The sequence below is a fragment of the Lepisma saccharinum genome, chromosome 2 (assembly GCF_977018435.1).
Source record: "Lepisma saccharinum chromosome 2, izLepSacc3.1, whole genome shotgun sequence".
Lineage (NCBI taxonomy): Eukaryota > Metazoa > Arthropoda > Insecta > Zygentoma > Lepismatidae > Lepisma > Lepisma saccharinum.
Window position 1 is genome coordinate 199982986 of NC_139230.1, and position 123217 is coordinate 200106202.

The 123217-nt window shown below is 37.7% G+C and overlaps 2 protein-coding genes across 3 annotated transcripts; one reads left to right on the forward strand and one right to left on the reverse strand.

The window, feature by feature from the left end:
- Positions 1–45622: 45622 nt before the first annotated feature.
- On the forward strand, positions 45623–92176 carry LOC145984257 (protein AATF-like). Its single transcript, XM_083117862.1, has 8 exons — positions 45623–45812; positions 59125–59359; positions 65824–66068; positions 71292–71476; positions 76366–76421; positions 78079–78457; positions 86000–86139; positions 91426–92176. The coding sequence occupies exons 1-8, from the start codon at positions 45719–45721 to the stop codon at positions 91637–91639; spliced, it is 1548 nt and encodes a 515-aa protein (XP_082973988.1). The 5' UTR covers positions 45623–45718; the 3' UTR covers positions 91640–92176.
- Positions 92177–95747: 3571 nt separating this feature from the next.
- Positions 95748–115562, reverse strand: LOC145984258 (protein Asterix). Of its 2 annotated transcripts, none has more exons than XM_083117866.1 (4): positions 115331–115562; positions 104740–104864; positions 101652–101749; positions 95748–97947 (listed from the first exon to the last, which is right to left on the reverse strand). In XM_083117866.1, the coding sequence occupies exons 1-4, from the start codon at positions 115395–115397 to the stop codon at positions 97866–97868; spliced, it is 372 nt and encodes a 123-aa protein (XP_082973992.1). In that variant the 5' UTR covers positions 115398–115562; the 3' UTR covers positions 95748–97865. The 2 variants fall into 2 exon arrangements, with proteins under 2 accessions (XP_082973992.1, XP_082973989.1); XM_083117863.1 differs by having other exon boundaries at positions 104740–104848; positions 115331–115559.
- Positions 115563–123217: the final 7655 nt, after the last annotated feature.

Here is a 123217-nt window from a genome sequence, read left to right on the forward strand (position 1 = left end):
CTAGAGCGCAATAATTTGAGCGCGCGGGAATTTTGTTGTTTCTATTGCCATCATACAGTTTTGCACGCGCAAAGAAGATTACTTTTAAGAAATTAGATGTGTGCATAAAATTTCATATATATAGTCATCATTCTCCAATGTGTACAGTACGACGCCACAAAAGACTCGTGCATGTCCCATAGAATAGTGGTTAAGGGTGTCGCCTTGCACTGAAGGCTGCCGAATTCGATTCTGGTATAAACAATATACATGGGATGCCTCTCTTGAAATCATTACACAAATATTTCATTTTCACACCGTTGTCATACTTGTGCACCTGATTCCAGCACCTTTTTATATCTAAACTGACGGATGAGAGTTTTCTCTACTTCTCAATTTTCTTCGAGCAAATTTACAAATCTAAGGAGTAAGGACTAATGACATTGTTCTTAGTGTCTCAAAAATCTGACATAAGAGAAAATACATGGATTTTTAAAGACTGTCTAGATGCCATTAAATTAATAAGTTCATTCTGCATTTAGATTCCCGAATAATGGCCGTGGATTTCGCGAGTCTATATCCGTAAATTTTTGGGGGGCTACAGGAGAAAATAATGTTCTCTTCCAATAAGATTTATATATATATATATATACATACATACATATATATACTGTACATAAACTTATGTAGGTCTATATGGTATATTAATAGTTTGTTAGTTTTTAATGGTTTTTTAGAAAAAAAATGCTCATTTATATTTTTAGCTAAATTTTCTGCATCTTCTAATTTATTTTCCTTAAAGTTTTGGGCCCCCCCGGACTGATCAACCTAGCTACGTCCCTGGTCTCCAATGCGAAATGATAAAAACTTCTGGTGAGTTGATTTAAAAAAAAAAAAATGTGTCCGAGATAAGGAGAGGTGCGCCCAGGATTTTCTGAAGTATTGCCATCTTTTCCTGTCTTTGGCGTTCTTTTTTAAGGAATACTGGGTCAAATGGGGTTATGACCCAAACAAACCTTCTTGGGCACATAACTGGATATAAATGAGTAAGCATGTGATCATATCTGGAGACAAAACATTCAATGTGTTGGGACTGTGTTTCGTGCCGATATATAAGACTGCGGAATCTATGACAGACAATTTTGAACACTTGCGAGTACTTAGGCCTGAATATGAACAATTTGGTGGGTTTCGGCTTTTATAAGAGCTGCAGACATGGGAGGACAAGACACATTAATGGTATTCAGGCTCGAATCAGAGAGAAATATTCGAGAACTGTCTGCGTCCAGTTCGCAGCCGACAGTTTGAATCTCGCGTTGTGGATTGGATTCTCCGTCCCGTGCATATGTAACAGCTTCATAAAAACACTTCTAGTATATAGATGTTTTGATGCCTGATGAGAAGAAATGGACATACACACATACTGAGATGGTTTCGACACACAATGTTAGTGCATGGAAACAGACTGGTTAGTTGGTAAAATAATGTTTCGATTTCACCTTCCGATTAAAATGGCAGCCTTAAACAGTGGCGACGATTTAGGGGATACTTTCTCCCCATATATTTGACTCCACACTATCACTATGGCCTCTTTATGCTAAGCCTTGTCTACCGAGATAAAGTAAACTTTCCTTGCACCCCTTTTTTAACCCAATTGACACCACTGCCTTAAACATACAATTGTGAGGTTCTATCTATACCCCATTAAAAAATTGTGTTCACCCCCCCCCCCCACCGAAAGGAATCCCTGGATACGTGCCTGGGCGACACGATAAACAGATCTAGATAAACACAACAACAGATCTAGGCGACATGATAAGCCACACGTGTCGCTTTGTCGCTTGCGTGTCGCTCAAACTGGGCCATTTCCTTAATAGCTTGTAACGTGTTGCCGTGGTTTGTTGTTCGCGCGTGCGCTTGCTTTAGAGAGATTGCGCACCAAAGCGACAAGCGGCACGCGACACTTATCGTTTGAGGATTTCACCAACCGAACGCTGGCCTGTACTGCCCGCCATGCCGCTAAGGTTTATGATTGATTTAGTGTTTTAAGTCCACTTTATGCACAGTAAGGCTAATCGGGACTGGACCTACAGTTTAAAGTGGGATCCGAACCACTTGTGCCTCCACCGGGTATCGAACCCGGGACCCCTTGATTACAAGGCGACAACGCTACCACTGCGACATCGGGGAGGCCCTGCCGCTAAAGTTTAGTCTGTGGTATGAAACATTGCTCTTCATTGGCTCGTTTCCAAGCGACATGTGTCGCGTGTCGTTTCGGTATGAAAGTTGCCTTGGACAGAAGGACCCGTGTCATTTTGGTGTGAAATCCCCGTATCGTTTGTTGCTTGTCCTTTTGGTCTAAAATCTCCTTTAGGAAACTGTGCAGTCAGAGCTTATGTCCCTATGGTTAGAAAGGCTGAATTGATTACCGACTCTTCGCTTCCAAGCGACACTTGTGCTTTGTCGCCTCGGTATGAAATGTCTCTGAGGATACTGTTTATATTCTAATAACATAGAAAAATAAACTCTAGTACACAATGCAGCACCTGACGTCCGGAATCACATTGCGATGTTTCTTCTTGTGTCACTCATGCTATTCATTTATTTTACTTTCCTTTCCAAATTAATGTAATTTCGTGACAACTAATCACTCCACAAATATAACTGTTTCCATGAATTCACATACCGCCTTTCAAAAGAAACAAATTTACACAATATATTCCAAAAACTAACTATGCCACATTACTTTCATAAGAAAATTAGCAGCGATACTAATCACTAGAGCCCGGATTTATAAGCACAATCAAAGAGTAAAATAAGCAAGTTAATAAGAACAAAAAATGAAAAAAAATAAACATAAACAAATACAGGAAAATCTGAAAAGAATATTTGTTTATTAGATCTGTTACCTTATTCAAAGCAGTTACAGTATGTAAGGAAGGTCATCCTGAGATTTTATTGTGTGAAGCTCCTGAGTCTGTCAATGAAGAATGATTTGTACAGTGAAAGTGTTCTTTCCATATCGCATGACATCACAGGCGCGTGTGAAAAACACCACAGTTCTTCTTAGGTGAATTCCTCTTCAATGTTTCTCCAGAAATATTTTTATAAATTTGACACAGTGTTGTGTAACCGGGATTTTTCAGTAATACCTGACTGATCTGGTCTGACACAATTTTTGCAACACTGAGTTTCTGAAGACAACGTTACTGAAATTTCATCAATCAGAGAAAGTGAAATTTTCAATGCATTATTTCGAGCTTTCAACTGTGTTATAATATCAGGTAATTTGGAAAAATGATTATGGATGTACTGTATCTTTTCTTGGATGCAGTTTCTCCCGTGCGGCTGTTTAGAAGCATTGATCTCATCATCCCAATGCCATCGTGTGATTGAAATAGGATTGAAATATGGCAGATTTGGGTAAAATATGCTGTTTTAAACCAAAATCATAAAATAAGCCAGCACAACCGTTTCCTGCAGAAATAAGCATTTATAAGCACTTTCAACCTTAGTTAAATAGCTCATCAAGGTATGTAATACGAAGTATAACCTTTCTCCTTACCATTAGAAGTCTGGAAAAGAATATGCATTTCGCTTACAAATCCGGTCTCTTCTGATCACACTGGCATCTATGCTGTCATCCGTCTCGGGAACCAGTATCTTGGGTCGTTTTCCACACTACGTGTTCAAGGTGCTGTACTGGTAGCTTTTTGGAGTAGTAAATACATCATTAGGTTGGGAACAAGGGCATTGGACTCGATGCAATGACCACGTCTTCAAATGTTAAGCCGCTTGGCGGGCCTTGGCCCTCAAATGCTGTTGCACCACGCAGTAAAGTTGTTGTATTTGTTCCACTTGTGCATTATTGCTTTCTAAAATTAAATATGGTGTGTGTGAAATTATGTAAATTATGTTTACGTATCCCACACTTTAATTTAAATGTTATTTCGGAATTGTATATGGTCTCTCCCCTCTCTCTCTCTCTCTTCTCTCTCTCTCTCTCTCTCTCTCACACACACACACATACACACACACACTCACGCACACACTATCGCTCTGTGGGCTTCTAATCGGGACATAACTTACACTTCTTAGCATGGTCCTATCAAATAACAGTACATACATTTTTCAACATTTACCTTATTCTTCAATTATATTACAAATACATTATTTTATGTACTTGATCAGCTATTTAAAGGGCTTTCAAATTACACCCTGTGAAGTAGAAGGGGACTTGCATCTAATTACAAAAGTTCAAGTTGCTGATCTACGTTACACCAGGGAGTCAAAGATTAACTAATTCGAAAATTTAGGATAAGATTACAATATATTGGAAATTTTTTCATTACTTAAACCTATACTTACTTGTAGTATAAAAACTTTAGTTACAATACGTGACAAGATACTGAAAGACCTACAAAGAAGCCATCATACCCCTGATCCATAACCTTTGAACGTTGAAGCTGAATGATGAATAGATTCAATTGATGGTGAATAATACATTAGGCAAATTCGTACATCAATCACTCAATTCCATCAGCCTGAGGCACCGTCACTGAAAGCCACCAGGGCAATTGAGTGAGATAACCAAGTAGGAAGGAGCTTATTGAATAACAGTCTTGGTTCTCATTTTGCGATATTTTTTTATGTCTAGTCATACTATTGAGCAACACTGTTCCTGTGTAGCAATTAAAAGCATGACGGAGGCTGGGAGTAGATTGTGGATGCCAGCCACGCTTCCGGGCGAGTTATTTGGGGGCCCGGAAGATATGACAATTACCTACTTTTGATCTTTTCCTATTGTCAGATGGGATGTAAAGGGTGGTCCTTTCTACGGACGCTCAATATATACTGACTTTGTATTGCAAATACAGTACATTATGTGGACATTTCATTCATCATGATTTATTCAAGATCTACAATTATTATTTTAGATATACCCCTATTAGAAATTTGAAATGCTTGTGTTTTTATTACATTCTTTTCAGTTTCTTTAAATTAAAGTATAACTACTTTGTTAGTTTAAGATTTCTTTGAAAATTAAACAGTATCCTTTATTGTTTTAATTATATTATAATTTAAACTTACTTTTTGCTGAAAGTATATTGTATGTTAATTTCATTCAGTATGCTTTGAGAGAGATGCAAATGTGGATGTACATGAATATAATAAACGTAAAGCCTTAAGGCTGAATCAAGAATCCCATTCTTAATTCCAGAAAGAAGAATAGCGGAGGAAACATATAGGGATTTCGTTTGGGGAGAGGAAGCTCAGAAGCATGTATTTCTGAAATTGTTCCTGTGCTTCTTCTCTCAGCGAGGAGATATCTAAAATTCTGCAACTAATTAATTACTTCGTTTTTTAAAAAGTTTTCTTTGTAAGTTAAACAGTATCCTTTACTATTTTCATTATATTCTAAATGAAAACAAACTTTTTACTTCAAAATACATGCTATGGTCATTTCATTCTGTATGCTTTGAGGGAGGTCCTGATGTAGATGTAAGTACATGAATATTATGAACATCAATCCTTGACAGATTAGACAAGCTTCCCATACCTCATTCCTGAAGGAAGAATTTCGGAGGCAACATAAAAAGAGATTTCGTTTGGAAAAAAGAACCGGATGAGCACGCATTTCTGAAAGTGTTCCTTCGACTCCTTCCTCAAGCAGATCTGTTCATTCTACAATTAATCCGGGAAATGAATGTTCTCTTGAAGATCAACAATTATTATGTTACATAACACAATAGAATTAACTTCAATGAACATTCGAAATGCTTGTGCCTGTATTATAGTCTATCACCTTTCACCTTGTTAAATTAAAGGGTAAGTACTTCATTTGTTTAATTTTTTGACAGTTAAACAGTATCCTTTATTATTTTAATTGTATTCTAATTGAACACTAACCTTTTACTGCAAAGCACATTCTATGGTCATTTCATTCTGTATGCCATGAGGGAGATTCTGCTGTAGATGTACATGAATATTATGAACGTAAAGTCTCAACACATGAATCAAGCTTCCCACACTTCATTCCCGAAAGAAGAATTGCGGAGACAACATATATAGGAATTTAGTTTGAAGAAATGTAGTCCAGAAGCATGTATTTCTGAGTGTTTCTGTGATTGTTTTCTCTGCAAGAAGATCTCTACATTCTACAACTAATTCAGGGAATGAAGATTCTCTTCAACATCACCAATTATTATGTCACATAACTTAATATTATTACCGTGAAAGGAAATTTGAAATGCTTGTGTTTGTATTATACTTTTTCACTTTTTTTTATTAATGGATAAGTGCTTCGTTTGTCTTTTTCTGAAAGTTAAGCAATGCCTTTCATTATGTTAAATATATTCTAAGACAATACTGACTTTGTTATGCAAATACATTATGTGGTCATTTCGTTCACCATGAATTAAATTATGACATGATGCAAATACACATTTCTCCAAAATTTATCAGAACCCCTGAAATATTTCTAAGTCCAGATATCCGAAGGTACTCCAGCGAAGCTCTTGAGTATCTACCAGTAGGAAGTAACCAACTATACCAAAGATCCCTTTAATAGACAGGAATCACAGTGGTGTAAGATTTACATTGTTGTTTATTTCAACAATCACAAAAATTAATTTTGACCAACATATTAATAGGGAACAAAATGTAAATATTGAATGTAGGGGAATAGTGTTAGAGAATATTTGCGATTCTTCATGTTGTAAATGGAAACAGAAGCTTTGATGAAGTTGGAAATACATCCAACCTTAAAATGTGAGTCAAACTTAACATACCTAATTCAGAAAGATTTGTTTTGGAGGAGGAAGCCAAAAAGCATGTATTTTTGCAAGCGTTCTCGTGTTTCTTTATCTACAACAAGTTCTCTTTAAAATGCTACTAAAATACAAAGTGGGCCTCCCGGTGGCGTAGTAGTAACGTCGTCGCCTTGAAATCAAGGAGTCCCTTGGTCGATACCCTGTGGAGGCACAAGTGGTTCGGATTCCACTGTAGGTCTAGTGCAGATTAGCCTCCCCGTGCATAAAGTGGAATTAAAACCAAAATTGAGTCAAATACAAAGCAACAGGTTGTAAGTATTTTCAATAACATTTCTCTCTTAACCAAGAGGTAGAGTAATTTCTTATTCAATGATGGTCTTGGCTCTCGTTTATTTTATGTCTAGTCATACTATTGAGCAACACTGCCTATGTAGCAATTAAAAGCATGACGGAGGCTGGGAGTGGATTGAGGGTGCCAGCCACGCTTCCGGGCGAGTTATTTGCGGGGCCCGGAAGATCTGACAGTTATCTTCACTTTTATATATCCCTCACGACCGGATCAAGAAAGTGTGGGGCGTTACCCCCACACACCCTATACGCCTTCATGGCGTGGTGCTATGCACAGGGGAACACTTTACCTTTTTTTTTATATATCCCTATTCTCACTTCTTAAAATATACTTCAGCTACACATATCATTTCAATGTGAAGTTTCTTTATTGCCATAATAGACCACAGACTCGGTGCCAAGCGCATATCGACCTGTTACGGAACGGTCAACTCAGTGGATGTGATGCGAGAGATCCCAGGTTTGAATTCAAGGTAAAACATGCTTATTTCAGCGTTCCGAAAATTGAAAAGTTACTGGACAGAGACACGTTAAGTGGTCAAATTTCGATCTCGCCACTGACATCTGGGGGCTCGAGTCTTAGCCAGGGATCGGATTTTTTTCTTGAACTTCTTATGAACATCTTCATTGTCGCAAAATGGCCAAAATCGTCAGAAAAGCAATGTAAAATAACAAAAATCCAAATAGTAGTTTACCCAAATTCGCTGGTCATATGTTCCACAGGAGATACTTAAAACGCATCGAAATTTTATACAAGTCGTTTATGTAACTTTGCATTTTTCGATTCGCGTTCATTTGTTTAATTTGGTTATGTTAAATTAATCTTGACGCTCGTGGTCAACGATAAAATTTCCAGTTGGTCAAACATTCCTGTGTTGGGAATGGAATGGACACAAGCCACGCAAGCCACAGGAATGGACACAAGCCACGCAAGGAAGGAGACTTCACAGCTTCCTTCCAAACATAAAAGAACGACTTTCGATGGACCATTTCCATCCCACGAGAGGTCTCATACATTTCCTAACGGGACACGGTCCCTACGGTCAACACCTAAATAAGCACAACCTCAGACAGACTGATAAATGCCTGAAATGTAAAACCGAGACGGACACACCGGAACATAAAGCCTTCTTTTGCCAGACATCAAACAAACAAATCGAAGATTTAAGACAAAAGCTACCAAACTTCAACACGTACCAGTTAATAAGAAATCCCGAGCACTTTACGTCACTAAACAACTTAACAAACCTGGTGTCGAAAGAGGAACATTCCCTCTTCAAATCCGGCATCACTCACCTCCCCATTCAACCCCTACCTCCGGAATGTAATATACCCCCCAGAAGATCACAAAGAATCCACCTTCGACAAACTCAACAACAGGACATCCCTCCTTAGGACTAAGATCACCAAGAGGATAATGAAGCAGAACCTCCCACAGGAACATCAAGAAGGAGACACTAATACAGAAGACAGTGATACGCCAAAACGAAAAAAGGTTACGTCTCCCCGGAGAAAGGCAAAGGATAACACTGCAAGGACTCGACCTAGGAACCAACCGAATTTAACCAAGATTCTTCTTTTTCGATTCTTTCTTAAATTGTAATCTTACACCCCCTTCTTTATTCTCGTTACTAAACACACTGCAAACTTCTCTCACTGATTCTTGACAATTCTCTATATTTCCACTACCGAACGTACTAATGTACCCGATACTTCCCAGGAAATCCCTCCCTACTTCTTCCCTTCCTGATGATGTCCCGGGTACCAACCGTCGTACCGATGTTCATCCCAGTCCGACCAACTCTTGCTGGTCTCCCGCAAGTCTCCTTGCATCAGGTACCACTCGTTTTTCATATCTCTTCCTACTATTAATACGTACATCTCAAAGCCAATAATACTCTCACTATCTCAAACATAACATACTAGAACATAGACCCTGCTTAACATTCATAGAATCGTGTTAATGTCCATTCCTCATCTCATCCATCAACACTAATGCACACGACACACAATAAAACTTATCCTAAGAAAACATTACCCACCCAATTACACACTTACGTAATTTCGTATATGTGATCATAAATAATATTAATGTTAAACACTAACACGTATTTACTTCCTACTATTTCTAACCTTTATCTTAATCTTCTTACCTTGTAGAATGATGTGAAACCAACTTTGTTCAGGAAAACCGAACAAATTTGGTTCTTCACACTGGGACGTTCTTGCCAATGTCACAGTGAATTATTGTAATTAAAAAATAATGGAAATCAAGGATGAATCAAAGAAAAGCGGGGGAATCCGTAAAAAATTCACGGAACTGACGCCCTGGGTTAATTTTCAGGTACCAGGGCATAAGCACATACCTCCGAAAGTAGCTTGACTACTTTTATCCGTATACATAAAAAAAAAAAAAATAATCGTTCTATGTAACCATATATTGTATACTGTTTAGGAAATAAAAATTCTTTGTATACTTAAAACGCATCGAAATTTTATACAAGTCGTTTATGTAACTTTGCATTTTTCGATTCGCGTTCATTTGTTTAATTTGGTTATGTTAAATTAATCTTGACGCTCGTGGTCAACGATAAAATTTCCAGTTGGTCAAACATTCCTGTGTTGGGACTCGAAATCGAAATCGTCTCTGGATTAAATAAATTGACACAAATACCTTCAAGGTAAGAATTAAAATTAATGTGTTTCTATTATAATTTTTCTCCCCTCTAATTAATAGAGAACTGTGTTATTTTACTTTCTTCAACTTTACAAATGTTCACTAATACTAACTTCATATTGCAAAATATATTCTATAGTAATAGTGTGGGCGTTACCCCCACACCCCCTATACGCCTTCATGGCGTGGTGATTTTCACAGGGGAGCACTTTACCTTTTTTTTATTCTATAGTAATTCAATTCTGTATGATTTAAGGGAGATACTGATATAAATGTACATGAATATTATAACATCAAAACATGTCTCGTTCCTGAAAGAAGAATTGCGGAGACAACATAAAGAGAGATTTCGTTTGGAAGGAGGAAGCGGATAAGCACGTATTTCTGAAAGTGCTTCTTCCCTTCTTCCTTCCTCAACGAGATATCTTCATTCTACAATTATTTTAGGAAATGGAGGTTCTCTTCAAAATCACCAATTATTATGTTACATAACTTAATATCATTACATAGAGAGGAAATTTAAATACAATTGTATGTATTTTACTTTTTCACTTTTTTTAAATTAATGGCTAAGTACTTAGTTTCTTTAAGTTTTCTTTCAAATTTGAATAGTATCCTTTATTATTTCATTATACTCTAATTGAATGTTAACTTTTTATTTTAAAATACATTCTATGGTCATTTCATTGTGTGTGCTTTAAGGGAGATACCATTATTAATGTACACGAATATTACGAACATCAAGCATCACCAAATTTTACAAGTTTCCCATGTCTCATTCGTTAATCGGCCAGCCTTTGAGAAGGCGATAAAATGTAATTGGTAACTTACACAAAATATCTTCACTAATGTGGATCTTCTTTGAACAAATGAAGGGGTATTTTCACAATGACACCAGCGTCTAACTGAAGAAAATTAGAAATCATAATAGAGGTTACGGGAACTGAACGTGAATGTCAAATTATCCAGAGTTCGAAACTCGATGGAGGTAAATGGATACAGAACCTTGTGGTTATGGGAGTTTTGGTTAAGGTATATGACTCAAACTGTCTTATTTTATTGGTGTTCTCTTTCACACCAGGATTAAGAATATAATTAGAATTTCACTAGGAGCTTTTAACTTAGTGTACATGTGTGCTAGTAATACTTATAAGTACATTTTGGTCCGCCTGTACTTTTATATTTTGTTTTATATTGTAAGGTGTATGTGTACGTGTGTTGTGATTATTATATTATATTTGCCATATTTCTGTGCGTCACTTATTAATCATGACCAGACATACGGAATTTTGGAATGGTCAAACTGTCAATTCTTTCAGTGTGGATGATTTCTGTAGTTGGAAATGCTACAGTTCTAGGAGGTTACTTTTTCAAAGTATACATGTATCTTGCAATTTATAATGAATGTTTCTTTATGTAAATTGCCTTAAAATTAAATTTAAATACTATTGTAAATATAGTTAACAGTGAAACTTGTAAGATTGAAAAAAGATTTGTTTAAGGTTTTTTTGTTTTAATGAACTCTTTACTTTGTTTTAATTAGTTCCGAGATTAGGATCTAATTTAACCATGCTGATACTGAAAACACATTTTACTGAGCAAGATAGCTCTTGGATACCAATCCTCGAATTGACGTTGATATTAAGTCTTGCCCTTTACAATACAACTCACATTTACCAATCAACTATTGCAAATATTGAAAAAGACATTGGTGTCATAACAATCAGGTAGAATCTCTATGCATGACAGAATTCTGTTCTTCAGTCGTGCAATTGAGCAACATTCTAGTAGTAATTAAAAGCATGACGGAGGCTGGAGGTAGATAGTGGATGCCAGCCACCCTTCCGGGCAAGTTATTTGCGGGGCCCGGAAGATCTGACAATTATTTTCACTTTTATATTTCCCTATTCTCACTTCTTAGGATAGATAGTACTTCAACTACACATTTCATTTTCATGTGAAACTTATTAAAATATCCATAGTAGACTAGAGACTCAGTGGCCAGGCGCATGTCGACCTTAGTTACGTAGCGGTCAACTCAGCGTGATGTGATGCAAGAGATCCCAGGTTTGAATCCTGGGTGAAATATGCTTATTTGAGTGTTCTAAAAATTTAAAAGTTGCTGGACAGAAGCACGTTAGGCGGTCAAATTTCGATATCGCCACTGAGTTATTTTAATTTCGTCAATGTTATATATGTTCACTAAATATTATAATGATATTCTAGTGAAATACTAATTTTATATTGAAAAATACAGTCTATGGTCCTTTTAATCTGTATGCCTTAAGCGAGACACTGATACAAATTGAGGAGACAACATAAAAGGAGATTTTGTTTGGAGAAAGAAACCGGATGAACACTTATTTCTGATAGTGCTCTTCCGACTCCTTCTTCCGAAAGGAGATCTGTTCATTCTACATTTAATCCAGGAAATGAATGTTCTCTTCAAGATCAAAAATTATTGTGTTAGAATTACCTTCGTGAGAAATTTGAAATGTTCGTGTTTTTAATATACTATTTCAGTTTACTAAATTAATGGACAATGTACTTCGTTTGCTTCAAGTTTTCTTTGACAGTGAAACATTATCTATTATTACTTCAATAGTATTCTCATTGAATACTAATTTTTACAATGGTCATTTCATTAAGTATGCTTCGAAGGAGATGCTAAGGTGGATATACAAGAATATTATGAATGTAAAGCTTTAAGACATGAATCAAGCTTCTCATATTTAATTCCTGAAAGAAGAATACATAGGGATTTCGTTTGGAGAATGGAAGCTCAGAAACATGTATTTCTGAAAGTCCTTCTGTGCTTCTTTTCTCCCCAAGGAGATCTGTAGATTATACAAATAATTGAGTAAATTAAGGCCTCCCTTGACATCTTCACATATTATGTTATTTAAGACAATAGAATTACCTTCAAATGACATTTGAAATGCTTGTGTTTGTACAATACTCTTTCATTTTTTTATTAAGGGAAAAGTACTTCGTTTGTTTAAGTTTTCTTTGATAGTTAAACAGTATCCCTTATAATTTTAATTATAATATTATTGAATACTAAATTCTTACTGCATAATACTTTACATGATGATTTCATTGCGCATTCTTTGAGGGAGATGCTGATATAAATCTACGTAAATATTATGAACTTCAAGCCTTAACAGACTAGACAAGCTTCCCGTGGTTCATTTGTGAAAGAAAATTGCGTAGACAACACGAATAGAGATTTCGTTTGGGAAAATGAAGTGCATGAGCAGGTATTTCTGAAAGTTCTCCTCCTGTTCCTCCTTCCGCAAGGGGATCTCTTCATTCTACAATTAATTCAGAAAATGAAGGTTCTCTTCAAGATCACCAATTATGTTAGAATTGGTTTCATGAGATATTTTGAAATGCTTGTGTTTTTATTATATTTTCTCAGTTTTTCTTTTAATTAATGGATAAGTACTTCAATAGTTTGATTTTACTTTGACAGTTAAACAGTATTCTTTGTTATTTTAATAATTATTCAAATTGAATAGTATTATTTTGCTGCAAAATACATTCAAGGGTCATTTCATTATGTGTCCTTTGAGGAAGATGCTGATGTAGATCTACATGATTATAATGAACGTAAAGCATTAACACATGAATCAAGCTTCCCATACTCCATTTCTGAAAGAAGAATTACGGAGACAACATCTACAGAGATTTCGTATGAAGAATAGGAGCCCAGACGCAACTATATCAGAAAGTGCTTCTGTGCTCCTCTTCTCCAAAGGCGATCTCTACATTCTACAACTAATTAAGAAATGAAGGTTTTTCTCAACATCACCAATTATTATTTTATATAAAATAATAGGATTAGCTGCAATGGACATACCAAATGCTTGCGTCTGTGTTATATTTTTCACTTTTTTAAAAATTAAAAGGTTATGTACGTCTTTTGTTTAAGTTTTCTTTTACAGTTAGACGGTACCCTTTATTATTTTAATTATATTCTAATTGAATACTAACTTTTTACTGCAAAACGCATTCTGTGGTCATTTCTTTCTGTATGCTTTGAGGGAGATGCAAATGTAGATGTACATGAATATTATGAACTTAAAAGCCTTAACATATGAATCAAGCTTCCCATACTTCATTCCATTCCTGAAAGAAGAATTACGAAAACAACATCTACAGAGGTTTCGTTTGGAGAAAAGGAGATCTCTACATACTGTAACTAATAAAGAAAACGAAGGTTTTCCTGAAGATAACCAATTATTATGTTACATAACGTAATAGAATTAGCTTCAAAGGACGTTCGAAGTGCTTGTGTCTGTATTACCTTTATCACGTTCTTAAATAAAATAGTATGTACTTCCTTTGTTTAAGTCTTACATTTACAGTTAGTCAGTATCCTTTCTTATATTAATTATATTCTAATTGAATACTAACTCTTTTACTGCAAAAAACATTATCTGGTCATTTAATTCAGTATTCCTTGAGGGGGATGCTGATGTAGATGTACATGATTATTATGAACGAAAAGCCTTAACACATGCATCAATCCTTTATTCCTGAAAATGAATTACGGAGACAACATCTACAGAGATTTCGTTTGGAGAATACCTCCCCGATGGCGCTAGTGGTAGCGTCGTCGCCTTCTAATCAAGGGGTCCCGGGTTCGATACCCGGTGGAGGCACAAGTGGTTCGTATCCCACTTTGAACTGTAGGTCCAGTCCCGATTAGCCTTACTGTGCATAAAGTGGACTTAAAACAACATATCAATCAATTCGTTTGGCGAATAGGAGCCCAGACGCACGTATTTCTGAAAGTTCTTCTGTACTCCTCCTCTCCCAAGGCGATCTCTACATTTTACAACTAATTAAAAAATCAAGGTTTTTCCTCACGATCATCAATCATTATGTTACATAACAAAATAGAATTAGCTTCAAGGGACATTCGAAATGCTTTTCTGTATTATCTTTTTCACATTCTTTAAATTAAAAGGTGCACTTCATTTGTTTAAGATTTCTTTTTCAGTTTGACAGTATCCTTTAATATTTCAATTATGTTCGAATTGAATACTAACTTTGTACTGCAAAACACATTCAATGGTAATTTCATTTTGTATGCTTTGAGGGAGATGCTGATGTAGATGTACATGAATATTATGAACGTAAAGCCTTAACACATGATTCAAGCTTCCCGTACTTAATTCCTGAAAGAAGAATTGCGATGACAACATATTGGAGCAGGGGACTTTGTAATCCCGTGGGCCTGAGTCTGAGTTCCTGTTTTAAGTCCACTTTATGCACAGTAAGGCTAATCGGGACTGGACCTACAGTTTAAAGTGGGATCCGAACCACTTGTGCCTCCACCGGGTATCGAACCCGGGAACCCTTGATTACAAGGCAAAGACGCTACCACTGCGCCATGGGGGAGGCCGTAATCCCGTGGGTTTTTGAACGAAGGGAATATATGACTACCGCTAATATGTTGCTAGTGTGGTACACAATAACGTACTACCAGGTGTCTTGCCCGCAATGGACATTTCCACTCAATTTTTTTTACAACAATTTTAAAAACTACACCCTGGAAAAATGACCCCTGCAAGTTCTCGCGTTTCTCTGCGTCCAGTTTAAGGCAGAAACGAGACTTCCAAAGTTGCGAGGCTAGCGTTGCGCTGAAAACACGCCGCCGCCATGTCACTACGTCACTCCTTAGGGAGAGCTCGTTTGTCGTCTGCTTGGAGCGTCCAGTTCCGGATGGGTAGCCCACGGTGAGCGAACACGTGCAGCAGTTTTACAAATCTGTACCGATTTAAATAATGGAAGAAGGAGCGATAGGAGAAAGGAAAGCTATGCTTTGTAATGATCATTCTTCTATGAAATATCCGTGCTGCTCACGTGCAAGATATACGAAAGGGTTCAGCTGCGTGTGTGTTCTCAGGCCATGCGAGAAATATTGCTTATAAAATTGGTTGCTGACCAGACACACAAAAATATTTTTTAAACTTATATTTATCGATATTTACGGTAACCTATGTAGTGCAAAATAGGAATTTTCACATTCTTCACTTTATTTATAAAGCCTATTTAACTTTCTTTTCCATAAACTAATTTCAGTTTGTGTTCCATTTCTGTTGCGCAAATTATGATCAAATATTTTTGTGCAGATAAGAGAAAATACACTGAGAAGAATACATTAGTTGCACAGTACATATCTATACTTAGTTTATGTATAATTATTACAAGAAAATAATGTGTATAACCATGGGTGTATTTAAAGGGGATTCAACGGGTCCAACCCCCCTCTTTTTTTTGGTTCACTAAAATTACCAGTTTCCTTGTTCTATCCGCTTGTTCATAAAAAATTCCATCGGAATTATTTCATTCTCTTAAATTAGAGACGTATAAAACGGGATACGGATGGGAAGGAAATTTCGTAATTCCACACACCAGATGGGACTGCAGACCAATATCTGTAATTTCCTGATTTTCGGAATTTCTGCGATAAGAAACTGCATTGAGACTGTCAAATCAGTTATTCCCCCCCCCCTCGAATCATATTAAAGAAATTTGGTTCTTAAAAACGTAGTGACACAAGATGGACAGAAAAGTATCAATACTTCGTGACTACAAACACACAACTTTGTCGGGTCCAACATCCCCTCCCCCATGCTCCCCAACAAGCTTCCGGCCAGCAGTGTCCTGGATTTTCACTTACGAAATAAAGCAACCCTAATCATACCAAAAGTTGATCCATCCCTCCTCCCCCCCCCCCCCGTGAACTATATTTACGCCCATGTGTATAACATTATCCCATACTGAAATGGTACGATATAATTATTTTGAATTTTGTACTGCGAAAAAAGCCGCCTCATCTCGTTACCCCGAACGCATTAATTGGTTGGTTCACAACTTCACCACTAAGGATCCTATCGAGACGAGACATGGCAGCCTTGGTCTCGTTCTCGTTGAGAGTTGTAAATGTCTGTCTCGTGTTTATTTGTAAATGTCTCATTGACAGTCTCGTCTCAATTTATAAACATCCGTCTCGGTTTGGGAGGGCAATTCTCGTTCTCGTCTCAAGTCTAGAAAAATGTAGAATTAACAACGTATGCAAAGGCTTATCATTATAAATACAAAAAACCCTTTCTTAATTTATTTTTTTTTTACTCCTCGTTACGACGGTACAGCCCTCGAAAACTAAATATTATCCTGCTTATATATGCAAACCAAACTGCAGATTCAGAATTACCAGGAATGAACTGGCGTTGTAATTATTATACACAAAATTCATGATTTATCTGAGGAAGTCGCATGTTCCAGGTTTGACTCTCGACCTGGGCATGACTGTTTCCTTGTGAGTGAAATTTCATTGAACTGGAAATTGTTACATGGGAGGATGTTTGCTCGAGACTTTGGGGACAGCTAGGGAGATGCTTCTATTGTTAATGTTAGTGTTGCTGACGAGACGAAGCATGTTCCGTCTCGTCTCATAAAAGGAGATGGGACAAGTGAATGATATCGAAATGAGATGGGACAGAAGAAAAAGTTCGTCTCTTATCATGGCAGGTTGGGTGATACTTAGATTGTGCAGTTGGTGGTAGTGTGTGTGTGTGGGGGGGGGTGTACTCCTGCACCCCGACTTCGAATACTGCTTGTAGTTATTCATCTTCATTGTAGCGATTAGCCAAAAGTGGGAAGAAATGTGATGTTAGAGATGATACATAATAAATTAACCATGCGTTCTCATCGTTGCGGTTAAACAAAGTGAACGGAAAAGCGACGTAAAAGTAGGCTAAATACAAAAATTTGCAATATATATATATTAACTGAAGAAAATTGTCATTTACTGCAGGAAATTTAAAAAAGCAGAAATTGGCGTGTAAACCAGTGTGTTCTAAAAGTATTATCTTAAAATTTGTGAAGAAAATATTATGACGAAAATAATTGTAATTCCAGAAAAGGCATTCCTATAACATTAAGTTCTTTCCAGTCAGAACTAACCTATGCATTCGCAATGAACAAGGCTGTTCACGTGTTCAGCCATTGACTGATACAAGGTTTGCTTTGTCACCGTAATGGGAAAACCCTCTACCGAGTGGCTGAATTATAGTAAATACTACTATACTGCTAGGGCATAATTCATCTCCAAGAAATGGAGCACAGATTTTTGCACTGGAAGTTGTAAGATACTTGTTTTACACAGTAACAAGTGAATATGCTGTCGCTTCCGCGGCTCATGCGAAGTTGACGGGACGAGCAGAAGCCCCGCCTGCTTGCATTTCTAAGTGATGACATCAAAGGACCTCCTGTCTGTGGAGAGGACGTTTTCAAATGCGTGACGTAGTAGGTGAATTTCAGCGGTGTTTGAAGGCGTGTTTCTCGAGAACCGAAACAAATATCGCCGAGATATTTTGCACATCTCATGTTTGTGTCATTATCTGTAAAATGAATGGATTTAAAACGTTTTTCATGTCAAAATGGAAATGTCCATTGTGGCAGAAGGCCTGTGTGACGTCATAAATCCAAGATGGCTACCGCTTCATGCACTAACTACGAAAATCCATCATAACTCCTTTAACAATGGTTTTGAAAAAATACATTATACATTCATATTTTGTTCTGAATTGAAAAAGGAACAAAATTGATTCTTACAATTTTTTTCTAATCTCGCACTGTTATGGAGATATATCTAGTAAAACTATTTCGTACCCTTTTCTGCAAGGATTCTATGCATATTTTACACTTTACTTGACATTCTGGCATATAAAGGGGGAAATTACTGCCTGTGATATTTCGTTGATGCCTACTAATGTGGCGTATTGCCTGTGTAACATCATACATCCAAGATGGCTGCCTCTGCAAACATTTACAAACAAAAACGATCCCATCTCCTTAACTCCTGTGGGAGTCATTTTGACCATTTGTAAGTTTGTTTGGTTTTTACACGAAGGGAAGACATGTGTATGGAGGATACTTTCATTTGGAGGTATGCAATCATGTATTACAATGTGTCAGAAACCATACATGACGTACGAAATCCAAGATGGCCACCTTGGAGGTTCTGCACATGATATACTGTCCATAAGCTGATTTAGAGTTCGTTTATCAGATTTTTCCAGATGCATTTTCATTAATAAATAACAAGTGAAAAATATTAATTACTATTATTATCATTATCATTACTATTATTATAAATATTACAGTAAAGGAGTAATAACATCGCCTGTGAAATCCGCATTGTCTTTTGAATTGTAAGCAGCTTACCTGATATCAAGATTGAGAGTGGTTGTAGTCATTTGAGAATATTATGTCATCCATACAGTCACTTTATTCAATTTCCTCGTCACTCTTATCTGAATCTGTCTTGTAAGTCATTGTTTTCACACATTTCTTCATCTGCACTACATAGACACAGTTCAGTACATCGCAGGGACTGATCCCGACATATGCATGAACATTTGCTCTTTCCGCAACAACATGTCAACTGTAATCTTCTCTGTAGTTCTAGGTAGTGTGAACATGACAAAAATGATCTCTTTGTCATCCTCATTTTCTTTCTCCATTCAACAGCCTATTGGGCTGGGTAGATTTAGATGTTTCTAATCTGCTTTTATTTCACTCCAATACTTGGAAGTAACTCCTCCTGGTGAAAGGTACGAGGGTCACTTTGTTGGGTTGAGTTGGTGTTTTAAGTCCACTTTATGCACAGTAAGGCTAATCGTGACTGGACCTACAGTTTAAAGTGGGATCCGAACCACTTGTGCCTCCACAGGGTATCGAACCCGGGACCCCTTGATTACAAGGCGGCGACGCTACCACTGCGCCATCGTGGAAGCCCTGAAGGTCACTTTGGTGGCACCGTTCACACTATCTATTAATGGTATCCCAGTTTGTGTTTGTACGTACTTGCAAGAAAGGCAAGAAAGTGGTTGTTGAACGCATTTGATGGCGCAGAAGATGATGTGCTTGAATCTCTTGCAAATCTTGGTTCTCCTGGATTCGATGTACAAGATGACAGAATGAAAGAATGAATTGATTTATTTTACTTCTCGTCTCTGCTACTTTTGGCTAATTTCAAAGATGAAAATGAATTATAAGATGAAATAGATGAATGGACCATCACAAACACATATGGGCAGCACACAACTCAAGTCCCATGGGTCCAGACGCTAGAGCAGTGATTGATTGATTGAGTTGGTGTTTTGTTTAAGTCCACTTTATGCACAGTAAGGCTAATTGGGACTGGACCTACAATTTAAAGTTGGATCTGAACCGCTATATGTGCCTCCACCGGGTAACGAACTCTGGACCCCTTGATCACAAGGTGATGACGATACCACTGTGCCATCGGGGAGGCCCTAGACATCAGAGCAATGTTAGTCTGATATGAGGTTGATATTTTGCTGTCAGGATTTTTAAGATGACAGTATTTTGCATGACATCAAAATCAAATATTTCGGCAAATTACGATGGTATCTGTTCGCGAAAAGGGATGTTCAAGGCTTACATCTTGGTCCAACCAAAGTTCCCCCTCAAACTTTTTATCAGAAAGAGTTATTTCCAAGTATTGGAGTCAAATAAAAGCAGAAAAGGGTCATCCAAATCTGCCAATCTCAATAGGCTATTGATGGGAAAAGAGAAAATGAGGATGACAAGAAGATCATTCCTGCCTAGAACTCCAGAGAATGTTGAATGAGAAAGTCACAGTCGACGTCATTACTCCTTTACCATAATAAGGTAGTGTCCAAAAAGTAGAAAAATTGAAAGGGGAAACAATAAATAATCATCAAGGAGTGTAACTCACCTTACGCGCATAGGCAACAGTGCTGCAAGTGTCAAATAGGCCCATGATTGAAAGGTAAACAAAACACAATATATCAAAACAAGAATGCCTCATTCTGCATCGAACGCTCGTTGTGATCGGATAACAATATCTTGGTAAAGCGTTCACAGTAAGAACATGGCACAAAGACGTCAGCGAAGAATCATCGGACGCCTGGAAGCAGGTCTAACACAGACTGAAGTCACGGCAGCGTTGACTCTGGCACAGTCATTTCCAGGCTTTGGAGACGGTACCAAGACACAGCATATGTTCATGGTAGGCCAAAACAAGGTTGTCAACGAGTAGCAACGCCAAGACAGGGCCGATATTTGGCTTTAACTGCACGACGAAACCGGACGATGCCTGCAAGACAACTGTCCTCAATGCTTGCAGCCACCTCAGGGGTTAGAGTTTCTCTCGCCAAACTGCGTACCGGAGACTCAGGACAGCTGGTATCTATGTGTGTTCAGCTTGATTCAGTGCACAGAAGGGCCCGCTTGCAGTGGAGTCAGCATCATCGAAACTGAACCCTGAACGAACGGAGGAACGTGCTCTTTCACAGATCTCTTCAGATTCAGTTTGCAAAATGATTCCCGTCGCACATTCATCTGGAGAGAACCTCGATCACGATTTAATCCAAGGAATATCATGGAAAGGGATCAGTTTGGTCGAGATGGAATACAGGTATGGGAAGACATCATACTCAAGGGACGTACAGAGCTGCATGTCTCTGCTGGAGGTACTCTTACTGCCCAGAGGCACAGAAACGAGGTACTCCAACAACATGTGCGACTTTTCAGAGGTGGTCGGCTCGGACTTCAACTTCAACAATAAAAAGCTGATAATACATGTGCGCATAGAACCAAATTGATGGATGACTTTCTTGAAGGTGAATAAATCCACTGCATGGACTGGCCACCAAGGTCCCCAGACATAAATCCTGTAGTGTGTTAAGCAGACAAGTTAGCTCGCGATCCTCCACCAAAGACATTTCCAGAGCTCCACACTCCTCTTCATGGGAAATGGAACCCCTTGTAAATAGCAGTGGCGTAGAATGGACATTTCGAGTGGGAACGCCAAGTCCGAAGGAAGGGTCGGCCCTTTATTGCTTAATAATTTACTTATGGTATTAGTCGCCACAGGTATTGTTTATTTGCCTGAAGTCAGCTGGGTTTTCAATAAAACATCATCCATGCATGTTTTAGCTTGAAAATTAGATGCCTCACTATGCCACAAATGTTTTGAACTCTGGTGTTTTATACCTTTTTTTATATCTTTCTGCATGACGCAAGTCATTAAAAACCTACCTGAATCATAAGCGCCTCTGCACAACAGTAGACTTCATTGTTGTGGATGATCCAACTACTGATTTATTTTATTTATTTTATTTCGCTTTTCTACCACTTTTGGTTAATTGCGAATATGAATATGAGTGATGCTACTGATGAAGGGACACTGACACTGACAAAGAACATCCGTGCTCACGCCGGGATTCGAACCAGGGACCTCTGTCGTCTTGGCGCACTGTGCAAAGCAGAGTGGATGATCCAAATATCGTACACTCTACTGAAAGTGCCGATTAGTAATTCAGACCACTGTTTATTACATCTTGAGAATGCTGATAAACATTTCAAAATAATTTTGTCCAGAGACCATTCGATGTTAAGAGTTTTCAAATGAAACTTGGTCAGTAACCAATTTTACAAGCAATAGTTTTCTCGTCACTTGATGAAAACACGCACGCAGCAGAACTCTTTCATTTATTTTTCACGTGAGCAGCAGGGATATTTAATAGAAGAATGACCATTATAATGCATAGATTTCCCTACCATTACCGTAACTTCTTCCATTATTTAACTCTACACACATTTGCAAAACTGCTGTACACGTTTGCTCTCCGTGGGCTACCGCCAGTAAACTGGACGCTCGAAGCAGACAACAAACGAGCTCTCTCTGAGTAGTGACGTATTAACATGGCGGGGCGTGTTTTTCAGAGCAACGCTAGCCTCGCAACTTTGGAAGTCTGGTTTTCCCCTTAAACTGAACGCAGAGAAACGCGAAAAATTGCAGGGGTCATTTTCTCAGGGTGTAGTTTTTAAAATTGCTTTAAAAAAAATTGAGTGGAAATATCCATTACCACTCTTATTAATTGGATGTTTGACAGTGGGTGTTTTCCTACATGTCTCAAAGTCTCAGTTGTTGTTCCAATACATAAAAAGGGAGATAAGTCCAATCCAAGTAATTACCGTCCAGTATCACTTGTGCCTATTCTATCAAAAATTATAGAACACTGCATGGGAATTCAGCTAGATAAGTATTTTTCAAATAATAATTTACTCACAAATGCTCAGTATGGTTTTAGAGCTCATTCATCTACCACTAAAGCAAATGAAAGCATTGTCGCAACAGTACTGGATGCTTTTGAATCTAAACTTTCCGTGAGCGCAACGCTTATTGACTTAAGTAAGGCCTTTGATTCAGTTTCACACCAAATGCTGATAAAAAAGGTACGCTCTTATGGTATCCTAGAAGCTGAACTCTTTCTCATAAAATCGTATCTATCAAATAGAGAGCAGAGGGTCAGTATAAACAGTAAACAATCAGATCTCCTAAATATTGAAAGCGGAGTTCCCCAAGATTCCGTTCTTGGTCCTTTCCTTTTTAACATTTATGTAAATGATCTACCCAGCTTCATACCCCATGAAACAGTTTTGTATGCAGACGATACTACTTTCCTCACAATTGGTAATAATAAATGCATACTTGAAGAACTGGACAAAGAAGTAGAAGAGAAGTCCACTTTCTGGTTTGAAACTAATCAATTGAGTATTAATCAAAACAAAACAGACAAAATAATATTCACCCTAAATAACGACATTGAATGTACCTCAGTAACGCTTCTTGGTCTATATCTAGATTCAAAATTATCGTGGGATGTGCAAACAAACAAATTATGCTGCAAACTGGCCAGAGTCATCTTCTTATTAAATAAACTTAGATCCTGCGTAAGTGAAAATTTATTGGTACAGTGTCTCTCAAAAGTTTTAGGACAACGACATTTTAAACTAGGCAACCCAATTTACACAAGCCGTTGGTGGGTTGCGTGCAGAGTTAGGCTCAATTTCAGGGTTGCCACATGCACAATAGATATTTATAAAATACGCGAAAGAAATATAAACAATTATTATTGTATAAAATTATTAAAAATATCACTATTATATAACAAATGACAAAATTCTTTCTGAAAGAAAAAAATAGGTTTTCTAGTATTTCATCGCTGATGAGTCTACAGTAAGGAAAAGAGGTGAGAGGAAACGAAGGAGAGGAGAAAGAGAAAGCGAAAGGAGAAGAGGTAAAGTAGAGAAGAGAAGAAAGAGAGGATAGACGAGGAGAGGAGATGTAGTGAGGAGAATGGAAAAAGATTCGAGGAGAGATGAGGAAAAAAGAACAAAGAAGAGAAAAGAGGAGGAAAACGAGAGGAGAGGAGAGGTGGAGACGAGAAGAGGGAAGTGGAGAGTAGAGTAAAGGAGAGAAAAAGAGAAGAACGAAAAAAGAGAGTGCAGTGGAGTCGGAAATCTAAGACAGGAAAGGAGATAAGAGGAGTGGAGAAGAGTGGGATGGAGATAAGATGCGAGAAAAGTAGGGAAGGCGATGTGAGATAAAAACAGAACAGAAAGAGGGGAGAGGAGAAGGAGAAGGAACTGGAGAGAAGAGGTAGTTGCAGAAAATATCGTCTGAGCGTCAAGAATGGATGCATTGGTCAAATTATCGACATGAAACATTCAATAACATTTTGAAATGTATTAGAGAATATATTAGATCGGTGCGAAATGCCTTTTGGCTGAGTTCAGAGCAAATTAAAATCTTCCATGTAAGATCTTTGATTTTACCTGCGATTACACCACTAAAAAAATGAACGTAATTTTTAATATTTATAAGAATTATTCAATTTTTCTCTACTTCTCGGTTCGTTGAAATTGATATTTTGTAATTCAATATTTCCCCTCCCCCCATCGTTAATTCCAAGCTGATTCATTCCGTTTCACACGGCGTGGACAATGAACACAATGGGATATGTCTAAAACTTACGAAAATTTTCTGCCACCGGAAGGGTTTGAACCTACGACCATCAAACTGACAAACCTGAACGGTAGCCACTACCCTACAAGCTTTCGCTCCTTAAGCAAGGTAAAATGAGCTGACCAATGTGAAATGTAGATGTAACTCTCCTGCATGTAACGTGCAAACAAGTATTGTTTGTAACAAAGAAAACGAAAGTAGTAAGACTCGGCGAAAACATTTAATGGAGAATTGCACATGGTGAGAACTTTTCATTCGATATTTGCGGAGGTATCCTTGCATTGAACTCAACTGGGAAAAGGGGTAAAATTAGCATGTCCTGAATTGCCACACATATAAATAGTTATTTCATTAATATTTGTCAATGTCTTTGAAGCAGTACACAATTATCGTTAGAGTATCATAATTCACGATCTTATATATAAAAATATCCCGTTGAACGTGTGTCAATTCATTTATTTGTTTATTTTTTTATATAAATTTCATATGCAGAACAATGTAGCGACTATATACTGCTATTACAAATAATGTTACCATGCTCTTGTTTAATGGAAGGGATTCTTTTTTAAGGAACATCTAGTATGGAGGATCGAACGTGGGACCGCAATGCTTTCAAGAACTCTAACCAATACACTACGCCCTTTGTTTTCTTGGAGCTACAGTTCCTAATTATTCTGTCGCCTCAATATTGTAACGTTATCTGCAAAAAAGAAGTTAAATACTCAGATATAGCTCTGTACTTCTAGAATTACTTTATACACATGCATTTGAAATTTAACTCTGAATTTCTTTCTTCGTATTAGTATATCTAAGCTTGTGAATATATTTTATTTGTAATTTTATAACGGTTTCATGAACATCTACGAAATAGTTCCTTATAACTTGGAATATGGTGAATAGATATGAAATGTCTTGAAATTAATTTTCGACCACTAGATTTGGGCAAGGGAATTATGTGTGATCCGTTTCCAGTCATTCATTGCTTAAACAAACGTTTTAAAACTACGTGGAATTTTAATTCTGGGATAAGTTTCTTTACTTGCTACATGTATGCGAACTACACTCTGTCCCACTTATCTCTGGAGCAGGTGAACGAAAAAAAGTATCTGAGCAGCAATGAACACGTGAGAGGAACGGGATTGCGTGGAGGGAGGAAACCACTGCAGTTACCAGCCTTCCCAGCAGCGTGCACTGATTCACTCTGACCACTCGATCCCCTCTCCCCACTTCTCTTCCGCTATGCGTGGCTGTGCTCCAGAGATGCTGGGACAGGGTACAGTTAATTGTTTCTCAAAAGGTATCATCTATGTCTGTATGCCACACATTGAATTCTTACTCACATGGAAAAAAATGTCAATTTGTATTCAGGGGTAGTTTCACAGTTACAAACTATTTTGGCCTTGATGAGAAGTTTAGTGTAAGTAGGAATTTTGTTTATAATTTTGAAATTAAGGTCGTCAAGGTTGAAATCCTCATATTTAGGGCTTGAACTCGTCATCCCAAGAGGTTGAAGATCGTCCTCTACTTTGTGCGTGACCTTCTTTATTTTTCTATTCATAATTCATCCTCATCGTCGCGATTAGCCAAAGCTAAGATAAGAAAAGTCCTCCTCCGTGACCGTGCGGTCAAAGGAGCTGTGCTTTGGACTCCGACTGCAGGACGGCATGGATTCGAGTCCGCCTATGCTCACTCTCTAGGTTCTCGGCCTGTGTATGGGACCGGTAGAAACCCACCATCGTGAAGAAATTGGGGAGCTACGAGTGAGTAGCGTAACCCGGTCTCGGAAATCTCGTATGGGGCATGTTCCTGGGTAAACAAAAAATAATCGATCAGACAATTCGATCATCGAAGGCGATAAAATAACCTCCGGTTGACCAAGTTGCCAATATAAATAAATGGAATACAGATTGCCTTCGAGCTTACATTGTTAAAAAGGAGCGGATACACGTATTACTATCCCAATAATTATTCAATACGGTTTTTTGTTTGTCAGGAATTATCACTTAAACTATTGCATGTTGAGCTGGTGCCTACCTAGCCGCCTCTGATGAAATCTACCATTCTTCAGATTCTCTTTCAAATTCGACTCTGGTCACTTGTAACGTGCTGGGTGCAGACACTGTGCATCGAACCACAGTGTTTGCGATAAGAAGCGGCCTTGAATAGCGTGAGTGAGTCACTTTGATCGCGAGCAAACTAGACTACCAAGCTTGTCTGCCTTTGAAAACCAAGTCATTTTTTTCACGGTTTCCGAACGCGATTGCTATTGTAGAAGCATATATTCTCTCAAAAGAGCAAGAAAGGAAATTCGACCAATGTTCTCCCGTCGTCTAAAACCAAATAGTATCTATTAAACGAAAAGTTCACGATTGTCAATAAACGGTTTAATCTATCTGAGCATAAGGTGAATGTAAATACTAAATTTAATAGAAAGATTCTCCAAAATTTCTCTTCCACTGTCTACGTAAGGTCAGTACCCAGGGGAGCGGCCATGTGGGCCATGCTCCCCCCTCGAACACTAAAATATTTAAATGTGAACCTATAAATAAATAAGTACGAAAATAACATCGTCGATTTTTGAAATGTGTAAAAATTTCAATTTTGCTCTTGCATAAATGAATCTGTTTCTTGCGCAAAAGTCTTCAAGCTGCAATATTGGGTGGTTTTAGTTTTATAGTCATTGATGCAAGGCTAGCAGACGTCCGATTCACCGATTTAGTCAGGATAGTGCGTTACTTTCAATCCCTGTCCCGACTTTTTCGAACTGCAATCGTGATGCGAAAATGTCTCTTTATTATTGTTTTTTTGTTAACTCATAATTAGACATATTGTATGAATAATTCTAAGTACGCAACATAGAATTATCATGACTTTTTAATGGCGCTCGCACTATTTGAACTATTTTGTAATATCTGTCTGTCTGTCTCTCTCTCTGGTCTGCTCAAATGACAGAAATACAAGCAATATTCTTATTTATTTTTAACCCAATTAAAGGAAAGTGTAAGCATTGAAAAGAAATAAGAAAGATCATCACTGTTGCTCTTCCTTAGAAATTGTTGTTCTTCGAGGAAGAAAAATTAGAAGGATTTAGTCCAGCACCTTAACACAGTGTCCCACGAGTCTCTTTTGACTAATACTGTCAAATGTGACATGATTTTATGAATAAAATTTTCCGCCTGTTTACGTATAACGTTGCACAGATTTGGTAGTTCGCACACGGTGTAATTATTTCGTGTTACCTTACGCAACAGCAAATACATTTCATAAGACTGTTCTGGACACAAGACTTGCATCAGTAAACAAGCATCTTGTCTGTTAAAGTATCACAGGAAAAGAACATCGTCCTGTAATGTTCAAGCCTCTAGATATTTTCCATTAGTAATGTCTAATCACAATAACAAGTTAGAAGAAATAACTGGCATTTTCACAACTACCAATATTCTCGCTTTAATCACTTCGAAAATTATTTCTCGAAGATATCGGTTATACTACAAGAAAGGAAATCAAAATTAAAGTCAAAATTCAACTACACGTATACCAAACGACATTTACAATATTAAAGGGACAGAATACTTTAAAAAAAATTGTTGATTCATTCGAAGGTAAAGGCGTGGTGTAGCGGTTCTTCTACCTGGTTTAAGGAACGAAAGCTTGTAGGGTAGTGGCTACCGTTAAGGTTTGTCACTTTGACGGTCGTAGGTTCGAACCCTTCCGTTGGCAGAAAATTTTCGTAAGTTTTAGACATATCCATTGTGTTCATTGTCCACGCCGTGTGAAACGGAATGAATCAGCTTGGAATTAACGATGGGGGGAGGGGAAATATTGAATTACAAAATATCAATTTCAACGAACCGAGAAGTAGAGAAAAATTGAATAATTCTTATAAATATTAAAAATTACGTTCATTTTTTTAGTGGTGTAATCGCAGGTAAAATCAAAGATCTTACATGGAAGATTTTAATTTGCTCTGAACTCAGCCAAAAGGCATTTCGCACCGATCTAATATATTCTCTAATACATTTCAAAATGTTATTGAATGTTTCATGTCGATAATTTGACCAATGCATCCATTCTTGACGCTCAGACGATATTTTCTGCAACTACCTCTTCTCTCCAGTTCCTTCTCCTTCTCCTCTCCCCTCTTTCTGTTCTGTTTTTATCTCACATCGCCTTCCCTACTTTTCTCGCACCTTATCTCCATCCCACTCTTCTCCACTCCTCTTATCTCCTTTCCTGTCTTAGATTTCCGACTCCACTGCACTCTCTTTTTTCGTTCTTCTCTTTTTCTCTCCTTTACTCTACTCTCCACTTCCCTCTTCTCGTCTCCACCTCTCCTCTCCTCTCGTTTTCCTCCTCTTTTCTCTTCTTTGTTCTTTTTTCCTCATCTCTCCTCGAATCTTTTTCCATTCTCCTCACTACATCTCCTCTCCTCGTCTATCCTCTCTTTCTTCTCTTCTCTACTTTACCTCTTCTCCTTTCGCTTTCTCTTTCTCCTCTCCTTCGTTTCCTCTCACCTCTTTTCCTTACTGTAGACTCATCAGCGATGAAATACTAGAAAACCTATTTTTTTCTTTCAGAAAGAATTTTGTCATTTGTTATATAATAGTGATATTTTTAATAATTTTATACAATAATAATTGTTTATATTTCTTTCGCGTATTTTATAAATATCTATTGTGCATGTGGCAACCCTGAAATTGAGCCTAACTCTGCACGCAACCCACCAACGGCTTGTGTAAATTGGGTTGCCTAGTTTAAAATGTCGTTGTCCTAAATCTTTTGAGAGACACTGTACAATCTTATTATGCCTTTTTTCATAGCCATTTAACATATGGGGTTTTATTATGGGGTAACTCATCAAATGCTGGCAATGTATTCATTTGGCAGAAAAAAGCAGTAAGAAATATGGCTTGAATATTCAACCAATCTGTTTCATGCAAACCTCTTTTCAAGCAATATAAAATAATGACTGTTCCATGCCTATACATATTTAGCTGCCTAATGTTTATCAAAAAAAATATTCATAAATTCAACATAAGACACTCTGTACACAGACACAACACAAGATTCAGTTATAAGTTGGACACACTACCAACCAGGCTAAGCAAAGTACAAAATAATTACAAACACATGGGAATAAAACTCTTCAACCAGCTGCCAGGGACAGCTCACTGTGCACCTCTTGAAAAATTTAGAAGGGTGCTGCAAGACTGGGGAAGAGAAAAGGTTTTCTACTCAATAGATGAATTTATTCTGCACTCAAGAGATGATTTAAATTTCTAGAACTCGTAATACATGTAATACTCATACTCACCCTATATATATTTATTATTTATGTGGGCTTGTTTAAGCTATTCTGGTAGAGAGTTATATATATATATATATATATATATATATATCATGACTTATATTTCTATGTTTATACTATTCTTGTTTTATGTCTTATATTTGTAGGTTTATACTATTCTTGTATTATGTTTTATATTTGTACCAATGACGACATCTATTGCATTATTGTAATGCTTAATGATGAATAAACATATTGATATTGATATTGATGTTGATAAGGAGATATCTGCATTCTGCAGTTTTTCAAGAAATGAGAAGGTTTTTCCTCAAAATCACCAATTATTTTGTTACATAACATAATAGAATTAGCTTCAATGGACATTCAAAATGTTTGTGATTGTGTTATACTTTATCACTTTTTGATTTAAAGAATAAGTACTTCGTTTGCTAAAGTTTTCTTCGACAGATAAACAGTATTCTTTATTATTTCAATTATGTTCTAATTTAATTCTAACTTTTTATAAAATACATTCTTTCTCTGGTGATTTTATTCTGTATGCTTCAGGGGAAATACTGATATAAAGGTACAGTACATGTGTTATGAACGTCCAGCCATCAAAAATGAGTCAAGCTTCCCACATTTCCTTCCTGAAAGAAGATGCGAAAGCAACATTAACCGAGATTGTGCTTGGAGAAAGGAAGCCGAGAAGCATGTATATCTGAATATGCTTATCTGCTTTCTTTCTCCACAAGGAGATCTCTATATTCTACAATTGATTTAAAAATGAAGATTTTCCTCAAGATTACCAATTATTATTATCTTTTACATAAATTAATAGAATTACCTTCAAAATTTGAAATTCTTCTATTATTATACTTTTCACTGTTTATATAAATTTATAAGTAATTGGTTTAAGCTTTTTGAAAGTTTGAACTTCATTATTTAAATTAGATTCTAGTTTAATATTTTATTGCAAAATACAGTATGTGGTCATTTCATTCTGTATGCTTTAAGTTAAATGCTGTTGCAAATGTACGTACATAATATCATTGTCAAAAAGCTGGTAGTTTTAGAATATATTAGTATTATATATAATGGTATTATAGCTTAATAGTGTTAATGCAAGTTGGCACATGATGAGTAATAATACTTTATGATTACAAAATAGGTTAAAGTTAATTGATTGATTTTGTTCAATTTTCTTCAATTTTGGCTAATCGAGAAGATGAGGACGAGTGGTCATATGATGTGTGTTCATGTGGCCGTGAAATTCGTTTAACACACTCAAGATCTTATTGCAGGATGTAACTTCAAAATTTAATAAAAATCGCCCCTCTATAAGAAGTATTCGTTTTACGGGAAGTTTTCTTATTCTAAGTGTTTATTTCATTATGTTATGTGGTATGCTGTGCTTACGAAAGTGTTTGATTCATTGGTGTTTTAAGTCCACTTTATGCACAGAAAGGCTAATCGGAACTGGACCTACAGTTTAAAGTGGAATCCGAACCACTATGTGCCTCCACCGGGTATCAAACCCGAGACCCCTTGATTACAAGGCGACAACGCTACCACTTTTTTTCCAAATAGGAATACCCCTCAATTTTCACATATCACGGTTTTTTCCTCAGTTCTCAGTTTTTCTAATTAGGGCAACACAAACATCTATGTCTTCCCCAGTATTCGAACCCGGGACCCCTGGCGTCGCAGCGCACTGTGATAACTAGGGAAAGGAACTTCAGGTAAATAAATGTTTTTTCTGCGATAAGATAGAGACCCTCATTTTTGCCAAAATTCTGATCATAGCCTTATATGTCAACACAGCAAATTTTATTTTACATAAAAACACATATTTTCCAGTTTTCCGTATGTAAATACATATTTTGCGAATTTTCATTTTAAATGCATAAAATCGCTCATTGACTTCATCTACCTCGAAATCCTCGAAGGAAAAATGTTTATTCTCCGCACCTCTTTCATATCGAGAGTGTTAGGTTTGTTTTGTCTTTAAGCACCCTCGCTGGCAGACTTCTGGCACCTCGCCTACGATCCTATTGGGAGAAAATAGCTGTAAGTAGCTGGGGCTGGCTACACGTAACGATAGCAAGGCTTTTTAATGAAGCAATGCAGCTATTGTGGCCGGAAGGCATAAAATTTGACAATGTTCTTCTCTTGACAGATGCTGCAGCTTACATGCAGTAGGCCTTGCTGTTAGCTACCCCAAAATGGTGCTCGTTACATGTGTGGCTCATGCGTTGCATAGAATATGTGAAAAGATAAGAGCTCTTTATCCCAATGTCGATGAACTGGTTTCAAATGGGAAGAAAGTTTTTATCAAGTCGCCTAGAAGAATAGACATTTTTAAACAAAAATGTCCTGAAGTTCCCCTTCCCCCTACACCTGTAGTTACGCGATGGGGCACTTGGTTGGATGCAGATGTTATGCCCAGAACTTTGAAAAAATTGTATCTGTTGTAAATGATCTCGACAAAGAAGAATTCTGCAAGAACTGTTGATGGAGCCCTCCTTAAAAGTCGAATTGGCATACATCTCAAGAAACCTGTCCTTTCTCTCCAATTCCATACGAAAGCTTGAATCGTCCGCGTATAGTAGAAACGAAACTGAAAGAATTCACTGGATCTAACGCACGAGTGCAAATGTCTAAATGTACAGAATTTTTTGGGAAAAAACAAGGTTTTCAAACTTTGTGCCAAATTGCACGTGTTTTGGAAAGTGAAGTAGAGGAAGAGGAAGCTTTGGAAAACTTCAGCGTTAGTGACATTTCGTGCTTCAAATATGCAAGAATTGTTTCTTGTGACGTGGAGCGATCTTTCTCACAATATAAGATGCTATTTAGAGATAATCGTGACAGATTTACAATGGAGAATTTGGAAACAAACTATGGTGATCCACTGCAACTCTTCCAAAAAATAGCTCACTAAGAGGTAATCATTTAGAAACTGATTTCAGGTGTTTAAAATGCATGTTATAGTTTGTTTTTGTTACCAAATGTTTTTATTTTTGTCACATATTTTCCTGTTTTTATCACATATTTTCAACATTTATGACACATAAAAAATAAATATTTCTGAGTTTTTTAGCACATAAAGTTCCGTTCCCTAGTGATAACCACTGCGCCATCGGGGAGGCCCTACATATGAAAGTGTATTTGAATTTTAGGAGCAGTTTAGGAGTTTCCTGCAGTCTTAAAAAGAAACATTCTTTCAATGTAGCAATGAATGAACTGAACTTTCATGCACATATCTAATATATAGATAATTAAGTAAAAATAACTAATAAAGAAACAGGGAGTTGTTAAGAGGTATGTTACTGGCCCGTACCTAGTGATTAAATTATAATGTATTATTTGTCTCTTAGCAAGGCCTTTCCTATCTTCGAAAGAGCTAAACAACTCAACAACTAAATCATGGTATACATGGAAATTCGATCCTCTTTTTGAGTAAATATTTCATTGACCTATTTAGTATATACAAGTTTGTATGTTGTTGAAAGAATATTAATTTGATTAAGTCACTATCACTTTTAATCTATGATATTTTATATACACAAGTACGTGGCTTAGGTGGTTAGAACTGTGACCGAGTGGCATGTCTGCCTTAGTGAGTACAGAGCGCTAAGACACCAGGGGTCCCGGGTTCGAGTACCCGTTCAGACATGAATGTTTGTGTTTGTCCTAAACAAGAAGAAACGATAAATTAGTAAAATGTGAAAATTATGGAAAGTAAATAATGGGAGATACTAGCGCTTAATAGCTTCCTTTTGAATTAAAAAAAGGTGGTTATCGCAGTGCTCTACGACACCAGGGGTCATGGGTTCGAATCCCGGAATAGGTATTCTTTATGAGTGTTCCTTCATTCATTTCATCATATCATCTCTCATCCTCATCTCTGCGATTATCCAAAAGTAGAAGAAAAGCAACGTAAAATAAAAAAAATAAAAATGGTGGTTGGAACTCTTTATCGTACTCCATTTCATGGTCAAAGAACATTAATAATGACAGAATATATTACAACCGGTCGTTTGCACCCAGTTTGGTGAAGATCATGTCCTGGCGGCAAAAGTTCAATTACAAAACCGTAAGCCAAGCCCGTCTAAACATCCTGCCGGAGAATAACTTCTTCAGATGTACGCAGATAGAACACATAGACTGCTGTAATAGTAGGAGACTTCAGAACCGGATAATTTATCGCACAATACAGCACTGTTAAACCTAGCTTACCTGAAGGGGGAGGGGCTGTCAGGCCCACCAATTCTTGCAATTTGACTTTTCAACTGTGAACATTTTCGTAAAAAATTGAAAATAAATATCAGTGTTCCCTAGGGTTTTCCCAGTGTTTCTGTATTACTTTTCTTCATAAATCATAAAGGTAACGCGCACAGGAGGTAAAATTCACCCGTTGGGCCTATCCCCCCCCCCTGGATATGTGTGATTCGATACACTCAGACAAGTGACAGTGAATAATTGGTCCTATATAAATGAATATTAATTAAATATTATAATTACCACGTAAACGCACTTCCTATAAACAAAAGAAGCATTGATGCAAAATTAATATGATTTTTTTAGTTTTAGTGAGTGATAAAAATGTGTGACACTCATTAAAGTGAGAGTAAATAATTGGTTCTCGTTTATTGTTAATTATGGTATCTCTTGTAATTATTATAATTATTATGTAACTGTGCCTACGTAAACAACAAAGGAAGCAGTTGTTCTGTAACAAAATATTTTCTTTAATTTTAGTGATAAAAAATGTGTGCGTCTCTTAGCTTCCCTCTACCCAGGCGACCTCCGTAACAGAGTGGTTAGCACAACGCGCTTCAACGCCAGGAGTACTGAGATCGAATCACGGCTTGAGCATGGGTGTTCTCTGTGATTGTGCCTTCATCAGTTTCATCACATCTTCACTCATCCTCATCTTTGCAATTAGCCAAAAAGTTATAGAAAAGCGAAGTATCATGAAATGAAACAAATCATTCCCCAAGTGACGGTCAATAATTGGTTCCTTTTTTTATGAATGATGAATATTAATTATTATAATTAAAAAAAGCATTGATGCAAAATTAATATGAATTTTTGAGTTTTAGTGAGTGATAGAAATGTGTGACACTGAAGCGAGTCACAATAAATACTTGGTTCTCTCTATGCCCCACCCTTAGCCTTAGATAAGTAAGTTTCTTGTTCGTAGGGACAAACTAGGGTTAAGGACGGTTGGCGCCATCGGCATCTTTTGAGTAAAGTCCGCGCGTTCATTATATCCCAGCGGTTAACAAAGGGAGCGGTACTCTTTGTTAAAAGAAACACCCAAGCTGGCGGTTTTCTTTTGAAGTAGAAGCAACAAACTGGAGTAGGAAAGAGATGTTGCCAAATTGAAGAGATAAAGAGGAAAAGCAGAAGGAAATTGTAAGGAAAAAAGAAAAAGGAAGAGAAACAAAATTAAAGAATATGGGAAGAGAAAATAAATACAGATACAGATTAAAAAGGAAGTGTTTAAGGGTATTATCGAAGTGGGGGGGGAGAAATATCCAACTCTTACATATTAGGCCTTAATTGACACCGTGGTTCTGGGGGGATTCTGAATTAAACGTGGGGGGGAGGAGTATCCAACTCTAGGTCTTACATTATGGCTGGTATTTTAGTTAGAGGGGGATTGAACATTAAATTGAGGGGGTATCCAATTCTTGTGTATTACTATTGTCTTAGACTGTTGCGGAAATTCTGGTGTGGAGACTGAGAATTAATTTTTTTGGAGGAAGCAATGCTGTCTAAAACTAGCATGGAAATTTTGGTGTATTGTATTAAATTTAAAGGAGGAAATAGGAAGCTCTTGATAAAGTGTTAAACCTTAGATTGTCGAGAGATTTCTGTAGTGGAGAGAGAGTTCGAACATTAAATTTTGGAGACTGTATTTAGCGATATTGTATGTAGTACACGTATTCGACCCCAAACGTGCCAAAAGAGAAACTGGAAAAGACAAATTATCTCGGGATCTTAAGGAAGTATTGACACACCATTAAATTAATATTCTTGAAAGCCTGCAAAGAAATGGGTGGAAACATTTTCTTGCTTGCTTCACTCGCAACCATGTGTTGCGAGAATGCGTGTTTGGCACTTTACTGAGGTGAATGTGAAGTTTCATACTATAGCTGCATTACAAGACACAAGCGATATTCTCGATATTCATTAATAACATCACTTCTTAAAATATAATGCTTAGTGTTGGTATACTGCTTAATGTAAAGCAGGTGCATCATTTGGGACAAAAATATATCGAATCCGTATTTCTAACTTGTCACAGGAAAATTTTAAATTTGCACTGAAGATAAAATCCAAGTAATTATTGTTATGGATTATGGTTTGTTACTAAAATAATTATATTTACCCGAGGAAAACGGGGGGGTGAGGGTTAGTTCTTTGAAAGAGGAACCCTGTTATATTATCGCGTTGAGGTTAAGAATTTCTAGCTAGGGTTTTGTAACGTCTCGTGAAACAAATTGAATCTGCCATACGGCTGGAGCATACTATTTGGTTTGCCAAGGTTGAATTTTCTATCTTTATCTTAAGTTGTGTAACAATTTGTGTTAAATACTCAAATTGAGTTTTATAAACCCAATCAAAAATACTATTTATATGCATATTTACATATTTTAATTTACTACATTTAACCAATCAATGTGCTAGCTTTAAGTTTTTTCGAAAATCGAACAATCAAAAAATATGGACAATGTAACATGGTATTTCATTCAAATAGACATCAACTATTACACATTCATCCAAACTATTTTCGGGGGTTTATGAACGATTTTAGGGGTGGTCTTGAGTGATGGGCACCCCTGTTTAGGGAATAAGGGCAGATCAAGTATAGTGTTCTGTAAAGCTAAGAAAAAAGTTACTTTCGGATGACACACTGTCGTAATTAAATACTTTGTGAGGATTAGGATATGGTTTGAGGGCGCGAATGATGTTTTTTGGGGGGGCACATGATATAATCTGGGGGGACGCAAGACATGATTTTTGGGGGGAATGCGCCATTGGCTTTGAGGGGGTGGGCACCTCTGCTCTCCATGAAGGAAATAATATCCTGCAGTTTTGTCTTCATATTTAGGATTTTCACTAGCAGCCGTGAGTGATAACTTGCATTATGCAAAGTCTAAGGAAAAAACTAAAAGCAAAACACTATAACAAAGCAACAAAACAGCACCATAACACGACACAACTAGTTAAAAAGATTCAACCCCGCACGTGGTTATGGAGCAAATATAGAGGCGCCTTGCAACTACAAGAAATGTAAAGAAAATGTGGCAACAACGTCTGAGTGCACGCGCTTATCGGGAGCGGCTTGGCTATTGTTTGCTATTGTTGTCAGTGTTAAGTTTTATAAAAGGGTTGCCGATGGGGACATAATAAACACGCGGACTGTACCAAGAGCTTTCTAAGGACAAGAAAACATCCCGTCGGTTAAGTGTTTCAAGACAGGAAACCGAAGCTAAGAGCAACGTGAAACCGGATGCGCGTGCATGAATAGGATCATGTGCCGCGTAATACGGGCGCGTTAGCAACTGCCCTTTGACCTGACGCTTGACGAAGCTTGCGGTAGTCAGAAAATTTGTGACGATGTCTCAAGGGCTGAGACAATTCCTTCCTTTAAATATTATAAGTGCCTTCCCGATGGCGCAGTGGTAGCGTCGTTGCCTTGTAATAAGGGGTCCCGAGTTCGATACCCGGTGGAGGCACATAATGGTTCGGATCCCATTTTGAACTGTAAGGCCAGTCCCGATTAGCCTTACTGTGCATAAAGTGGACTTGAAACACCAACTCAATCATTTTCATCAGTCATCTTCATCTTCGCGATTAGCCAAAAGTGGCAGAAAAGCGAAGTAAAATAAACTAAATCAATCATGTATGAACAACATGGAAACTTAGTGATGCAATAATAACACCTGCCAAAAGAGAACTGACCTCCCCGATGGCGCAGTGGTAGCGTCGTCACCTTCTAAGCAAGGGGTCCCGGGTTCGATTTCCGGTGGAGGCACATAGTGGTTCGGATCCCACTTTAAACTGTAGGTCCAGTCCCGATTAGCCTTACTGTGCATAAAGTGGACTTAAATCAATCAATCAATCCAAAAGAGAACTTTTATTTATCGTCCTCTCAGGATGTAAGGTTGTGATCTCTAGAGGCACTCAAATGTCAACCTCTCCTCCCTGGGCTGCCGTCTAACGAGACTCTGGCACCTGAACCTAGAGCCATAATCCTCTTTGGGAGTTTGTGTTTTGTCGTCCATATATGTTTGTGACAGTCCCTTCATCTTATCACTATGCATTGCCATTGTTGCGATTAGCGAAAAGTGGAAAAAAGTAAAATAAACTAAATCAACATTAACGTGCTTTCATCCACCCTCCATCACCGCCATCCATGGACGTCCACAGGATTCTTTCTAGGGGGGGTGCAAGGAAGGTATTTTTTTTTCCAGGGGGCAAACAAGGCACATTCTCTCCAAAAATGGTGTTGTTCCCTAAAAAAACATTGCTTAAATTTGAATGTATGATGTCCATGCAATAATTAACACATATTATTGTGGCTAAAATGAAATTATATGTGTGAAATACATAATTTTTGAATGACTTTCATTTTCCAGGGGGGGGCCACGACCCCCCTTGCCCCCCTTCCGGACGCCCATCACAGTTTAGGTAACAGTAAGAATGAACGATATTGAATAAGTCAAAGGAGAATTGATGGTCTGGTTAACTTGTTTATCGCCGCTTGTTTTTACCATTATGCTAACCAGAGCGAAGAGGATATAAGAAAATGGAAATGCCTGAAAAATATATACGTATAGTAATGAAATATAATAGGCTACATATTGCTTTCTTTCTGGTGGTACCCAACGGTACGCGGTACCTGCACATTTTTTATGTATGTGAATAAACCTTTAACGTTTTATTTTAAGTAAAGAAATATGTTACGAATATACCACAATATTTTGAGTAGTTCCTACATAGGAGCGCGCAGATAAAATTCCACGTGTTTACATGTGATCATAAGAAAGAAAGCTATTAAAGGAAGATAAAAAAGGAGAGATAAAAAGCCGCGGAGAGAGGGGGAGAGAAATAGGAAAGCAAGAGGGGAAGATATAGAAAAGAGAGAGAAACAGAGAAGGAAGAACGAGATAGAGACAGAAATAGAGCAACCAGAAGGAGAGAGAGAAAAATAAAAAGTGATGTGTGAGAGAAAAAGAAATATAGAAGCCACAGAGAGAGAGAGAGAGAGAGAGAGAGAGAGAGAGAGAGAGAGAGAAGAGCAAAAAAGAGATATACAAAAGCGAGAGAAAGAAAGAAAGAAAGAGGAAAATAGAGAAACAAGGTAGAAAGAGGAGAGAAATGCAGATGAAAAACAGACAGAAAGATAGAGAGGTAGAAGAAAGAGGAAGAGCAGAAGATCGGTAGAGAAAAATAATAAAGAAGAAACTGAAGAGTAGGCTACGAGTACCTTTCTTCCCAGAAAAAAAGTACTGCGTGTATGTATGGGGGTAAATATTGTAAAAATCGGTTGGCGGATTTAAAAATCTGCCCCCCACACACACATCCATAATAGGTTCAGATGTCCCTGATAAATGTAGCAGGTGTATTCCTACAATCCAATTTGTGAACTTGCACCAAGAGAAAATGTAGTTGGCGTAGGAGTGGGGAGTTAATCAAGGAAAATGGGCAGACAGTAAAAACAGGACTCCTCCTACTTTTGAATCAGTAGGATGTAACATTCTCTGGTGCCGACTATCAGACTGAAACAGTCCAATCCGAATTTTTGAACCGATCGCTCAGATATTTTATGGACAGATAGTCCGACCCGGTGCTCCCACCGACAAACAGTATCCGAGTCAAAATCGTGAACAGCGCTTAGTTCGATCCCTGAACTGTGCAGGGTTTATCCAGAATTTTCCGTTTGGAAGGAGGAGGAGTATATTTATAACTAAAATGAGCATAAATAGTGCTTTTATGAACAATTTTATGGTGTGTTAAGGCGGTGTTCGGGGGGGGGGGTAAATCACTGGTGCTGTTTGAGTCTCCGATCAGGTGTCCCAGTCAAGGTGGGACCGGACATTGTAACTTTTTCATAGCTAGAAGTTTCGCTTCCCTCCCAAATTACGGTAATTCGCAACACCAAACTAGACTTTCAAGTTGACGCTGGAACCAGAATTTTGAACTTGAGGGTTTTGAGAAGCCCATTGTAACACACATTTTGTTAAATTATATGTAATATTACTAATTTACATAGATTGATTGATTTGGTTCGTTTGGCCTCGCTTTTCTTCCACTTTTGGCTAACCGTGAAGATGATGGTGAGTGGTGATATGAAATTGATGAATGGACACTCACAAGGACTCTTGGCGTCTTAGAGCGCTGTGTTAACCACTTTTTCTTTCGTATAATAAAGGAAACCCCCTAAGCGGTAGCTCCCCCCCCATTCTGATTCCACGTATATCAGTTCTAATCAATTTTCCAATATATCAAGGGCCTCCCCGATGGCGCAGTGGTAGCGTCTTCGCCTTGTTATCAAGGGGTCCCGGGTTCGATACCCGGTGGAGTCACAAGTGGTTCGGATCCCACTTTAAACTGTAGGTCCAGTCCCGATTAGCCTTACTGTGCATAAAGTGGACTTAAAACAACAAATCAACCAACCAACCAATCCAATATATCAATAAAGCACAAACACAAAACTCCATGTCTTAATTTTGATTCGAATCCGGGAACCCTGGTTTCGTAGCGCACTGTGATAGCCATTTTTCTTTTCAAATATAAAGTAAAATCCCTAGGTGGTAGCTCCCCCCGTCATTCTCTTTTCTAATATATCACTAGTACTCAATTCTCATTTGCATCATTAAGGACAAACACGAACATTCATTTCTTACTCGGGATTCGAACCCGGAACCCCTGGCGTCGTAGCGCGCAGTGATAACCACTTCGCCACGGAGGTCGGCAAAAATTCACATCGACAGATACATGAGGTTACTTTAGGTTGTGTTGATGTAAACATACCTGGATATTATGAACATCAATTATTAAAAAAAAAATACTCTGCAATTTAGGATCCTGCGAAGAGGAGTTGCCGAAGCTGCATTTACGGGGATTTTGTTGGGAACAATGTTCCTAGTAAGCACGTACTCCTTGAAGTGCTTATTTGAAGTATTGTTCCAAACACGGTCTTCATTTTCTACAGCAGTTTCAAAACATCTGGATTGTTCTCGACATCCCAAGCAGGAACATTAAAATTTCCATCTGTTATGTTTACAAAATTATTACTTCTGCAAAGTTACCTTTAAAATGTAACCGCAAAATGTTTATCGTATTGTACTACTTGATATATCTAGGCTGTTCGGGGAAAAGCAAGTTTACAGCAGACACATATATATGTTTATTGTAGATGTTGGATCATCACTATTTAGAATCTTTACACGTGCTCAATATAAAATTATATTTTCTTTAATTGATTCAGTGCGATTTAGAAGAAAGCAACCGAAAATTGCCATTTTTATGTGTCTTTTCCCGAATACCCTACATATTTTATTGTGCATTTGGATGGTTCAATTGCCCCATACCCCCAATTATAAATCCAAAAATTTCGAAGCCTAACATTGAATTTGTAAACCAAATTTCAATATTCATACAAGTTTTATAGTAGCGTTCTGGGAGTCCTATTCTCTGTAGTATCCACATTTTCAGTTTTGACCTGGATTGCATTAGATAAAAGCTAGCAAGAGGTTCTAATATATACCAGTTGTAGAATTTATGTAGTTACCAGTTTATTGAATTCGATGCGTTGACCATAACATATGTCTTGCACCTTAAACCACCGAGTGTATAATTTTGCCTACACAGTACTGCAGTTAACACTAGATTATTCCTTTCTTTTAATAAAAGAAGAACTAAGCTAAGTGAAAATGTACAAATTACTCATAATACATGTTTAAATCTGTACACTTTAAGTTTACAAATTTTCATGTTTTATATCAGGGTTGTTAAAGGTTCAGGAACCCATAAATTCTAATGAGTTCTATTGGGTTCCGCTGTAGGACCGGAACCTTTTTCTCGCACAATTTAAATTCGGTCCAAGTTGCGTATTATTTCATTCATAAAAGATTGCTGTACCGTATTTTAATTGTTCCTGAAAAAAGGTTACTGAACCGTATTTAAATTGATGCGGGGGAAAAAAAGTTCCTGGACCGAATTTAAATTCTTCCGGGAAAAATGTTCCTAGACCAAATTTAAATTCATTCTTGAAAAAGGGTTCCTGGACCGAATTTAAATTCATCCGGAATAAAGGTTCCTGGACAGTATTTAAATTGATCCGGAAAAAAGGTTCCAGGACCCAATTGAAATGCTTTAAATATGAAAAGGTTATACACTGTCTAGAACTCATTTACGTTTGCTGATTTTCTCTCCCAGTCCGGGATTAAACATACGTATTTACAATTTCTGGATCAGGGTTGACCGATTAAAAGTTGCCTTCTAAAAATGTCCGCGAGTACGTTTTACATTGGAGTGTTACACTGCGGTTGTAGAAACCGCAGGAAATAAATCATAACGATGTTGTTCTCTCGTAGGCCAGGTTCAATAACTCCCTTGTCGAAGAGTTACTGTACATAACGCAATGGACTATATTAGTGTGGCGTCACATGGAGTTCAAACAAACCCGTCACATGTTGCTCCGGCATCCGATCCAGGAACCGCAGCCAATAGCAGCCGTCGATGAGGTAGAGTCAGGCTGCTGTGTTCCCAGAAGATATCACAACATGAACCGAATTGAAATACTTTACAGAAAAAAAAGGTTCTTTACGGTCCAGAACCCATTTACGCTTGGTGATTTTCTCTCCTGGACCGGAATTGAATTTATTTAAAATTCCTGGACCTTTAACAACCCTGTTTTATATCAGAGATATGAGTTTTAAAAAAGTGCACATAAGGGGAGAGGGGGCCCAACACGATCTCGGCCATTGTGGAGGTGATGTGAAAAGCACCAAGCTTTGTCCGCCATTAATCCCCCTCAAATACTCATTTTATTAGAGGCTGAATGAATCCCAATGCCGCGTTATGAACAAACATTGTCGGAAAGATCCCCACCTTATAATCTACCCTGGGAATCGAATCAAGGATTCCCCGCATGGTAATTACTAGGGAAAGGAACTTCAGGTAAATAAATGTTTTTTCTGCGATAAGATACAGACCCTCATTTTTGCCAAAATTCTGATCATAGCCTTATATGTCAACACAGCAAATTTTATTTTACATAAAAACACATATTTTCCAGTTTTCCGTATGTAAATACATATTTTGCGAATTTTCATTTTAAATGCATAAAATCGCTCATTGACTTCATCTACCTCGAAATCCTCGAAGGAAAAATGTTTATTCTCCGCACCTCTTTCATATCGAGAGTGTTAGGTTTGTTTTGTCTTTAAGCACCCTCGCTGGCAGACTTCTGGCACCTCGCCTACGATCCTATTGGGAGAAAATAGCTGTAAGTAGCTGGGGCTGGCTACACGTAACGATAGCAAGGCTTTTTAATGAAGCAATGCAGCTATTGTGGCCGGAAGGCATAAAATTTGACAATGTTCTTCTCTTGACAGATGCTGCAGCTTACATGCAGTAGGCCTTGCTGTTAGCTACCCCAAAATGGTGCACGTTACATGTGTGGCTCGTGCGTTGCATAGAATATGTGAAAAGATAAGAGCACTTTATCCCAATGTCGATGAACTGGTTTCAAATGGGAAGAAAGTTTTTATCAAGTCGCCTAGAAGAATAGACATTTTTAAACAAAAATGTCCTGAAGTTCCCCTTCCCCCTACATCTGTAGTTACGCGATGGGGCACTTGGTTGGATGCAGATGTTATGCCCAGAACTTTGAAAAAATTGTATCTGTTGTAAATGATCTCGACAAAGAAGAATTCTGCAAGAACTGTTGATGGAGCCCTCCTTAAAAGTCGAATTGGCATACATCTCAAGAAACCTGTCCTTTCTCTCCAATTCCATACGAAAGCTTGAATCGTCCGCGTATAGTAGAAACGAAACTGAAAGAATTCACTTGATCTAACGCACGAGTGCAAATGTCTAAATGTACAGAATTTTTTGGGAAAAAACAAGGTTTTCAAACTTTGTGCCAAATTGCACGTGTTTTGGAAAGTGAAGTAGAGGAAGAGGAAGCTTTGGAAAACTTCAGCGTTAGTGACATTTCGTGCTTCAAATATGCAAGAATTGTTTCTTGTGACGTGGAGCGATCTTTCTCACAATATAAGATGCTATTTAGAGATAATCGTGACAGATTTACAATGGAGAATTTGGAAACAAACTATGGTGATCCACTGCAACTCTTCCAAAAAATAGCTCACTAAGAGGTAATCATTTAGAAACTGATTTCAGGTGTTTAAAATGCATGTTATAGTTTGTTTTTGTTACCAAATGTTTTTATTTTTGTCACATATTTTCCTGTTTTTATCACATATTTTCAACATTTATGACACATAAAAAATAAATATTTCTGAGTTTTTTAGCACATAAAGTTCCGTTCCCTAGTAATTACACACCCTACCGCCATTTTCAATCATTATGCTTTTTTTTCGGTGCATTCAATTTCCATGTGATACCCGGGATTTGAACCCGGAACCCCTGGCGGAGAAGCGCGCTGCACTGAACACACTGGCATGGATTTTGAATTGTTGTTTGAAGTCCACTTTATTAACAGTAAGGCTAATCGGGACTGGGCCTACAGTTTAAAGTGGTATCTGAACAATTATGTGCCTCCACCGGGTATCCAACCCGGGACCCCTTCATTACAAGGTCGATGATGATACCACTGCGCCATCGGGGAGGCCCTCCACCGGGCATCGAACATAACTTATTACTCACTTCGTTGGCCCTCTACCAGGTACCATTGGGACTGTACCAAATGGCCATATGTGCCGACGCACCCTACAATTTTAATTAATTCATTCATTCCATCCACCTCTTTCCTTCAACTGTGCCTCTCCCACGGCAAGAGTTTCAGACTATAACGCTTCGGAGATTCCACAGTTGAAACTGTGCTCTGTGCGTCAAGAGATTCAAACACGGCCTACGGCCGAACTTTCGATGCCATGTAAATTAACTTTTCACATCCAGCAATGCAAGAAGCCAGGTATAAAAATCGCACAGGTAAAATCTTGGAAAAAGAAAAACGATTTGGTTCAAATCGGTGGTCGGTGAAACACGCTCTAATGTGACTGCACGCACTGTGTGAGAGACGAAATCCTTTTGGTCGCTACGGACGAAAATTAAAATATTCGATTGTACTTTCGATTATGGGCATCACGAGTGTTCCAGACAGAGATACAAAATAATTATCACTATTACGGTTAATGTGCACCATCGTACTGGGTCTCCCTTATCGCACAACGATGTTGCAACCTTGCGTTCTGACGTCACCAGATTCTTATATTATTTTTAGGCTAAATGCTCAAGTTGTTAGGTTAGGCTAGCTTTATTTAATTCTCTTAGCATAAATAATAAATTTGCAGTGTATTTTTTCTAATAGAACCAAACCTAACACACCTAACCTAACAGCGTAAAATTTTGTGGTCTGACGTCAGAACACAGGGTTGGAGAAGTGCTGTGCGATAAGGGCGACCCCATCGTACATGTGGCTCACAGGATAGATGTGTCCTTTACGAATATAATTAAAAAATATGTGTGTTTCAGTGTGATTCCTACAGATTAAGTAACGTACAATGCGCAATAAGACAAAGACATTTTCAGAAAAAGTTGCAGATTTAATAAACCCTGCTCCGGATGTAGAGTCAGAAGAGGAAGACTGTAACAAACGTAAGAAATGTTAAGAGTCATATTTATTATGTGCAATGCTATTTTCGGACTTAGTTCCGATTGCTTAATTCCGAATTAATCATAGTACACGAGCACTTTTTTTGCATGGTTCGATTTGTATTCATATCTGTTAACACACTTCAGTGTCTTGGTTATTACTTTCTGCTGGATCTTGTTTACAGAACAATGTTTCCCTTCTATACACTCCATTATGATTATTTGACTATTTTCACCAGATGATGAGAATAGCACACCGCTATTGGTATGACTGAAGATGACCGGACCCCTCTCCGATTTTCTTTATATTTGGCATACTTACTATTTGAGGCTTGCTAATGACGAATCTGAAGTTAAAATTTGTCGGAAACTTCTAGAAATTGCAAAATAATTGCGAACCATTGACGTGTTGTTAGGTTAGGCTAGGTAACAGTTTCATACATCGGAGACACATTTCTTCAATTTTACACAAGGAACTACTTACGGAAATCAGTTTCTCCAAGGTTTACAACATTCGTCGAGGTATTTTCTTTAATCGTGGAATATGTTTGACCGGGAAATCATGTATTTTTCAAGAGAAATATCTCACAGACTCACAATTGCCATTGCTTTCATTTGCTTGCCCTACGACAACCATATGCTGCGTACATTTGATGACGTAAGCCCCTGTCAGTCTTTCAACCCAGTTTTTATTACTATGCTTGCCTAATGTAGCCAAACCTAACCTAACCTTATCGGAAATGGTTCGTGGGGCTATCTGTGAATGGTTCGTGGGGCTATCTGTGAATGGTTCGTGGGGCTATCCGTGTATGGTTCGTGGGGCTATCCGTCAGCTACCCGTGCATAATGTATGGCTAGAGTCTAGTTTACATCCTTCTTGCCCGTTTACGTCCTTCTTGCGCACTCCTTCTTGCCCGTTTACAAAACCGTGCTAGCAGACAGGCGGCGCTCCGGCATCCGTAGGGTAAGTAAGTTTTTTTTTTCTTTTTACACTTTCTGTCACTAACCATTCACGGGAACGAGGTTAGCCTAGGTTCCATTAGCACTCATTTCACACATATCCGGACAACATCGGTTTTTCTCGATTTTCTCCTCGAGGAAATTTTTCCTCGCCTTGGGATTTAGTTTGTTGAATTCCTTATACAATAACCTTTCCAATGATATATGACACATATTCCTTATGAAAAGGACGTAAACTAGACTCTTATCTAATGTATAATTTGCACTGGTGACAAACACGATAGTAGGTATTTTTCGGTGAAGAAGGTTGAAACACTGCATACCCACAACATGAGTCAAGATGTGCCCGCCATATTGTGTGTTCTGGAAGCGAAGAAAGGAATAAAAAAAACACTCAGAATGCGAAAAATTGCATTTGTTTTCGTGTAAAAAGCATAATGGCACCTTGAACTATGTTCCGCAATACACAATTGGTAAGTATGAACCATGCAAAACACAAAATATGAGATTTTAATGTGTCTCCGATCTACGAAACTGGTACCAAACATGGTCAAAATTTCGTGTCATGCTAGTATCAGGATCTAGAAATTGCAAAATAATTGCGAACCATTGACGCTAACCCCACAAACCATTGATGTGTGGTTAGGTTAGTTTCGGTTAGGTCAGGCAAACATAGTTAAAATTTGGTGTCGTGGTAGTATCAGGAATATATATATATATATTTGATTGTGAAACAAAAAATTTCGCGAAAATCTATGGTTTCCATTCAGAAAACTAACGCCTTATTTTAGCTAAGGTAAAAATTTACTATCCTTCGGACACATCTAATTTTTTCGTTTCGTCAATTTTTGACATTTGTACTTACGTATCTGCTTTGCGGAACATTCCTGAAGGTGTAGAACATCTAGAAATTGCAAAATAAGCGAAAATAAGGCGTTAGTTTTCGGAATGGAAACTGTCGATTTTCGCGATTTTTTTTGTTTCACAACCAAATATATATATTCCTGATACTACCACGACACCAAATTTTAACTATGTTTGCCTAACCTAACCATGTGACAATGGTTCGTGGGGCTAGCGTCAATGGTTCGTGGGGCTAGCGCCAATAGTTCGTGGGGCTAGTGCCAATGGTTCGTGGGGCTATCGTCAATGGTTTGTGGGGCTAGCGTCAATGGTTCGCAATTATTTCCAATTTCTAGATCCTGATACTAACACGACACCAAATTTTAACTATGTTTCCTAACCTAACAGAACTAACCTATCCACGTGCCAATGGTTCGTGGGGCTAGCTATTCTCCGTCGGAGAATTAATTTTCAACAAACAACATGAATTTCAGCTATGAAACATTCCCACATCACACAAAACACCTTCCCGATGTTCGACAATGCTACAGGAACTTATTACGGTAAGTAGTTTCTTCTGTAAAAATAAATAAATGTGTCCGAAGGATAGTAAACTAGTACCGAGTATGCCAAATATGAAGAAAATCGGGAGAGGGGTCCGGTCATCTTCAGTCGTTCCGTTATTACTTGAATCATACCACAAGACCAGGTGTTGGGAAGTATTTACAGAAGCAATTTTAATGCTTCTGACCTGCCTAAACTAACAACGAAAGCTTTTAGAAACTTAATACCCCCTCCTACTTCCATCATGTGGCATATTAGCAGTACCAGCACCTTGTGGTATTTTTCCAATTCCACGGTGTGCAGAAAGAAATCTTGTCAAAACAAAAATAAATGGACACTGCCATAAGCCGATACACATCAACAAATAAAGAATGCACACATCCTTGAAGCAGGCCAGGTTAGGTAATTGAGGGGCCGTTGACCCACTGTACCTCCTTGAGAATCATTGTTTTTTATTAATCGACAAATTTCGGTGTTTTACATAATATATAAAATTGGTTCTAGCATGCAGAAAACACAAATAACGGATATATTTGATCCCAATGTATGGCCCTCGTAAGTAAAAACCTGCTATTTTGGAGTAGGCTTACTTTTGATGCTTTTTATTAATAAAAGCAGTATGCTTGCACACTGAAATAGCAAAAGAATATGTCAAATAACAATCAGTTCCAAATCTAGTAACGTGAAATTATATCAGCTGTAGTGGAATGTTGTGTTGGATGCTTATTCACTTGCTGGAAGCCTTCCGGGTGTTCTGCTTCATGGTAAGGTAATAGACATACTTTACTTCGTAATAACACATTTCCGAGAGCTAAAAATTACTGAAAACGCTCATGAAGAACAAAATCTTCATAATCGATGCAAAATATTTCACTTTCCTGATGGGGTACAGAGGGTCAAGGGCATGGCGGAAAGACTAAAGAGGTCGATGCAGGCCGATCCTGAAAACTCTCCCTTCCGGCGCATGACGTCGTCATCGTTGCTGGAGAGGACTATGGGGCATCCGCTCCCTCTACAGTGTAACTTTCTTCGTGAAAGAAATTTCAACTACATACTCAATATAACTTCAAAACAAGCGGAATAACCATAGAATGGTGTACTGAGCGGAGGGCGTGATGGGGTTGCACCCCCCAAAAGCACGAGCCAAAAAATTGAGAAAAAATTAAGGGAATATTTAAGAATGTGGGTATCTTGCAAATATCAAATACAATGTTGCGAAAAAGTGTCGTTTAGTAATAAATCTCTTTTCAGCCTTACTGATCAGCATGAGCCTAGTGCATAGCTTTCTTCTGTGTTTTCTATTAGTCTTACACACACAGGAACCTTCGTGTTCAAGCATGTTGAGTATCAGACTTACAGTCGGTCCGCGATAAGCGGTGTGCAATCAGAACGGCAGAACGTGACCAAATTCTGTCTCCTCGTTGGCTACCATGTGGCTGGTGGTTTTCTGCGTTGCCACGTTCGCACAGGCAGACAGACTAATCAGCTGTTGGCAAGCTCGGGAAAAAATGAAATGTCACGCAAAATTAAGCACGTACGTATCAGTATGCTAATATATGTTATTTCCATCGTAAAGTGATAAATTAACGAAACTAGAAGTTTGAATCTGAAGTTTCTTGTAGGTTAACGTTAACTTCCCGTGTGAATTTTACTTTCTGGCAAGCATGAAACCTTTTCTCTTCCTGCTCTACACAGCAACCGAAAACCTTCACTGAAAGAACCTTTGTTGTGTTTTTATTATGGTACATTGCAAGCATCAGCTACCGGCATCTTTTTACTTGTGTTGTATCGTATCACAATTACCAACAAAAGAAAATGCATCTTGTGTTATGAACAACACTGTGGCAAATCGTTCTCCTTTGATTTCATGCCACCTCTCTTTGCCTTCTTTGTCACGCCGCGATTGTTGAAGCTTCAAAACGTACAAATGAAATGTATTTCTTGAAAATTAGGGCGAATACGTACAACTTCGTTTCATTAACACGTTTTTAAAATATATTTTGCAGAACGTACAAAAATTCACCTCTAAAACAGAATTTCACAGAACTGAGTTACTGTATTACAGAGAAGAATTTATCAAGAACAAATCAATTGTGTGTGAATTGATTGATTGAGTTGGTGCTTTCAAGTCCACTTTATGCACACTACGGCTAATTTGGAATTGACCTACAGTTGGAAGTTGGATCCGAACCACTATGTGCCTCGATAGGGCATCGAACCCAGGGCTCCTTGATTACAAGGCGACGATGCTTACCCTATCACTGTACCATCGGGGAGGCACATGTGGGTGTGTGATGTGAGTTAATTTTGGAAGCTACATGACAATACAGGCTCTGGCAATACAGAGTTCAATAAATTACAATGAAACACTTGGCAATTGCTCGATTTTCGTAACATTAATGATACATTTGGTACATGTGTTATAATGCTTCGAGCTACCTGTATGTAAAAACATAAAAAATGAATGAGAGAACAGAAGTAGTTAACGTTGTTCCTTTAAATAGGAAAAAGAGTCGGAATGAGAACAATGGAAGTGTCCCGTTGTTGACTGTTTAACCAGATGTTTAATCCTACACGTGTGTCTGTGGGCTCGCGAAAATCCTGAAGTAGGTCAATCCGGCCACAGCGCGTCACTACCAGAGCGGGTGGTTCCATGCCGGTTGCTAGTGCATTCCGACTGTAGCGAAGGCTTCGACATCCAGTCCAGATTTGGGCACTCCTTTCCGACATCCAGTCCAGATTTGGGCACTCCTTTCAGAGTGTTCTCTCGTGGATTTCATGTATCATAATTAATTCTCGTCGTCATGATAGTCTTACCTTTATTTCTTCTTCTTTGTTTCTGGAAAATGCAAATTCAAATTTTAACCATACACTGTCACAATTCTGACTACCTCTCTTACATTTGAGAAGTAGTTTTAATTCTTTCTTATTAGCGTATTGAATCCCATTACAGTTGTTTTCTGATTTTCTAAGGGCTTGAGAACACACAGAAAGAGGAAGAGAGAGATGATGGGGAAATTCATTCATACTTGATAATTTTACAAGCATTTCCTACAGGTAAAATAGCCTCCAGCTTCAACTTCTCCCAAAATATTTGGTACACTATTGCAGTAGAATCGAAGGAGAAAGTATTAGAAATTACAATGGAAAAGCAATATGTAAATGGACAATTAAACTTTTAAATTTATTTTTCTGAAGAATTTGTTATTGTTACATTTGCTGCTTGTTCGAACAAATGTAGTGCAGGAATTTTATGGAAAATTGAGAAGCTTTTACAAATCTTTAACAGTACAAAATAACATTAGAGCCCTTTAACATTATTTACATAGCAAGAAAATATGTACGGTATCATATAAGTTGTTTTTTTTTTCATTTTCTTCATAAATTTGCACCTACTGACCTCCGTGGCGGAGTGATTAGCACAGTGCGCTTTGGTGCCAAAGGTCACGGGTTCGAATTCCGGCCTGGGAATGGATGTTCTTTGTGAGTTATTGTTCATAAACTTCATCCAATTATCATTCATCCATGTCGTTGCGATTAGCCAAAAGTAACAGATAAGCGATGCTAAATAACAACAATAAAGATCGCATTCATATCTAAACAGAAATCAAGCACTGGAAACCTATCTTCGTGTAGTGTTACTCTCGTTACAGCTGCACAAACTGGTTGTCGACAGTAAAAGTAAGTAAAGTAAAGGCGAAAAAATATATTATAGTCTTCACTTCACAGCCAAGAAACAGCCGTAATTCGGATGGTCAAGTAGGTAGTTTCCATTCGGAAAGTGCGTTCAATCCTCTTGTTACATTTTCTGAACCTATGGTGGTGATCGGGTCACTGCACCGAGATATGAAATAGTGGAGTCCACCTCCTGAGCATTTCTATGTGATAATGTGCAGAACCAGTTTTTCATTTGGGGGAGTGGAAGTTGTTGCGTATCTTCGTGTACCTTATTTTCTCCATGGGGAACACAGAGTATACAATATGTTTTAATAGTCTGTAGGGAATCTGACTGTTATGCGGGAGACCTGGGTTCGATTCACGGGGTGAGTGATCTAAGTTCAGAATATTTCCACATAAAGCTGTTCTGGAGCTCACCCAGCCTTAAATAATGGGTACATGGGGACAAACATGGGGGGTAAAGGTAGCCGGAGCATGGTACTGATTACATCACCTCCTAAATGGCTGATATCGAGAATGTGTGGGTCCCTACACTTAAAACCTCTAAAATGTGCCTTCATGGTACAGTACTATATGCACAGGGAACTTAGAAATACATTTGAGGCAAGAAAGAGCATATAACACAGACTGCATTAATAACCCTATATATACCTACACATATGTATAAGAGAGAGAGATAAAATTGTTTATTTTGTCCTTCCGCCTGCAAGCCAATACCCATTTGTAACAAAATTATTCTTCTTTAACAGGAAATCCAAAATACTTGATATTCGTTCCTTTCGTCTTTTTGTAATGATTGCTACAGCCATAAAATAGCACAGTTAGGCATATTTTCTTTTGCAATGCACTTAGATTCTTCTCACTAGAAGTGAAACGAAGACAACAAAAAAAGAAACACTCAGTTCAATGGCCTAGAGAAAAGAACAAAACCGGAAACTCCACATGTCACCCTCTGAAAAGCACCCCCTCTCCTTGATGTGGCCACTATGTTGACATCAGAGCTTTGACATATGGCTGAGAACCATGCGCGTGCATCCACCTGTTTGTCATTTCAGCATGGGTCAAGGGTACTGTTGTAGATATAAATATTCGCAGGTTAACACCTCTCACTCGTTTATTTCGTCATTTTTTTACTTTTTTATAATTACCTATTGTACATTGCGAAACATTCTTTAAGGTGGGATTTTGCTTTTGTCAAGAAAATAATTTCAAATTTTCACATTAAGAGTAATTATTGTTCTTCCTTTTTTAGCTTGCGTAACACACAATATGGCGGGCACAGCTTGAGTAGCGTTGTGAATCATCAGTTGTATGCAGTGTTTCCAACCTTCTTCACTGAAAAATACCTACTTTCGTGTTACTGATTTTGTATTTTTCCCCGGGTTCGAAATTATGCTAATACCTCATGATCCATGCATGGGTTAGGTTAGGTTAACATAATTAAAAAAATGGTTCGTACTGAAATTCAACATCCCAAATCATGCTACATTACATTAACATGGTTAGGTTAGGTTAACATAGTTAAAAATACTCTTCTTTGAAAACAAGTGTGTGGTTGGAAACACTGACACAAGGTTACGTCATCAAACGAACGCAACATCCAGTTATCTGGTTGACACGTTCAAGCCTGTATTATTATACTATTAAACATATTATTATATTTATTAATAAGTTAATAATACTCAGCGGTGAACGATGAGACTCGGTGAAGTACACATACTCCTCTCAGGTACAGGGATAGTGTTAGGCAAAGACAATATTCACAGCACAGAGAAATAAAACCACATTACTGCAGTATGTATAAACTGAAAGGTTTTATTCTTTATTTATTGCAATTATAATACAAATGTACTTGAGACGAAGGCGAGGATTTCGCTTTGTCGATGAATTGACTCAACTAAAACGCACAAACTCAATGCGTGGCTATCGACATGCCTATGATCACATAGACCTAGCTTGCGCCCCAAACTACCACACCAAGAGATACACAATAATAACTGAGCCAATATATGCTCTTTAGCCTTTTATTTCCAAATTAATCCTTAGGCTAGCTTTATTATTTAATGTAGAATGGTTGCAGTATTGTGCATAGCATCAATGCATGGCTATCGGCGTACCTATGGTCGCATAGGCCTAGCTTGAGCCCCGAACTACCATACCGAGATGTATGAAAACACCGAGGAGTTCTTTTTAAGTTTAAAAGCTTCATCGATCTGTGGCGAAAGTGTGTTATTTCTTACGCTACATCCTTGCTTTTATACTATTTCGAGAACACAGCTTCAAGTACAGATAAATCACTCACTATTTACAAAAAGATGCTACCAACAAAACTGACATCTATGCATGTTTAGAAATACAAATTCGTATAGTGCACTCTTGCAAACATGAAGATACATTAAACTACTGATAATAGAGCATAAAATACAATAAACAAAAGATATACATTACAAACAAGGTGCATTATTACATATAATAACAAGGAAATTACGCTCTCTTTCACAAAAATAAATATATTACTGACATATTTTGTACTGGTGACGTCACATAAAAATATGGATCATATCACGATTTCCGGTTCACTTAGAGGAATCAATAAAAGCAACGGCTATTGTGCGTTGGAGACATATTTTTCTTCAAAAATACATGAATTCACAGTCACACAGATTGCACGATGAAAGAAAATTCCTACACGAACTTTAAAAATTCTACATAAACTCATTTCCATAAGTAGTTTCTTCTGTAAAAATGATGAAATACGTTTGGCCGAGATCGAACAGTTACCATGAAAATAGCTAAAAAGCTAGCTTCACCACCTGGTGAAGATAGTCGCTCCGTTATTTGGTTACGAGCAGCCATTAATTATCGTTGAATTTTGGCAATCATTGTCACATGAAATTTGAACCTTCTTCAACATAATGAGGACTGTTTGAATTTCCAAGAAAATTATTTATGTTGGAAACAACAAAAGAATTACCTTTCACAAACATGCACACTTCCTATGGACAATGTATTTTCTGCTAACAAGTGACTGTAAGTATCATAGACTAGTGGGAATTAATGTAGAAGTAAATCAGAAGCTTAGTAGAATGCATTTAGGGACTTTATTTTAATGCTAAGAGAACCAAACTTGGCCTGCCTAACCTAACTACAAAAGCATATATTGAACAAATTCTTAAGTAATCGTTAAAACTTCGCAGTATTTGTTAACAGAAGTAAATTGAAATCAAACCATGTAAAATTTGCATTCATAACATGATAAAATCACAATAAAACAAAAGGAACTTGGGCCAAATTGGTGCCAGAGACAACAGGAAAAGAGAATGACTGCTTACGTAAATCTATTTTTCAAATCATAATTTCTTTGGTAAACAATACTGAGTGAAGATTTTAACTGCTAATTAGTTTCTCCAAGCTTCGAATTTCCTTCCACAATCATTTTCAGTGCACTTGCAAAAAATCATTAAACGTTCAGAACCATTACCCAATTTGCTTTATTTGTGTAATTCAGCTCATAGGATCTCTTTAAGTATGCACGACTGAGAGAGGATTGAACTTCTGATAGGAATATTTGATAAACCTAGCCGTGCACATTTTATAGTTTTTTTGTTATATTTATAACATCAATCAATCTTTAGGAATTCTCAGATCACATACAACTGGATCTTATTCACAATTCCTTCTATCTGATATGACATTCTCAAGAAATTTTGTAACTACTATGTCCAGGCATGCATGCTTCGCCATGTGACACATAACCTAAAATTGGTTTTAGCATGAGGAAAACACAAATAACAAAAGATTTTTGACCGGAAGTAAGTAAAAATCTCCTATTCCAGACTATTTTCCCTCATTTTTTCCCCCATCAAAATGTTTGTTTGACACCCATGAAGCAAAAGATCACAGTACAATACCATTAGCATCAAAGTGAACACTTGTAGCCAATAATAATGTACTAACTAACACATTCGAACCTAATACTCCTAGTCTAACAGTGTCAAATTAGAATGCAATTCCTCCCATTGCCATGGTAAACTGAACAATGAGATATGAGGACTAAAATGAATTAAAAATGAAGAGAAACTTCTATTTTCTCAAGGGGTTTAGGGTTCGATACCCCTTTGAAGGCACACTGCACAGTGATTTGGGTCCAAATTTAAACTAAGTCCAGTTTCAGTTCTCTGGGTATCAAGTGGCCTTCAATGAAACTTCAAAAATTATTCTCGACCCCATTAAAGTTACTGATAAACCAGAAGAAAAAAAGCTACAACTTATATGAATGAGTTTGCATGCCTGACAGTAGAGATTTGTATGACCTCGAAGAACAAGTTTAAAGCAGTGCCTCTGTTACAGTCCTCGGTGTGAGATGTACAATCACAGTTTGTCAACAATGCCTTTTAAGCATATCGTCCACTGAGATGTGGGGAAATGCAGAGAGATGTGGCAACAGAACTTCTGTTGTCTTCTTCTATTGAAATCAAATGGTGTAATGCCCACTAAATGCATGTGGAACCAAAGCACGGAATTTCCATGCCAGATGTCTGCAGGGTATCTTGTTGGTTGTCGCCCACTGAGACACTGGAAACGTGTCAATTGTGTTCTGTTGCCATGTTGCTCTGCTACTCAGTGGGCGTTATCTTTATGCACACACAGTGAATCGCTATGTCGGATGCATATTTTGAGTATGTCATATGAAAGATGTGTGGAGAAATGGAGAAGTCTATTTCCCTATGATCTGGCACAAGGTAAAACTGCAATGGATGATTGTTTCAAATTTAGTTTCAATATTGTTTTTGTGTATTCGAATGCACGGAAAGTAGTTTGCCGTCTTGTCAGTGTGTTACCGACCTCAGAGATTGCAGGATTACTCACATTTAGTTTACAATTATTTTTTGTGCATTTCAAGCTATAGTTAACAAATGTATTGGGTTGGTGCAAATGAAATGTCCGGCCCAGGTGCGTCATTGCCAAAGTTAAAAAAATCAAAACTACAATACCTGGTTAATCAAAATAGTCGCCGTCTGCAGCCACACACTTTTGTCATCGCTCAGCCAACAATTGGATTCCATGGCGAAAGAAGTCTGGAGTCTGCGACGCAAAAAACTCCTGAACGGCATGTTGCACCGCCCGATCATCAGCGAAGGTCTTCCCTGTCAGGAAGTGATCAAGATGCCGGAAGTGATGGTAGTCAGTGCGAGAGAGGTCGGGAGAATATGCTGGATGAGGAAGGGTTTCATGGAGTTGAGCACTGTAGCGATCTGCATTGATGGTTTCACCGCGCCTGAGAAAGACATGATGGATCACACCCACCATAGACCACCATACCAGCAACAACACCTTCTGTGGGTGGAGAGGTGGTTTCGTAAACTGCCCTGGACGTTGATCACGATCCAACCATTCTCCTGATCATTTACGATTGTCATAGCAGATCCATTTTTCATCTGAAATGACAATCCGATGCAGGAAACCATCCCGGTTATTCCTTACACTCAAAGAACTGCACACCTCCAGACGTCGAGTCTTGTTGACCGGTGTCAAATCATGTGGTGCCCATGAGTCCAACTTTTTCACTTTACCGATCACACGGAGCCGCCGAACGACAGTGGTATGGTGTATGCCTAACTCGTCTGCAATGGCACGAACACTTTTCCGAGGATCCGCTTCAACGGCGTTCCTGAGGAGCTCATCCGAACATGATGTTGGTCGATGGCCAAGGGGGTCATTTTGCAATGCTGTGTCACCAGAACGAAATTTGACAAACCTACGGCGATTGGTGCGTTCATTTACCATTCCTGGCCCAAATGCACTGTTATAGTTTTTGGTGGCTTGCTGATCAGAATGTCCCAGTTTGAATTCGTAAAGACAAATCACTCGCAATTGTGTGTTCTCCATGGTGCACTTTCAGATGACCCTGTTCAGTAACACACTGCCTCCTGACTGTCTGGGTGCTCCAGCCTGTTTGCTGGACATATACAGAGTTTATGACGTTAGCCTGTGACCTCAGTCAATCCCTGTGTTGTTGTGTTGAGGTAAGTTTCCCACCAGATGCCAAAGCGGACATTTCATTCGCACCAACCCAATATGTATTTATTTTGTTGACAAGTTCCACAAATTATAAGCAAAAAATTCTCAAACTTTGAGTGTGGGGACTTTTGGAATGCACTGTACAATGCAAGTGAATATGCCAAAGAAATATGAATTGTTCCACTTTCTTAAAATATCACATGTTTCTGCATTACGAGAATCCAATATGTAGGTTAACATTTCCATGTTGATAGGCATAGCTGATTATTTACCAAAAATAGCTGTTTGCAATAGGTGCCAAACTGAATGTTCAAATTTCATTTTACACCTTGAGACTGCTAATTTTTAAACTTTTGAGAGGTACATTATATTCGAAGGTTGTGCAATGTTTTAAGGAGATAGGAACTTTTCCCTGTTTTTGTAATGCTCAGTTTTAATTGAATGAGTGGAATTTTATCTTTTCAGTGGTCACCTCGAATCAGCATTCAGAACTGTGTATTTGACACCAGTATTTCAAACTCCTTTCTTTTCTAAAAAAAAAATAAAACAAATGTTATATGAAAAGGCACAAGTTCTAATTGCTGGATTCTAATATCTACATTAGAGATGTAATGAACCATTGTGTGTCTTAAGTGCACTTACTAAAGGGGCAAATACATATTTACTGGAAAATAATATTACTACCATCTTAGTATTTGTCCAGTTCTTTTTGTTTTGTGCATATGCAATACTTTTTTTTAGAAAAAAGAAACAGCAAATTAATTTTACAAGCTTAATAACTTCTCACAATGTACCGTTTGGTATAATATTTCTGCATGTTTATTGCTTCTTGCAACTTAGAAATAACAGAGTCACTTTCAACAAGCTTGAAATATTAATTCACACTCATTTCCAAACTTTAAAATTCTTTGCTCATCTTCCTTAAACATCTTTCATAAATCATCCAACACATAAAAATCAGACCTGTTAAAGCCATGTATCTAGTTTCCTAGTTTGACGGAATGGTCAAGAAAAGGCAGTTACTTCTGATTGTGAAAGTCATACATTTGGTCTCTTAATTGGAGTTTGATCTTTTGTTCATTGCAGTTATAAAGGTAATTAAAGCCCATTAATAAGATGATTGAAGATAATAATGCAAATTTTTGTACATTTTATTTCCAAAGAGTGCTATTTGTAAATATATTTCATTGTAAGTAGTGATTATTGGAACATGTCAGTAATGAGTGTTTTTTATTTTTATTTTTTACAGAAGTATATGAAGAACCCATTCCTGAGGATACAGATATTGATGAAGATCATGAGCAAGTTTCTACCTTGAGAAAACGTAATGCACTGCTTTTAGAAGATTATGATGAAAAATATTCTGGCAGGAAAATATCACGAAAAGCACTAAAAGCTGAATGGGGAGATTTAAATGGTTCAGAAAAAACCTTTAAACTTCAAGCGCAGAGGAAACCAAGTAAAGAAGATGATTCAGATATCAGGTAGGGGCATTGTTGTTTTATGTTATAAAGTCTCCCCATTCATGTTTTCTTATGAAATGTTCTGGTTGTATGGATTAATCTGTTATCATTGGGGCTTGGCTGGGTTGACATATCTTCGTTTGTTCTAGTTTTTGTTTAAGTCTACTTGATGCACTGTTAGGCTAATGGGGACTGGACCTACTGTTCAAAGTGTGATCGGAACCACCAGGTATTGAACCCCCAAATCCTTCAGTACAAGGTGATTATTAGGTGGTTGTTTTAACTGTTCTCAGTATTTTAACCCTCCCTTGCTCGCGCCAATATTCCTAACACCGATGCTCACGTGGCATCTGACAGACTCACGTGATGACCTGCGTTGAAAACATATTTCTTTGAGGATTATTGTAGTTCAGATGAACCGAAGCGTGAACACAATTTTATTTCAAACCAATATATTTATTAAAAAAATACAAAACCTACATATTTAATAAAAAATACAAAACTCTAGCAATGCTCAACAAAAACTTACATTTTTAGTTGGATAAAACACATTATTTGTTTTGGGCACAAATGCAACAAATATGCATTGAGTGTTCTAAAATACAAAACCTACATATTTAATAAAAATACAAAACTCTAGCAATACACAACAAAAACTTACATTTTTAGGTGGATAAAACACATTATTAGCCCTGTTGTTTCTAGAACTCTTGTTTTATAACATATGTTGTATGTGCGATTTTGTAACATGAGTACTCAGCAATATCACTAATAACTTATCACCGCACAAACTTGAACTGTCGTAGCTTGTTCTGAACAATCATTTGCTCATACCAGAAAGCTACCTGGATGGGGAATACCAGAGCTACCTCGTTCCAGACGTTATCGTTGCTGATAGACTCTCTGGAGTCTCATAGACGCCGCGCGAGTAACGGAGGGTTAAATAAACTATTATTATTATTAGAAGCCATTGCAGTGGCCCTCTAATACAGTGATTTATCCATACACCCTTAACACACCCCCCAATTTCCTCAATACCTCCTAATGTTTTTCACAAAAGTCCAGTTTTTACACCCCCTTTTTTCCCCTCCAGATGGATAACAATTAAAAGTTGTTCAGAATATTTATGAATGTGAGTATTTTAATGTAACTATACCATATCAGTCTAGTAGACAGGGTTGCTACTCACCGGGAATTATGCATGAATTGTTGACTCAGGGATTTATGGGTGAATTTTTCTCCATACATGTGAAAAATTTCAACTTTTATTAAACCAAATCCTATTGAATTCATACATATTTATAAATGCTCTGAGGCAAGTTTTTCACAGTCTAGCTTTCATTTTTATGTAGGAAGGAAAAGAACACTGCGTGTTTGCGGAACAGTGTAACTAACAGACAGAAGTTTATTACAAGATTAAATGTCTTGAAGTTATATAAAAAATGGACGTTAAAAACTGTACTTACGTATGCGAGTATGTTGTTCCAATATTTCTTACTGTAGAACGACGTTTCGGAGATTAACTATCCCCTTCTTCAGGTTCTTATGAAAAAACTAGGTACTTAGCATAGTACCACGTTGAAATGTAATATAAGGATTGTGGACAAGGGTTGGTGTGGATACATTTAAAATATTATATCCTCGCCCTATAGGTATATAAAAAGCTCATCGTTCACAAAAAAAAATGCACAATAAACCTATTCTCATGTTAAAAAAGTTGTTTTTTAGTGAACGACGAGCTTTTTATATACCTCTAGGGCGAGGATATAATATTTTAAATGTATCCACACCAACCCTTGTCCACAATCCTTATATTACATTTCAACGTGGTACTATGCTAAGTACCTAGTTTTTTCATATGAACCTGAAGAAGGGGATAGTTAATCTCCGAAACGTCGTTCTACAGTAAGAAATATTGGAACAACATACTCGCATACGTAAGTACAGTCTTTAACATCCTTTTTTTAAATTCTGGAATTGTGAGTAATACGCACCAAACCTACAAAATGCTATCTTGAAGTTGATTAGTTAAAATTTGAGTTTGAAATTCTTATATTATTAACAATATTTCATAGATTAGTATATCCCATAACATTTGTGACTTGTGTGTGTGGATGTATTTCGAGTCTGAGTATGTGAAATGACAAATGTAAACTCCGCACCTTAAATATTTTAAATATATATACCCTTTAATTGAATTGAATTAGAATTTTTGTATACATTTGAATCACACAGACCCTTTATATTGTTAATATATTTGCCTTTGTATGTGCGAAGGTGGTGAGAGGCGATAATACATAAGGTTGAAATAGAGAAAACATCTGCTTGTTGCCTTGAATTTTTGGAAAGTTTTCCTTGAAAACCGGAAGTTATGATTGAATTTTATCATGGTTCCAGAGTGACCACCCTGGTAGAGTCCATTTTTTAAAAAAATCGTTAGTTCACATATGAGGTAATTAGAATATTGAAATAGCAATCATTTAAACACAAAATCCCTTTTCACACATTACTTTAGCTAGATCTACTGGCAATAAAAATTTATGTGCAAGAACTTTTTGAGTTAATTGTCAGCAAATGTTAATTATTACTTTCTATTCATGTTTGGGGAATCAAAGATGTGGTGATAATAATTAGACATAAGCTTGGCTTTCCTGTCTTTCTTCTATCGTGTGCAACTCATGAGGTCCTCAGAGGATAACCATACACCATTTCCCCGCTTCTTCACCTCACTTAAGTCCCAGTACATCTATTTTGTGAATCTTCATTTCCTCTACTAATTCCACTTCTTTACCAGTTATAATTTTAATATTCGAGGTTCCTATTGTTGTTTTCCTTTTTCAGTCTGGTCATCCTCGTATTGATTAATTTGTCCGAGACTTCTAATTTCCCTTCCAATCCATTGATACCCTGACATGGGGAATTAGCACAACTCAGACTGCTTTGTCAGGGTGTGCTCCCTGGTATCCTCTGGCCTTGCAGTGGAGTTGGGCATTTTCTCCCAATCAACAGCTGTGGTTTAATCACCAGTACTCAGGTGTCTAATTGCAGTGGTTTCCCACTAGGTAATGGAGTTGCCACATCCCTATACCTTCAGATTGAATGTATAATAAGTAGAGTCGTGCATATTTTGTTTTTGACGAAAACACAAAATTGTGAAATAAAACACTGTAATGTTCATTTCTCAAGCTTTTGGAAGGTGTGAAGTGCATTTTCTAACATGTTTTGTCACAAAATGATGATGAAAAAAAAACAACTCTTAAACACAAAATTTAGAGTTTATTTACTGACAACACTTTCTGAGGTCTGAATTATCCTATGAGTAGAGGCACATATTTTTGGTAAATAAAAAAGCAAAATTTCAGGTTCAAAAGTGGTAAATAAAATTTCGCTGTTATAGCGGTGAAAAATCAGTATATAAAATGACATTTTGGTTTTACAATTGTGAATATAATCCTAAATTTGATTTAAAACCTGCACTTACTACACAAAATGAACATATCCCTTCTAAAAACACATTTATGTCGTTACCAGAATATTAAGTTTATTCCTGCATAAAGGGGTTCATTTTTGCTTCTCAAATATTGGCAGCAAAATTAACCAATTTTCCGTGAATTTCATAACTCTCAGGATAATTCAGACTTCAGATAGTGTTGCGTCGGTAAATAAACTGTTTTAAGTTTCATGTTTGAATCTATTTTGCATTTTGCAGTTCATTTCACATTATTTCGTGACAAAACATTGTAGGAAAATGCACCTCACTCCTTTCAGAAAAATGAAAAATTAACATTATAATGTGTTATTTTACATTTCGTGTTTTCGTCAAAAACTGAATATGCATGCCTCTACCTATGAATTATGCAAATCATGGAAAACTGATGAATTATTCTGTAAATATTTGAGAAGCATAGTGCTAGTAGATGGGGAAAGTTTATTTTTTGTAATAAGTACAGTTTTTTTTAACACATTTAGAGTTACATTCACCATTTTAACACCGAAATGCCATTTTATATACTGCTTTTGATCTCAAAATGTGTCCAGTTCTTTTTTACTGAAATCTTGATCTTCACAATAAATATGTGGCACTACTAATAAGTAAACCTTGGATTTTTAGGTTCTAAAAAGTGTGCTCTTAAGTTCCTAAAATAGGCTCTAAAAATCCTAAAATAGGTCCTAAAAGTCTTAAGTTAGGCTCAAAAAATCCTTCAGTAGTTCAAAATTCCTGAAAAATACTGATTAGGTATAGTCACCGGCAATGAAAATGGGACACCTGTATCCTGAAGTACGTACTCTCTTGCATAACGTTATGTGTGTTGCCTAACCCTATGGCGATGGCAGAACTTACCATTGCAAATTTTATGTTAAAATCCACTCTTTGCTGTATAGTTAGGCAACATTTTTTTTTCATGTTATCAACAATCAAACTCCATAATTTTGTCTGTGAGAATCATCTTTTATGCTGAAAATACTATAAAAAACATAGTCAGTGGTGCAAACTTCAATACTGAAATGTTAGTTTGCTAGGCATGAATGCCACAAAGCACCGAAGTGACGCAAAAGTGAGCAAGACCACACAGATCAGAAGTTTGCACTTTGGACTGTACACGTAACAGTGGCACCAGACATTTTTTGCTTTCTTTAGAACTTTGAAAAATCACCATGGACTGAGAGAGAGTATGTTTCAAACATGTTTGTCATTGAATTTTTTCACGACCAAACAAAGCAAATGCCTCAGTGTGACATAAAAATCCTGTAAAACATTTAAAAATATATTAAAACCCAGAGGCATGTAACCGGCAGTAACAGCAAAATGTAAAGAAATTAAAAAGTTTTTTCAATAAAATAACAACATTGTTAAATACATTAACGAACAGCATTACAGTCGAGTGTATATTGCAGAGGACATTTTTTCTGCAGCCGACAGAAGAGAAAACACAGGCCGTTTTGCTGCCCACAAGAGGTAAAAAGAGGAAAGTGTGCCAATGCAAGGGAAGAGTCACATGTGTTCAGATCCGGGGAATATGGCGGCCAAGCGTGTCCTCTTCCAGTGGCCTCTGGGTACCCCAGATCCAGAATGCGGTCCCCAAAATACTCCTCCAGGACGTCAAACACTCGCATGGTCCGATGGGGTCGAGCTCCATCTTGCATGAACCACATCACAAACACTACATGTTCTCTCAAACTTGCGAATCAAATTCTTGATTGTTAGCACACTTGGACCGGTTGTCTTTAACTTGTACTTGGTCGCAAACTTCCTTTGCGCCGCAATCGGACTGTTATTGCTCCCATAATAGGCCTTCACAAGTGATATATGCTCCTGCACGCTGTACTGTGACATTTTCACTTGCAAATGGCCGACATCAACACGTTGCGTGCGCATGCGCATACGAATTCCCATCATGCCCTGTGGCCAGCCATGCAGTTTGGACGTCATCACGCGAACTGTTCAGAAATTATGACCGTTTTATTTCATATAGTTCATTAATTGTCACCCTGTATAATACAATATAAATTATTAAACTATACTATAGAATAATATAACACCCAATTAGCAATTTAGAAGTGCTTAACCCAAAATAATACAAAACAAGACCAAAGAAACAAACAAGATGTCATTTTTCTTTATATTCAGTGATATATTGCTAAGTATAACACTAAGTCTGATAATTTATGTTGTAAACACTTGTCTTAAAATTATTTTGTACTCATTGATTGAGATACTAAAATCAAGATTAGATTGCAATATAGATATTTTGTTGTACGCAAAGAACATTCTAAATAATGGGGAATTCTTGAATCTTTCTGTTTTAGGAATATCATTAGACATCATTTGTCGCAACCTTAAGCCACATTTCCTTGCTTTGAAACATATCTTTTGGAGAAAAGTAGGGTTATCTATGATGCCAGTCATTGTTTTGTACAGAAATATTTGTTGTTTTTTCCCTTCTATTAATAAGACTTTCATAATTAAACTCATTAAGTAGGTCATTGTTATTATAATATGTTGGTACATTATACTTTTTGTAATACAAATATCTTAATAATTGTTTTTGAATTCTTTCAATTACCAAGTCCTGGGATTTATAATATGTTGACAAGGCTCGACTACTATTCACTGAGCAGATTGTACAAAAAAACAAAAAAATCTAGATCAAAGGCATATTTGGAGGGGGGGGGGTGGAGATCATAACGTCTGATTGCCGGTAACACTTTTGAAAAAGTCATGCCACGCCACTGTAAAAACCTAAAATAAGACTTCATTTAGGTTCTAACAAGCAAAATAGGTTTTTATAGCCACTACAAAACTTCGCCAGTTGTTGCGTTTTTTAACGAAACGCTGACATATTATTTCTTACATACCTGTAAAGGAAAAAATAGGTTAAAAACCTAAAATCCGAGGTTTACTATAAAGGGAGTTTCACTGCAATATGTATATTCTAGGTTTTTTTTACTATTGCATTGATTGTATGATTTTGCTTTCAAACCAGTGAAGAAGAAGAACGTGATGCTGATGATGAGGAGGAGGGTGAATCAGCCGATGAAACCTCATCGGAGGGAGAAGGGAATGAATTTTCTAGTGATGGAGTATCAGATGCTGAAATGGGGTTTGACATAGCAGGTGCCGAGTCTACGCCTAGTTCTCCCCATGATGATGTAACTGTCTTCCAGCAAGAACCTGGAAAAGATGCAGAAACTGAACTAGAGAAAGCAAGAGCTACTAAGTGCCAACTAAGTAAGTATTTGTATATGTTACATTTGAGACTTTCATTGTTTAGGATCTTGGATGTGAATTCGTCGTATGAGAACCAGAGGGATGTAACTCCAATTTTCAAATTTACAGGAGACAGGAAATAATGTATTCGTAGGAATATGTCTGACTTACGAGTCAGTAAATTGGAGATATGTGACTCCACCTTACTGCTAAGGATTGAAGTGAAGTTATGTTGATCTGACTCCAAATAAGATCTCTTCAGAGTAGATAGGTTAAACAAAAAGGAAAGGTACATTTTTTTTTAGTTTCTTTACTCCAACAAATTGTGCCTTTCAAATTTTGAATAAGGTGTATGCACACCATCACATACTTTCCATCCATTCTTACAAACATAATAAGTTACTATAGGTCTTTTCTACTCTTACGGCAGCCGGTCCTAGTTCTGGCAAGGGAAGTGGGGAGAGGGGATTACACCGCAGACCAACCAGATAACACCGGTGGCGCCAAGAGTTACGACGTGGCAGGAAGAAGTACTATGTGAACCTCGTTCTACTGGCTGCTGGATTGGTTGCTTCCCAGCTCCCCACTTCCCTTGCCAGCTTTAGGATCGAGCACTGTAACAGTAGAAAATACCTTTAGTAGAAGTGATACTATAACATCACGATAATAAACAATGAAAATAACACCATCTTCATTGCCTTGTCCTTCCCTTCCTGTCCTGCTGCACTCAATGGTCTGTATCCCCACTTCAGAAACCTGGGATGGTGTTGAAGAATGCTGTGAAGGAAGCATATGCCATACAAAGTGAGTTTGATAGGTCATGCTATGAAACTTGCAAGAAAATAAATAAAAGTAGCACATTGTTTTGTATATTTGTCTATTTTTATCCTATGTATTTTTAATGTTAGTTATTTCAGATAATTTAAGGAGTGCCCATTTCAGAATTATATTTTGACAAAATGTACATAAGATATTCATAATAAGCCACAATGGGCAAGTGAAGCTTCTTCCTAGGATCTCATCAATAGCATAGTGGCTAATGTTGTTGCTGCATTTGCTTCCCAGCGGAGGCAAGTTTCAGTTGTTTGGATCCCACTCCATTAACCCACGATCGATTTTAATGAAGTGCCATTTTAACTCTTTCGCTGCGGAATTCTCTGGCACACAATATCCCTTGGCTGCGTAATTAAATTTGAAAAAATATTTTTTTATGAACAAATAGTTTTCACAATTATATTGCGTTATATATGAGAGAGAACTTACAAAATTCATTCCTTGCACTGGAAAACCATTCTGTAGTCCCTGGTGGTATGATATTTAGAAAAATTTTGAAAATTTGAAATATTTTGAAATTTTGAAAAAAAAAAAAAAATTTAGAAAGAATAATTTTAAAAAATTACATTGCAAAATATGTTATAGAGAAATTACAAAAGTCATTCCTTGCACTGGCAAACCATTCTGTAGTCCCTGATGGTATGGTATTTCTCAAAACACGGGATGACGCAGAGTGGTGGAGCGGCGTGGAAATTCGTAAGTAGTATCAAGATACTGGGTGGTGAAAACTTCAGTTTGTTCTGCTGTGTGTTCAAATACTGAGCGGGGGAAACAAGAAAACAAGAAAATGGTGTGCTAAATACTGTACTGTCACCAAGTAACTTAGCTCTTGCCTGTGTCGAACTTCCCGCACCTAGATCAATGCTGCTTTGCACACTGCTCCATGATGTTACGGACGACGGTACAAATTCTTCATCAGACACTACACAATCACTGTCACCACTTGAAGTCTCATAAAAACTGTCGCTATTATTGTCACAATTTAATTCACCTTCTGATTCAACAGTTTAGTAACATCATTATCAAACAAGTGTTGACGACTTGAGGAAGCCATGTTGTTTACATTCGAACATTCATTTGAAACTGACATGTCAGAGAACTCAACGCTCGTATTCTAAACGGAGGCGTAATAAGCGACATCATACGGATATAAACAAAACTACAAGTTCAAATAGTTCCAAATAGTATCAACAGATGTCTGAAGGCTACTAAAAGCGACGTACTGCGGAAATGCGACACCCGCAGCGAGTGGAAGTATGAACTCGCAATAATGCGACTTCCGCAGAGCAAGGCACCTGGCGTGCTGTGCATAAATGCGACGACCGCAGCGAAAGAGTTAAGAATATTTCAAGTATTGGCCTGTGTTGCTCTCAAGCTGAATTTTAGTGTCATGAGTGACCTGATCACATTCTAATAAGATAACATAAATGGCAGTTGTGGAAGAAGTGTTGTTAGAGTGAGTGCAGATCTCACCTGCGACCGATTACATTGCATTTTTTAAAATTTTATTTAGACTTGTGTATTATTTGGCCAATAAGGCTACACTGTTTTTACCGAGTTTTCACATCCATGTGTTTTTGTCTTGTTAATAGAAAATCGAAAAGTGTCTAAGTGATTTTATATTATATCCGATTTGTGGAGCACAGATGGAATTACCCCAGAGTTCTTCTGGGCAGCTTTGAGGATGAGAGTTGTTCACTTTGTCTTATCATGCTGTTTGAAAACAAATATTTTGAAACAAGGATGTAATAAAGAGCAAGGGATATAATAATCGTTAGAAGTACAAAAAATACATTTTTAAAAATGAAAATGCTGTGAAATATGCCAGAAAAGCACCTTGCTCACCCATGACCGACAATGTGACTTAAAGTGAGCATAACCGATACCGGGTTAAGCTGCAATTCCAGTACTGATTAGTCAGTATATACATAAATTGGGCTTAAAACCAAGTTTCACCCAAATTTGACCAAGAATATGGTGGTTGAAATTTATATGTGCATTTTTTACATTGTGAGGTCTGTATTTTTATGCTAACACCTGTTAATGACCAGATACAATTAAAACACAACACACAATAACACATTAAAACTCAACATTGCATGCATTTCCATCCACATTGTCAAGGAAACAGAGGAGGGACTAAACAGATTAAGTAGGTGAAATCAGGGTTGGCATTTTGCCCATTTTTAAAAAACCAACCTGGGTGGTTTTTTTCAGGTTATGTTTATAAATATATATATTTTAAAAATGAAATACATTTTTCCCTGATAGTAATATATTGGAACATTCAATTTGTATTGTTTTAGTTCACTGAGTCAGAAACTATTTAATATTTTCTGTTAACATTGTTAAGAATTGACAATGAAGGTCTCACACCTTGTAATGATTAAACTAAAAGCATACATAACCCGTGCCGCAGACCATTGAAGGCCCAGCCCTACCTACCGACAGCCAGCCGCACTCCCACCTGATCCTCCTCTGAGGTGGGAGAGCATCCAACTAGTTACGGGGTGACATGTGGTCAGCACGACGAACCCCCAGTCATCGTCGTAGTTTTTCATGATGAGGTTACGCTACACATTTGTAGCTCCCCAATTTAATCATGATGTTAGTGTTCACCAGTCTCATACACAGGCCGAAATCTCAGGAGACTCAAACCTGCACACGTCCCATAGCCAGAGCCCAAAGCATGACCGCACAGCCACAGTGCGGGGCAAATGATTAAATTATCTAAAATACCATGTTCTTAAATAGTATTTGACCAAGAGTTTGATTCTACTCTTCCTGGATGGCGTAACAGTTAGTAGATTTGTGATCAGTAGAGGCACATATTTTTGGTAAATAAAAAAGCAAAATTTTGGTACAAAACAGTCAATTTCGGGTTCAAAAGCGGTAAATAAAATAAAATTTCGGTGTTATAGTGGTGAATAATCGCATCAGAAGTGCTATATATAAAATGACATTTTGGTTTTAAAATTGTGAATATAATCCTAAATTTGATTTAAAACTGCACTTATTACACAAAATAAACTTATCCCTTCTAATAGCACATTTATGTAGTTAGCAGAGTATTAAGTTTATTCCTGCGTAAATGGGTCCATTTTTGCTTCTCAAATATTTACAGCAGAATTAATCAATTTTCTGTGAATTGCATAACTCACAGGATACTTCAGACTTCAGAAAGTGTCGCGTCTGTATATAAACAGTAAATTTCGTGTTTTCGTCAAAAACAAAATTTGTATGCCTCTAGTGATCAGTTCCCAGGGTTGCACATTGCAATTCTATACTAAGCCCCGCGACAGGTTAAGTGTGCAGCAAATTTTCACATATATAGACCCAAACGTACGAGCAGAATATAGTTCCACTGCAATACTTCTGATTTTCTTACTGTCTGTGATGTGATTAGCTCGGCGGTTGAGGCAAGACTGGCATGGGAGATGCTGAGCGCCGTTTTCGCGTGTATTAATACATAAAACTTGCTGCAAACTTGACCTGTCGCGGGGCTTAATTACTAATGCTTGATAGCTGTGGTGGTTTAGTCAACCTCCGTGATGCAGTGGTTAGTACAGCACGCTGGAATGCCAGGCACCCCAGGTTCGAATCCTGGTTTTGGATGTGTGTGAAAATTGAGAATATAGAGAGAAAAAGGGGGATACTACTGCTTAGGGGCATTACTTTGATTACAAATGTGAAAAAGAAGTGGACAGCCTGGCTAACTGCCATGCAGAAGACCCGGGTTCGAATATTGGGGTGGGTGATGTAAGGTCGGAATTTTTCTGGTCTTGTCCCTGCATAAAGCAGCTCTGGAACTCACCAAGCCTCAAATCAATGGGTTCTGGGGGGGGAGGGGGTGTAAAGGCAGCTGGAGTTTGGGTGTGATCACATCATCTCCAAAATGGCCGAAATCAAGAATATGTCGGGCCCTACCCCCATATCCCCTGAATGTGCCTTCATGGCGCAGTGCTATATGCACGGGGAACTTTACCTTTACCTACTATACAACATATGGTAGCTGCACACACTTTTAAATCTGCTTCAATGCAGTTTGTTCACAGTTTTGTTTTCCCATTATTTTTGTAGATGTTTCAACTATGCCAAAATTATAAGGCTGACATATTTGTCTTCACTGATTTCATCCAAATGGAATACCGTATCCATCCTCCAAAATATCTGATTGCTATGAAACTAAAAGTTCCCATGGACAAAATATTAGTGGCCCCCATTTGGGTCCCAACATACATATGCACTATATTGTTAAAAGAAATTATTTGTCAATCCATAGCTTAAGAAATGCCCTAGAATATTTAAGTATATTTTCTTAATGTCCAAAAATGTAGTTTAGGCAGATATTTGAAAGTGGCATCAGAATTTGGAGCTACCTCAGAAATCATGTCATTGTTTTTATTCAAGGTTTGTGGGACAATATACTTGAGGGAAGAATGCTTCTGCAGAAATGCTTGCAAAGTGCAAACCAGCTGCCACAGTTCGACATGTATCAGAAATTTAAAGAAGCTGGAAAGATGGAGTTCAGATCTCACACATCGGCTCTCAAGTCATCTCTGGACACCTTACTTGGGAAACTTGTTAATCTCCAGGTTAGTTTTGTAACTTGAATTCAGAAGTTATTTTATTTGTTTTTGAACTTTATATTATTATCGTGGGTAGAAGAGTACAGGCACCCAGTCACCATGGAATCTGAAAATTCCTGGCATCTGAATTTTGAAATTCAGTTCAAAATTTTGTAAAAAATATTTTGAGTTCGCTTATGAAAATTTCCATTACCTTTTTTTTTTTAAAGAATGAGTGCAATATGTATTTTTTTTAATATTTGTGTGTTTCTGTATTATGCATGTCATTAAATTAGAATAATAAACAAGGCTATACATTTTTTGCACTGTTGCTAGCCGAATTTTAATAAATATCTCCTGTCTGCCACCTAAAGGTTAATCGTAGTTGATATGCATGACTAAAATGTATATTTCTTCACTGAGTCATGATGTTTGCTATTGGTTAATAACTAGTGACAAATATCCACCAGTATTTTACTGCATTTCAACTTCAAAAAATTTATTTTGTTCATGAGATGATACAGATACTATTCTGGAATTTTGTATAAACTATGCTGAGATTTCATTAATTCTGTGACAAAAAATTATTTTGTTATGGAATTACTGTGACAAAATGAGAGTTCTTTTAATATACTAATGTCCAAAATTAAAGCAACAAATGGAAATTCTTTCCCGTGTGTCCATTTGACCACATAATACGATCAGGTGATAGTAATATTTATGATGTCATAGACAACTGGTTTAAGATAGAAAATAAACTAACCTTAATGTGCCAGGATTGAAGGTTGCCCATCCCCCCAAGGCCAATGGCGCATCCCCTTTAAAATCATGCCATGCGTTTCCCCCAAATCATAATATTTGCGCCCTTTAAACCATATTGTAATCCCCACAAAATATTTAATTAGGACAGTGTGTCTACCGAAAGTAACCTTTTCCTTAGCTTTAATTAACATTATAATTGATCTGCCCCTCCTCCCTAAACAGGCGTGCCATCACTCAAGACCACCCCTAAAATCGTTCATCATAATCGAGAATATCGCGTGGATCCCACTTTAAACTGTGGGTTCAGTTCTGATTAGACTTAGAGTGCATAAAGTGGACTTAAAACACCAAATCAGTAAATCAATCAGTACCCTTAACATTGAAGAATATTAATTTAATGGGGTGTCAATACTTTCTTAGGATCCCGAGATATTTAGTCTTTTCCAGCTTTTCCTTTGGCACATTCGGGGTCGAAAACGTGTGGATGCCTTATTGCTAAATACAGTCTCCAAAATGTAATATTCGAACTCTCTCTCCAGTACAGAAATCCCTTGACAATCTAAGATTTAACACTTTATCAAGAGCTTTCTATCTCCCCCTTTAAATTTCATACTCAATCCTACCACCAAAATTTTCATGCCAATTTTAGACTTACTGTTAATATTGAAGAGTGGATATTGCCTCCTGCAAAAAATTAATTCTCAGTCTCCACACAAGAATTTTCACAACAGTCTAAGACAATAGTAATACACAAGAATTGGATACCCCCCTCAATTTAATGTTCAATCCCCCTCTAACTAAAGTACTCGCCATAATCTAAAACCTAGAGTTGGATACTGTCCCCCCAGCAAAGTTTAATTCAGAATCCCCCTCAGAACCCACGTGTCAATTAAGGCCTAATATATAGGAGTTCAATCCCCCCCCCCCTTTTCGATAATGCCCTAAACACTTTCATTTCTTCATCTAATGGATTAAATATGGTGCATTTAAGGTGTAAAATTTTTACATATATTTTGGAAAAGATATAAATGTTGATTTTTTTATTATTTGAAGGGAAAAATCCCCCCCCCCAAATCTCAATGGCGCAACCTGCACCATAAAACCCCCCCTGTGGGCACCCCTACCAGGATTTATCAACAAAAAAATCACGATAGCAACAGGTTAAACTTGGCAAATTTATCAATAAAAAAGATCACACGAGGAGATTATTTCTGTTTGTTGCTTTAATTTTGGACACTAGTGTACTTAGCTCATAAACAAATCAGAAAATGATAAAACCCAATTTTACATTCCCAGATTAAATATTTTCTTGCATTATAAACTCTTTACCCAAAATCCCCTTGAAAAACATAAAATCAAGGTTTCACTGTATTTGTAAGATACAACTTAGTTGCAGTACAATACAGTGGAACCTTGATTTTACATTTTTCAGGGGGCGAAGCTGAAAATACTTAAAATGTGAGTAAATGTAAAATCTAGGAAAATATATTGACATATTGGTATGGTGAAACCATCAAGTTTGAATGTATAATGTGGGGAACATAATATCTGGTATTTATGGACAAGTTTAAATTCCTGTAATTTTGAAGTAATTTAGCAGGAAGGTGGGAGAGTATCTGTTCCTGAACGAGGGATGTTTATAAAGTAATAATTATTGCCAAGAAGGAATACAGTAATGCACATGAGTTTTTGTGAATGAATCAGTCTTTCTCCACATAAACTCCACCCAGAGTGACACACTTCTTCCGTCGATGTACCTATTTGTGGATGCCATTGTTGTGGAAGTCCTGTGTCTGGCTGTCCAGGAAGCCATTCACGGCAGAAATGACACCGTCATCAAAATGTCTCCCACGCAGAGGCTTCTTCAGTTCTGGAAGGAGGAAGAAGTCACTGGGTGGGAGGCCCCGGAGAATATGGAGGGTGAGGGAGAATTTTGAAACCCAAAGTGGCATGAGTCACAGTGGATTGGGTGGGGTCATTGTTGTGGAGAAGCAAACACTCCTTTTGTCAGCATTCCACGATGTTCCTTCCTGATTGCATCCCACAACTTGGTTAGTAGGTCCTGGCAGTACCGCCCAGTAATGGTTTTCCCGTTGGAGGCATAATCTCACAGGAGCACATGGTGGCAGTCCCAAAAGACACTCAGCATCATGACCTTGGCTTTTTTGAGAGTTCGTGGCTCTGAGTGCTTCCACTGCTTGCTTTGTCTTCATCTCTGAGTCATAATGGTGCACCCAGCACTCATGCATAGTGATCAGTCTTTGGAAAAAGTCCTCCTGATCGGCTCTGTAGAGGTGAAACATTTCCGCTGCGGCCTCCTTTCTGTGCTGCATTTGGAAGGCGTTGGCAAGCACGGGACCCAGCAAGTGGCAACCTTTGTCATGCGCAGCTCATTGTGTATTATGTTAAATACTGACCTCTGACTAATGTTCACCTCCCTTACAATGGATGCGATGGTAATACGGTGGTCTGTGAGCATGAGGAACTCCACTTTCTTCACAATTCTGGGTTCCTCCAAGAGAAAAGGCTACCTGATGCATTCTTCATCTTGCAGACTTGTTGAACCACACTGAAACCTACGCCACCTTACCACTCTGTCATTTGATGAGCATACCCTCCATACACTGCCACAAGTTCATCGTGGATTTATTTTGCAATCTTTGCTTTGAAAAACAAAAAGTGAATCACACTTCGAACTTCAGCTGGCTCCACGGGTTGCCCCAACTTGGTTTTCTGGGCCTCTAGTAGTGTTCCGCAGAACTACTATGCATGGAATGTTTACTGATCCAGTAGCTTAACCCGTAACGGGCGTCTTGCAAGATTGTAATGCTAAGGACGTGGCATGGTCCCATGGCCCCCAAATTGAATTGACTAATTCCAAGGAGTTATCAAAACTTGAGCGAACTTTTTCACAAATTACCATGTGTTTTGGACCTTCTTTATGGAATTATGATAATATTTTTCATCCACTATTTCCGTTATTGTCGTTTTTATTACTCAGTTCATCTAATGCTACAAACATCTGTCACATATTCATAACGGCTCTATAAATACATTTTTATATGACTGTAAGATACAAAAAATGCTTTTGTTGTTCAATTATCACAGAACATACATGCAGTTACACAAAGAAAACAAAATTACATAAAAAATTCACACAAAAAAAATTCTGCACAATGTCAAAATGAAGGAAAAAATCTAATTGATCATAGCAATAATCAGTGGAAATAATGCTTCATTATCTCTTGTATCAGACTGCATATCTGATAATTCACTTTCACATCCAACTTCCTCATGTGTGGCAAGAATATTTCTAATAAAGAGATAGTCAACTGGGATCCGAAAGACTTACACAAAGGGCATTGCGTGGTCCATAAGACCCATGAATATCTATTGCTCTGCAACTAAAAATCAGCGAGGGAAGTAGTGCCTGTAATATACCAAAATATGAAGCTACCAAAAAGGAGGGAAGTGCATGTTATTGCTTCCGAGAATGACAGCGTTGTTCTAGGCTGCAGGGACCATGCCACGCCTGTTAAGGGTTAAGGACCAAAGGCTTCCCCACAGCGCAAATTCTTGAAACAAGCCTGCAAATTAAAAGCATAAATTATTACTTTATGGACGTTGCTCATATTTCCTCAGCTCCGACGCATCTGTTGCCTCAGTGGCTGAGCCTGTTGAATGCTGGACATGTGATCTTGTCACTGGCGGTTCAAAATTGAAGTCCTGGCATAGGCATTCTTTTGTGATTGTCCTTTCATCAGTGTTATCCAGTCATCAAGATCCTTATCATTGTGATTCTAAGGAGGCAGAAAAGTAATGTAAATAAGCAAAAAGACAACTTACATATATGTACATTAAAAGTAACAAACACTATAAGATGTAAGCGAGTTACTAAAGGTATATCCGCGAAACTTACTTGTAAATGTTCTAATAATTAATAGAACATTTACAAGTAAGTTTCGTGGATATACTTGTAGTAACTTGCTTACATCTTATATTATCAACCGCGTTGTTTATTCCCCTAAACATAAGAAACATTGTTCTGAAAAAAAAAAAGATATGTAATAAATGCTCTGTAAAACTTGGTGATTTCATATTGTACTTTTATGATATTTCTTTCAGTATGTAAAATTGATGTTATATCCTTCCAGGAGTTGCTACTCAAGTCTCATCCAGAAACAAGAGGACTTGCAAAAGAAAAGAAAAAGTATGTACATGATAGGTATATAGCATGAAATCTAACCAGATTGCCACCTAACTAGAAAGTATTGCTAGAATTAACTTTGCTGTTGCTTGTAATGTGAGAAGAAAGCATGACCAAACTCATTTCTAAGTTTCTTTTGTGGAGTTTCAAGTTTCCTCTTGCACACATTTTTTTTCTTATTACTTTAAACATATGCAGATGTAGGGATGTGACGAAACCAATTACCAATGTATGAATATCAGCCAAAAATTACATATTCAGACTCAGTATTAGCATCAATAAAAATCCGATATTTAAACTGATACCGATACTAAATTGTTAACTCCCTAAAATGTTTCTGTATATTTTAATTTTGTCAGATTTTGTAAAGTTACGTCAATGTGAAGTAAATTCTAAACAAACAAGAGGGGACCAATCGGATCTTCATAAGCATTACCGACTCTCATTCAGAAGATCCACATACTACAACATCTGAAATAGAACATTACGTTGGTGAAGCAACCTTTCATTTGATGTGGATACTTTACTGTACTGGAAATTCAAGAATGAGTACGAAAATCTGCAAAAAAGTAGCTAGAAATTACTAACTAATGCATACCTGTTCAGTGTTGCTTGACAGATATGTGACGAAAGAAGTGGATTACATCCAGAAGTGAGGGCCTTCCCGATGGCGCATTGGTAGCATTGTCACCTTGTAATCAAGGGGTCCTGGGTTCGATACCCGGTGGAGACACATAGTGGTTTGGATCCCACTTTAAACTGTAGGTCCAGTCTCAATTAGCCTAGCTGTGCATAAAGTGGACTTAAAACACCAAATCAATCAATACATCCAGAAGTGCTTCAAAAACTTGTTTTTCTGAAGTTCTAAATATGGAAATAACTGCTGCTGTACTAGTGTTAAGTCTCTTTGAGAATATAACATGCAAATAGACATTTTCGTAGCAAATTTATTTTTGCCTTGCAGAAAATAACACTCCATTTCTATTGAATAATCTTATGCATTGCAATTGCTTAAATATCGGCATTGATATTGATTTAAAAATGTATCAGTGAGTACATTGGAATCAGTAATTTTTAGCTTCGTCACATCACTAGCACAAACACACACAAATAAAATGAAATTGAAAAGTGACATGCTGCTGGCCACTGCAAGTAATCAGTTGTATGTTCAATTTTGTAACTTGGCAAAAGTTGTAAAATTATGGCTGAGTCTAGATAATTGAGGAGTGTAGGTTTTATAATGGAATGACAAAACTTCACATTCAAATCCTGTTTTTCATTCAGATTGAAGTAGACATTAATATTTGTTAACTCTTGGATGCACACTGCAGAATTGACTCCTATTCTTAGAATCAATGTGCATAAAATGTAACATTTGACATGTATAATACTGGTTCAATACCAATAACAAACAAAACTTGAAATACCCAGTTTAAAAATGAGCAAAATCTATACTAAGTATGCAAAAGTATTGCCATGAAACTAAGAATTCTTGTTGCCAGTCAGACATGAATGAAACATCATGAAAGGGCAATGTAACTTGCTTGTAACTCAACTAACTAACTATTTAAACACTCTCTCTAAATTTCACCACTTTTTACCTTGTTCAACCTCCTAAGGAAGCCAAAGGTGTATATAAATCCTTGATCTTTTCTTTCAGAGAGACTGCAAGTGACAACAGAATGAGTGATGAAGAGATTACAAGTGACACAGAAGAGGAAGATGCAGAAAAACATGTTCCCGATCAGTCTCCTCCTCTTCAGCCAAAGAAAAGAAAGTTAAATGATTATTCAGAACTCCTAACCAAGCGACACAAAATATTTGTACCTTATCGAAATTCTGTGATTCAGAAGTGGAATGACAAAACACGTGTTGTCTCTGGAAATGTTAATCGGACTATGAGTGGATTTGAGCAGCCAACGTTAAAACAAATAGAACATGTTCTTGCTGACAAGCAGCGTCTTGTCAAGAGGACTCAGATGAAAAGGTCTGCATATGAAGTTTTGGGAAAGCAAAGAACAGATACCTCAGGAAACCAGGTAAGAATAAAAGTGGATTGCAGTTAATACATAGTATTATTTTATTTTGATCTTAATAATGACAAGAGCTGGCCTGTAATTGCAACAATGATGATGAGTAATGATAAGATAAAATTGATGAAGGGACACTCACAAAGAACACCCATGCCCAGCTTGGTACTGAAACCCAGGAACTTCAATGGCAAGAGCAGAAGTCAACCACAGAACCAGCTTCTAGCAATAAGTAGGTTTTGATGTGTACACTTTTTAGTGGCCATATTTAGTCCTGAGTACCAACATGCCAGATGTGATTATCACAATTGCTGGTTGTTCCTGTGGGTGGCATTGTGGTAATGTTGTCACTTTGTAAGTGAGCCCTATTTTTGGTCTAAAGGCATATTGCACAGTGTTTCAGATCTCACTTTAAACTGTAGTGCCAGTTCTGATAAGCCTATCTGAACATAAGTGCACTTAAAAACTTAAACTATTTGTTTTGCAGAAGACTGATCTTCTCTGAATATAGCACACACACACACACACATGCATGCAAAAATAGTCAAAGTGGTGTAATGTCTGACCTCTGACATTTTAGCAGCATTCCATGGCTTTGAACACACATTAAAAAAAAACTCATGTTTGCCCAGCCTCCCAGATGAAGATTCCTTTTGATGCAATCTAAATCTGTTGAAACTGATTATCTACTCTTACCTGGAGATATTGTCGGTTGGATGACATAACGACGTATCTCAATTTTTTGCGAAATTGAGTTATTGACATACTTGGGGTCGTACCAGTGCCCTACATCACCCTATGGAGCGGCGTAGCTCAAATCCAACTAAGGAAGTTTTGGATATTTGTTTAATTTGGTGTATCTCAATTTGTTAAAGAATTTTGTATGACATAGCGGCATATCTTAAGTTACATCGTTATGTCAGACAAAGTAAACCCTAAACTGTATCACAAGTTGGCGTTTCTCATTTTGTTTACAGTAGCAAATTTAATGTGGATTTAAACGCAACAGATCAACTACAGATCAAATTTTTCACATCAGACAGACACTTGAAAAAAAGTGGGAATATAATCAAAATGTCCATCAGCTATTCATTGATTTCAAAAAAGCATATGATTCGGTCAAAAGAGATAAATTATATAATATATTAGTAGAGTTTGGAATACCTAAGAAGCTTGTTAGTATGATAAAAATATGCACCAGTGAAACAGAAAGTAAAATTCGTGTGGGTATTAATATGTCTGACAAATTTACAATTCATGATGGGTTAAAACAAGGAGATGCATTATCTCCATTGCTCTTTAATTTTGCCTTAGAATATGCTGTTAGGAAGGTAAACGAAACTAAAGAAGGACTAAAATTAAATGGTGTGACTCAGTTGTTAGCATATGCAGATGATGTAGACTTACTGGGGGATGATGTGAATACAATTAAGAATAATGCTAAAATATTTTTCAAAACTGCTAAAGAGATAGGTTTGGAAGTTAACCAAGAGAAAACTAAATATATGCTTACAGGCCGAAACCAAGTGTTAGGTAATAATCAAAATCTAATTATTGATAACAACTCGTTTGAAACAGTTTCCAAATTCAAATACTTAGGAGTAATATTAACAAATGAAAATTATATTAAGGAGGAAATAAAAAGTAGGCTTAATTCAGGAAATGCATGTTACTTCTCTCTTCATAAACTTTTGTCTTCTCGTTTAATATCTAAGAATCTAAAAGTTAAAATATACAAAACCGTAATTTTGCCTGTAGTATTATATGGGTGTGAAACTTGGTCCCTTACATTGAAAGAGGAACATAAATTGAGAGTATTTGAAAATAAGATCCTTAGGAAAATATTTGGACCTAAAAGGGATGAGGAGACAGGTGAGTGGAGAAGGTTACATAATTTAGAACTACATAATTTGTATTCATGTCCAGACATTATTAGAATAATTAAATCAAGAAGACTTAGGTGGGCAGGCCATGTGGCACGAATGGGAGAGGAAAGAGGAGTTTTCAGGATTCTTGTTGGGAAACCTGATGGTAAGAGACCAGTAGGAAGGCCAAGACGAAGATGGAGGGACAACGTGGAGATGGACCTAAGGGAAATCGGTAGGGATGGAAAAGAGTATATAGATCTTGCTCAAGATAGGGACAGATGGAAGGCCTGTGTTGCTGCAGCCATGAACCTTCGGGTTTAAGAAGGCTAGAGAGTTAGTTAGTTAGTTAGTTAGTAGCAAAATGAAACAATATGGGAAAATACGTGCAAAAAAGAGAAAGAGGAAGTGATGCAGAAATGTATATTCGAATGTTTACAAATCTGTGAAGGCACAATCTAACAATAGCAGCCAAGAGATAATGAAATGACACTTTTTGTTGAATGGATGAAAGGTGTTTCCTAATACAGAAATATATTGGACTGTTCATAAGTCGGAAATATCACAATTCAACAATAGCGGCACAGTTTTCTGAAGAAGGATCAAAGCCATATGTTAAATAAGCTTGTTTGTAAGCTCTATTAGGCAATAGCCAACATTTTCAAAAAATTCTCAAAGCTTTCAACTTGCCCCTGATCAGTTTGCAATCAGCCATCTTATGAAGAAGATGGACGTCTTAGTACTATGGGAGGAAGATTGCTCAAGAAGTATTGTTTCATCAATAGCATTACATGTGTTTGGAAAAAAAAAAAAGAACATCGAAGCCGGGATATCTGTAAAATTTTACTGCCCTCCAGAAATTAAGTGGTACAAAAGGACTGTTATACAAACAGTTGATGAAGAATCTGCTGTATCATGTGATGGATATATATATATATATACACCTCAGTCTCGGCTGCTGTGCAAATGGAATGTATGTCATCTCCTATGCAAGAACAGGATGAGAATGACTTAGATATCGACAGTGAATTATTTAAAGATGACGTCAGTGATCCAGATTATGTCCCAGGGAAATCACATCATTGTGAATCAAGAGGATGTAAAGATGAATTCTTCTCCTAGTGTTCCAGGTGTCACATCCTGCTTCGCTGGGATCAATTCATTCAATATAGTGGCTGTGCATTTCACAAGAAATGGGTGCTTATTGACAATTCAAAATGTGAGGTAAATAAAGTGCAGAACAATTCTTTAATACCCGATAGCATTGCCCGCCAAAAGAAGGTGAACGGCTTCTCGAAAAGGAGGGAAGAAAAATTAGGAAAAATTACGTAATGAAGGCTATGAATACATCAGTTCAGCTACAGTTGTGTTGGCCAGAACAAGAATAGGATTGTAGTGTCTGCATTGGTGTGTAATATTAACAGCTGAGAATATAAAGAAAATTGTGCTGAGATTTTTTGGCCTCTTGTTGCTGTTTCTTGATAGGGATAGATCGGAAGGCATGTGTTGCTGCAGCTATAAACCTTTGGGTTTAATAAGGTTACAGAGTTAGTTATTTAGCTGGTTAGCCCGAGATTTTTTTTATCCCCATCATGAGCAAAATGAGGGAGTCTCTGCCCACAGTGTCATCTCCAGATTGCTAAAGCAAGTTGGAGAAAGCTTTGTCACATCTCAGCTCATACCCATCATCCTTACATCGTGGACACAATGCAGATGGAAAATTTTCTAGATTTAAGGCACTTGATGAAGATATGAGGCTTTTCCAGCTTAAGAAGACTGATGATGTTTTTTATGTTTACTTGGAAATATATTCCTGAACTATGATTTTAGAGAAGCAACCCGATCACTATTACATGAAAATAAGTTTACTGCAAGAGGATCCCACAAAAATCGTAGTGAAGAGATAGTTGCGAGTTTGCCACCTCCATTGAACAAAGAACCTTTGAAAATAGTGCAGGAGAAGTAAGTGGAGTTATTGTCTTTGTGTGCTGGTCCTTTTCCCTTAGTTCGACAGTGACTTCAAAAAATAATATGCAAATTTGAACCATTCAATTGATCTGTTACAGAACAACGTGTTTCAGGTCACTGCATTTCACAAGAAAATTCATTCTTGTTGCTAATGTAATGTAGACAAATTATCTCTCAAATTTGTTATGAAGTAATTTTGCACTTTTTGTTTTTTTACTTGTACTTAGTAGTGAAAACATATAAACATATAAATCTAAAGAACTTAAAAAATAACCATTACTTTGAAAAGAGATGAAAAAACAAATAAGCATCACAGACAATAACATCATGTATATTATATGTATGATTTTGTTCACATTTTGATTTTAAAAAAAGATTTATCAAATCGTGAGGCTGCAACTTGATACTAATTTGCATGGCATATATCAAAGATATTTCTGAGTGATTAATAATTATGACATGGCATACCGACGTATCTCAATAAATTATGAAATTTCAAGCATGTAAAGCAAGGCCTGCAGCATTCAACCACACTATTTGATTGCTGAAACATAAGTCACTTTTGTGTCAAAATAAAATTTCGTGGGGGCAAATAGTATTCTCACAACTATCTACAAAAGTGTGTGGAAAAACGTTTTTTGCTTCTCCTGAAAACTTTAAAACAGTGAGATACGTTGTTATGTTATCCGACCGACGATATATTATCCTCATACTCATAATAAAATCTTCTGAACTGCAATGATTGATTTAGTTTCAACTAACCAATTAGCTATATTGTTTCTGTTGGATGTGAGACTCACCAGTGTTGACTATTGCTCAATATCATGCTTTCCATTTCGCTGCAACTGAGAGGGGTATGTTGTCCCACTCCTGTGTACATCTTTTCAGGAGGTCATGCAGACAGTATGTGAAAGCACAATAATCCATTGCACTAGGACCTGGATGTTTCACTGGAATGGCATGAATCCCAGTATCATCTGTGATCCACCAATAGAGAGTTTTTCTAGTCCCGTCTAGTTTGCTGCACTTTTTGACACTCTTTGCACTCATGTGTCTAGTAGTTGGTTACAAAGTGCAACACTTGAGTCCTACACTTCATTCATTTGGTGTCATATAGTGTCTTTGGTGTCTGCACCCTTTGCGCTATGTTCTGAAGCAGTGTATAGTGTGGTGTATGATCTTGTGGCATGTGCTAACCAATCAATTAATTCATAATTGGGAAAAGAGAGACGCAGTAGTATATAAATACGGAGAAACTAGTACTCACTTTTATCCGCAAAGCTGTTTTTTCTTCTTTTCGATTAATTTCAGTGGCCACTACCACCATCCTCGTTGGAACTAGTACTGTTGCTTGGCGTGCATCTTTTGTTTGTAGTTCTGTGACTGCCGCTAGGTGCACTGTTGTTAACTGTGCGTCTGGGTTTGTGTCGTCTGCTCCGGGTGATAACTACTGTTGTAGGGGAATCCAAGTGTGGTGCGCTTGCCCGCTATCGATGTTTAGCTCGTGCGGGAAGTGCATTTCCTTGATTTTGGTGTCTACGAGCATGTGGGCAGTGTGTTTGACTTGAACCTTTGAATGAACCAGTTTGTAATCATGCACAAGGGTGATTACTCTACAAAAGTAATAGACAAACTAAACAGTGACTCGTACAGTGTCGTCAAAAAAGACCCCACAGACAGGTACAATAGAATTGTGAAAAATGCAGTGAAATCTAGTGCCATACTTAGTGAACAAGACCACAAATTCCTCCTCAACCCCCACCCGTCACCTGCCATTGCCTATGGCATTCCTAAAACTCATAAACCTGGAATCACCATGCACCTTATAATACCTGGCTTCAATTACCCCACGGTTCACCTAACAAACTGGCTAAAAAACAAAATATCTCAATTCAACCACAAACTTACATATGTGTTACGCAACAGTGCCGATGCTAAAAATCTGGTGACTTCAATAATGCAAGCTGACAGTGCAAAATTAGCCAGCATTGACGTAGTAGATATGTACAGTTCAATCCCCATAGACCTAGCACTGCGTTCAGTTGAAAGATGGCTGACAACAAACAGAACCCCTGCTCTAGAGGTACAAGAGATAACCAGGCTATTGGATGTTTGTCTAAAACACAATTACTTTCAGTTTGAGGATAAATTCTACAATCAATCCGAGGGCCTTGCAATGGGCAATCCGCTATCAGCTCCTTTAGCCAACATTGTCATGCACCTGGCTGAAAAAGAGATACTCCACACTCCAGAACTACAATACATCCAATATGGAAGGTACGCGGACGACACTATAGTTGTATACAAAAAGGCAGAAGAACTCAACCTTCTAGTGAACAAGCTAAATGGCATCAACCCCAGGCTCAACTTCACTGTAGAACAAGAAAAACATGGTAAAATCAACTTCCTGGGCATCACCATCAGCTGTACACTTAACAAATTCACAACCACTGTCTACAGAAAACTGGATGCAGGCAACCAGTACATACATGCTCTCTCTCTAGCCATCCCCCCTTGCAAAAAGCCAATGTGTGGCTGAACTTTTATCGAAGAGCCTTTCCTACTGTTGCAGAGAAGAGTATCTGCGAGAGGAGATAGCCACCATCACTGAAATAGCCCTGACACATGGCTACACTGAAGCACAACTTTCCACTTGGTGCAGTAAAGGGGAAATACAGGTCAGACACCCTAACCAACCACAAGCAACCCAGCCACAATCAACACTCAGCGGCCAATATAAATGGTTTGCCTTCCCCTACCATCCCACCACTTCCAACCACATATCCAAAGCCCTTCTCCCATATGGCATCAAAGTAGCACACAAACCCAATTCCAAAATAGCTGATAAACTGAACAAACACAAACGGTACTTCCTCTACCCCCTTGATAACCCAGGTGTATACGATGCAGAGTGTGAATTCAAGGCTCATTACATCAGCAGGTCCATCAGATCTGTCAATGAAAGAGTCCAACAGCACCTAGCAGATGCGAAAAAAGCCCAACCCACCACTGGTCTTGCTAAACACATCAAATACAATAGCCATAAAATTCAAAAGGTTCAAGTCAGACGCACTGCCCACACACTCGTAAACACCAAAATCAAGGAAATGCATGCCATAATGCACTTCCCACATGAGCTAAACATCGATAGCAGGTAAGTGCACCACACTTGGATTCCCCTACTACAACAGTTATCACCTGGAAATAGTAGACGACACAAACCCAGACGCACAGTTAACAACAGCGCACCTAGCAGCAGCCAGAGAACTACAAACAAAAGACGCATGCCAAGCAACAGTACAGCAAGTTCCAAAGAGGATGGTGGCAGTGGCCACTGAAATTAATCGAAAAAGAAGAAAAACACAGCTTCGCAGATAAAAGTGAGGACTAGTTTCTCCATATTTATTTAATCAATTAATGTCAAAAAAAGCAGGCATGCATTTGTTGAATCATCTGAACTTGATACACTATTTTTATGTACACTGTCTGCTTGGTTGAACACAATTTCCTTGCACCAGCTTGACACTGGTATGCACCTGCACTACATCTAGTGACAAAAAGGGCAGTGAACTATATGGGACTACATGAATAGATGTCCTGTCTGGTTACAGTTTCACCATAGAGATGTCCATACATGGCCTGAATTTCATTATTGTAAATTAATGTTAGGTATGTTCCTGGTAATATATGGAATTATTGCTTTCTTCCTTTGTTTCAGGATATTTCATCAGAAAACATGAAATATTTCACAGAGTATGATGAGGAAATATTCGATGATAGTGATTTCTACCAACTGCTCCTTAGGGCACTCATAGATAATAAATCTGAGGATACAACAGAGCCAGTGATATTGGGAAGGTAAATTGAAAAATAAATAGTCATAATATTCACTTACATTATAGGCAATACTAATATTTTTGACTGTATATGGATATCATTCATTTTTTAAAAATCTTACTATACTGCACATTTCACAGATAATCACATTTTTACTGTGCAAGGATATCAGCCATGGTTAGTCAGAACAAAGAATATGATAGTTTTTGCACTTCTTAGTATAATATACTCATGTACTCACAGATAAGTTAATCTGTTAATTACACCTCTTAATTATTCATAATTATGCAGGTATATGATTTCTTATTTTTCAGGCAGGTCACTATAATGGGAAGAAGTAGGATTTATTTACTATAACTGAATCGTACAGACTTTATTGAGAACTTTTGAGTTCTGAAACTGTAGTCATGTGTTTATTTCATTTGGTTTACTTAAAAATTGAATCAGAGTTAATATTACATAAATAGTAGAGGGGGGAAAGTGACTGCTTACTCATGTCCCATATCTGAATCTGGAAAAGAAAACTTATTTGCATAATTATTTGATGTAAAGAATAGGAAAAATTGGATCTTCTAATTTGAGCACAGCATAATTAGCTGTTTATAAAACTAAAAACTAAGACATATTTGGGTGGTAAGACCATGATCAAGTACAATTCAGATTTTTAAATTATTAAATTCTCAAATTCTCAAAGTAGTAGTACAGTATTTGAAATAAATTTAAAATAAACTTCATAATTCTCTTAGCATGCATCAGACTCTTCGCTTGTGCTTCCTTTCCTATTTTCCTATATGGCAACTTTTTTCTGGTGCTTTTCTTAACATGGCCAATGCCTCTGTTATTCATGTTGAGAGGAATAAATAACGCGGTTGATAATATAAGACGTAAACGAGTTACTAAAAATATATCCGTGAAACTTATTTGTATATGTTCTATTAATTTCGGTAGCCTCTGCCACCATCCACTTGGGAACTCGATGCTTCACTGTTAGGTTGACTTCCGGTTCCTTTTGTTGTTTCCTCGACTACCGGAACCTTCGTTTGTGAAGGAGCTACGGGAATATGAAAGAAACGAATGCAAACTGTTGGTTCGACGAATGGACATAAGTTTCCTCAGAGCGTGCAAAACATGTGACGTCTTCCCAAAGTTTATTCAGTGGAAAGTGCCGGTGAACAGCTATGAAAAACGTCGTTTACGATGCACAACAGCGAGTGCTTACAGCCGTTATTGCAGACAAACACACAGAAATTCGACAGCTGGCGCACATGTGCGATAAACAAAAAAACTACCTCGTATCAGTGCTAAACCCCACGAGATGGGAACATGCTAACCAAAATATAGATTGCATGCTACATACTGGAAAAAATTTAAAAAAACAGTACCCTCACCAACAAACTACACCACATGGGGGAAAGTGGCCGAGTGAAAGTTTGAATGACCTAAATGACGGACAAATGAACAACATTGTCAACTTGACGAACCTCAACATTCCACAATCATTCAAAAATCTCCTAGTTTTCGACGAAAAATTCAATGTACTAACCAGTGAACCCTCCCACCCTAGATATCATATGTGCAGCAGAAAAAGCAGCTTGTTTTGCACCCAACCCGCAACATGCGGACAGCATACAGACAGCGACAGCAGGCATTTTGCAGAAGGCGGCTCTACAGAAGGTATCTAAATCCCACCCGACCCACCAAAAAATCAGGTCAGTGCTAACCGAATTCAAATCTTGGCTGGAAGCCAACAACTGTTGGTGCATGAAATCAGATAAAACAAATCAGTATGTGATCATGTATAAAGGTGACTACTCCCGAAAAATGCATGAAAAACTAAATAGTGATTCATACAAGACAATCTACGGGACCCAACCAAAAAGTGCAAATGCATAATCAAGCGTGCAGTTGAAGGTTGTGTAATGCTGAACCAGGAAGACTGCAAACTTCTCCTCAACACCCACCCATCTCTCGCTTATGGCATTCCAAAAATTCACAAACAGGGGATTCCGATGCGCCTCATTGTCGCAGGTTTCAACCAACCAACAGTCCACCTCACAAAGTGGGCTAAAAAAAGAAAATCTCTCAGCACAATCACAAACTGACCTACATTTTCTGAAACAGCACAGATGCCAAAGAACCAATAACATCAATAGTACAAGCCAACCATGCCAAAATTGCCAGCATAGATATGGTTGACATGTATAACTCCATCCCAATTGACCTAGCCCTCACCTCAGTGGAAAGATGGCTTTCTGCCAATAAGGTCTCACCAGTGGAAGTATCTCATGTATGCAAGTTATTGGAAATCTGCCTCCGGCACAACTATTTCAATTTCAAGAAAAGTATTTCATACAAACAGAAGGTTTGGCCATGGGCAACCCCCTGTCCGCTCCCATAGCAAACATTGTCATGCACCTAGCTGAAAAAGATATTCTTCACTCACCAGAACTCCGATATGTACAATATGGCAGATATGCAGATGACACCTTGGTCGTTTACAAAAGGGAAGAGGAAATAGATCTACTCATGGAAAAACTTAGCAACATTCACCCCAGGTTGAAATTTACAATAGAACGGGAAAACCAAGGCATCCGTAACTTCCTAGATCCAATCATCAAAAGGAGGGACAACAAATTCACCACCACGGTTTATATAAAACCAGGGGCAGGGAACCAGTATATCCACTCCCTTTCCAACCACCCACCCCAACATAAAGCCAACGTATGGCTTAACTTCTACAGAAGAGCTTTCTCGCACTGTTCAAGTAAAGAGGATTTGAAGGCAGAAGTTACCATAGTGACGGACATAGGACTTCAAAATGGATACACAGTACATCAACTCTCCACATGGTGCAGCAAAGCGGAAATGCAAGTACGACAACCTAACATACTCCACCCAACCAGCAGTGATAGAGCTAAATGGATTGCCTTCCCTTACCACCAGACTACATCCAACCGCCTAGCCAAGACCTTGAAACAATATGACATAAAACTCGCACACAAACCAATGAACAAAATAGCCAGTCCCCTAAGCAAACACAAGAGATCATTCCTTTCCCCACTAGACAACCCAGGTGTATATGACGCCCAGTGACTCACACTACAGGGCCTCCCCGATGGAGCAGTGGTAGCGTCATCGCCTTGTAATCAAGGGGTCCCGGGTTCGATACCCGGTTGAGGCACATAGTGGTTCGGATCCCACTTTAAACTGTAGGTCCAGTCCCGATTAGCCTTACTGTGCATAAAGTGGACTTAAAACACCAAATCAAACCAAGACTCACACTGGATCTGCCAACGAGCGTATACAACAGCATTTAGCGGGTGCAAAAAAATCCCAACCCACTACCAGGCTAGCAAGACACCTCAAGTTCAATAAACACAGGATCCAAAAAGTTTCAGTTAGGCACACATCTCGCACCCTAATTGACACCAAAATCAAAGAGAGACATGCAATTATGCACTTTCCGCACGAGCTGAATATTGACAGTGGTCAGGCTCATCATGTTTGGCTCCCGCTATTACAACAGCTCAAACCCATCACGCACAGCAGACGAAATGGCTACACCAGCGTCCCTAGCGGTAGTCGAGGAAACAACAACAGGAACCGGAAGTCAACCTAACAGTGAAGCATCGAGTTCCCAAGTGGATGGTGGCAGAGGCTACTGAAATTAATAGAACATTTACAAGTAAGTTTTGCCTCTGTTATATAATGGATGGAACAGATTAGTTGATACTCTTTTAGGCATATCACTTATTGCCAATAATTTTAAATAGCATTATTTTAGTGAAAAATGTCAATATTGTTATTTTTTAATGGATAACTATATACCAGGTGTTTCATAAATAATTAAGGGGTTACAAAAATTTATTGCAAGTAAACTATTGAACTTTCGTTAATTAAACCAGTCCAGAATGAACTAGGAACTCAAAGCAGTGTTTTTTTTTTTAGCACCTACAAATGTTCAATGTATGCACCATGGGTGACACAGCACGCATCAACACCATAGGAACGCAAACAGTTAGTGCATGCATCTTTCGTTAAGCTAAGAGTTCATATCCCTACCGCTAGGCGACACTCAAATCACCCACACCACTCACAGTGTTTTGTACAATGTTTTGGTCCCCAAGATCACGCGACCTTACACCGTGTGACTTCTTTTTGCGGTGTTTCATGAAAGACTGGGTATTCTTCTCACCGATGCCATGTGATATAGCAGCCCTAAGGGAGCAATAGACACTATCTACAGGCCCATGTTGATGCGAGTGTTGCAAGAAGTAGACTATCGTGTTGATGTGTGCCGTGTCACTCGTGGTGCATACATTGAACATTTGTAGGTGTTAAAAAAAACTGTTGAGGAGTTCCTTGTTCGTTCTGGACTGGTTTCATTACTGTAAGTTCAATAGTTTACTTGCAATAAATTTTTGTAGCCCCTCAATTATTTATGAAACATCCTGTAAAAATCACATTTCTTGAGTTTTTAAAGTAAATGTTGAAATACAGTTCCATTTTCTCAGGAAAAAGGAATTACTTGTATTAATTGTATTAAGGTGAATGCACCATTCAGATTCTCTAATGCAACATTTGTTATTTTATATCTGAGATCAATAAATTTATATCTGTACTTTATTTCATATAGGCCCATCCTAGACTTTAGACATTTAAATCTTTGCATGGTGATTGTTTTCTCTAGTGATGGGACAGATTAATCTGTACTCAATCGGTATCAGCCTATGTAGGCATATCAATAAAATTGCCGATTGTTCTACTGATTCAATGTATCTATGAATATCTTACAATTTAGTGCAAAATTATGCCATTTTGTTATAATTTTTATGGATAATCTCCATTCCCTATTTTTAAAAAGTAAATGTCTAAATTTTCAACTCCTTTAGCACTGCAGTCACCTCAAAATACATTCATTAAGGAACCATTCAGGTTCTTCAATGACCATTTGGAATTTTATATGGTATCAGTAGAATATCGGTTATTTGTATTGGTTAATTTTATATCGGTACTTTATCATTATCTGTCAAAATTTCATATCAGCCCATCCCTAGCTTTATTCTATTGAAATCAATTTTTTTACTAACCTCTTACGTCACCTATTTTGTTGTCATATTCTAGAGATTGACAATAGACAAAACATTTTTAAAATGCAAGTAACTTTGATTTGTTCAATTTCTTATTAACTTTGTTCTGAACTTTCAATTAGCAGTATATATTGCATAATTTTCTCAGTGTTTAAAATCCACGTCTTGCTTAATTTTCTTTCTTCAATACAATTATTGATATTTTTGTATATTTCAGGAAATGGCTTGAACTTCAAAAAATACGAACCAAAATGAAAAAAGTAAGTGATCTAAAAGGTACCAAAGGGCGTAAAATACGCTACGATGTCCACTCAAAATTAGTTAACTTCATGGCACCTGTAATGACTTCTACTTGGACAGAAGAATCAAAGAATGAACTCTATAAATCTTTATTTGGCAGTGACAAGTACAATCGTGAATTAAAGTTGTAAATGATGTACGAAGTGTAAATATGTATGAAGATGTTATCATGGATACATGCTTTATATTTATGTGAAACTTTATTGATGTTGAAGTAATAGTGAATTTCTTAAGATCTCAATTGACAAACTCGAACAAGTGTTACTTTAAATAGCAGTCCAGAACCTTCTTTTTTTTCTATATACTTGCATATGACAGTCCACTGTATTTGTGATTATAATGCTATTCAGTAGCATTGGTTGTAAGGACAGCTTTTGAGTCTGAAACAATATTTAAAAGTACATAATATTTTCATTGGAAATTTTTAATAGATCTGGACGGTAACAAAATAAAATTGAAAAGTTACACTGGAGTAGCATACACAGTGCGGTGTATGCTGGCGCCACCTACCGAGCAAAAAAAAATCAGTCTCTATTTCAAATTGCCGCACTGTGTATGTGTGTAAATTTGGACAATTATAATTATGCTTAAGTGTTAGCAATATTAAAACAAAAATATAGTGCATACTTACCTTGTCAATTTTGTATGTTCATTTACACAGCATTAATAAAAACTCTTTATTTTAAAAATTGCATTTCTGTCACAATTTTATACTCCAAATATCAACACTGACATATCGGGAGATACAGTGGAACTCTTATATTATGTTCACAGGTCCTATATTTTTTTTATATTTTAAGTTGTTTTTTTCATCTTGGTTCCCTGAAAAATATATGATGTTCCACTGTATCTAGATCCAGAATGGTGTTATTAGCTGACTAAGTGGTTACTGTAATTGAAGAGATCGCTAAGTGTGACTGGTGGGTCAGGAAGTTTAACACAAGTTGAAATACACATGCACTATATTCTTATTAGGGATGGAACTGATTAATCCATACTCTTAGTATCTGCTGATATAATCATATAAAATTTCCGATAATTTTGCTGATCCAATTTCTGCAAATAGTCATTATCTGGGTGCAAAATTATTACTTGAATATAAAAGCAGGGTTGTTAAAGGTCCAGAAATTTTAAATAAATTCAATTCTGGTCCAGGAGAGAAAGTCAGGAAGTGTAAATGGGATCTAGACTGTAAATAACCTTTTTATGTTTAAAGTATTTCAATTCAGTCCAGGAACCATATTTTTCCAGATCAATTTAAATACGGTCAAAGTTCCGTATTGAAATGAAAGAATATGCAATTTGGACAGAATTTAAATTGTGAGAAAAAAGGTTCTGGTCCTGTTGCAGAACGTATTAGATTTTATGGGTTCATGGACCTTGAACAACCCTGTATGAAAGTATAACTTGTATTCTTCTTTGTAGCTGATCGGTGGTGATTTATTCATTCTTAGTTTTTGGACTTTTAAACAGTGTTAATTTTAAAATACCAACGTTTCGGAGGCTGAATCTGCCTCCATCTTCAGGGTAGCATGTATTCTGTTAAATTATATGGTGTCTATAAATGGTTGCCCTGGAGGATTATTCTTGGTGGCCAAGGCTACACCTCATCTGTCGGTCACAATGACCTCTATGTACCTAGGTAGACACCATATAATTTAACAGACTACACGCTACCCTGAAGATGGAGGCAGATTCAGCCTCCGAAACGTTGGTATTTTAAAATTAACATAGTGGTTAAAAGTCCAAAAAGTAAGAATATAACTTGTGTAACTTAATTTTGTAAAATATCAAAATACACAATTTTTGTTTGCATTGCAGATGTTAGGGGAGAACTCTCAAAATAAAAGTTATGAGAAACATCAGTTTAAAAGTATTCACATCTAACCCACTGAATGTGCACTGTTCTATTCTAAAGGCAATTTTCAGAGTATTATAGATGAAGTAGACTCGTGTCACATGTTGCAGGAGTTCCTACAGTCTCCAATGTCTGTCTCCTACCTTTGTTGAGTTCACCTCTAGTATCCGCAATGCCTCATATTATTACATATATTAAAGTGATGAATGAACCATTCAGGTCATACGTGATTTTATAAATTATACATTTTATATTAGATCAGTATATTTCATAGTGGTCCATACCCAATTGTTAATATTTTCACAAGATGTTGCAACCCTGTATCCATTTTATTTTCCAAAGCAAAATTGTAAGTCCTCTGAATACTTACATTAGTTAAGGAGGTAAATGTAACATTCAGATTCTTTATGAAATGTTTACCATTTTATATTGAATTGTTGCACTATCTGCATAATTATACACAAGTACCCAGCACCAGAAAGAAAATTATACCAATTCATCTTTAACCTTTTGGTGCCCAAGGCCATTTTCACATGTAACCCCCTTGATGCCCAAGCCGATTTTGAGCAAAATGCAGTGTTTCAATTAAATGAGTGTAGATCGGAGGCTAATTGCCCTAGAGAGATGAGGGATATACCGTTGTACGCAGAATGAACCAGAGATTCAGACTATATAAAATTTAAGCAAATTCGGCATATATGTGGCGGGGGGGGGGGAGGGGCTAACTCTCAAAATTTCGGAAAACAAATTTGGTTGCCCCACCCTCCCCTCAAGAAAAAAGTACATGACAGTGTCGACATGCACATGGAAATGATCGCTGACATGTAAGGAACACAAAATTATTTGCATTATTATCATATGACCAATGTAACTTGAGTTGTACCCCCAAAAGGAATGGTCGGCATGCCACTGATTCAAGCTTCAAAATGCAGCGGTACATTGAAATGACTTTAGCTCAGAGACTATTTGAGGTTTGACACTCCCATGTTATATATTAACTAACTTTTTCATTAGAAGTAGTTGTTATATTACTATTTTGTGGTTTAAGAGACCATTACTTACTTTTCAGTCATCTAATGATTCTTGTATATGAACGATATACCGTTGTACACAGAATGAATCACAGATTCAGACGATATATAATTTATGCACATTCGGCGTATATATGGAGGGGGAAAGGGGAGAAATCCCCTGAAAATACTTTTTTTTAAGAAAATGGGGTTTCTCTCCCCCCCTGAAAAAAGGATATGAAAAGTTCAAAATGCACATAGAAATTATCGCTGGCATGTAAGAAACAGAAAAAATATTTGCATCATTGCCGTATGACCAATGTAACGCGAGTTGTACCCCTGAAACGAAAGGCCACTGTCTCAAGCTTCAGAATTGAGCAAAATGCAGAGTTACATTGAATTGACTGCAGCTCAGAAACTAAATGCCCTAGAGATATGAAAGATATACCATTGTACGCAGAATGAATCGCAGAATTCAGACGAAATATAATTTATGCACATTCGGCGTACATATGGAGGGGGAAAGGGGGGAAATCCCCTCAAAAATACTTTTCTTTAAAAAAAATGGTGTTTCCCCCCCGAAAAAAATGTCAAAATGCAAAATTTATGCAAATTTGGCGTATATATGGAGGGGGAAGGGAGAAAACCCCCAAAAAATTATTTAAAAAAATTGTCACCACCCAAAAAATGTCCTCGCACTTGGGCACAAAACGACACCTACCCACAACATTCACGGATGAAGAGCTAGAACGCAGTGAAAAATGAGCGCCAATTCTTGCAGCTGCTTGAAATTCTATTTTTAGACAATGCAGGGTAACCCCTGTTGCAACTTGTGGACACTTGTGCTAAAAAACAAAGGTTTTCTTCAGCGCGCTTCGAAATTCCATATTCACAATGCAGATTCAACAACCAGTCTTCCCCCACCCCCTGCTTGCACCCTCACGGAAAACTTTCATTTTGACATCGGATACTGATAAACAAGCTTCCTTCGAATGCAGTTAACAGGAGGGAGTGAAAAGCATTGCTTTAGAACAACAAAGCCGGTCTTCCTTTGTCAGCAAAAATTTGACCTTGAAAAGAGACGCAAAAGAGAAGTCCCTTTTCCCACCTTTTTCCCTCCATTTTCATGAAAACAAAAAAAATGCAAAAAACCATTTCTGTTAAATACATGTGTTAGGAACAATATAAAAAAAATCGAAATTCTAGCCAAAAATAGAAAAGTTATAACGTAAAAACTACGACCTTGACACGGCGTCTCGATCGAGACGCTTGGTACCGGGAGGGTTACATTTGGGTATCTCGATCGAGATGCTTGGGTCCCAAAAGGTTAATGATGGTCTATTCAAAGAAATTAAAAATCTCTCAAATTAATTATTTTCTTAAGAACTTTATTAACAACTTGTACAATAAATATATAATATTACATTTTGTCAAATCTTTTGAACAAAGTAAAACCCACTTTCAGTTAAAATGTAAGAAAAGACACAGAACCTGTCCATCACCAAACTGCTGACAATCAGTAAATATGGCTGGTTTGAAGTGATTTATTACAAAAGCAAAGAGCAAATTATCATATTTTTACTTCCTGTAAAATTAATAGGGGATGATGTAAATTTACAATACTGCAGACTGAATTCCTTTTATTTATTGTTTTAGGAATTACCACTCAAAAGAGGGTGTTCTGTACATTGTTCAACATAGTACTTTACACAAATTATAGCTTGTAAAATACTTTGAAAAACTAAGGTACTGGTCCCAAGGAGTGCCATGCATGTCAAATGTGTCAGGGGCATAGGTAGTATATCGCCTCACACAGGGCTACACAAGGGTGCCACCACCTCATTGTGAAGTGATGTATCCTACAGAAACTAGCAATGCACTTGAAACATCATCACAAGCATGCCACTCAGTGGCTGTGTGTGAAGAAAAACTTGAGAAAAAACATACAGCCTGTCCTTATTCTTCTAATGTGTTACAGAAACATGAGCACAAAAAATCTAACAAGTCATTGCAGCAAATATTTCATGTTAGTACAATATGGTTTAAGAAAAAAGAACTGACCATTTGTTCAGAAAAGGAAGGCTGCAATGATTAGTAGATTGAAAATCATATAAGATAAAAAGGAGAAAGTTGATCAGAAATTATTTAGATGCATTGTTCAAAATATGAACAAAAAAAAATTAATATTGAAAATGTGAACAAAACACATGAAGACAAGTCATATACTGAATGGCAGCAGATGCCCAAACTTGTTTGGAACAAACAACTGTAACATTTCACTTCTATAATGTAAACATTCTCTGCACATACATCATAGTTGATAACATCCTGGATGCCTGTCTTCATTTGAAAAAATAAGGCAGTGAGGTAACTTTTTTTGCAACATGAACGTCAGGCTCACTTTGTCACATGTTCATAAATAACGAACCATTTTCGGCTCCGGTAACCCTTTCTACACCCTCGATTTCAGGCACATTTTAAATATTTTCGTAAAATTATTTATTTCCTCATAACAAACAGTGTTTGCAAATAGCGCGGAAGTTAATTTTTTAGATCTACGTGCTACGAAACTTACGTTTTTTATAAAATTAAAATTCCTTGCGTAACATCAAAAAGTTTTTTCAGAACTTCTATAATGGCAGATGATGGATTCATGTCACAGGTGCAAGTCTGAAGATTTCGGATCATGAATTCATGTCACAGGCGCACATCTGATTTTCTTCTTTTTCTTCTTATGATTGACTTGTGCAATGGGAACATTTGTGATTGCGATATGTTATTTGTGTGATATATTGGCGGATTGGACCTTTCACACACTGGAATTCATTTATGCGACTTCAGAAATTGAAATTAATTATTTCTTTTTGCCAACTGGAGGCCGTAAAGGGGAGGGTTGTTTTTTCTAAATGACTTGTGGGATGGGATAATTTGCGACTTCATATTTTTATGATGGGAAGAGAGTGGAGGGTTGTATTCTGTGAAAAAGGACAACAAGGACTTTCAACATAGGAGTTACTTCATTTTTGGACTTGCACATTTAACTTCAACCCGCAATTCAGTGCCTGGCCTTGGTAAAAAGAGGTAAGTTACCTTCTTAGGTTTAATTTTAGGCTTCAGTTTTGTTATCTTCATGTGTCAATGCGGAAAACACGCCTTTAAAGGGGACTCTATAGATAAAGGCGGGGCAGCGGTAGCGCTAGGGGGTAGAAAGTCAATTACCCCAGGGGCAGAGCCTGGAATTGGTGGAAAATTTGGACTCAATAATTTCAAACGACAAAATCTTAACTTTAAATGGCTGTACAGTCGTAAATACTTCTTTCCGTGCTCCAATTTTTTTTATTCACAATTAGGATCACATAATCTTCATAATGAAAAAAAATAATAATTGAAAATTCGAGGGTGTAGAATAGGGTACCTGCCCCTCATTTTCACCTACACATCTTAAAAATGTATAAACATGTGGCATCCTAATATTACCAAATAAAATTCTCACTGAAATGCTGATGCCCAAGGTGGTGTCATTGGTTGCGGATTTTGTAAGTAAGACATAACTACAGCAGAAATAGACAACCTGCAAAGAAACCAAAAACAGATTTCATCATGTTTTTATCTTTTAGAACTTTCATCTGTATTTTGCTACCAAAATATGTAATTGTTCGCGTCTACTCCGTCTTTCCTTGACCTGCCCTGAAGATGACTCCGTGAAGGGGTCGAAAGCTGTTTGTGTTATTTTAGTGTTTTAACAAACTGTCACATAATTATTATTATCATTAATGAATAAGAAAACGTACAGGATATTTTGGGGGTTATGATTCAATACTTAAATGTGCTTCACTATAGTAACATCATATTCATTCTCAAAACAGAAAATCCTAACATCAAATAATATAAATAATTATAAAAGAGTTATTATGTATATCACCAACTGCTCTGTAGTCATGATATTCTCATTATAAAAGATAGGGATGGGACAGATTAATCGGTACTCCATTGGTATCAGCCGAAAAAGGTTTATTGGTGTATCAGTAAAATTACCAATCTGATAAATCTATAAATATCTTACAATTTAGTGCAAAATTCTGCCATTTTGTTGATTTTTTATGGATAATCTCCATGCCCTACTTTCTAAAAACCTAGATGTCTAAATATTCAACTTCTTTCACACTGCAGTCACCTTGAAACACACATTTATTAAGAAGATCAATGTACATTTCAGGTTCTTCAAGTACCATTTACAATTTTATATCGGACCGGTAGAATATAGGTTACCGCCAAAATTTCATGTCGGCCCATCCTTAATAAAAGATAATCCTCTCAGCTTCACAAGAAGTTATTGTGGCATGTTTCAGTTGACAGCCATGCCACCTGGAACCATCGGTATCAAGATTGTGGGTGAAGCATTCAGCGTGCTCGGTCACAGCAAATCAAGCAGTGGCAGACTGACTGACTTTCTCTAGAGGCACAGGAGGATGGACTTCTTGCTAGTTGTCACCTACCATGCACATTGAATATGACGTCAAGGCGGCAGGGCAAAGCTTCCTGGACCCCGCTGTGAGAAACTTTAAAAAGGCACAAAAACACACAAGTTTGTCCTAGCTTTTAAACATGTTGGGCTATTATAGGAACTAAGAGTTGAAATTGGCAATTTGAAGCAATATAGAAGCAAGCAACAGTACAGCAAGCTCCAACGAGGATGGTGGCAGTGGCCACTGACATTAATAGAATGAAGAAGAAAAAACAGTTTCGCAGATAAAGTGAGTACTAGTTTCTCCGTATTTATATACTACCGCATTTCTCTTTTTCCAGTTATGAATAGAATTTACATACATTGATTGTAGTTCCCTGAGATGCACTTCTGTGTTGAAAGATAAGGCACATTGGGCAATATCCAGACTCTAGTAATCATTCATTCTCATTGACAGAATTAATACAGAGAAAAAATAATACCATAAAATTATAAAAATACAGCAATACAACAATGCCAAGCAACGAATACATTCTCTCAGGCTATTGACCATGTAGTTCTGGAAAGATATCCGAGCTTTCGAGATCTAACATCTCCTTCATCTTCAGGGTAGAATATAAGAGTGACATTGCTATTGGGTTATGGCCGGTCCACACGCTATGTCTTGTCTTCACAGTTTTTCTTACTCATTTCCGTGCTGTCCATTAAGGAGGAAGTGCTGCTCTTATCAATTCTTGATGTTCGACTTGCAAAGAGTTACAACAGAGGCAAATTTGGTAAAAACTTTCAAAGAAACCTATACCTTACACACCTTTTCATTCATGATGGTTAATAATGGGCTTATTATGCCACTTGCATGATGTAACTAATAAATACAATATAATTCCAATAACATGCTGGTTTATTTAAATGTAAATATTTATTTGCAACTAATAATGTAAATTCAGCTGTTTTTGACCAAATTTTCCCCGTTGTAACTTTTGTTATCCATGGAATATCACCACTGAGTACTCTCTATGATGTAAATATATTTTTTTTTATTAGAAAGAGCATTTTCGAAGACCTGTAACTAAAACAGGAAACCAGTAACAGAGCTAATTTTTTCTGCTAAAACGTTCTTTGCTCTACAACAAATTATAGCTCTGATATTATGGTCCTTCACTGCTAAAAAAAATTATAAAACTATGATTTTTGTTGAAAAGCGAATATCAGTTTTGACCCTAAATTTCAGCCCTTTGCATTAGAGAGGTAAAAAGTTGCACCAGCCATAACTAGTAGCTTGAAATGTACTGAAAACAATGCTTTTTACCCCAGCTTTCTATCATTTTCATTAGCTGAGATATCAAATTTATCGCAACTGTCTGTAAGGAAAAGTGCTGGAAGCCACGAAACAAAAATGGCAGTCATTTTTAAATGAAATATTGCCCAGTTTGAACTACCCTTGCACAAAAAACATATTGCTAAAAAAAATGTCAGTTTTATGATATCCACTCAAGACTCGTGTGAATACTGACAAAGACCGGTCATCATTGTTCGACAACGAATTTATCAACAAAAAAAAGAAAAGACAATTTCCAAACTCCCTGAAAAGTGTTTCAGCACTAGTATCAAAGGAAAACTGAGCAACAGGTGCACAAGACTGAGGGCAGCATCCACACAAGCTGACTTGCCTGTGCAGTCCTTTGAGAACTGCGCATACATCCATGTTTTCCACTCTGCGCAGTTCAAAAATTTGCACCATCTTCAGGCCCACACGCTATGTCTTGCCTGCACAACAAAAAGTAGTGTGTGGACCAGCCACATCATCACTCTCATCTTCTACCCTGAAGATGCAAGTGACATTATCTCTCAAAAGCTCAGATACCTTTTCAGAACTCACCTGATTGATAGCCTGAGAGAATCTATTCATCATTTGTCCCAGGAAAGCTTCAAAACTTACAACATTGCCAAACGTTTTTGGATGCTCTAAGAAAACTTTTAGATGCCAAAAAACTAATGTATAGACATCACATTAAGTCTCAAATGTGTGTGAAAACCATGGAAAGCATTTATATGTAAATACAGGGAAGCTGAAATCAGTTATATTTTGTATTATCATTGTGCCTCATGGCATGTAGACTCGAAAAATTCAGTTTTTATTTTCCATATTTGCACATATATTAGGTTTTGGCTCAAATTTTACTTTACATTCAGAACACTTCTCAACATACACTCCATATTTGCATAATAACTACATGTCCCCATGTGACTAAAAGAGTTGGGGGAATTTCTTGTGAATAACTGACAAAGTAAGAAGCGACTCTAAACAAACAAAAGTTTACGACCTTTTTTATACAATCCAATTGCGTTAATTTCAAGTTTTCTGTCGTCACCTTGTAATCAAGGTGTCCTGGGTTCGATACCCAGTGGAGGGACATAGTGGTTCAGATCCCACTTTAAACTGTACGTCCAGTCCCAATTAGCCTTACTGTGCATAAAGTGGACTTAAAACACCAACTCAAACAAACAAGTTTTCTGTCATCTGAACAATATGGTTTCTTCTCCTCTAATTTTACACCTCCCAACGTTTTGCTTTTACTATTACAAAACAATTGAATTTCATGTTTATTTACAATTGTTGTCAACCATAGAGAATGATGGTCAAGCATCAGCTCCTGGTTGTTACAAACTTTATTTTGGCAACGTTGAAAGAGAGTAGCTCGTGTAGCTTGATGAAAATTACTAAATATGTATTAGCACATTTTTACTACATATAAATCCATTCCTTGGTGATAACTGATGCAAAATCTTATTAATAGAAAGATACATACATGAAACTGCTTAGAATCTGCTTGGTATCATCATTTACTCTGGAGTTGGCAAAGCTGATACATGAACAATACAGGGCCACCCATGCACACCATTTTAGCTGAAAAAAAATACAGAAAAAAATGAAATGCAAGTTACAATCTTAAATATCTGTTGAGCAACACATGTGAACTCTTGGAAATTGATTATCAGGATCAAAAATCAAAATTCATATTTGATATACAGTGTGTCCAAGATAAAATATACCAATAAAGAATTTAAATAACTCAACAATAGTTAACGACAGAAATGTCAAATAACGTTTATTTGGAAGAGAAAATCATAGAATTTTTTTTAACCAAAGAACAAGAAAAAAAATGTCACCTTAGTAGATCTCAATGTGTGCTCCTTTGGTGGCGCAACAAACATCAAGGCGGTACTCAACCTCCATCCAAGTGTTCTTCAACATTTGATGAGTGATGGAGCCACATGCATCGATAATTCTTTCACGGAGATCACTGAGGTCTTGCACAGGTGTTTGGTAAACCATAGTCTTCACATAACCCCAAAGGAAAAAGTCCAAAGGAGTCAAGTCTGGTGACCGTGGTGGCCATTTAATGGGTCCACCCCTCCCAATCCAATTACCAGCAAAATTGTTATTAAGGAAGTTAGTAACACAACGGGCATGATGTGGGTGGGCCCCATCCTGCTGAAACATGTACCCATGAGGTATACGAGGTACAGCATACTGTTGCAACATTTGCAGGTAACTTGCACCTGTAACTGTAGCTTCCTCAAAGAAAAAGGGCCCAATTACGGAATCTTGTGTCAAACCACACCACACATTCAACTTGGGGCTGTCGCGTTCATGTTCAACAACAGTATGGGGATTCTGCTCACCCCATATTCTACAGTTATGCCTATGCACTTTTCCGGAAATGTGGAAGGTAGCCTCATCTGAAAATGTTACGCGTGTCAGGAATTCATTGTCATCATCAATTGCGTGATAGCACTTCACTAGCATAATCAAACCTAGCGGGTTTATCACTGCACTTTAGTTTCAGAACAAGCTGTAACTTGTAGGCTCTAAGCCTTAACCTTTTATGTGCAATATCATGCACAGTAGAACGTGGAATTTGAAGTTGAGTACTAGCACGGCTGACAGATTTACGCGGGCTTCTCTGGAAAGCTTCCTGAACTGCAACCACTTTATCCTCGCTCACACGCTTCCGACCACTACCTTTCTTCCTCAACAAAGACCCTGTTTCCAGCAATTGTTTATGCCTGGTGCTTCCTGTCCATATTGTTGCCGGAATCTTCTTTGTACCGTTACAGGAGACTTCAATTCTGCAAACCAAAAGCAGCACTCAACTTTCTGACGAACAGTAAACGGTGCCATTGTACAGACTACTCATGAACAAAGCCCCGCATGTGCTTAATTATGTTGCGATTTTTTCCCTTCTGGTGGTAAAAAAATTCCTTTCTTCCCTCTTCCAAATAAACGTTATTTGACATTTCTATCGTTAACGATTGTTGAGTTATTTAAATTCTTTATTGGTATATTTTTTCTCGGACACACTGTATTTGAACACTAATACTATTTAAAGGTTATTATAAAATATGGGAAAAGAGTGCTGATCATTGATACGTGTGTAATAAATAAATGGAATCATAATATGATACTTATATAAGAAGACCACTTCAGTACTACAGATGCAAATGTATTACTCAATTAAATGAAAGACCTTTATTTTAATGTAATTGTATTTTGGTTATATTACATTTTTCCTAACAATGTTTTCTAGCCTAATTGTAATGATTAAGATAAATGTTGAAATAAATTAAGAGACAAACACAATGACACATCCACAACTTCCCCAGAATTTAAACTTACACTCCCTGGTTTCATAGAGTATTATGGAAGTTTATCCCACGTGTTCATATCAATGAAAATACATTGAAATGCAACTTCAAGAAGGAATTCATAGCTGGATATAGACAGTAGTTATATTTTAGTAGCCCTATTAAATAGCTTCTTATTAAAAAAATCAATTAAAAAAGACTTCTTTCTTGCAACTCTAGTAGAGAAGCAAAGATGGTACCCTTGACCCTCTATACCCCCTCGAGAAAAAGAAATACTTTGCATGGTTTATAAAAATTGCTAATGAATATTTTCCTTTGATTTTAGCTCCCGGAGATGTGTTATTGTGAAATAAAGTACATCTGTTATCTTAGCACGTTACCTCACCATGAAGCACAACAGCCCAAAGCTTTTCTGAAAGTGAATATAGCATCCAAAACTACATTCCACAATAGCAACTATAATTTTACATCATTAGGTTAGGAGTTGATAAGAATTTCCAACCTGTTCTTTCACTATTTTAGTGCGCATACAAATGGTTTTTTAGTAATAAAAAGCAGTGAAAGTAGTCAGAGATGGCAGGTTTTAACTTACACGGGCCATATTTTAGGATCAAATATCTCCGTTATTTGTGCTTTCCATGTGCTGGAGCCAATTTTATATTTTGTAAAACATCGAAATCTGTTGATTTAAAATAAATTCAACTTAATTCTCAAAGGAGTTCAGTGGGTCCATGGCCTCACAAACTTTTGTTTGTTTTTTAAGTTATATATTCCATAAAAACACTGCTTCCTTAATCATGACAATCTGGATGTATGAGGAAGTTATGAGATCATAAAAATGCATTTGAAAACACTCATTTCTTATCCAGGAACCTCTATTGAGGCATATATTGCACCATCAAGTTCAAAGATATGTGGATACAAATTGTCCATGATAATTTTCATTTACTTTCTTCAAGATCCTAAGATCTTACATGGGATGGATCTGTTTGAACACTTGAACTCAAATTCCAGAAAACATAGACCTAACACATGAATTTGGATATACATGTAGCTGAACTTGACTGCACTACCTATAGCTATTAACTTGACCTAGATGGTAATATCCACAGATTTTATCATAACAGAAAATAATCCTTATTATAGACATAGGAAAAAAATAATAAAAATATTGGGGGCATTTTTATCTCTCCTTGAAGTATATAATCCAAATACATATAATAATTTAGGAAAGAAATCTACACATACTCTCATCATTAGTCCACACATGCTAAAAATCATCCCAAGTATATTCATATAATCAGGTGTTAGGTCTTCTCCTGGGGCTGCCTGTGATGATGGGGTTGGAAGCTTAAACCTGCAATTAACCAGAACTAGAGACGGAACACAATTTGAAAATGACTTTTAAAAAATAATATCTACACATTTATAAATGTCTCTTCAAAATAGGCTCATATATCAGTACACCATGATTAGAAATATGAGAATCAAAACTTTTAAATACAGCATGCATGAAAATAAAATGATTCTAAAAATGTATTGTATATATTACACAAAACACAGGGAAATTAAAAGATATGTGGGTATGGGAGGGCACACTCAAAAAGACTGTCACCCTATAAGTGCTTGATGTGGGCTCATTATCATCAGAAATATGTGAATCAAAACTTCTAAATACCTCGTGTATCTAAATAATTGCCCGGATTCTTCAAAAAAAGAGTGAATTTACCGGAAGTATCTTCAATTGGTTTCAAATTCGGCATACTCACTAATTTTCGTCTGGTAATCACGAATCTGCAGTTAAAAATTTGGCGTTCACGTCTAGAAATTGCAAAATGAGCCGAAATAAATGGGCCCGTGAATGGAGTAAACACCCTTGATTTATGAAAAAAACAACTATTTTTTTGCAATGATTAGCATTTCAAAACTATGTTTATGATGACCCTGAATTTTAACTATGCTTGCCTAACATAACCTAACCTTACTGTGAATGGTTCGTGGGGCAAACATTTTTTACACATTATGCAAGATGCCGTTTTCTCAGACAGCGTAATGAGTATCGAACTTCACTTGTTCACATTATCAAACATGGCTACCATATTAGTGTATCGACAATCATAGCGGTAATATATGTACGTAATTTTGCAATTTCTAGACGTGACCGCCAATTTTTAACTGCAGATTTGTGATCACGAGGCCAAAATTAGCGAATATGCAGAATTTGAAAGCAATTTGAGATACTTCCGGTATTGTAAATTTATACCGAGCATTATTACAATGAGAAGAGCACCAAACCTGGCCTGCCTATTCACATAAGAATGGAATGTAATGAAAAATCAGAAAACTACTTACTATACACGTTTGTAGACATGTACAGAATTCGATTTACATAGAAAATGCTTATCTATTATGATGATATCAGAATTACTCAATCGGATCCTTGAGCTGGCAGAACTACTCCATTTGGACACTCACTTTGAAAGAAGAACATGGAGGCGCCAGCCATTTCTCTCTCTCCAGATAAAAGCTGTTTTTTGGTAATAATAAAATAGGAGATAAAATAGAAACATGGTTCTGCAAGGATGGCACAGTTATGTCTCTTTAGCATGAAGATTTTGCCATGTAAGAAATGTAGAAAAAGTGCATGTCTAATGAAGATATAAGCATGAAGAATTAAGTTGTAATTGTAAGTTTGGTTGCTTCGCCCCCTCAATACTCTAAATGAAACAATAAATATCTGTAAATTTCTCGTAAGGGACAGATGGATTTCATCAAATTTACAGGAGAAATTTACTTACCGAATGCAGTTTCTTTATACTTCTTTAAGTTCGGGGAAGTGTTCTCTCGCATCGTTCATTGAATTTTGCAGGTAAATCATCTATTTTTCGATATAAATGTGTGACCGATGCACGAAAGCTCTTGCATCCATTTACTTCCAGGTGGATGTAGCCTGTGTGTGATGATGTAATCCCGGTCAGTGTTTCCAAACATGTGTTTTTGTAACTGAAGAAGGTATGTTTGGCTATGTGTCAATGGTGTGTGGGGCTACACATATTTTTTTGAAACCAATTTTTTACTATTGTAACCTATACGTGACCCTACCTAAACTAACCTTACCGGAAATGGTTCGTGGGGCTGTGTGTCAATGGTTTGTGGGGCTATGTAAGTATTTTTGGGTGCAGTGGGGTGGAAACACTGCATGCAGAGTATGGTAGTGAAACTGTGACCGCCATTTTGTGTGTTACCGAAGGCAAAAAGAAACGAAGAAAACTTACTCGATATGTCGCAAATGGAACTTATTTCTGTGAAATAAGCGAAATGCCACCTTCAGCAATGTTTCTCAATGCAGAATACGTAAGTACGAATATTCAAATGAAATGAACTAGCAAATTTCAGCTGTCTGTCCCTTACGAGAAATTTACCTAAATATCATGTCACGTACAGGTGAACTGCTATCAGGATATCGCAAAGACTGTCATTATCAATATGAAGGTGAGTTACCATCAAAAGGTACCATTTTCTTTCAACGTTACAATTAAAGAAACGGAGTGACTATTTTCATCAGGTGGTGAACTATTTTCAAAATATTCTAAACTAATTTTCTTTCTTTCTTTCCTTTTCTATTAATTTCCTTTTTTCTTACTATTCTTCACCCCTTCTTTCCTTTTTTTTTTAAAGGAAAGCTCCGTTCCCCTTCTTTCTTTTTTTCCTCTCTTCCCACAACCTCGCTTCAATTCCCCTATACATATTGATCGTGAAGAAAGGAAGGAAAGTTTTGATCCTATTGTCGAAAATGAGTTTCAAACGCAAAAGAAAGAAAAAAGGAAAGAAAGAAAGAAAAGGGGTAGGACCCCACACATTCTATCGATCTCGACAATTTAAAACTCATTCTCTACACAAACCAAACCAGAGATGATTTTAGCTTTTCATCTACTTTCAGCACCTTTCTTTCTCTTCTGTAAGAAAATGAGTTTCAAACGAATATTAGCATCATCTCTCTCTCTCTTCTTTCTTTTCCCATTCGTGCCACATAGCCTGTTCACCTTTTTTCTTGGTCGTTCCCCCCGTGATAAAAGCAAATAGTGAAAACTAACTCACATCAAGGGAAGAAAAGGCACATTGTAATTAAATAGGACTAAGGAAGAGAAAAGGAAATGAAATGTCTTAAGCCAGGGTGAACGGGGAAGGACCCGTCTCTTTCTTCTTTCTTTTCTTCGCTCTCCCTTTTTATCGTTAGAGGAGAGGAGCTCCCCTATCACAAGAAGAGAGAAAAGGCAAAAGAGAAGAAAAGAATGAAGGACGAGAGACAAAAGAAAGAAAGAAGGAGAAGAATAATAAGAAGAAGCTCTAGGGGCAGAGATGCAAGTCGCAGGGGCAAAAATCTGCCATTATCCATGAAAAGCTTATTAATTCTGACATTTCGACAATAGGATCAAACCCGGTATCCCTTGATGATCCTATTGTCGAAATGTCAGAATTAATATGCTTTTCAGGTTCTAAGGGGTCCCGGGTTCGATACCCGGTGGAGGCACATCACAGCCAGGGTGAAAGGGGAAGGGTCTGGGGGATCAGCACAAATAGATTGGATATTTCAAATCTCCGGGGTCCCGGGTTCGAATCCTGGCCTGAGCATGGGTGTTCAAAAGAAGGAAAGAAAAAATGAAACCATCTCCCCCCCCCCACAAAAAAATGCAGCAGGTTGGAGCCGTTCCCACCTGGTGTGTAGGGGCAGAGATTGCAACCACAAAGGGGCAGAGGGCTGTGTAGGCAGTGTGTTCGGTGAAAGTCTGGAATGAAAATGACTTTTTTGCTAACCCCTAAGCCAGGGTGAATGGGGAAGGACCCGGGAAGATAACCACTCCCACCCCTTCTTTCTTAAACTTTGTCCCTTTCATTGAAAGAGGTACATAAGAAAGTTATCTTCACAGGTTATTCCCCTTTCACCCTGGCTTAGGGGTTAGCGGAAAGAAAGAAAGGAGAGAGAGAAAAATCAGGTTATCTTCCTGGGTCTTTCCCCGTTCAGCCTGGCTATAATCGGTTCTATCACTCTCTCCTTCTCCCTACTGTTCAAGCGGATCCTCCAGTGCCCCACCCCCCCCCCCCCCCTCCCTAGCCCCATATATGCAGTCTTTACATTATTCTTATTGTCCGGAAGAGAGAGAAGAAAGAAGTAAAGAAAGGGGCACTTTCCATTTCAGGTACCAAAATTGGGGGGGGGGGGATATGGCCTGGGCATGGATGTTTGTGAGTGTTCACGCATTTTTTAGGTTTCTCCTTCTTTCTATTTCTTCCTATATCTGGCTGTACACTCCCTCCGCCCTTGTCCCGTTCTTTTTTTTTTTTAGAGAGAGAGAGATCATTGAAAGGGAAAGGTGCAACACAACTTCCCATTAGCGCAACCACAAGGGGGGGCAGCTAACCCCTAAGCAAGGTGAACGGGAAGGCCCTCTGAAGATAACTCCTTTCTTTTTGCTTTTTCATTTTCGCTAACCTCTAAGCCAGGGTGAACGGGGAAGGACCGGTTCACCATAGAAAGATGAAGACAGAAAGACAGGAAAATACAATTATTCATTTGGAACTCATATTCTATACAAACTACTTCCTTCCATCTGTTAAATTATGTTAATTTTTGTAAGGTTTGTATAGAAAATGAGTTTCAAACTGACTTTTTCATCCCCGAAACTCATTTTCTATACAAACAAAAAAAAAAAAAAGGTGGATGGAACCTAACCTAACCCTGGCCCTTTTTTTTCGTAAGGGGCTGGAATTGTAAAGGTGGAAAGAAAAAGAAAGTTTGAATTTCTGAAAATCATCTCTAGTTTGGTTTGTGTAGAAAATGAGTTTCTTCCTTTCTTTCTTTCAGAAGAAAGAAAGGGAAAAGAAGAAGTAAGAAAGGAAAGAATGAAAGAAAAAAAAAACTTTGTTCGTTTCTCTCTTTTTCTCATTTCACAATATTATTTTCTCCCTTTCTCTCTCTCACTCTCTTTCTGGAGTCGGGTAGGTTTCTTTTCCTTCCTCCATAAAAATAAAAGCAGTACTATTCTTCCTTTCTTTCTTTTTTCCTTAGTTTTCAAGAGAGAGGAAGATAGAAAGAAAAACAGAAAAATCATCTTTGGTTTGGTTTGTATAGAAAATGAGTTTCTCTTTAATATTCGTTTGAAACTCATTTTCTATACAAACGAAAACTCATTTTCTATACAAACCATTAACGAAAAGGAGAAAGAAAAAGCAACCCATCAGGAAGCTTCTCTCTCGGGGACTCCCTCTCGGTCAAGGAAGAAAAGAGAGGAGAAGAAGAGGAGGAAGGGGTGCCATGTGCCTCCATCAGGTATCAAAAAGTTTTGATCCTGCTCTCCCCCCTCCCCCAAAGTTAAGCCTTTCCAACATAAAAAAGAAAAACTCATTTTCTACACAAACTAAGTTCTGATCCTATTGTCGAAATGTCAGAATTAATAAGCTTTGCAAACATGGATAGAAAAGGAACGAAGGAAAGAGAAACTGCACACAGCTTCCTTTCAGCCCTTATTTTTTCCCTCTCTCTCTCTCTTCTCCTCCCTCTTTCTCATCCCCTAAGAATCCATTCTCATCCCCTTGCGTGGTCGACACCTTCACAATGATTGGAAAACCGTGTCTCCCCCTCCGATTTCCAGGGTCACACCAGTGGCAAAATATTTGTTCTTATTTCTCTCTCTCTCTCATACCCGAAAAATGAGGGAGTGTCCTTGGATGTGAATGGATCCGAATCCCTGTTTGGTTTGTATAGAAAATGAGGGTCGAAATGTCAGAATTAGTATGCTTTTCAGGCAGGTTATCTTCGCAGGTCCTTCCCCTTTCACCCTGGCTTAGGGGTTAGGGGGGAAGGACCTGAAAGAAAGGAGAAGGGGAGGAAAGAAAGAAAGAAAATAAACTTTATGTTTTTTGAGAAATGGTTGGAAAGGAAGAAAAGGTGGAAAAAAGAGAAAAGTTCTTGTTTCTCTCCTTTGGTTTGTGTGATGAGAGTGACAACCCCACACAGGTAGTTCAAAATATGTTTAGAATCGAACCCGGGACCCCTTGTTGAACCTGGTTCGAATCCTGGTCAAGGGTTCGAGTCACGGGAAAATAGCCAAAAAGGGAAGAAAAGGGACGAAGCCTCTGCCGCTGCATCGGCATCACCCTCTTCCCCCCTCCCCTGAACTCCTTCTCTTTCCCAGTTATCTGACGGCTGGTTTGTGTAGAAAATGAGCTTATTAATTCTGTCATTTCGACAATAGGATCAAAACTTGCTTTCTTTCTTCCTAAGCTAATCCCTAAGCCAGGGTGAACGGGGAAGGACCCATGCCTATTTCTGAAGAGAAAATTGAGACATTCTTTGTCAAGTCCCCGGAGAAGCCAATGAAATAAACTACAGTAGAGCGTCGATTATCCGAAGTAATTGGGGGACATGGGTGCTCGGAAAACTGGTTTGTTCGGATAATCGAACTGTACATGTTTATTTGCCAAAAAGAAGTACTGTACAGTAAATTTATTCATAAAAACAGGCATCTCTTTAAGTATGTATTACAAAGTAACGTACAAAGGCAACTTTAGTAGGAATATATAGTATGTGGTACAGTTTATTAAACAAAAATATGTACATATTACATACGCATTTTGCATGAACACAAAGTACACAAAATTAACGTTTAAAAAAATCCTTTATTTTGGTCTGTCTAAGCAAGCCTACACGCTTACGAGCAGCTAAGTCACGTACTTTTTTCATTACAGATATCTGAAAGTGAGCGAGTACACAGTTCGGTTAAGCGGTCGTTCGGTTGACCGACGTTCGGATAATCGACGCTCTACTGTACTTTCTTTTCCTTTCCTTGTCGAAATGACAGAATTATTAAGCTTTTTATCTTCCTGGGTCCTTCCCGTTCACCCTGGCTTAGGGTTTAGCGATTTCTTGGCTGGTGGTGAACTTGTGAAAGGGGAAGTGAGTAAAGAAGGAGAAATGCCCCCCTTGCCCCCTACCCCAAGGGGGAGCGAGAGAGGGGAAGTGAAGCAAGAACCAAAGGAAGAGAGAGAGAGAGAGAAAGTGAAAGAAGAGAAGAAAGAAAGAAAGAAGGAAAAGAGAAAGTGTCAAGCTCTATCTCCTCCCAATCACCATCCCCATCGCTTAGGGGACAAGAAGGGCTCCCACAGTCCCACTGTGACCGCAAGCCCTTGACTCAAACCCGGGACCCCTGGATCGACTTTTGATCCTATTGACGAAATGACAGAATTAATAAGTTCATGAAAGAAAAGATGAGGAAAAATAAAGTAATAATTAAAAATCACGATCGAGTATTCCCTTTCCGAAGGGAAAAGGCGCATCATTTTTTTTTTACTATCTTCTCCTGTTTTGTTATTTTATGAGGGATATTCTAACCCCTAAGCCAAGGGTGAATGGGGAATGACCCGGGGAGATACTTTTGCAAGTTAATCAAACAGTTAAAAGGGCCTCCCCGATGGAATCAAGGGGTCCCGGGTTCGATACTCAGAGGATGGCTCTGAAAAGCTTATTAATTCTCACAGAAACTCATTTTCTACACAAACCAAACCAGAGATCATTTACAAGAAAAATGCCCCTTCCCACCTCCACCCCTATACACCCGGTGGGAGAGGGAAGAAAAAGTGGGAGAGAAGGAGGAAGTTGGGAAAAGGGTGCAAACTTCTGTGTTTTTTGCAACAAAAAAAAATACCCTGCCTGTGTCTTGGTTTGTATAGAAAATGGGTTATCGTCCCAGGTAATTCCCCGTTCATTATAGGGGTCCCGGGTTCGAACCGCATACTCAATGGTCGCGGGTTCAATACCTGGTGGATTTTGGCATCTCTCCTCTCATCTCCAGTCCATTCTGTTCTTTTCTTCTCCTGCTTCTCTCCCCTCCTTCTCATTTTCTACACAAACCAAACCAGAGAAGCTTATTAATTCTGAAAAAAAAAAATCCTAGGTTGAGGGTTCGAGTCACGGGAAAAGTTTGATTCCTTCTTTCTTCCTATGGTTTGTATAGAAAATGAGTTTCATTACGAGGGTCAATCTTTCAACCCGGGAAGGTGGCAAGCTTATTAATTCTGACATTTCGACAATAAGATCAAAACTTCAACAAAATGAGAGCAAAAGAAAGGGAAAATGAAAACTTCCCAGGTCCTTCCCCATTCACCCTAACTTAGGGGTTAGCGAGCGTGCCGAAATTTTTCTCTTCTCTCTCTCTCTCTCTCTCTCTTTTTTTAAAAAAAAAGAACAACACTTGAAAGAAAGAAAGAGAAGGAGAAAAAAATATATATAGGCTAAAGATTCCAACCCGGGACCCTGGGCGTCGCTGGCAATTGATTGATTGAGTTTGTGTAGATAATGAGTTTCTTGATTAATGCTGCCCCCTCCCCATGCTAACCCCTAAGCCAGGGTGAACGGGGAAGGACCCAGGAAGTTTTGATCCTATTGTCAAATTTCTCGAAAAATCAACTGCTTTTTTTTTGTTTTTACCAAGTTGTGGTTGTGCAACCTATGGAGCCATCGAAAATCATCTCTGGTTTGGTTTGTATTCAAATCATCAAAGAAGGAAGGAAAGAAACCTCTCCTTTCAAAAATTCTCTGGTTTAGTTTGTGTAGAAAATGAGTATTGGTACATCGGGGTAAGGGGCCCATGTGTGAGGGTGAAACTCATTTTCTATACAAACCAAACCAGGGATGATTTTCAATTTTCTTTGTGAGGGAGAAATCCCTAGGCCGTCGTGAAGCACCCCCTTGTCCCCTCCCACTTCTCTGTTTATGACATTTCTACAATAGGATCAAAAGTTGATTTTCGTTCCCTTTCTCCTTCTGGGAGCCTTTCTCTTATTAATTTACCAACTGCCAAGTTTCCCAAAAAATGCCATCAAAGGAAGGAAAGGCACACCACCGCTGGCAGTCCTCGGTTATCTTCCCATGTCCTTCCCCGTTCACCCTGGCTTAGGGGTTAGATAATTGTGAGAGAGAGGAAAAGGAAAAAAGAAGGAAATAAAGAGAAAAGTAAAGAAGGAAAGAAAATGGATGGTATTCTTGCTATCCTTATTTTAAAAAAAAAATCTTTCTTTCTCTCTCTCTCTCTTCTCTTTCTTTCTCTTCTGCAAAAAGAGAAGAGAAACTTGTTCTCGTTCGCCCATTTGAGGTGCACCCAGTCCCCCCTCCCTCTCTTGCTTATTAATTCTGACATTTCGACAATAGGATCAAAACCTCTGGTTTGGTTCGTGAAGAAAATGAGTTTCAAATGAATTGGTTTGTATAGAAAATGATTTTGAAAGGAGTCATCAGGGGAAGAAGCTTGCTCTCTCTTTCTCTCTCTCTAATGGCTTAGGAGACAAGAACGGATACAGGGTTATCTTCCGAGGTCCTTCCCCTTTCACCCTGGCTTAGGGGTTAGCGCCGGGAAGGGACGCCAATGGGATCCAGCGTCAACAGAAAGGGAAAGAGAGCGAAGAGATTGGATATTTTATTCTTATTATGTGCCGTTTGAAACTCATTCACTATACAAACCAATTTGTTTATTTAATGCCTACATAATGACAAAAAAAATCATCTCTGGTTTGGTTTGTATAGAAAATGAGTTTCGAAAATAAAATAGTCGATGGTCTTCTTCTTCTTCAAAAGAAGGAAAGAAATATACGGGGTGATGGCGCTGCCTATACACACTGGCACCAATTTCTTCTTTCTTTCTTTCTCTCTCTCTCCAAACCCACACAAACTTGCCGTTCCCGCCGGGTGTGTAGGGGCGGAGATGCAAGTAACAATGACACTTCAAGGAAGGAACCCCCCACCTCTTGTTATAGTTTTCAAAGTCAGAATGATGTATGCTAGTTTTCTTGATTCATTGATTTGTTATCTTCCCAGGTCCTCCCCCTTTCACCCTGTTCCTTCTTTCCTTTTTTCTTTCTTTGCTTGAAGGCAAAAGAGAGAAAGGGACAATTTTTGTGGGGGATCCCCGAAAAAGAAAAGAGACAAGAAGAGAGAGAGAGATAAAAAGAAAGAAGGAGAGAGAGAAAGAATGAAGGAAAGAGAAAAAGAAGGAAGGAATTATATTTTATTTTCCTTCTTTCTCTCTTTCCTTCCTTAAAGGAAAATAGCACCCCTGCAGCCCCGGTCAAAGGGCTGGGCCAACTCAAAAGCTCAGAGATGAAACTTATTTTCTACACAAAACAAACCAGAGATGATTTCCATAGAAATGTGGGTGAAAGGGGAAGGAGCTGGGAAGATGGTCATCTTCCCGGGTTCTTCCTCGTTCACCGGCAACAACGGAACCCCCTTCCAATGGCAGCAGGAGTTTCGCGCCAGGGGTCTCGGGTTCGAGTCCCGGCCTGGGGATGACTGCTTTCAATTTCCAGTGTCATCCTGTTTCCAGTTTTCTTTATTTCCTTCCTTATTTCGGTTTCAACCCCCCTTTTCTCTCGGAAGGCGGACTACATGTGCATGAAGCTTACGTCGGTGTGCATTTATTTTCGTGCAGGAGACAAGTACTTCTTTTTTCTGCATGCCATGGAGTTGGAAAACTACTACAAGGGGTAAATGTTTACTATCCTTCGGACACCTGTGGGGCTATGCGTCAATGGTTCGTGGGGCTATGCGAGAATGGTGTGTGGGGCTACGAATATTTTTTTTCGAAACCAATTTTTAACTATTGTAACCTATGCGTGGCCCTACCTAACCTAACCTTACCGGAAATGGTTCGTGGGGCTATGTACGAAATCTGTCCGAAGGATAGTAAACAAGTACCAAAATTTATCCCATGCATCACTGTATTAATAAAAGGGAAGAGAGAAATGAAACATTCAAAAAAATAATGTAGTAAGGAAGATAGGTTCATACCTGCGAATCTTGTCAGGTCTTCGACAATCACCAGCCTTTTCGGTTCTGCGTGGCTCAGATGGACCATTGGAAGTTCCGTGGACTGTTGCCATTTTCTATGCAATAATATACTTGATAATTTGTATCTTTGATATTGCGGTTTCACAAAATTTACTACCTTTGCTTGGAACACAGTTACGGTGCACAGTTGATGACCACACAGTGCACACACAGACTACATCGCTTGAGGTTGAGGTGATAAGAGTGGGATCTCTTTTTATTGCACTACGATAGACCAACATCGTATTCTGACATCATACGAGGTATAACCGGTATAACGATGTTTGTTGTTAGGTTAAATCTGTAGTTTTGGTTCCCTTGGCATAAATACACAGAAAATGTATTTTTTTATGCTAAGAGAACTAAACCTAACGTAACAACTTAGGCATTTAGCGTAACAATGGAAGAGTTGTGCGATAAGAGACACCCATAGGCCATAACTGTGAGGGTGAAGATCGAAATGCGCCAGAATTTCGTTCGTTATTTGGTTGCCCTAAGCATAGCCCTAAGCTTTACCTTTACGTTGGAGCGCGATGTAGTGTCTTTCAAATGTTCCTTTCACCGAAGTTCCATCTTCTTCACCTGGGTGGTTAAGAGTTTGTCGTCTAAATCAATAATAATATATACTATTATATAAATCAATAATAATATATACTATTATATAAATCAATAATAATATATACTATTATATATGGCCGAATCTGCTGCCACGCACATGTCAGCAGTAAGAATACGCGTCAAATTGCTCCTGCCACGTAATTCGTCTGCTAAAAGGATGTTACCAATCTTAATAAACAGATGAAGACGAGAAAAATGCAAGTTTATGATTATACGGCGTACGCTTTTAGAAGGAACATGAGTTCGGCCAATACCCAGCCAGTGCTACTGCGCTGTTGCCAAACTAACTGCTAGCGCAAGGGGAGGACAGAAAATTCGCGATGTGTCCATTATTTTGATAATGCATGCACAGTATATATGACTATGAGTACAGTGAAAAAATATAGTGAATATTTCTACACAGGATTAGGATTATAATATCATATCACTGTAGCATATACGAGAAACCCATACCTGAAAGAAGCTCTCCTCGTCTTCCTCGGTCTCCGTGTCACTGATTTCACTAATTTCCGAGTCACTCTCCTGGAAGTTAATGATTAGATTTTGCACTATGCTGTCTCGAGCCACTTCCTTGTCAAAATCCTCTTTCTGAAGCTATTCGACGTGCAAAGATTATCACCAGCCGCTGTCAGGATGTGCATTGTTCTTAAAAATTTAATTCTCGCGCAACTATATCACCATTTTCGAATAAAAATTTACGCCAATGGTTGGTTTTTTATATTTGAAGCCCAACCGTTTTAGTATTAACCCCTTAGAAGTAGAGAAACCAGTGTAATTAATTCTTTCCCTCATGACGCACAATGATCTAAGCTAGTAACACTTTTCTGTTTTCTGGCATGTTTCCCAGGAGATTTAAATAGGGGTTCACCGATTTCTGTGGTAGATGTTTTACCCTCTTTTACAATACGCGACACAGTATGAACACTTACACCACACGCTTTAGCCGTAAGTTCTCTACTATGTGAAAACACTGGTTCAGCACGCACTTCTTCCGACGCCAATTCCTTGAAGTACGAATACACTTTAAAAATAATATTTCTCCCTTGTGAATGTATTATTGTCCCCTTGGTACCTGTACTACTGGTGCCAGGTTTCGAGAGTGACATTATTTAAAATAAAAAGAACACACGGAACACACACTATTGCACGAAAGGGCTGTATTTAATATTTTCACAAACTGTTGTTTGTGACGCACGAGTGAACGATAAGCGAATAATTTTAAACCGGCCTTGCTACGAAAACGCTGAACTCAAAGTGACCCAGACTTTCAATGTTCGAGAACGCCCAGAACAATGAAGGGACATTGTTTATATCGAGACGAATTTAACACCCACAGTTTTCTCTAGGCACAACAACTCAGCTGCGTCAACACGGTGGGGGAAAAAAAAACAGGTGGAAGGAAATGAAAGGTGATGTTTCCCTTGTTTCTTCAAGGAACGATAACTCCGGCTGTAGGCGATGGAAATTCATGGGACTTGGACAGTCAGGTTCAAAATGTTTTTCTCCATATTATGATGAACCTTAAAGTGGCGAGTTTTATGAAAACTTCTTGCGCGTAAGAAAAATACAGAACACGGCTTTTAACTTCCGCGCCGCAGTCTCCTAACCGTACAACGTTGCACTCCTGCCATTGGCTGATCGCCACGCACACCCTCTGCGTGGCTCCGCCCGATATCGCTTCTAAAAGCGTGCGTCGTATAGTGGGAATGAATGTACAGGTAATTTAGAGCCTTTTTCTTTAGAAAGCAACCTAACTACGAGAGCATTTAGGTTTATTATTAGAAGAATGCTAAGGGACCTAATCTTAAAACATTTACGTAAAAGTAATCGCTACAACTTCACAGTATGTGTTACAGACGTAATTGCAAACATAGCATGATGAACTCACGATAAAACAAAGACCGAGTTTGCTGCCACGCGCATCTCTTTTGAGCAGGGTTGGCATGTTTAAAACAAAAGTGTTTAAAACACTTTGTTTTAAACGTTTAAAACACACGGCTTTGTTTTTTTACAAATGTTTTAAACGTTTAAAACAATGTGTTTTAAGCCCGACCCTGTGGCCGAGCGGTTAGCACATCGCGCTGCGACGCCAAGGGTCCCGGGTTCGAATCCTGGTTGGGCTTGGTTGTTTGTGAATGTCCATTCATCAATTTCATCCTTTCATCACTCATCCTCATCTTCGCAAATTAGCCAAGAGGCACAAAACGCGAAGTAAAATAAACTAAATCAATCAATGTGTTTTAAACATGTTTTTTTACAAGTGTTTAAAACACATTTTGGTTATATATATTTTGTAGTCTGTGATAATTTTTTTGTTAGGCAACCCTGTTTTTCATTGAATCTGTGTCAATTAATCCGGGCCGAGTCTGCTGCCACGCACGTATCAGCAGTAAGAATAAGCGTCAAATTTGCTGCTGCCACGTAATTCGTCTGCTAAGATGATGTTACAAATCTTAAGAACAGATTAAGACGAGAGAAATGCAAGTTTATGATTAGTGGGAATGAATGTACAGGTAATTTAGAACCTTTATCTTTAGAAAACATTTAGCGATATTATTTTAATGCTAACAGAACTTAACCTAACTACGAGAGCATTTAGGTTCATTATTAGAAGAATGCTGAGGGACCTAATCTTAAAACATTTTTGTGAAAGTAATCGCTACAACTTCACAGTATGTGTTACAGACGTAATTGCATACATAGCATGATGAAATCATGATAAAACAAAGACCGAGTCTACTGCCACGCGCATCTTTTTTGAGGTTCCAGCAGAAAAAGAACGTGGCAGCAGACACTGCCATTAATGGTGCTTTACAGGTCTCACTTATCGCACAACACTTGAGTAACCTTATGTTCTGACGTCACGGGAGAAAGCTTTTTAATTTTAGGCTAAATGCCTATGTTGTTAGGTTAGGCAGGCTTGCTATGTATGCACAAGGTAGCAAAATTGTTGTGCGACAAGAAAGCCCCGTGCTTTACTGTAGAAATCGAAACCTCTCAGTTTCTCGTTTCGTGTCGTCCTGTAAGTTTGAGACTGGTGGAAGCTGGAAATTGAAACTAATATCTGAATACACAATTCGTGATTTTGATCATGACGTAATATTTTTTTCTTTTGCGATACGATTCATTGGTCTGTATAACTGAATGAAGCGCAGATGCTTACTTTTGGTAACATAATTTTGTACTTTGAAAGATAAATTGATCTGGAGAATCTATTATGACACTGCAGGTTGTTTTCTGCTATATAAACTGTTCAGGCAGTATGAAATATTTCACAGTGATTTTTTTCAGGACGAGGATAGTAATTCTATAATACTTAGTTTCTTGAAATTTAGATGAATATAAATCATAACCTACTTCAGTAGTGGCGGAAAAAGTGGGGCTATTACCCACAACTTTAGTCCCTGCAGTAGAGGTGTGCGGGATCCGGAAAAGTCGGGACCGGGATCGGGAAAGAAAATTTCCTTCCCGATCCCGACTTCCGGAAATGACTTCACGACTTTCAGGGATCCCAAGCAGTCTGGAAATTCCGAATGGTCATTTTAAAACGTCGTCAATTGTAGACGTTCTCTGCATTGTAAATGTCTGGAACGTATCGGAAATTGTTAGGTTTTGTACCAGAAGTGCAAAAACAAGCACGGGTAGAATTCGAGATTTCAAAAGCTTTGGGAAATTTCGAACACATCCAGTCCCGAAAATTTTCCGACTTTTTCGGGAAATAGAGAATTTTTCCCGTCCAGAATGTCGGGATTTAAAGAATTTCCCGTCCCGACCCAAAAAATTCTGTCCCGCACACCCCTACCCTGCAGTATGGTAAACCTTATCTCCAAAGGTAAATAAACTGTCCTTGTCGCCACTGTACTCATAAAAATGAGTATTTTTTTTCTTTAACGACTTTAACTATAATTTACTGGGAAAAGGTTGAATTCGTTTTGTTTAAAACATGTTTGTTTAAACTCATGTTTAAAACAAAAAAACATGTTTTAAACAAAAAACCAGTTTGTTTTGTTCTTTTTTAAAAAAACACAAATTTTGCCAACTCTGCTTTTGAGGTTCCAGCAGAAAAAGAACGTGGAAGCAGATACTATACGGCGTACGCTTTTAGAAGTAACATGAGTTCAGCCAATACGCTGCCAGCGCTCTTGCGCTGTTGTCAAGCCAACTGCTAGCGGTAGGGGAACGCAGAGAATTCGTTGTGTCCAATATTAAATTTTCTATATATAATGCATGCACGTGATATTTGAGTACAATGAAATATATAGTGAAGAATTCTACACAGGATTATATCATATCACTGCAGCATATAAGATAAACTCGTACCTGAAAGAAGTTTGAAGGAATTTATTATAGAGGAACTGCAAGGTCATCATCATCATCGCTCTTTCTGTTTTCTGGCATGTTTCCCAGGAGATTTGAATAGGGGGTCACCGATTTCTGTGGTAGATACTTTACCTTGTTTTATATTACGCAACACAGTAAAAACAAATACAACGCAAGCTTTAGCCGTAAGTTCTCGACTCTGAGAAAACACTGTTTCAGCACGCACTTCTTCCGACGCCAATTCATTGAAGTAAGATTGTACTTTAAAAGTAAGATTTCTGTCTTGTGAACGTAATATTTTACCCTCGGTGCCTGTACTACTGGTACTTCGTTTCGAGAGCAATGTTATTAATTTGATTTAATTTGTTTTACTTTGCTTTTCTGTCACTTTGGCTAATTGCGAAGATGGGAATGAGTGATGATATAATGAAATTGATGAATGGACATTCATAAACATCCATGTCCAGGCCGGGATTCGAACCCGGGACCCCTGGCATCGTATCGCGATGTGCTAACCACTGACTGCACCATAGAGGCCGAATCCCGGCCCAGGCATAGGTGTGTGTATGTTTACCTTCATCAATTTCATCATATCACCACCCATCCTCATCTTCGCGATTAGCCAAAAGAGGCAGAAAAGCGAAGTAAAATAAATCCAATCAATCAATAAGGGCTGTATTAAATCCTCTCACAACTGTTCATCGTGGCGTACGAGTATAATTATCTTACACCACCCTTGTTACTAAAACGCTGAACTCAAAGCTCAAAGTGACTTAACTGACTCGCAATGTTCGTGAACGCGCACAACAATGAAGGGGCATTGTGTATATTCAGCCAAATTTGACACCCATAGCTTTACCAAGACACAACTGAGCGGGGTCAACACGGTGGCAACGAAAAAAAACCAGACAGAACACGGATGAAAAACGAAAGGGTCATTGTGTGTGTGTGGTACAACGTTACACTCCTGCCATTGGCTGGTCGCCAAGGACACGCTCTCAGTAGCTCCGCCCGATATCGCTTCTAAAAATGTGCATCGTATAACCTCGTGTGAATGGTTCGTGGTAAACGTGCGTCGTTGTACCATTATATATTTGTAGTAGAGTGCCACACACGTAAATTTGCCGTTGCGTAGAAACGAATTTTCGTTTCGTCTCCCTCTCTCTTAGCATCATGTGTTCTACCCTGCTCGAAAACCTTCGCTATTGTTGCCACATTGTCATTCCATTCCTGGACACACTCGCGCAAACATCATTGAAAACAATTGAATAGCGCTCCAGCTCGCGGTTCCCCCCGTTCGGTAGGGACGCTAATGTGGCAATATAGCACGGCGTAGTGCTTGCTTCTTTTATGCAGTGCATGTTCATTGGCTAGCTAGTAACTAGTGTTGCCAACTGTAATAATGAAGCACTATTTCTGTCACGGAAGGGGAAAAGGCAGGTAAAGTGGCTGTGAGTTTTGTTGGATTGGAAGCACCATATTTTTATTTTATACTAAGTATTTGACCGGTTTGACGTTGTGTGCGTGTATTGCGTGTGTGTATGTAAAAGTGTGTGTTTGCTAATGAACGTTAAATTCCATAATGCCTCCAGTTCTGTCGAAGTTGAAATCAAAAACCTTCCATAGCCAAGCTCGGGAAATTCTAAGCAACGTGCACGAGTTCATGAAGGAGGAAGCCAGTCATGGTGTTAGCATCCCAATAAAGCATTTTGGCAAGAGAGCAGCGAACAGCAGCAACAAATTGTTCATATTTCATAATTTTGGAATTATTCAAAATAAATAAATTATGTGGCTCCAACATCATTTCAACTCTGGCTCCGGCACGTGTTCTTGTAGAAATTGCATAGAGGAGGCTGTCATTTTTGCTGCTTAATGCGATACATATTGTTTTCTGTGTTAAAATTGCCATGCTTTGATGGGTGACCAAGTTCATAGCAGGGCCGGCGGAAGGGGAGGGCGAACCGTCCCATCGCCCAGAGCGGCAAAATTTGAAGAGAAGAAAAAAATAAGCCTATTGAAAACTGTGATCGAGCGAGATATTCTTTTGCGCTGAATAGTATTGAAATAGCATAAGAAGTCTCATTATTTATTTTATATTTTGATGTTTTAGTTAGGAATATTTTGATTTTCAATTTTCCGTTGCTGCGTAATGACCGGGGGGGGGGGTCGAAATAGAGCGGCATCTGCCGCCACCTCCCAGGGAGGCAAAATGACTAGCGCCTGCCCTGGTTCATAACAAAAGAAAAAGCCGCGCAGCTTATCGTCTAGTGGCAGTATATGTACTTGTTATTGTTGTGGAAGCCGGCATCCTTTGTAAATGTACAACAAAGGCAACCGACTGTCGCCGATCTCAGAGAGGAAATAATAATACTGCTTCAGGAGGAGTATTATGGTGCAATTGTAGCGGTTTAACACGTTGACATGTTATTATTTGCCGTTGCAGTTCCATACCAGTGTATACGGGTTTTGGGAGTGAAAAGTTAGAACGCCACCAGTGCATTAATGCAATGAAAAATAATATATATCTTTTTTTATTTTGTTTGAAATCACTCAAATAAGGAATCGTATGAAGAAGTCTTCTTTGCAGCATTTTTGGTAATTTTACTTATGTGTTAGTTTATATTTTGCAAATTTTTAGTCCATATGTATGTAGCTACATACAAAGCCACTTGTTAGTACATATTAATCCTAGTCCTGGTATAATGCATGACGTTTAAAACTCAACGTTAGATAGACCTGAATTCTCTAATTTTATTGTTGTACGTAACAGCTGTGCATCGGCGCACTGCAGCGATTTTTCTATCTGCTCCATTAGCAACACTGCTTCTTTAGTTGTTTCGCGCATCGCACGGCAGAATTATCTGTGCTGGACTCTATCTCGCTTTGCCCCAACGTTGAGCTGGACGCATC

Bases quoted from the DNA above. Each gene is read 5' to 3' on its own strand.
- LOC145984258 (XM_083117863.1), bottom strand. From the start codon at position 115,422: ATGGCAACAGTCCACGGAACTTCCAATGGTCCATCTGAGCCACGCAGA. The intron at 104,849-115,330 runs GTATGAACCTAT...GGTTAATTGCAG, and splicing joins AGACCTGACAAGATTCGCAG to GTTTAAGCTTCCAACCCCAT. The intron at 97,948-101,651 runs GTATGTATCTTT...GTTTCTTTGCAG, and splicing joins CAGATTCTAAGCAGTTTCAT to GTTGTCTATTTCTGCTGTAG.
- LOC145984257 (XM_083117862.1), top strand. From the start codon at position 45,719: ATGCGCAATAAGACAAAGACATTTTCAGAAAAAGTTGCAGATTTAATA. The intron at 66,069-71,291 runs GTAAGTATTTGT...TTTTTATTCAAG, and splicing joins AGCTACTAAGTGCCAACTAA to GTTTGTGGGACAATATACTT. The intron at 71,477-76,365 runs GTTAGTTTTGTA...ATATCCTTCCAG, and splicing joins GGAAACTTGTTAATCTCCAG to GAGTTGCTACTCAAGTCTCA.